This window comes from Narcine bancroftii, chromosome 5 (assembly GCF_036971445.1).
Source record: "Narcine bancroftii isolate sNarBan1 chromosome 5, sNarBan1.hap1, whole genome shotgun sequence".
Taxonomy (NCBI): Eukaryota; Metazoa; Chordata; class Chondrichthyes; order Torpediniformes; family Narcinidae; genus Narcine; species Narcine bancroftii.
The window spans coordinates 211306159-211435197 of NC_091473.1; the positions used below are offsets into that span (position 1 = coordinate 211306159).

Below are 129039 nucleotides of genomic sequence, written 5' to 3' on the forward strand. Positions count from 1 at the left end.
TACACGAGATAATATGTGTGAAAACATTTATTATGATGCAATATAGTGAATGTTTAGCTAATGTTATCTTCCACCTCCAATGGACTGAAAAGAGAGAAATTAAAATGAGAGTTAAAACAGTTAAGGAAGGAAGTCTGCAGATGCTGGGGTCGAGTACAAAATACAAACCTGCTGGAGAAACTCAGCAGGCCATGCTGAAGGGTAACCAGAGTTTCTGGGCCCTTCACCAGGTTTTGTATTTGAGGCTCGTATGAGATCTTCCCATAATCGATAACATTCTGAAAACCAATTGTCCATCAAAATATCGAGAGTCAATGCTCACTCTTGTACATTTCAGCAAATCAAACCAAGCCTATTCAACTTTTCCATTGGTATTCCATACATGTTATCAGGGTCGGCCATGTGGTCTCAATGACATTGAGATTGTGGAGAGAGAACCTGTGCTTTCCAGGGTTGAGGAAAGATAAACAAAATGTTTGCAGTTTCGGCGATTGAAACACAGGCAGATCTTCTCAAGGACATGATGAAATGGCTTAGTCAGAAAACATTTGTTCTCTTTCTCTTATCACAGATGCAGATGGCCCTGCCGAGCATTTTGAGTAGTTTCCTTTTTATATCGCACTGATTGTGTGTTTTTCTGTGAAGATTCAAGACTCATCACCTTGGCGATGGAAGAACATGTCTAGCCAGAAAATAAAAGGTAAATTATTTTCTGTTGCAAACCTACAATACAATAAGCCTCAGGAAAAAAATGGATACTGGATATCTGGAACAGAAATAGAAGCCGCTTTCAGGTGCATCCTCTGCCTTGAGGTCGGCTGCCAGAGCAGATCCCAGCCTGAAGACTTACCTTTCAGGTAGCAGCCCTAAAAGGCTGCTACAGCTCATCTGAAATGGCCTATTGATATCCAGAGGCACCTCGTAGCGCCTCTGCATCTGATGGAGGCTGGGCAACTGGTGCCACAGCACCACCCATCATATATATGCAGCATAGCAATAGCCATCTTCCCTAACCATAATCCCCCATACAGGTGGAGCTGCTCTGTGCTTCCCACACAGTTCCAGCTGCATGAGGGTTTATGGGTAGGGAAGATGGCTATTAATATGCCTAATTTTGAGCAGCAGGGAGCGGCCCTGGTGCAGGAGCGGTCAGCTGCCCTGCCCTAACATCCTCTGCTGGCCGCCCCTGCCCTGACAGCCCCTGCCAGCAGCCCCCGCCCTGCTGCCCGACAGCCCCCTCCCTGCTGCCCGACAGCTGTCCTCTCTGCTGCTCAACAGCCTCTCCCCTCCCCACTGCCCGACAACCCCCCTCCCCACTGCCGGACAGACCCTACCCTACAAGGGCAGCCTGTGGGGGACATCAAGGCAGGGGTGGTCAGCGTTGGGTCATCGGGGCAGGGGCGGCCAGCAGGGGATGTCGGGCAGTGGGGAGGGGGACTGTCAGGTCATATGGTGGGAGCTGTCAGGCAGCAGGGATTTGGGTCACCAGCTGATAGTGTCATCACCCCACCCCCAGGCAGCCGCTTACAGCAGCTACACATTCAGGTGCCTCGGTGGAGCCCGGCACTCCACAGATTATCCCTCCCCAAGGAGTGTTGGTGTTGGTGCCTCGGAAGCATGTTTGGCGCATTAAGGTGGATACCTCATCAGCTGCATAGGGGTAGAACATGTGGCTTTACATTGGGGTATTCTGGCCACCTGAAAGAACCTAATGCTGAAAATAATCTGTACGTCAGGCAGCATCTGTGGAGAAAGAAGGAATTAACATAGCAGGCAAAGGTACTTTCCAAGATCAATAGCGTGAGTTTGCTGGACGACACTAGGGCAATTAGTGACATTAACTGCTAAGAGCCAGTTAGTAAATCAAATTATTTGTAGCGAGTGTAACTGTGATCCTTAAACAGCTACAATAACTAGGAATGCATTTAAATGATGTCTTAATCTTTGAGTGCAACCAAATAATAATATGATCCAAATAGTCATAGTGTTTATCCATGTAACAAAAAAATGGAGAAGGAACAGGTGGTGCCATATGACCAATTTCCTGTCTGCAGTCTGAGATCATTCATAAGAACGCAGTTTGATACTAGATTCGTGCACTTCTCAAAACCTTAGTGAATTACTGTGTGGATATGAAATATACTGTAGTCATTTAATTTGACATTTTATCGATGTACAACATAAAAGTGAAGGACTGAACTCCATGGAAAATAAACTCTCATGCCTCAAAACATGTGCACGGTCACTCTACCCTTTCCAGCTTTATTACAGCACGACACCCAAACATAAACAAACTATTGCAACAAAATACATTCATTGTCGAACTAGAGAACATGAGAGATGCAAACACATCACAAATCAACTTTAAGAGAAAAAGAAATATTTATGGGATATTCACCAATTAACATCTTTCACTGTTGTTCTGTCCATGAGTTTCAATTCATTGTTGAACCCACCATCGTGTTAATAAAGCTACTCACCTGTCTTATTAAGAGGAGTAATTAGTGGATGATGAAGGACATTTTAGCAGTGAAGCATGGATAGCAAAGGCAAAACCAATAACAGCGGCCCACATTTCCACATGTCCCTCGGTTCTGCAGTGCAGTTGCATGGACAAATGACAATGTAAAGGTGGGGTATTGCAAATCTTCTCACCCTTCAGAATAAGGCCCTTTTATAGTGGGAAAATTGCGATTATAAAGACAGCTATTCTGTCTTTAAATCACTTCATTGTCCATTCATAGATTGGCAAATTTAAGTAATTTGGATGCTCCGGCACTTCCCTGTCTGGTTTCCGAAGGTCAATCTTCGATTTATATCTTGTTCTTTTCTGTAAAGAAACCTTGATTTGAAGAAAGGGTGCAAATTAGAATTTTAGTTTTTTTCTTGATTTTTTAGATTAATTTATATATTCAGGTTTATTATGTTTGTCCTAGATTAATTGGATATATATTATTCTGTGTTGATCAAAGCTTGATACAATGTAAGTTAATGGGTTTCTATCAAGAGTTATTTTTAAGAAACTGTCATATTAACGATTATGGATGTTTTTTTCTTGTGTGAATTATATCCATATTAATTGTGATATACTTTTGATATGATATGCCTTTTTTATTATATTAGTTAACTATGTATGTAGGATTTATATATTAAACTCAACAAATATTTTAAAAAGAAAGAAAGAAATTGTTTCCCTTGTCTCCATAAAAGGTCTGAAGGAGGAATGACTAGTCAAATTTGCTCCATGTTGGTGGGGGGGGGGGGGGGGGGGAGACAGATAGAGGTGGAGTGAAGTCGCTCCACTTCCCCTGCATAAAAGCACTGCATGATCTGCATTTTTTGGCCATCAGTATAAAAAATTAATTCCCTTTTTTTTAAACCTGAGCAGGCGATTAGGCGCCTTTTGTGTATAAAAACCCCTTAAGAGGCCTCCCCAATGCAAGGCTTTTTATATGAAAGGCGGTGAGGAAACGCGCTGGATTTGCTGACAGCTGTTGAAAAATACGTGTGAAAACATTAAGGAAAAGAAGTGATACTAGATTCTTAAATTGACACTTAAAAAATGAAATGGCAATTTGTGGGGGAAAGTGAGAAGATACTTGTTTGTCAGATACGGTCACAAGTGGCATCAATGTGGAATTTACCGGAGTGTTTTGGCAGTTACATGAAGTCAAAGGGTGAGATTTCCAAGAATAAAGAACATAACAGGTAACATATTTTAGTTGTTGTATTGTGATGTTTTCCTCGGTGTAATTGCCTGTGAATGGAAAGTTTAGAGGGGCTAAATGCACTTTTAAGCCAACAAGAACAATCACCTCTGGTTCCAGCACTGAAATCCTCCGAATTTCAAGATGAAGCACTTTCCTCACTAGGAAGATGAGGCTGTCATTTCATCAGCCAAGTTAAACTCATCTATAACACTGGACAACTAAGATCTTGCTTTCTGAACACTTTTGGGTGTATTTTATGGATAGTGGGCTGTTGATTACCAAGATCTCCTTGTAGCAGCACTATAGTGGCACTACCACTCCCAGGAGGCATTGAATTGGCCAGGTGACATCAGTGCGTGATGATGTCAGCGCACGTTGAGTCCATGATTCTGGCTTTTAATCAGTTTGATTCACTCTAGAAGTACCTTGTGTGGTTATTTCGTTGTATCCACTGTGATTCCAATAATCACAATTGGTGACCCTGACAAGTCCAAAAATGTTGCTGTGAACCTACCACCTTTCTGTACATCTGAGCCTGAATGGTGGTTCCAACAGATTAAAGCAAAGTCGAATTGGACACCACTCATTATTACCATCTTGTCAGTGCCCTGGACTAGGCTGTCACTAAGATGGTCAGTGACTTCCTACGAGATCCACCACATACCAGCAAGTATGATGCTTTAAAAACACCTATTAGATGTATATGGTATATCCCATAGGGAAAGGTCAGTCAAACTACCACATTTCAATGGGTTGGAAGTCCGTGCCCCTTCAGAACTAATGGATGAAATGCTGTTCCTGCAGCTGGCAAAAGGCCCAATATGTTATTCAAGCAGCTCTTTAGAGTGAATGCCAGATGATATTAGGCTCTTGTTCTCCAAGTGTTCATTTGAAAACCTAAGGGCTGTAGTGGTGGACATTCTATGGCTGGCTAAAAAGCACAGCAAGGATAGACAAGTTTGCACAACCAACCCCTCCAATATTGAACATGTGTCACACTCTAGTACTCTTAGCACATCACTCCCTACAAGCAGACAACACTCCAAGACAAGCAAGCAGCCTGTTATTACCACAGGCATTGGGGAGTAAATGCCCACAAGTGGCATCCATCCTGCCCATTTGTGAGAAACACCAAGGCAAACCAACAGTAAGGACTGCAGCAGTTGGCAAGAAACCTGCAAGCCTTCTTACTGTATGAATGGGAATGGTTGTCCCAGTGAAAATATTTGGTGGACACGAGTTCAGAAGTTGGTGTATTTCCACCCACCAAATCTGACACACACCATCCTACCCTAGATCTGCAATTATGAGCAGTTAACAGTTCCATCATTCCAAACTTTGGTATCAGGAAGATGAATGTCATGTTTGAAAATCATTTCTAAATTTGGCCATTTATTATAGCAGCAGTATCCCAACATTTGTTTGTGTAAATTTTCTTTGGGCTCATTCATTCTTGGTCAACTTAAAAGGGCTTTGGCTAATAGATGGAACTACTTTTCAGACTAGTCCTGTGGCAGGCACCTATACCCCTGCTCTGTGCTTCAAACATTAAGTAAACCACTAGGTGAATTCTCCAAGCTGTTGGAAGATTTCCCTGAGATTACTACTCTACAACTTTTTTCCTCCACAGCAAAGCATGGTGTTACTCATCGCATTTGTACTAAGGGCCCTCCTATCCATGCTAAAGCGCATCAGTTGCCTCCAGAGAATCTGCACTTAGCTAAGGAAGAGTTTGCCAAGATGGAGGAACTAGGCATAATTTGTAGGTCTGACAGTCCCTGGGCATCTCCATTACATATGGTCCCAAAACACAAAGGAGGTTGGCAACCTTGTGGAGATTATAGGCAACTTAACAATGCCACCATCCTGCATCATTATCTGATACTTCATATTCAAGATTTCTCAGCTAATTTGCATGGAGCAAAGATCTTTTCCAAAATAGATGGTGCATGGCTATCACCAAGTACCAGTAGAGCCAGAAGACATTTCAAAAACAGCAATAATTACCCCATTTGGGATGTTTGAATTTTTATGAATGCCAATCAGGTTGAAGAATGTCGCTTAATCATTTCAACAGGTGATAGATGCTTTGGCATGTGGTATGACCAATGTCTTAATTTACATCGATGGCATTTTAGTGGCCAGTTGGAGTAAGGAAGAACATTTGGAACATCTTGGTACACTTTTCATCCATCTTCAAAAGTTTGGACTGACCATCAATCCAGATAAATGAAATTTTGGACAAGAAAATGATTGATTTCTTGGGGCATAGGAGTATTCAGGAAGGCCTGACTCCACTGCCATCCAGAGTTGAGGCCATTACCAAGTACTCAAGACCTGCTATGGTTAAAAGCCTGCAGGAATCCTTGAGAATGATTTCTTCCAGGAGCAGCTCATATCATGAAGTCTCTTTTTCAATTTTCTGTCCAGAAATGCCAGAACCTTCCATTGGACTGAAGAGAGAAACAATCCCTTCTTGAAGACTAAAGATTTACTGACCCATGCCACTGTGCTCAGCTACCCAGTTTTAAATGCAGCCACCTCCCTTTCTACAGACACTTCCTGTATGGCCAATTTGCCAAAACCTTATGTTGTGCAAAGTTGTACATTAATAATGCTACTTTGAAGATTATTGTTCACATGAGAGATTTTATTTTTCACCAGAAGTATTGGCATTAACCAGGTTAATCTCGTGCCACAGAAACTATAAGCACAATTACCAAAAAATATTAAAGTTACTCCTTTGACAAGGCAATTACCTACAGTGACGAAATGGATAACAATCTTTTACCATGGCTGAGCTTCATGTGCCTAAGATTTTGGTCACATCAATCCGTGGAATTTTCTACTTTTCTACAAGAGTTGATTAAACCAGTCACAAGTAAGCGTGGGTTGTTGGAAATTTGTGAGCAACACTTCGCTTCCTCGTGTAGAAAATGGGATATCCAGTAATTTACCAGACAGAGAGCATTTACTACCCTGTAATTGCCGCAGTTGGAATCCCTTGTAAGATATTGCAGCTGACTATTACTTCCCGGAGCTACTCCACTGTAGAATAGTTGCGTTGATGCCCAGCACAGATGCAACCTCACTGGCCGAGTGGTTCTGCAACGTTCAGGTTTCACGCATCTGATTTTTAAAATCTATTTCCATAACCATAACCATATAACCATTTACGGAGCGGAAACAGGCCATGTTGGCCTTTCGAGTCCGCACCGGTTCACTGATTTTGTGCGCCCTCTTCAGGTATTGGTCCCGGTAGATCTTCATTCAATAACGATGGGGGAAATCAATGCAGGTGGAATCAGATAATTTTCGATGTCTGATTTCTGTCAATTTTAACAATTATGTTCTGGCTAAATATTTTAAAGTGTTAAGATTGTTCATTTTCACCAAAGTAGCTGGTTCTGCGAGAAGGGGTTCAGGCGAACATGAGATGGACTCATTCACGTTTATTCCTTCTTCCGACCGTGAGCCAAGCAGCTCCTCATACCGCACTGTGATGGATCTATCAAGTGCGCCATCCATGGTGAATCTACAACAGTTATTCTGGGATACGGTGCCAAACTTCTACAGTCTTTTATGAAGAAAGTAGATATTTGTATTTCTATTGATGTTGCTCTTGCATTTAACAAGCTGCAGCTTCCCTGGCGTTACTGGTAAACCACATTGTAGGTCTGAGTTTACATCGATGAAGAAAGTTGAAAGGTAAAGCAACAATCTGATCATCGTAACACGACATTCAATGCGCTTTTCAGTTTACCTCCGACACGCAGGTCATTTCAACTCAAAACAACATACTATCTGTCTGAATGCATCCTTATTTTCAACAACCATATAACCATATAACCGTTTACAGCACAGAAACAGGCCATGTCAGCCCTTCAAGTCCATACTGGTTCACTTGAACAACTCCACTAGCTCCTCCACAAACTCCTGAGGAAGTCGAGGCTTTCTTCACGATGCCATTGGTGTGTTGGTTCCACGAAAGATCTTCCGAGATAGTGACTCCCAAGAACCTACATTTGCTCATCCTCTATTGATGACAATAAAACAATCAAGTCATTAAGGAAAAGTTCAAGGAAGCCAATTTGAAATCATAATCTGATCTGGTCTTTATGTGATCCACAGCCCTGTTGTTGATGGTTTAACAGAAAATGAAATGGCTTGGCAAATCATTCAAATCTGCAGCATATTCTGAAAATTTTCTATACTCTAGTATGATTCAAACTGACTTTGTTCTTGGAGTCTCAAATCTGTTCCTAATTTATTTTTTAAATACGATTTTAATTGATAATTTGCAAAAATTGTAGTTTTGTGTACTATATTTATCTTTTAATTGCTCAGAAGTTAAACAGAAAGATCCCAAAATATGATGTTTTATCTTCTGTATACCTTTACTATACCAATTATCAAATAAAGAATTATTCAAGGTGAAAGGAATAAACTGATTTTGTTTTAACAACATTTTAGGTAATTGATGTTTTTAATCCCTCTCTCCATATAAATCCCATTCCATTTTTTCAATATATATTTTTAAATTGGTACTTCTATTTTTCCTTTAAACAATTCACTATTCCGTTTAAACAAAATTTGTTCTGGGATTATTTCTCCAATTTTATTCATTTCAATCTGAACCCAAGCTGTTTTCTCACCCATTTGATAACAGGAGGACAAAAATCTTAATTTTTAAAATTCAGTAATCTTAGTCCTCGCTGATCAAATTTCCATGTTAATTTTTCAGGTCCAATTATTGACATTTTACCCTTGCAAATAAATTTTGTATAATTTTATTCAGACTCTAAAGGAACATTTCTGGCACATGAATGAGTAATGATTGAAATAAACATTGCATTCTTGGAAAAATATTCACCTTAATACAATTCACCTGACCTATTAACTTTATTGATAAATCTTTCCATCTTCTCGGATCTTCTATCTTTTTTAATAGCAGTGAGTAATTTAACTTAAATAAATTATTTATATTTCTCATTTTGAAAAATTCCCATTGTGTCCTATTCCATATGTTTTACTAATTTTATTGTATATTTATCACTCCACTCGATGAAAACGTTATTGATTAAAAAACCGTCTTTGTGCCTATTGTTCAGTCAATCTCAATGTTCTCGCCAGCATTTGTAACTCCGATCATGGTCCAAGCCTTGATGACTGAGGCGATCAACAGCGAACTGGCGAGAGTATCGTGGACTTCAGAGACCCTCCTCTAAACAGCTGGAAAATGTTATCTGAACTGCCACTCTTATCCGCCCTTCTCCATCTAAACACGCTAACGATCCAATTCAGCCCGCCTCGACATAACAAGAAAACATCGAACCACACAACATGTGATCGTGTGGATTATCCGCTTGGAAACATCACGAGCTGAGGGGCATGTACTTTTTTTTAAAATTAGCCATGCAGCACGGTAACAGACTATTTCGGCCCACGAGACCGAACCGCCTAGTTACACGCAATTAACCTACAATACCCATAACGAAGAAATGGAGAAAACCGGAGCTCACCGAGGAAACCCACGCAAACACGGAGAGAATGTACAAAACCCTGACTGGCAGCTTCGGATTCGAATCAGGCGATGTAAGACGGTAACAACGTTGCTCTCACCGCTACGCTAAGGTGCCGTTCCTTTTATGAAGATGTAATTTAGCCATGATAAATCGCTTGACAGGGCGCCAACCAAACTTATGATCGTGGATATTTCACTTGAGCATCATATTCCGCTCTGGACGAAGTTGCTCTCAACATCTTCAAATCCGATAATACACGAGGTCACACTTACTGAATTGGATTCAATTTGAAGGAGAGCGGCTCGGCTTCCAGCTGATTATGTGTTTCTCTGTCATTAGAAAACTATATTTGTCATCTTCTATTTCGTTAATTTTCGCACATCAGCCAATTTGCTAATGAGAACCCCCCACGGCCTCAAAATGTGTCCCAGCATCCTTCCTTCGCGGGGCATCACGAGGTATAGACTTTCATTCAGAAAATAAAAGCAACGCCTGCCCGTTGCCCGTTCACTGGAGAAAACCTCTTATTTCCGAGAAAATGTTGCATCCAGTTTGCGAATATATAATAAATGTAATTTAACCTTCTGAACCTAAGCGTGGCTCATTCAAACGCCCTGATCAAATTCATGTTCACCACGTCTGGCGGACTGCACTTGGTTATCTTCACAAAGAACCAACTCATTATAGAGCCAGTATTTCCCCTACACAAAACCACATAGACAAACACTCATTGTCGTTTCAAGTGAACATATACGCTTCTCCTTGAAATTTTTTCCAATATTTTAAACTGCAAATTCTAAAGACACCACAGATCATTCTCGGACGGCTAGATCTGTTACTTAATATAGAAAATTAGGATAATCCTAGAGATATTTGTAAAAATACACTTTAGCAAATCACGTGGAATGTTTTAAGGTAGAGTCGGATTCCGAAATGAAAGGCATTGTTAATATATCTACTGGAGCATAATCTATTAGGAATAATGGTAAATGGAGAGCCAAAGGTTGAGTATTCGGACTTTTAATAGAATATTAACAGTTGATGATAAGTCATGCCGACACCGATTCGTAATTGGTTGGCAAATGGGAAAGCGTGTTTCCTTCTGAGTGAGTGGACGCGAAGGAATGCAGCAATCCGTGATTAAGAACCAATTATTTCCCGTATATCAGTTATTTTCTGAATGAATGTCCAAAGCGAGAAACGTGGCAGTGATACTGAATAATACTGAAGCGCTTGGGGTTGTCAGGAGTGATGATGAAGCAAATCAATTCCAAGCTAAGCTGATGTGTGTGCGTGCAGTTCAACGAGGAACATTAGGAATTAGTTTTCATAAAAAATCCACTTTGCGATTTGAGTTACAAAACACTGTAAAAGCAAGCAAGCTTTCACGACTGACGAATAGTCAAGCAAATCTACTGCTTTTCGTTGAACTAGAGTTTCGGTATTGGAAGGATTAGACCAAAATTTACACAAGTATTAGTGAAAGTTCATGCGGTAAATCTGCCTCGTCCGTTTCTCAAAGTCCCTACGTGAGACAGAAAACCTTAAATTATCTTTGTGTTCACTTTGAGGTTATCCATCATAACCCCTAATTTTGTTTCAGGAAGCAAATCTTTTGGAAGAAAAATTGTTATTCAGGTTAATTTGCCAAAACTTCGTGTTGCGCAAAATGTCATCAATTATGTTACTTTAAAGATTATTGTTCACATTATAAATGTTATTTTTCACAAAAAGCGCTCTAATAAACCAGCTTAATTTCGTGTCACAGAAAATGTACGCAGGATTACCAAAAATATTTAAAGTCATTTGTTCATCCACAAAGACAATTAACTGCAGTGATGAGATGAATAACGATCGTTTACCTTGGATGAGCCTGATGTGACTGAGGGGACAATGACATCAAGAATCTCCGTGGAATTTTCTGCCTTTCTCCAAGAGTTGATTAAATCAGTCACAAGTAAGCGTGGGGTGTTTGGAACTTGGTGAACAACACTTCGCTTCCTCGTGTAGCAAATGGGATATCCAGTAATTTACCAGACAAAGAGTATTTACTACTCTGTAATTGCCTCAGTTGGAATCCCTGGAAAGATATTGCAGCTGACTATTACTTGCGGAGCTACTCCACTGTAGAATAGTTGCGTTGATGCCCAGCACAGATGCGACCTCACCTGCCGAGTGGTTCTGCAACGTTCAGGTTTCACGCATCTGATTTTTAAAATGTATTTCGATGTTTTTGATATCTGATTTCTGTCAATTTTAACAATTATGTTCTGGCTAAATATTTTAAAGTGTTAAGATTGTTCATTTTCACCAAAGTAGCTGGTTCTGCGAGAAGGGGTTCAGAAGAGCATGAGATGGGCTCATTCACGTTTGTTCCTTCTTCCGACCGTGAGCCAAGCAGCTCCTCATACCGCACTGTGATGGATCTATCAAGTGCGCCGTCCATGGTGAATCTACAACAGTTATTCTGGGATACGGTGCCAAACTTCTACAGAAAGTAGATATTTGTATTTCTATTGATGTTGCTCTTGCATTTAACAAGCTGCAGCTTCCCTGGCGTTACTGGTAAACCACATTGTAGGTCGGAGTTTACATCGATGAAGTAAGTTGAAATGTACAGCAACAACCTGATCATCGTCACGCGGCATTCAATGCGCTTTTCAGTTTACCTGCGACACGCAGGTCATTTCGACCCAAAACAGCTGTTACGGATTTGTGTTAATCTTTAATTTAATGCTAAGATATATTTCTCATATATAAAAATATCTTAGTAATGGAAATTATAGAATTAACATATTGTATCTGTATTCTTGGTAAGTTAGGTGTGGGCTGGTACAGGGTCACACACAGTTCACAGAACATTTACAGTGAACCATTGTATTCAGAGAAGAGTTCATTTTCGGAGTCAATGTGACTTGGAAAGACAAAACTAATAGAATTTAAGTCAAGAACAATGGAGTGTTTGCTTTATTAAAAACTGAAGTACCTAAGTACTCAATAAGAACTACTGAGAAAGCCACATGTTTTTAAAACAAAACCATTTAAGGCCTCTTCAACAAGAGAAATGAAACTCAGAGCCATGTGAGTGAAACAGAAGTGAGTCACATCGTCTACAAGACAGGAGTATGAAGGTAACATGCTTTACATGAAACTGGGGTTGGAAACTATTTAAAATTCCAATAACTCACAGATTTTGGAGAAATAGATTATAGAATTCAGACATTTTTAGCTGAGTTCAGTTTAGAGAGTACAGAAGTCAAAACCTGTGACGTACAGGGGTTGAAACCTTGCGAAGGACAGGGTGGAGTTATAATAAACAGAATAGGTGCTGTTGTGTGTGTTACTCCTGGAAAAATGGGAAAACAGAATCAGTGGATTTTTAAATAAGGCACAAACTTTGCTGCCTCTTTAGAAACAAATATGGAATTCTACAGTGTCTATATTTGTATGGCCACCATACAACACTTGACTGAGTTTGTGAATTCATCATGGGCGAAAATAGCCACATTGCCTGTCTCTTTAAAAAGAGGGCAGAATTGTGAGTAAAGAGACCTGAAGATATGATGTTTAAAAGTGCTTTGTAATTATTTCTGATCTGAGAATTTAAGACCTTCAAGTAGGACTAAAATTATGCTGAAGTTTAAAAAAAATGACATTCCAGTGTGGGACTTTATTAGACACACATATTTATATGTTTCATTTGCACATAGTGGTGTTAAATTTAGAGTTAACTGTAGCAATAAGTAAGTAATGGTATGTTATTAATTGTTTAATACAAACTATTATTTTAAATTTACATTTGTCTGGTGAATTTTCTATTGCTGTTCCTGTGTTAGTTCTAACAAAGTCCCTTTAGTCACAAAAAATAATTAAGAGGGTGATTAGTTTGTTACACTACATACTAACTGTCTGAAAGTATGCTTATTTTCAACAACACATCAAAAATTAGCTTGTTTCCTGTAATAGAGGATTTAGACTAGCTTATGAAAGAAGGGATGCAGTTGCATCAGAAGATATAATCTCAGTTCCACTATGGGGCCCAGGATGCAGTTGAATAATAGGAATTATTATCTAAATTTACACTATGGGGCCCAGGGATGCATATGAATCAATAGACATTATCCAACTTCCACCATGAGGCCAAGCGATGCAGTTGTCTTTTGTTGGTCGCAGACTGTCAGGAGAGACCTTGAAGATAATTAAATCATTTGTTCAAAGAGATAAGATCTGAAGTAAACAACTTTTGGGAAATATAAGCATGGTCCCACTGCTGAAGTTTGAGACTCTCCAAGAAATTTAGTACAATAGGGGTTTCCAAGATAAAATGACTTAGGCCAAAAAATCTCCAGAATTGAAACCATATATGTAGTATATGTTTAGCCATTGGATTATCAATTAGTTTATATAGTTTAGTAAGAGTAAAAGGGAGAGCAGCTCCCAAAATAGAACTAATTGAGAAATTTTGTACCAGTTTAATTTCTAAATTTACCCAATGGGGATTTGGAGATAATTCTGAATAATTCAACCAATACCTTAAGTAACTAATCTTAATTGCCCAATAATAAATTCTAAAGTTGGGTAATGCCAATCCTCCCTCCAGTTTAGATTTCTGTAAATATTTTTTTCCCAATCTAGGATTCTTGTTTTGCCAGATATATGAAGACAATTTAGAATCGACCTTATCAAAAAAAGATTTAGGAACAAAATTAGGTATAGCTTGGAATATATATAAAAATTTAGGTAAGATCATCATCTTAATAGCATTAATCAGCCTATCATAGATAGGGATAATGGTGACCAATTGGTAAGTAAACTACCGATCAGGTCCAATAGAGGGAAAAAATTAGTCCTAAACAAATCTTTGTTTTTTAGTAATCTTAATCCCTAAATATATAAAATAGTCTCTAGCTATTTTAAAAGGCAAACTATCATAAATAGGAACCCATCCATTAAAAGGGAATAATTCACTTTTATTTAAGTTCAGTTTATATCCTGAAAAATTACTAAATTGGGCTAATAAAGATAAAACTGCAGGAATAGAATTTTCAGGATTGGAAATATATAGCAATAAATCATCTGCATATAGTGATACTTTATGAATATCCCTGCAATGAATAATACCAGTAATATTGGGTGCTTCTCTGATAGCAATTGCCAAAGGTTCTAAAGCTAAGTTAAATAATAAAGGGCTAAGGGGGCACCCTTGCCTGGTGCCCCGAAATAATCGAAAATATGGTGATCTTTGGGTATTAGTAAAAACCGAGGCAACTGGGGAATTATAAAGAAGTTTAATCCAAGATATAAATATTGGACTAAAATTAAATTTTTCAAGAATTGTAAATAAATAAGGCCATTCTACTCTATCGAAGGCCTTCTCAGCATCTAATGAAATAACACATTCTGAGGACTTGTGTGAAGGGGTGTAAATAATATTCATCAATCTTCTAATATTAAAGGAGGAATAACGATTTTTAATGAATCCAGTCTGGTCTTCAGAGATAATATTGTATTATCTATTGTACTAAATTTCTTTTTTCATCCCTCTCTAATTGATCAAGCTTATTTACTCTGGAAAGTTAAAGGTATAACATGCTTTTCGGATTTATTCTTGGATAACTCTTTCATGTCATTTGAACAATTATCCATGAAATATGATTTACCTAGATCTCATTTCTTTCAATATTTGCAGATTCGGAGTTTCTTAGTTTCGACTTTACCCTCTTTTCCCAATCGGGAGACTACGACTGTTTTAGAGGATATACTATATTCAAAATTCCCTCCAAAAGGTGTGATATCTAAATTATATAATATAATTACAAAAATAAATTCTGGGACTTTTGGAAAGTTTAAAAATGATTGGGAAAGAGAACTCAACCTTCATATTTCCAATGAAAATTGGAATAAAATTCTGCGACTGGTAAACTCCTCTTCTCTATGTGCAAAACATTCACTGATACAGTTTAAAGTTGTTCATAGAGCTCATATGCCTAAAGATAAACTCCATCGCTTTTATTTTCATATCGATCCTATATGTGATAAATGTCAATTGGAAATAGCTTCCCTTACACATATGTTTTGGTCCTGTCCCTCTTTATAGAATTATTGGAAGGAAATTTTTTCCATTATATCTACCGTTTTGAATATTGATTTACAACCACATCCCATTACTGCAATTTTTGGATTACCTATGATAGATTTGACTTATTTATCTCTTCCTGCGGATCGTATGATTGCTTTTCTTACACTAATGGCTAGAAGGTCTATACTATTGAATTGGAAAGAGGTTAATCCTCCCACTGTTTTCCAATGGTTTATCCAAACTATACTATGTTTAAATTTAGAGAAAATTAGAAACTCTGTCTATGAATCCCCTTCTAAGTTTGAGTTAACCTGGCGACCATTTATTCAATATTTTTATTTGTGGTGAGTTGATCTGGCTCTGTTTTCTTTTTATGATAATGTATGATAATTGGGCTGTTAGATGAGATCGGAGTGATTGGCGTGGTTTAGCTATATAGGTAGGTTTTTTTTAAGTTTTTAATTCAGATTTGTTTTTTCTTCCTTTTTGGGTTTTTTTTCTCTCTTTTTTTATATATTTTTATTAATTATATCTTTTTTTTCGAGATAGTTCATACTCTAAACTGATCTAAAAAAAAATTTTAATGATATATTATTATTGTTTAATATCTCTGTATTAATTCGTTATTTACTATGTATTTTTCATATCTCTTTGAACTGTATGTGTTTATAAATTATGATAATAATAAAAAGATTGGAAAAGAGACTCTCCAAGAGGTGGCAACATTTCTCAGCAAGAAGAACTTCAAGATTTCAAACCGACGTCCCGGTCCAGGGAGGTGGAGAAGCTGCTACTGGCGCCCAGACAACCTACTGCAAGTGTGCAGTCGTCGCCTCGCTTTGGCAGTTGGGACCAGTCCAGGCATTGATAAGTATAATTGGGAAGGGCTTGCATATTGTAGTGTGAATTCAGCTTTAGATTTAGTACTAAGTCCGCGAAGCCAAGCCAAAGAAAGAAAGACTTGTATAAACTGAACTGCTCTCGGTGTGTGTCTATTTTCTTTCGGTAGCTTGAACACTGACCAATCTAAAACGAACAAAGTGAGAGGTACAAGTTCAAAAATTAGCTTGTTTCCACTCTGGCATATTTTGCTAATTTTATTTTATATTTATCACTCCACTCGGTAAATATTTTATTGATTTCACAAACGCTACTTGTGTCTATTGTTCTGTCAATATCAATGTTTTTGTCAGCATTTGCAACTCCAATCATTCTCCAAGCTTTGATGACTTCGGCTATCAACAGCTAACCTCCTAGTGTATCGTCGACTTCAACGACCCTTCTCTAAACTGCTGGAAAATATTATCGCAACTGCCACTGATCAGCAGTTGTCCTGCATCTAGAGACACTAACGATCCAACTCAGCCCACCTCGATATAAAAAGAGAAGAATTCGAACCATACAACATTCGAGAACGGATTTTCCGCTTGGAAACATCGTGGGCCCACGAGTCAGTGCCGCACAATTTACCCGCAATTAGCCTACACCCCGGTACCTTTCAAACTTTTCGGAATAAACCGGAGTTCCCGGGAAAAAAACCACGCAAGCGAGGATTTGTTCTGTTAAATTAAGTAAAGTGGTTCGGGTTTGTAACTGACTCGTTTCTTTTTATGTTTCCAGTTAATTTAATCGCAATTGTGATCCTCTCTCGTGGACATTGTGGCCTCTCCAAGTGCATCACCCGTTACCTGCTGGCAATGGCAGAGACCGATCTAGCGGTGGTTGTCAATAATAATATTTTGAAGGATATTAATTACATGTATGTGTATGCAGGTTTCTTGTTTATAACGCCTGTCTGCGCCCTATCACTTGTACTGAGGGTTGTAACTATAGACAGTTCTGTTTGGTTAACGGTGGGCTTTACTTTCGATCGTTTTATTGCCATTTCTTGTCAAAAGCTGCGTGAACGATACTGCAGAGAGAGAACGGCGACAGTGGTTACAGTCACAGTGGTTACAGTGAGTTGCGCCAGATGTGTCCCGTTTTACTTTATCATGGAACCTGGTGTCATAATTGACAATGTTCCTTGGCGCTGCGTGTTGAAGCCTGAATACTTCACCTCAGCGGCGTGGAAAGGATTCGAATTACTTGACAGTATCTTGACACCGTTGTTACCAATCGCTTTAATTCTGTTGTTCAATGCGCTTACAGTCCGACACATCATAGCGGCAAATAAAGTCCGCCGAGGACTTCGGAACAGTAGCGAGAATCAGAAAGATTCAGAAACGGAGAATCGAAGAAAGTCAATGATTTTACTGTTCGCTCTGACAGCAAATTTTATATCTCTTTGGATGCCCTATGTCATATATTCATTGATCTGGCAGGTGCAAAATTATGGGTACGCAGACAAATACTTGAAAACGCCGACTTATATCCTGCAACAGACTGGATATATGGTGCAGATGCTCAGTTTGTGCACAAACACCTGCATCTATACTCTGACTCAGCGGAAATTCAGGAGTGAGCTTAAGAGTGGAGTGTTGTACGTCTACACATTCAATGGGCGGCTGTGTAGATAAGCAGCAAATCCAATGTCGATGGGGTTTCCAAAATAAATGCTCTAGAACACACATGTCAAACTCTGGGCCGCGGGCCAAATTTGGCCCGCGATATAATTATATTTGGCTCGCAAGATCATATTAAATATATATTAGAGTTGGCCCGCTGGCCGCCGCGCAAGTATAGCACATGCACAGCAGCAAGCACCACCATAGTAGTTTTTAGCACTTCCACAGCAGGCACAGCAGTCACCGATATAGTTAACGGGAAAGTTAGTTAGATATTCACAGCGGCGCCGATACAACGGACCCGCCGCATAGCTCCAACGGACCCGCCGCCTAGCTACAATGTCTCCTTGAGCTTCATCTGTGGGCGGGTGCTGCTGGGCATCGGACTTCCCGCTGGGGTGGAGGTCGCGGACGAGTTCCACCGCTCTCACGGTATTCCCGGTGAGATGGCGAGACCAGCGGGGTCTCCTTGGGTTGTTGGCGGCGGTTGCGGCAGGCGGAGGCGGGGGCGGAGGAGGGAGAGGGGGCGGGGGGGGGGGGGGGATGCCGCTCGGGTTTGCTGGCTGGGCTGTGGAGGGCTCCCTGCAGACCTCCGCTCCCTGGCATGCTTCTCGGCAACGTGCGATCCTTGGCTTAATGGCTAGAGAGAAATATTATTTATTGAATATTTTATTTCTTATTTGTTAATGCTTCTTATGGAAAGAGTTTAACCAAAACTATTATTAAACATTTATTTTAATAAGAAAAAGTTTAACATTACATATGTTGAGAGAAAACATGCAGATGTTGTTGAAAATTTTCAATAAATATTTAGTTCGGCCCTCGACTTAGTCCAAGTTTTTAATTTTGGCCCTGGTGAATTTGAGTTTGACACCCCTGCTCTAGAACATTTGCAAGTGTGGTGAATATAATATTCGTTTGCTGTATGCATTCTAAGGGTTGCATCACAGAAACAAGTTTTACATCAACATGATCATTCTGACTCTGATGCCTATCCATGCCTGCAAAGATGATGGAGACATGTACATTAAGATCTTTTAAGGGACTATCTTCGCTAGGATTCTCCTAAATAGAATAATACCTAGTGTCGTTGAGAATGTTCTCCCAGAATCACAGTGCGGCTTTCGCGCAAACAGAGGAACTACTGACATGGTCTTTGCCCTCAGACAGCTCCAAGAAAAGTGCAGAGAACAAAACAAAGGACTCTACATCACCTTTGTTGACCTCACCAAAGCCTTCGACACCATGAGCAGGAAAGGGCTTTGGCAAATACTAGAGCGCATCGGATGCCCCCCAAAGTTCCTCAACATGATTATCCAATTGCACGAAAACCAACAAGATCGGGTCAGATACAGCAATGAGTTCTCTGAACCCTTCTCCATTAACAATGGCATGAAGCAAGGCTGTGTTCTCGCACCAACCCTCTTTTCAATCTTCTTCAGCATAATGCTGAAACAAGCCATGAAAGACCTCAACAATGAAGACGCTGTTTACATCCAGTACCGCACGGATGGCAGTCTCTTCAATCTGAGGCCCCTGCAAGCTCACACCAAGACACAAGAGAAACTTGTCCGTGAACTACTCTTTGCAGACGATGCCGCTTTAGTTGCCCATTCAGAGCCAGCTCTTCAGCGCTTGACGTCCTGTTTTGCGGAAACTGCCAAAATGTTTGGCCTGGAAGTCAGCCTGAAGAAAACTGAGGTCCTCCATCAGCCAGCTCCCCACCATGACTACCAGCTCCCTCACATCTCCATCGGGCACACAAAACTCAAAACGGTCAACCAGTTTACCTATCTCGGCTGCACCATTTCATCAGATGCAAGGATCGACAATGAGATAGACAACAGACTTGCCAAGGCAAATAGCGCCTTTGGAAGACTACACAAAAGAGTCTGGAAAAACAACCAACTGAAAAACCTCACAAAGATAAGCATATACAGAGCCGTTGTCATACCCACACTCCTGTTCGACTCCGAATCATGGGTCCTCTACCAGCATCACCTACGGCTCCTAGAACGCTTCCACCAGCGTTGTCTCCGCTACATCCTCAACATTCATTGGAGCGCTTTCATCCCTAACGTCAAAGTACTCAAGATGGCAGAGGTCGACAGCATCGAGTCCATGCTGCTGAAGATCCAGCTGCGCTGGGTGGGTCACGTCTCCAGAATGGAGGACCATCGCCTTCCCAAGATCGTGTTATATGGTGAGCTCTCCACTGGCCACCGTGACAGAGGTGCACCAAAGAAGAGGTACAAGGACTGCCTAAAGAAATCTCTTGGTGCTTGCCACATTGACCACCGCCAGTGGGCTGATATCGCCTCAAACCGTGCATCTTGGCGCCTCACAGTTTGGCGGGCAGCAACCTCCTTTGAAGAAGACCGCAGAGCCCACCTCACTGACAAAAGGCAAAGGAGGAAAAACCCAACACCCAACCCCAACCAACCAATTTTCCCCTGCAACCGCTGCAACGGTGTCTGCCTGTCCCGCATCGGACTTGTCAGCCACAAACGAGCCTGCAGCTGACGTGGACATTTACCCCCTCCATAAATCTTCGTCCGCGAAGCCAAGCCAAAGAAAAAAAGATATGTAAATGTGGCGCAGAAAAATGGAGGGAACTGGAGTGGGGAAATTCTAGACAGTTGTTGGAGTATATGATTAGGTCGGCACAGCATTGTACATTTCTAATTTCTGTGTTCCGTGTTCTATCTATTTTCAGGTGCACGTGCCTTCTAAACTTTGTATTTGAGGCCGATACTATCGCTTCCTCTGGTAGCTACGTCTATGATGAATACACACCTCTAGGCCTCTTGAAACATTTCCACATTCACCTTCAATCAATGCCTTCTAGTTTTGGATGATCCTGCTATCTGTGCCACTCATAACTGTACAGGCGGCTTTAAGGTCACTTCTCGGTAATCTTTGCTCCATAAATCCAGCCATGACTTATCAAATACTCAAACTCTCCATTCCTGGGGAAATTGCTGTAAGTACTCTTTGCACCATCTTTAGCATACTACATCCTCTTTCCAGTTATAGCCGATTGCATCCACGTGTTTTATTTTGGAAATGTGAGTTTCTATGACTAAAATGGTCCCTCGAGGTATCGTCCTTCATGTTATGTATCGTTTCTGCATGGTTAATATTTTAATTTTATATATATATTTAAAAAAAAACACAGAAACGCACCACTGAACTTAGTCATCACGTTGCCCGGGGCGCGAGCTGTGTCCTAAACCACTAGGCAATGAGAAAGCTCTGACTACGCCAACTTCTGCAGCTGCCCCGCCAGCGCGGCGATACGAGTGGGGCGGGTTCGCTCGCAAAGATGTGCGCAGCCACATGTATTTAAATTTAGATCTACAGCATGGGAACTGGCCCTTCTTGCGCACTGGCGGTGCCGCCTAGTTACAGCGTTTTGAAGGGTGGGAGGAACCCGGAGCACATGGAGTTCACCCACGCAGATATGGAGAGAAAGCCCAAATACCTATCCATCGGATTCGAACCGCTACGCTAAGGTGCCGTTCCTTTTATGAAGATGTAATTTGTAATTTAGCCATGATAAATCGCTTGACAGGGCGCCAACCAAACTTATGATCGTGGATATTTCACTTGAACATCATATTCCGCTCTGGACGAAGTTGCTCTCAACATCTTCAAATCCGATAATACACGAGGTCACACTTACTGAATTGGATTCAATTTGAAGGAGAGCGGCTCGGCTTCCAGCTGATTATGTGTTTCTCTGTCATTTCTCTGTCATTTGTCATCTTCTCTTTCGTTAATTTTTGCGCATCAGCCAATTTGCTAATGAGAACCCCCATGGCCTCAAAATGTGTCCCAGCATCCTTCCTTCGCGGCGCATCACGAGGTATAGACTTTCATTCAGAAAAGAAAAGCAACGCCTGCCCGTTGCCCGTTCACTGGAGAAAACCTCTTATTTCGAGAAAATGTTGCATCCAGTTTGCGAATATATAATAAATGTAATTTAACCTTCTGAACCTGTTTCCTAAGCGTGGCTCATTCAAAAGCCCTGGTCAAATTCACGTTTACCACGTTTGGCGGACTGCACTTGGTTAACTTCACAAAGAACCAACTCATTATAGAGCCAGCATTTCCCCTGCACAAAACCACATAGACAAACACTCATTGTCGTTTCAAGTGAACATATACGCTTGTGAGAGATGGGAAAATTGACCTAAAATTATGAACATGGAAGAAACTAAAGTTCATCAGTAAAATGGCTGAAACCAGTTCAAACAGGATAAGTTTGGGGCTTAGGATGCAGGAAAGCAGAGTCAGCACGATTAACATAAGAATCTTCTATCCTTTGTGACAAGACCATAGGACTAAGATAAGGAATGGTAAGGTACAATAGAATGTAGGAAGTGAGGTAGTCTGGATCAGATAAGGGTCTCCTAGCCCTGGACAGAAGTACCAAGTCATACATTTCTAATTAGCTAACCATACACAGATTTATACATATGAAATTAGCCAACCCTAGATAGAATGAGTCAACTCTGCATATCAAGAGACTGTAGCCCCGAGAATCAGGAAGGTGTGAATAAGGACAATGACATGAAGGGACACCGACAGGATAACCCCCCCTGGTTCTCCAAGTATACTGAAATTGCACGTAGGCAGGAAGGATTACCTATGCCAAACCCATCCAGGGGGGCAGAAGAATGTAAGGGGGAGGGCATTCTGATACTGAAATTGACTGTATAAAAGTTGGGTGAGCCCCAGTATGTGTGTGTATTCCCAGGGTAAGGGGAAGCACCCAACTTTGCATTGTTGTAGTAATAAATGTTCTTTGTTCTCAATTTTTGTCTCGAGCAATTTCTTTAAAGGTACTTTAATTCCTAACAAATGGGGGCTCGTCCGGGATCACACTCCCTCCACTGACAGAGTACCCCGACGACGAGAGTAGGTGCACCCCGGCTGATTCAGCTGGACTCACGGGCGACGGGTGGCTGGTCAGTGGAAGAAGCGAGTGATATCCGAGAAGAGGCATTGAGAACAAACGGCGGAAGGACGCGCGCTAGAGCAGTACTGCCAGAACTCGGTAAGAGTATTTTACTTGTTCCTAAGTATGGGAATAGCGGGCAGTAGAGATGAGAGTCCTGACACAGGACGTGACCACCAGATAGCTACGTACAGCCCGCTTGGGATGATGTTATCTGAGTGGGGCACAGGAAAGACCCGCGGTAAAGACAAACTGACGACGGTCAGGTATTGTTGTAATGAATGGGTGGGATACCCGGTTAAAGGGAGCTCCGTGTACTGGCCAAAATTCGGATCCGAGGATGAATGGATGTGTGAAGCTTTGAACTTATGGCTCTATCAAAACCAGCCAGACAATGTTGAGAGCAGGGAATATGCAGCCTGCTGGCTCAAGGGATCCATTGAACAGCTGGTTTTGAATGAGAAAGAATTCAGGAATAAGAGAGAGGAGGAACCTCTTGTCCCTGAACCACAGGGTTGGGATGTGTTACATTCCCTCCCTCCACCCTATGTTCCTCCTATGCCAGCTCCTATCTTTCCTTCCCCTCCTATGACCTACCCTTCTGCACCTTCCCCACCTCCCCCACCACTAGAGAAGAGAGAAGAGAGCAGGAGTGGTATGATAACTTGCTCACAAAGCACTCGATTACCACCTCTGTTGGCAGGAGAGAGAGGTAACTTTAATTCAGAACAGCGTGAGACTCTTCAGGAAGAAAGGGCAGAACCCTTTGATTCATTTCCCAGGGAGCAGGAACCCAGACCTAATAAGCCAGAAACCAATTGGATGAGACCACTGCGGGAAGTTCCCATGGGAGAGGGTCTCGGTTTCGTAAATGTGCCCCTGACCAGTACTGAAGTGCGTAACTTTAAGAAAGAACTGACCTCCCTGATAGAAGATCCCCAGGGATGTGCCGAACAGTTAGACCAATTTTTGGGACCAAATATATATACAATATGGGGGTCTCGACATAGAATCCCCAGCAGGGGAACAATTGGTACTAACAGGTTTTGTTACCAACTCAGCCCCAGACATTAAGAGAAAATTACAAAAGACAGAAAATTGGCATGAGCAGGGAATAACCCAGCTTCTACAGATCACACAAAAAGCATTTGTCCAGACATCTGAGGATAAGCAGAAAGCAAAGGCTAACATTTTGATGCAAGCAGTTAAAGTAATAGTAGATGAGTAACATGGAAAAGGCAGGGACTGTGTGCCAGCTCCTGAATGTTGGGAGAAGTGCAGGGAGTGGGAGAGTAGAGACCAGAGATAATTTCATAAATCACGACTTCCCACTTCAGTCACTGACCAATATTGATTAAAATTCATGCTAAAATTTAAATGTCATAAAGGATCATTTTTCAATACTGAAGAATTAGCGAATTTAACTACCAGTTAATTCCAATTTATGAAATAAATTGTATTCAAATGTGATTTTGCACAGGGACTACCTGAGAATAGTATTCTTTGGCTTGGCTTCGCGGACGAAGATTTATGGAGGGGGTAAAAAGTCCACGTCAGCTGCAGGCTCGTTTGTGGCTGACCAGTCCGATGCGGGACAGGCAGACACGATTGCAGCGGTTGCAAGGGAAAATTGGTTGGTTGGGGTTGGGTGTTGGGTTTTTCCTCCTTTGCCTTTTGTCAGTGAGGTGGGCTCTGCGGTCTTCTTCAAAGGAGGCTGCTGCCCGCCAAACTGTGAGGCGCCAAGATGCACGGTTTGAGGCGTTATCAGCCCACTGGCGGTGGTCAATGTGGCAGGCACCAAGAGATTTCTTTAGGCAGTCCTTGTACCTTTTCTTTGGTGCACCTCTGTCACGGACATTTGCAGGGAGAAATGTTTGCGCAAATAGGGTGAGTTCTATACATCTTAACTTTAAGTGTATGTGAGATAAAGAAAGGATCTGATGTGTAAAGTGGCTGGATCAGCCAGTTGAAGGGGGAGTGTGCATGTCCCTTTAAGTGCACTGTGGCACTTGAAATTGAGGCTTCAGGCTCTTGTCTTGCAGTTAGAGGTATGGAGCCCTATCAACACATTTAATACATTTCTTCTACACATTCAGCAGTCAAGGTCCGTGAGTTTAAAGATCACCCACCTCTGGAGAATAAAGATACCTCTGGGGATTCCTATGGGGATTCCTATAAGTTTAATCATTCATTTCTCTGGTGCATTTTCCTCCGGAGTGAAATTAATGCCTCAGCACAATTTCTCTGTATTGCCGCTGTTATTTAATTCATGATAACTTTCCCCCATTCATCAGGTTTATATTTAAATCCGGTAGTGCGGAAGTTACATTGTAAATAATCACGGAGGTAAATCCTGCGCAACTGGATTCAGCTTAATGGAGAAATAAACCTGCGAACTGGTCTATGGTGGTGTGTGAGTACTGCAATAGGTGGAATATGATTTAAATTGGTGGCATAGTTCAGAACAATTGGGTGCATAAGAATAATAATATCATTAAGAACTCACAGATCTTGTACCAGATGCTATTCAGTACATCTTGACTTAAGGACTGGAGAAATTGGCATGTTAGAATGAGATTGGCATGGTACCAATATTTCTTGATTCAATAATGACTCCACAAGCTCCAGGATTCATGCAGCAGAACTTTTAAGTGGAATATAATAGAAACTAGCCTGTACTTAAATTATTGTGTGTGCAATCTTCATAAGAACATCTTTTAACTTTTTTTTGGTGCCTGTTTTACAGACTGTTTTAAATAAGGCCAGCTCCTGTGAGCTGTGGCACAAGGCATTTTACTTAAGGCAGAACTAAAGGTTGAATATGTTTCAAGTTCTCTTGCAGGGGCTCTTGTGCTGCAATGTCTGTTATGTACTCACTCTAACAAATTGGAGGGTTGTGCCCCATACAGACAAGCAGCTCCAACTGCATTTTAATAAGGTCTAACATATTCAAAACCCATGCAAATATGGTTTGTGTTTCATTTTACAATTTTTACACTAACACAAAGGAAAGTCAGATTGTTATTCATTTTATTAAAATCTAGTGATTGGTTATATGTAAAAGCATGGCAAGAGGATCAACTAAAACCTGCCTGGGATGGTCCCTTCTGTGTACTTTTTATTACAGACACCGCAGTAAGAACAAGAGAGAAAGGCTGGACCCACATTCAAAGAATTAATGACAAAGTGCCATAATGTTACAATTTTATTCGTTTTTTTTAATGGTTTATTCAGTTTTGTGTATTTTATTGCTGTTTTCAATGAGCTTTACATTTATCGTGGTTTATTCAGTTTTTGTGTATTTTATTGCTGTTTTCAATGAGCTTTACATTTATTGTTGTTTATTCAGTTATTGTTATATTTTATTGCTGCTTTCAATGGGTTTTACTTTCATTGTTGTTTTACTCATTTTTTGGAATATTGTTCGTTAATGTTTTAAGTCCCCCTGGAATAGGGGCAGCAGAGGTTACAATTGTGCTCCTTTAGAATGTAGACAGGGCATAGATTTAATGTATAGTCATAGTGGGATATGGGTTAACAAGGGATCCCAATACGGACCAGGGGAATTAAACAGCTTTAGTGGAGTACATCTAATTTGTATCATAGCCTACACAGGTATTAAAGACAGGAGTTTTGAAGCGATAGCACAAAGGACATGGTGGGACAAAGACAGAAAGAATGGTAGTCAGCATTGTACATGTAACAGAGAGAGAGAGAGAGTTAATACATATGCTAATGTACACAGACAGGCTGCAACTCACAAGTTCAATGATATATATGCTAATGTTAGCAGACAAGCTGCAACACACAGTTAAATCACAAGAAACAATCCCCCCCCTGCTTGGTCACTTTTCATCACCCCATGAAAGGGAGCACCAGTTTCCAACAACGTGAGCTGCTTGACACTTTAATATCAGGCTCCAAACAGCCTTCGGAGATCGGTGGCCCTAGGGTTCGGGGCTGAAGAGGACATCAGATACGAGCCACAATCAAACGGAACCGCCTGACTACTGCTACTCGTTCGCTGCTGAAGGCAGCGCTTCTCATAGACTGCGACTCGCTCGCTGCTGAAGGCAGCGCTTCTCATAGACTGCTACTCGTTCGCTGCTGAAGGCAGCGCCTCTCACAGACTTCGTCGGGACAACACTTACAAAGGTCGTGTGCTTCAAAGACACTGCTTCAATATTTCAACGTATGGGATGGACTAGACTCTTTACTGAGAACTGGAGCCTGATACTCCAAACCCTAATAAGCAGCTGGACTCACTCCCCTGACCTTCATGGTGCTCCCCTACCTAAAGACTTTACACAGACATTACAATTCGGTTATTGACCAGCTGGGTAAAACTACACCTTACACTTGAAAGATCAGTGTTACTGATCTCAAAGAAAAGTGAGGAGAGGGGTGGGGGGGGATCAGTCACACTGACACTAGTAACCAAAGATCAGTAACACTGATCATGGTGAAAGATCAGTATTACTGATCTAAAAGAAAAGTGAGGATTGTGAGAGATGGGAAAATTGACCTAAAATTATGAACATGGAAGAAACTAAAGTTCATCAGTAAAATGGCTGAAACCAGTTCAAACAGGATAAGTTTGGGGCTTAGGATGCAGGAAAGCAGAGTCAGCACGATTAACATAAGAATCTTCTATCCTTTGTGACAAGACCATAGGACTAAGATAAGGAATGGTAAGGTACAATAGAATGTAGGAAGTGAGGTAGTCTGGATCAGATAAGGGTCTCCTAGCCCTGGACAGAAGTACCAAGTCATACATTTCTAATTAGCTAACCATACACAGATTTATACATATGAAATTAGCCAACCCTAGATAGAATGAGTCAACTCTGCATATCAAGAGACTGTAGCCCCGAGAATCAGGAAGGTGTGAATAAGGACAATGACATGAAGGGACACCGACAGGATAACCCCCCCTGGTTCTCCAAGTATACTGAAATTGCACGTAGGCAGGAAGGATTACCTATGCCAAACCCATCCAGGGGGGCAGAAGAATGTAAGGGGGAGGGCATTCTGATACTGAAATTGACTGTATAAAAGTTGGGTGAGCCCCAGTATGTGTGTGTATTCCCAGGGTAAGGGGAAGCACCCAACTTTGCATTGTTGTAGTAATAAATGTTCTTTGTTCTCAATTTTTGTCTCGAGCAATTTCTTTAAAGGTACTTTAATTCCTAACACGCTTCTCCTTGGAATTTTCCCAATATTTTAACCTGCAAATTTTTGGACGGCTAGATCATCTCATGGTCTTTCCCTGACAATTTTGTTACAATTCTGTTATTTCAAATACTCAACTCGTGCCTGAATGTTGTGTCCATGTTGAGGCAGGCAGATATCAGCTGTTTTGTTCTCTGAGAGATTGGGAAAGGGAATGGAAGTCATGAAATCATTAGTGATCACTTCAGATTTCATGACGGAAGGAAGGTCGGTCGTTGATAAACTGCGGTACTCCACACAGACCGACCGCCACGAAGAATTCCTGTGGTGAAATTCTGACGCTGATACTCTCATCATTGACAAACACGCAGTTGTTTTGTGACTGGTCTGACTCCAACTATTGGTGAATTTCCCTTTGTTTCCGTTAAATTTGGCTTCATTTACAACTGTTGACGTCACAATCCATCGAACATGGTATTAATGTCAAGTTCGGTCATTATCCAATGTTGACTGAGGGAAGAGACGCTGGAAGTAGAGTTTGCTTGATTCTCCATCTTTCAAGAATCCGAGACTGAAACAAATAATATATATTAAATGTGGCAATTATGTTTATAAAATATGAAGAGAACAGGCAGTGGATTTCAGATCAGTTACTTAATATAGAAAATTAGAATAATTCTTGAAATATTTGTAAAGAAAAAACACTTTAGTAAATCAAGTGGAATCTTTCAAGGTAATGTTACATAGGAACATAGGAAGTCGGAACAGGAGTAGGCCAAAAATGGCCCATCAAGCCTGCTCCACCATTCAATACGATCATGGCTGATCTAATTTATGACCTAACTCCACCTGCCTGCCTTCTCCCCATATCCCCGAATTCCTCTATCATGTAAAAATTTATCTAACCGAATTTTAAATATGTCTAATGAAGCAGCCTCAACCACTTCCCTGGATAGAGAATTCCAAACATTCACTACTCTCTGGGAAAAACTATTTTTTCTCATCTCTGTCCTAAATCTACTCCCCCGAATCTTGAGACGGTGTCCTCTCATTTTAGTTTCCCCAGCCAGCTCAAAACACCTTCCTACTTCTATCCTATCCATACCCTTCATAATCCTATATGTTTCTATAAGATCTCCTCTCATTCTTCTGAACTTGAGCGAATACAATCCAAGATGATTTAATCTTTCATCTAAGTCAATCCCTTCATCCCAGGGATCAACCTAGTAAACCTCCTCTGGACCGTCTCCAAAGCCAGTATATCCTTCCTCAAATATGGAGACCAGAACTGGACACAGTACTCCAGATGCAGTCTCACCAGTACCTTATACAGTTGCAATATTTCCTCCCTACTCCTGAATTCAATTCCTCTAGTGATGAAGGCCAACATTCCATTTGCCTTCTTAATAACCTGCTGCACCTGCAACCTAACTTTTTGTGATTCATGCACAAGCACTCCCAAGTCCCTCTGAACAACAGCATGCTGTAGTTTTTCACCCTTTAAATAATATTTAGCTCTTTTATTTTTCTTGCCAAAGTGGATAACCTCACACTTACTGACATTGTACTCCATCTGCCAGACCTTTGCCCACTCATCCAGCTTAACTATATCCCTCTGCAGACTCTCCACATCCTCATTTCAATTTGCTCTTCCACTCAATTTGGTGTCATCCGCAAACTTAGCTACACTACATTTTGTCCCCTCCTCCAAGTCATCAATGTAAATGATGAGCAGTTGTAGGCCTAACACTGACCCCTGCAGCACCCCACTTACCACTCTCTGCCAACCTGAAAAACTCCCACTTATCCCGACTCTCTGCCTCCTGTCAGACAACCAAATTTTGATCCATGCCAATATACTTCCCTGGACTGCACGTTCCTGTAACTTACTGTTAACATGTTAGAATTGGATTCCAAAATGAAAAGCATAGTTAATATATCTACTGGAGCACAATCCATTATTGAGGAATAATTATAAATTGAGAGCCAAAGGATGAGTATTCGGACTTTTAATAGACTGCTTACAGTTGGTGATAAGCCATGTCGATGTTGATTTGTAATTGGTCGGCAAATGGAAAAGCGTGTTTCCTTCTGAGTGGATGGTCTCAAAGGAATGCAGGAATCTGTGATTGAGAACCAACTATTTTCCATATATCAATTATTTTCTGAATGAATGTCCAAACTGAGAAACGTGGCAGCAACACTGAATGGTTTTGATGGAAGCCCTTGGGTTTGTCAGGTGTGACGATGAAGCAAATCAATTCCAAGCTAAGCTGAAATCATGGGGAAATGCATGGTTCGTGCAGTTTAACGAGGAAAATTAGGAATTTGTTTTCATAAAAATCCACATTGCGATTTGAATTACAAAACACCGTAAAATGTGAAATATGTTTGAAGATTATTAAGCTTGCACCATTGTGTGAAAAGGGATGGAATGCAAAGAATGTAGGTGAGAGCTTGAAAACAGACAAAACGAGCTAGTGGGCCTCTTCTTATCAGGAGCCCCAAGGATGCAAGGATCTGGTTCAGGCTGGTAGAGTGACCTAAGGTAGTCTATAGCTAGTACTCAGCTTGCTTAATAGAGACATGAATATTAACTTAGATGCCCCTGAGGAGGGAATGAACTAATTAACATAACATGCGATATATGAAAGGGAGGAATTGAGTGATAATTTATTGATGGAAGGGAAAAGGTCAATGTTGTAATGTATTGGGATTCTGATTGGAAGAAGGCAAATGAATGTGGGGTGAGGTTGAGCGCAGGACTGTACAAAAGAGTGATGATTCTGAACCTCCAGTGTGTCTCCAACCAGGGACACCCGACTCTGCAGACTCGAAATAAAACTCAACCTGTTCTCCAAGACTTTGTCTCCAGAGTAGCCATTGTGAATACTTTATATTTCACAAACTTGGGGGATCATCCAGGATCCTCAACTCCCACTGCTTGGCGACTGGCTATCAAAGAACAAGAAGGTGCCCTCCCCCCCCCCCCCCCACTGATTTCAGTGGTCTCCGATTTCCTTGCTTGCCGTCAGCGGTTTGAGCGAATTTGGACGGGACACCCCGGAGAACAGGAGCTAGGGAAGCTACAGTCGAGGGAGTGGAACAGAAGAAGGGAGTGGTTTGGTTGGGGAAACTCTCGTGCACGAGACCCGGGTAAGAAAAATTGACTATTATGGACTACTCGGGTGACCGGGATTCTGTCAGGAGTGAGTGATCTGACAGAGATATGGGTAATAAGAGTACCCGAGAGAAGAAGGGACTCCAGAGTGGGGGTCCTGGGATTGACATTCCGCCCGATAGTCCATCCATTGGGGCGGATGTTAGGAAACTGGGGTCGGGGAAGAACTAAGACTAAGGAAACTATGATAAAGTTTTGTTATTACAAATGACCTCGGACTCCAATTCTGGGGTCCGGTTTGGTGGCCCCGACTGGGGTCAGATGAAGATTGAATATGTCAGAAATTAAATTTATTCGTAAATGAAAGAAGTCCTCCAGACCCGGAGGAGTCAGATTATGCAACGTTGGATCCGAGTGACCGAATAGTTTAAGGTTGCTGTGAAAAAAGAGGAAGAAGATGTACCTCCCTGGGATCATTTGAAGCACCTGCCCCTGTCGTATGACAGTCAGAGGGGAGGGGAGAATCACCAGGATGCTGGTGATATCCCTCCTGAGGAACACCAATGGTGAGAGAGTCCGATGGAGGAGAAGAGGCCTGTGCCCCGGAGCTGGAGGAGGCAGGATAGAAGAGCTCAGACAGGCAGGAAAAACATGGGAAAAAGAGAAGGGGTGGATGTTAAGAAACAGACCTGTAAAAGGGTCGGGTTGAAGACCAAGGAATATCTCCGGGGAGATTTCAGGGAACTCGGCAGTCCAGGACCATGGTTGAATAAGAGCTCAGGGAGCTCAGTTAAGAGTTCAGGGAACTAGTCCGGTCAGGGACTGTTAGTGTGTTTGTGTCTATGTGTGTGCTCAGGGAGCTCAGGTTTTGGGAACCTGAGGTACAATGGGGAATTGTGTAGATACAACTATCTGGAGGTTGAAAATATAATTCAAAAAGGTTCTGAGACATTAAATAAAAGACTAGGGAGAGAAGGCTGGCCATTGGGGGGTACTTGGGATGATGGATTCATTAAAGAGCTCATTGGAAAGTGGTGCCTGTTAGCACAAGAAAGAAAAGAGAAAGGTTTGCAGGTTGCCAAACTAACACTGTAAAACTGGCAGAAGGGGGGACAGTAAACCTATGGATGTTCTCCAGAAAGAATGTGCACATAGAAAGGAGCAGGACAGGAAAAATCAGGAAAGGAAAAAAAGCAAATGGTAGGCAGGAGAAACCTCTTGCACAGGAGGATAAACAAAGACTATGTAGTCAAATGGAAGTCCTAAGGCTGATGGAGGAGGGAGAGACGATTGACCCTGAGTACTCCTCGGGGACTCCCTAAGGACCACCACTAGTATATCATCTGCCTGTATCTAGACCCCCAGCCAGCAATATCCAAAGTATTTTCGGATACTGTTAGTGCTCGAACCCAGAGCCATGATAAGTCATCCAGCCACTGAATTATCTTTGTGTTTACCTTGAGGTTATCTATCATAACCCCTAATTTTGTTTCAGGAAACAAATCTTTTGGAATAAAAATTGGTGTCCAGTGTAATTTGCCAAAAATCTTGTGTTGCACAAAATGTCATCAATGATATTACTTTGAAGATTATTGTTCTCATTATAAATTTTATTTTTTACAAGAAGCGTACTAATTAATTGTTAATTTCGTGTCTCAGAAAGTGTACGCACAGTTACCAAAACTATTAAAGTGATTTGTTCGTCAACTTCCTTGACAAGGGACAATTAATTCAGTGACGAAATGAAAAACAAAGGTTTACCTGTTGTGTCGGGGGGGGGGGGGGTGGTGGTGGTGGGGGGCGTGGTTGTTCACATCAATATTCTCCGTGGAATTTTTTGCTCTTCTATAAGAGTTTATTAAACCAGTCACCAGTAAGCATGGGTTGTTGGGATAATCTGAACCACAGTTTGCTTCCTCGTGTAGAAAATGGGATATCCAGTAATTTACCAGACAGAGAGCATTTACTACCCTATAATTGCTGCAGTTGGAATCTCTGGTAAGATATTGCAGCTGACTATTACTTGCGGAGCTACTCCACTGTAGAATAGTTGCGTTGATGCCCAGCACAGATGCTACCTCACCTGCCGAGTGGTTCGGGAACATTCAGGTTTCATGCATCTGATTTTTAAAATATATTTCGATGTTTTTCATGTCTTATTTTTGTCAACTTTTTTTCAAATGAAGTTCTGTTTAATATTTTAAAGTGTTAAGATTGTTTAAGTTCACAAAAATAGCTGGTTCAGCGAGAAGAATTTTAGGCGAACATGAGATGGATTAATTCACGTTTGTTCGCTCTTCTGATCGTGAGCCAAGCAACTCCTCATACCGCACTGTGATTGATCTATCAAGTGCGCCGTCCATGGTGAATCTACAACAGTTATTCTGGGAAACGGAGCCAAACTTCTACAGTCTTTTATGAAGAAAGTAGATATTTGTATTTCTATTAATGTTGCTCTTGCATTTAACAAGCTGCAGCTTCCCTGGCGTTACTGGTAAACTACATTGTAGGTCGGAGTTTACATCAATGAAGAATGTTGAAATGTACAGCAACAAGTGCTGTTTAATTATTCAAGAACAATGCTTTATTAAAAACTGAAGTACTCAATAACAACTACTGAGGAAGCCATCTGATATATAACCATATAACCATTTACAGAGTGGAAACAGGCCATGTTGGCCTTTCGAGTCCGCACCGGTTCACTGATTTTGTGCGCCCTCTTCAGGCAATGGTCCCGATGGGTTTGGCCCTCGAATTCCAACTTCAGTGGCTGAATTCTTCCGTTGTTCCACCTTGGCAAACTCCAAGAGTCTCGTTTGCAAAACCTACAAATTGGGAAGATAAAGAGGTCCACGAGCTCCTTACCCTCCAAGCTCCATCAAACTTCTCCTGATGCACTGAGGAAAGTACACTTTTAAAACAAAACCATTTAAGGCCTCTTCACCAAGACAAATGAAACTCAGGGCCATGTGAGTGATATACTTAAGCCTTTGAAACAAAAGTGAGGTAATCTTTCGGAGTCACATCATCTACAAGTCAAAAGTATGAAGGTAACATGGTTTAAAATTTAAAATTCCAATAACTGTCACATGATTTATATTATAGAATTCAGATATTTTTAGCTAAGTTCACTTTGGAGAGTACAGAAGTCTGTGACATACAGGGGTTGAAACCTTGTTAAAGACAGGGTTGAGTTATTGTAATGAGAATAGGTGCTGTTGTGTGTGTTACTCCTGGAAAAAGAACACAGAATTATAGGCTTTTGAAATAAGAAAGACCACTTTACTCTCTCTTTTGAACCAAAGGCAGAATTCTACAGTGTCTATATTTGTATCGCCACTTTGTACAACCCTTCATTATGTTTGTGAATTCATCATGGAAGAAAATAGCAATATTCTCTGTCTCTTTGGAAAGATGGCTGAATTGTGAGTAAAGAGCTCTGAAGATACGATGTTTAAAAGTGCTTTGTAATTATTTCTGTTGTCTTTAGCACCTTTGGAAGACTACACAAAAGAGTCTGGAAAAACAACCAACTGAAAAACCTCACAAAGATTAGCGTATACAGAGCCGTTGTCATACCCACACTCCTGTTCGGCTCCGAATCATGGGTCCTCTACCAGCATCACCTACGGCTCCTAGAACGCTTCCACTAGTGTGGTCTCTGCTCCATCCTCAACATTCATTGGAGCGACTTCATCCCTAACATCAAAGTACTCGAGATGGCAGAGGCCGACAGCATCGAATCCACGCTGCTGAAGATCCAACTGCGCTGGGTAGGTCACGTCTCCAGAATGGAGGACCATCGCCTTCCCAAGATCGTGTTATATGGTGAGCTCTCCACTGGCCACCATGACATAGGTGCACCAAAGAAGAGGTACAAGGACTGCCTAAAGAAATCTCTTGGTGCCTGCCACATTGACCACTGCCAGTGGGCTGATATCACCTCAAACCGTGCATCTTGGCACCTCACAGTTTGGCGGGCAGCAACCTCCTTTGAAGAAGACCGCAGAGCCCACCTCACTGACAAAGGACAAAGGAGGACAAACCCAACACCCAACCCCAACCAACCAATTTTCCCCTGCAACCGCTGCAACCGTGCCTGTCCCGCATCGGACTTGTCAGCCACAAACGAGCCTGCAGCTGACGTGGAGATTACCCCTCCATAAATCTTCATCCGCAAAGCCAAGCCAAAGAAGAAAAGAAGAAGTAATTATTTCAGATCTGAGAATTTAAGACTTTCAAGCAGGACTAAAATGATGCTGAAGTTTCAAAAATGGACTTTTCAGGGTGGGACTTTATGAGACACATACATTTACATGTTACCTTTGCACATGGTGGGATTAAATTTAGAGTTAATGTGAGAGATAAGTAACTAATGTTAGGTTATCAATAGCTTAATACAAATTATTATTTTGAATTTACCATTATCTGGTGAATTTTCCATTGCTGTTCCTGTGTTAGTTCTAACAATGTCCCTTTAGTCCCAAAAATAATTAAGAGGGCTTTAAGTTCGTAACACAACATACTAATTGTCTGAATGTATGCTTATTTTCAACAATAAATCAACAATTAGCTTATTTCCTCTCCGGTGTATATTGCTAATTTTATTTTAGATTTATCACGCCACTCAGTAAATATTTTATTGATTTCACAAGCGCGACTTGTGTATTATTGTTCTGTCAATATCAATGTTTCTGTCAGCATTTGCAACTCCAATCATGCTCCAAACCTTGGTGACGATCAACAGCTAACCGGCTAGTGTCGTCGACTCAGAGACCCTTCTCTAAACTGCTGGAAAATATTATTGGAACTGCCACTTATCCGCAGTTGTCCTGCATCTAGACACACTAACGATCCAACTCAGCCCACCTCAATATAAAAAGAGAAGAATTTGAACCTAAAAACACGCGAGAGCGGTCTTTCCGCTTGGAAACATCGCGGGCCGTAGGGCGTGTGCCTTTATTTTTATTTAGACATACAGCATGGTAACAGACCATTTCGGCCCACAAGTCAGTGCCGCACAATTTACCTTCACCCCTGTACCTTTCGAACGGTCGGGTCGAAACTGGAGTCCTCGGGGAAACCCAACGCAGATACCGACCGGATTGTTCTATGTGGCATGAAATTAAATAAAATGAGTCGGGTTTGTAACTAACACGTTTCTTTTTATGTTTCCAGTTAATTTAACCGCAATTGTGATCCTCTCTCGTGGACAATGTGGCCTCTCCAAGTGCATCACCCGTTACCTGGTGGCAGTGGCATGAAATTAACTAAAATGAGTCGGGTTTGTAACTAACACGTTTCTTTTTATGTTTGCAGTTAATTTAATCGCAATTGTGATCCTCTCTCGTGGACAATGTGGCCTCTCCAAGTGCATCACCCGATACCTGGTGGCAATGGCAGCGGCCGATCTGGCTGTGGTTGTCGTTAATAATATTTTGCAGGATATTAATTACATGTATGTGTATGCAGGTTTCTTGTTTATAACGCCCGTCTGCGCTCTATCACTTGTACTGAGGGTTGTAACTATAGACAGTTCTGTTTGGTTAACGGTGGGCTTTACTTTCGATCGTTTTATTGCCATTTCTTGTCAAAATCTGCGTGAACGATACTGCAGAGAGAGAACGGCGACAGTGGTTACAGTCACAGTGGTTACAGTGAGTTGCGCCAGATGTGTCCCGTTTTACTTTATCATGGAACCTGGTGTCATAATTGACAATGTTCCTTGGCGCTGCGTGTTGAAGCCTGAATACTTCACCTCAGCGGCGTGGAAAGGATTCGAATTACTTGACAGTATCTTGACACCGTTGTTACCAATCGCTTTAATCCTGTTGTTCAACGCGCTTACAGTCCGACACATCATATCAGCAAATAAAGTCCGCCGAGGACTTCGGAACAGTAGCGAGAATCAGAAAGATTCAGAAACGGAGAATCGAAGAAAGTCAATGATTTTACTGTTCGCTCTGACAGCAAATTTTATATCTCTTTGGATGCCCTATGTCATATATTCATTGATCTGGCAGGCGCAAAATTATGGGTACGCAGACAAATACTTGAAAACGCCGACTTATATCCTGCAACAGACTGGATATATGGTGCAGATGCTCAGTTTGTGCACAAACACCTGCATCTATACTCTGACTCAGCGGAAATTCAGGAGTGAGCTTAAGAGTGGAGTGTTGTACGTCTACACATTCAATGGGCGGCTGTGTAGATAAGCAGTAAATCCAATGTCGATGGGGTTTCCAAAATAAATGCTCTGGACATTTGCCGGTGTAGTAAATATAACATTCGTTTGCTGTATGAGTTCCTAGGGTTGAACAACAGAAATAAAGCTCTTTAACCCATATGTTCATAATAATTTTGATGCCTATCCATGGGAATTGCCCTTTGCTGCGATTAGTCTATATGTTGAAACCTATTCAGGCATATGGTTTCTTGGCCTTCATTGTCCATGCATTCATGTAAGATATTTGTTAGACCCACTTGTGTTTATTTCTGTCTCACTTCATCACAGGAAAGATGTGGATGCTATAGAGACAGAGGGCAGAGTAGATTGGAAAGATGCTGCCTGCATTGGAGTGCCCGCATGTGAAGATAGGTTGAGTGAATTTGGTATGTTGTCCTTGGAGGGACAGTGGATAAGGGATGTTGCGACAGACGTGCACATGCTGGTGAGATGCATTGATTGTGTTTATGCCCAGTTGCTTTTTCTCAGGGCTGAAAAGACTAACATAATGGGGTAAGCTGTTAAGGTGCTTGAGGGTAGTAAATGGGGGATATAATAGATAGACTGTACATGGAATGGCCGTCTGCAATGATGGTGGAGACAGGTACTATAGGATCTTTTAAGAGGCTATCAGATACCGACATGGAGCTCAGAAAAATGGAGAGAACAGCAGTGTGGAAATTCCAGGCAGTATTTTATTAGGTCGGCACAACACTTTAGGACGAAGGGCCCATACTGTGCTGTACATTTCTAATTTCTGTGTTCCATGTTCTATCTATTTACATGTTCATGTGCCTTCTAAACTTTATAAATGAAGATTATACTATCGCTTCCTCTGGTAGCTACTTCCTTAAGTTCAGGAATATAAGGAAATCCCCACCCAATCGGACACCAGTTTTGCATACAAGATGGTTGTGTGCATTAACCAGTGGTGTACTTCCAGGAACATAAATAATGATTATGATAGTTGTAGGGAATTAAATGAAAGAAATTAAGAGATGTGTTCCTGATGACATCAAAACCCATTTGAAGGAGAAAGAGACAACAACTTGGCAGGAAGCTGCTAAGAGAGCAGATGAGTAAGGCTTAACCTATACGTTTAGGTGGATGTCAAGTAAAACTTTCCACGAAGGTCAGAGGGATAGTCTGAGTAAGGTGGCAAGTAAAATTGAGACTAGTAATAGACCCAAATACTGAGGGAAGGTGATAAGAGAAAAGCCTTTGGGTTCTCTTTGAACTGCAAAAAGACTGATCATGTGATCGCGTGTTGCCCTGTGTGGAAGAAAAAGTAAGAAAGGGAGATAGCCCTAAATGCATGCATTCAGAGTGAAAGGTGATCTAACAACAGGGAAGGATCTAAACTTATTGATGGGATTACAGAATAAGTTCATAAAATTATATCTTATTGTGAGATGAGGTCACAATTTTCAAACAAACATCTCATTGGTCTTGCAAGAGCTTTACAAGGGTAGACTTTGTGTCTGCAGTTGGTTTTGCAGAGACAATAAGGAATGCTTGTGAGAGTTTCACAAGTAGGTGTTAATGGACCAGCATATTTGAACAGTATCTAGGCTCAAGAACTGAGAAATCTTTTGCTTTAGACTGGGGACAGAATTTCAAATTTCTAGTTGAAGTTTGTTGTTCTAAGAGGGGGCACGTGGTTTTTCATGGAGAGAGCATGACTGAGAGCATTATGCATCAGTTTGTGGTTAAGGCTGCAAGTTGACAGACCTGCCACCTGGCCCCATTTCAAGATGGGTTTTGAATTGTGAGTTCATCCTATTCTAAATCTCTGCAGTTAATTGCAGAGTTTATTCCTGGTTATTGTGTTTCACCCAAAATAGGGGAACAAGAAGAACTCTTTGTGGTAACCTGGAAGAAGAGGTTATCTTTTGGAAAAACCTAAGAGGGCAAGTTTCTTCGTTAAGACAATTCAGTAGCTGATTGAAAGAAATCAGTATGTGTGTCCAACAAACAACAAATATCTCTCTGAAACCAACAAAGAATTTCCTGAGCAGTAACAACTTAAGTTAAAGCATGATGAATATATCTGTTCAATTCTGTGCACAGTATGGAAGATTTCCTGATACCATTGAACTTGGGGGAGTGAAAATGAATGAATGGACATGAAAAATAACTTTCCTGAATACAAAAACATTACATACACGTGTGCTTAGAACAAGAATGGGGTTAAGTTGTTAATAGCAATAAGTTAAGCATTGATCTTATTACTGTGTATTAAGAAAGTAAAACAAGGATCCAGAACTCACAGAGGTAAGGGATAAGGCACACTGTATGAAAGAAATAAAGAAGGTGTCCGTAGCCTAGTAAGTTAGGGATGGAGTGCTAATGAGAAAATGGAGATCTCCTGATATTCCTGCCAGTTAAGATTGGGCAGAGGGTTGTAGGTTGTGGTATCTAGAGCCTACAGAAATAAAATTAACACTTTGGCTCATAGCACTCCTTTTGGAGGTCAGCTTGGAGTGAATAAAACTGTAAATAAGATCACCATTGACTGACTGTAAAGAAGAATGTTGCACATATTTGTAGGGTCTGTCACATCTTTCAGATATCCAAGGCAATTGTAAACTGTGTTAGCCCATGGCCAAGAACAAAGGGTGGAAATCAGAATTTACTGACAATTATGTGTGCTGCTACAAGGTTTCCAGAGGCCATTCCTCTGAAGAATATTAAAGACATGATAATAGTGAAGGCATTGTTAAGCTTTGTCACCTTACTTGGCCTACCCAGGGAAGTACAATCAGATCGGGGAGCAATTTCATGTCAGGCAAATTCCAACAAGTGATTTATGAGTTGAGGATTAAACAGGTCATCTATTCTGTTTACCACACAGAGAGTCGGGTAGCATTGGAAGGTTTCATTCAACCCTCAAAAATATAATGAGAACTTATTGTTCTGAACACAATAAAGATTGGGATGAAGGAGTTCACTTACTTTTATTTGCCATAAGAGAATCAGAAAAAGAATCATTTAGATTTAGTCTATTTGAGCTACTTTTCAGATATGAGGTGAGAGGCGCTCTAATGTTACTGAAGGAACAATGGCTGAATCAGCATATACATTTGAACTTATTGGATTATGTTTCTAAATTTAAGGAACAATTACAGAAAGCCTGTGAAATGACAAAGGAAAATCTAAAAGCCACTCAGTAGAGAATGAAAGTCTGGTATGATCAATGCAAACGTGAGGAGTTTCAGACCTGGTGACAGGGTGTAAGTACTGTTTCCAACACAATTGAATCCCCTTATGGTTAGGTTTTCAGGATCAAATAAGATTCCATCTAAAATGAGTGAGGTCGCCAAAGTAATTAAAATCGCTGACTGCAGACAGGAAAGTCAAGTCTGCCATGATAATATGAAACCTTTGCCAGAGTTGATGGTGTTTAACCAGGAAGGAACAGAGAGACCTAATTTCAAAGAATGTCACGGTACACATAAAATGATTAATCTGAAATTGGAGAATTCTATAGTTGTATGGGTCCTGGAAAAAAAAATTGGCTCATATCAAAGCTTTAGAATGGGCAGAAATGAAACAATTACTTCTAAAATTCAAGAACTTATTTCTGGATGTACCCCAATGAAGTTCCATAGTGTGACTTGATGTGGAAATATGTGATGCTAAGCATATAAAGCAGAATCCTTACCGGATGAACCTGGAAAAGAGTAGGTTAATGAATCACGAAATTGATTGTATGTTAAAGAATGGAATCATCTAAAAGTCAACTTCAGACTGCGTGTGTGGTACCTAAGGGAGATGGCACCAGTTAGATTTTCTACAGACTATAGATAGTTTAAGACTGTGACAAAAACAGATGCCTATCTGATTCCTAGAATAGATGACTGTATTAACAAAGTGAGAGGAGCTAAATTCATTACTAAGATAGATTTATTAAAGGGGCATTGGTGTTTTCCGTTAGAAGAAAGAGTGAAGAGTGCATTCATAACCCCATTGGGGCTGGACAAGCATAATGCTCAAGGGACCTTCCAGAGAATGATGAATTTGGTGATTCGGGGATTGTAATTCATGAGTGCTTTCTTGGATGATTTGGTTGTAGGAACACACACCTGGGAAGAGCATATCACAGAATTGAAAGAATTATTTACTCATCTGTCAGAAGCAAATCTTACTGTTAACTTGAGCAAAAGCTAGTTTTTATGTACCTAGGTTATACCATTGGTGCCGGTGGAGGTAAAAGTTGCAACTATTTCTAAGTTCCTTGCTCCAACTAACAGGAAGAGCCTACAAAGATTTTTTAGGAATGGTTGGCCCATTACTGAAAATTTTGTAAACATTTTGCAGATATTGCACTCCCTCTCACGAAATTACTTAGGAAAGATGAGAAATGTATTTGGATGGAGGATTGCCAAGAAGCATTCGTAAAATTGAAAGCCATTTTATGCCACCAACCCATGCTTAAGTCCCCGGACATAGGGAAACCGTCTTCTCTAGCTCAGGATGCCTGCAACGAAGCCCTGGGAGCCAGCCATGCTGCTGTAGAAGAAGGAAGATGATGTGGTTCACCATCCTGTGGCATACTTATCAAGAAGTTCAATGAACACCAGAAGAACTATTTTGCAGTTGAGAAAGAACTGTTGGCTCTTGTGTTGGCTTTCCAACATTTCGATGTCTATATTTGTGCACCACAACCCCCAATTATTGTATTTTTGGTTCACAATCCATTAGTTATTCTTCGTAAAATGAAGAATAAAAATAGAATAGTGGTTCTTGACCTTTTTCTTTCCACTCACATACCATTTTAAGTATTCCCTATGCCATATGTGCTCTGTAATTAGTAAGCGATTGCTTGAGGTGGTATGTGGGTTGAAATAAATAGTTTGAACACCACTGTTTTAATCATACCTAATTAACTCATTATGTGCATGGTTGCATAACTCCTAAGAAATGGGCAATTTTATTTTAGGACCAGGTACAGGACTGAACCTCCAGGGAAACGAGAAGATCGTGCGCTGCTGTGAAATGCTGAAGTGGCGCTGGGAAAATCTGACAGCTGCGTGGGAAGTGCTGAAAAAGCCCTGTCAAAACAGTTTAACAGCTGTCAAAAGCGTGAGAGCCTGGTGATGGGAGCTGATGACCTCGCGGAGAAAGCGCCCACTGCCGTCAACCTCTCTGCATTAATAGGGGAGCTGAAGGCAGTGCTGGGGCAGCTGAAAAGTCTAATGAGCTGAGTTTTGAACGGTTGTCAATTAGTCAGTTGGTTGGAGGGCAGACAGATTTTCCGTGTGATCACCTCGTAGTTTCAGTGGGAGAAAGGGGTCTGAGCTACTTTGTCTCCAGGTGCCAGCACTGTAGCCCTGACAGCAGTGCACCACTCTGATACCCAGAGTCTCTGTGTGTGTGTGTGTGTGTGTGTGTGTGTGTGTGTGTGTGTGTGTGTGTGTGTGTGTGTGTGTGTGTGTGTGTGTTTGCGCGTGTGTGTGTGTGTGTGTGACCTGGGCTTCCCCAGTCCACTTCTAAGAGGAGAATTTCGTGTGAAAGGAGTCACCTGACAACCCAAGACAGTGTTTAGAGGGTGACTTCTGTGACCGAAGGTCCCTCGTTAACCCTAAAGTGGACTTTGGAGACGTGAACCCTATGTAGTGACTAGAAGGTCACTGGATGAAAATTCCTGTGTGAAGAAATGGTATCGTAAGTATACAGTGATTGTAAGTCTACAGTGATCACAGCTATCTATCTCCACATCCAACTATAAGGGCAGCGTGCAAACTATGAATCCCAAGCCTGGAGACCAGACTCTGCGAGTTGTACCCTTTTGCCTAACGGACATGACGTGACTGAGTTGAGGTTTTGATTTGGAAGTTTTCTTTTGGGGCATTTTGAACTTGGACTGTACAACTTCTATCTGTTGTAAATGTAGAGTTGCCCAAAGGCTCATGTTCAGGTGTTAGTGTATTGAGATAATTCTATTATTGATAATTTGTTAATAAACTTTGTGTTAAATTTAACCCATCTGTATAAGTGTCTCGCCATTGCTGCTGCTGAAGTGTAACAATATCAACCCCAATGGCTATCCAGGGAATGCCGCTTGCCTGCGTATGGTACATATGTGGCAACCCGTTGAGGCATATGGTGATTTGGCCTTCATTAACCATGGGATTGAGGTGAAGAGCCAGAGAAATAATCTTCCATTCATGTACGAACCTTTGTTAGGGCCACTTGGAATGTTGTGTACACTTCTCATCACTTCATTACAGGAAAGATGTGGATGCTATAGAGACTGACTGCATAGTAGATTAAGAAGGATGAATCAGTATCAGGATTTATTGTCATGAACAAGTCATGAAATTCGGTGTTTTGCAGAAGCATTCATAGTGGAAATATACATATTATAACCATCTTACACACATTACTATAAAAATAAAATAATAATTAAATAATAATGCACAAAAAGTAAGGCAGTGACTTTGGTTCATTGATTATTCAGGAAGTAATCTGATGACAGCAGGGAAGAAGCTGTCCTTGTGCCACTGAGTGCTTGTTGTTAGGGTCCTGAACGTTTTTCCCCAATGGTGACAGAGTGAAGAGGGCATTTGAGGATAGATGCTGCTTTTTTAAGACACCGCCTCATATACATGTCCTCAATAGAGTGAGTCTGGTTCCTGTGATGTAGCAGGCTGAGTTAACAACCCTCGGGAGTTTATTTTTGTCCTGAGAGTTGGTGCCTCCAAACCCAACTCTGCAACTTGATCCTTTGACTTTCTCATTGAAAGACCACAGACACAACAAATTGAAAAAAACATATCCTCCTCACTTGTCATCAACACAGGTGCACCCCAAGGATGTGTGCTTAGCCCACTGCTCTACTCATTATACACCCATGACTGTGTGGCCAGGCACAATTCCAATGCAATCTGCAAGTCTGCCAATGGCACCACAGTTGTGGCAGGATCATAAACGACAATGAAGAATCACAGAATCACAAATGGCGATCCAGGCCTGGATTGGAGTGCCTGCATGTGAGGATAGGTTGAGTGAATTGCTATGTTGTCCTGGAGGGCAGTGAATAAGGGATGACGTGACAGACATGCAATGCACAGGATGGTAAGAGGCATTGATCAAGTAGATGACCAGATGCTTTTTCTCAGGGCTGAAAGGGTAACACGATGGGGTATACTGATAAGCTGCTTGAGAGTAACTAATGGGGGGGGGGGGGGGGGAATATAAGATGTAGGTTGTTCACACAGAAGCAATGGTGGGTGCATGGAATGCCCTGCCTGCAATGATGGTGGAGACAGGTATTATAGTGTGGCAGCTCACCACTAGGCAGGAGAACCGGACCCGCTTGTAAGCCATGCAGCAGGGTAGCCAGCCAAAATGGTGCCATCAGGGGTGTTCCCTTCCTCCCAGCACAGGGCTCAGAAGCCCACACTGGGGGACTACGGGATCCCCGGGTGACATCAGTGCCCTCCAGCGCAGTTCTCAGCCAGGTCCGGGCTGGGAGTATAAATACTGCCCAGCACCTGCAATAAACTAATCTGCTCACTGAGCTCAACCCATCTGGTTGTGTGTTATTGCAGGAGCAGTGTAGCTGCCGCTACAATTGGTGACCCCGACTGGTTCAAACATCTTTGAACCCATCATGAGCGAGCCTAGGATCAGCGCTATAGCCGTGAAACTGCCTGAATTCTGGGTTCAGGAGCCGAAGACCTGGTTCGGCAAAGCAGAGGCTCAGTTTCATCTCCACCAGATTTCGTAGAACATGACCAAATTCTACCATGTGGTTGCTGCCCTGGCCCAGGCCACTGCCAGATGCATGCTGCACCTCATTCAGCACCCACCCAGAGAAGACAAATACAAGACCATCAAGCGAGTGCTTACTGGATCCCTCAGACTATCCAGGCACCAGTGTGCTGCTCGGATGCTGTACCTTGACACTTGGGGGACCCGTCCCCGATGGAGCTGATGGATGAGATGCTCATGCTCATGGGTGAGCACACCAACTGCCCACCCTTCAAGTGCATTTTTCTCGACCATATGCCCGGGGACATCTGGCCACTGCTGGTCCAGGAGAGTTTCACCAACCCTAGGAAGGTCACTCAGAAGACCCAAGAGCTATGGCTTGCACAATTTCTGGAGGGCTCAGTGGTCCAGCAGGTCATGAAGCATGGGCACGACCACGCCAAGCCCGCCCCTAGTGCTGTGGTAGACCATCCAGCCCCTGCTGGGGCCATCAAGAGCATAATCAAGGCCACAGCATCCTGTCCAGGCTTCTGCTTCTACCACCAGCGCTGGGGTGCCAAAGCTCAGAAGTGTCGTCAGCCCTGCTCATTCCAAGGAAATGACCAGGCTGCCTGCTGTTAATGGCTGCGACGGCTGGCCAAGGACACAGCTTTCTCTACCTGCAGGACTCAGTCAGCGTCTGGCAGTTCCTCGTTGACACTGGAGCCCAGATCAGTATCATCCTGGGCATGGCCATTGAGTCCAGGAACCAACCTTGTGGACCTACCCTCCATGGAGCCAACGCAACAGAAATGTGGACATGTGGAAACAAGACAGTCCACTTCCAGATTGGCCAACAAAATTTCACGTGGAGGTTCACCATCTCGTCCCTCATCCTGGGTGCAGACATTCAAGGTAGGTGCCTAGTGGATGCCTGTACCTTCCAGGCCATTTGCCTTGACGCCTCCCACTCAGAGCAACCACAGATGGCCATGATCAGCAAATCCAGAGACAAGTTCCAGTGAATCCTGGATGAGTTCCCGACACTCCTCAAGCCCCAGTTCTCCGCTGCCTCACCGCACCATGGGGTGTTCCACCACATCCCCACCCAGGACCCACCGGTTCATGCCAAGGCATGCCGGCTCCCGCCTGACAAGCTCCAGGTGGTGAAGGAGGAGTTTTCGCATCTGCTGGAGCTGGGGATCATTCAGTGGTCTGACAACCTGTGGGCCTTGCCACTCCACTTGGTCCCGAAAGCCTCCGGTGGCTGGAGTCCCTGCAAAGACTATCAACAGCTCATCAAGGCAACAGTTCCTGACCATTACCCCATCCCTCAGATCCAAGATTTTATGGCCAACCTGCATGGTGTGAGGGTTTACTCCAAGGTTGACCTGGTGCACGGATATCACCAGATCCCAGTGCACCCTGAAGACAGCCATCATCTCTCCCTTTGGCTTGTTCGAATTCCTGCACATGCCATTTTGGCTAAAGAATGCCGCTCAGACCTTCCAGCACCTCATCGACTCTGTGGACAGGGACTTGAATTTTGTCTTTATTTATTTGGACGACATCCTCATCACCAGCAAGGACCAGGTGCAACACAAGGCCCACCTATACGCCCTTTTCTCCCAGCTGGCCGATTTCGGCCTTACCATCAATGCAGCCAAGTGCCAGTTCGGGAAAGAGTCCATGCAGTTCCTGGGACATACCATTATGGCCGAAGAAGCCATGCCCACCAATGCGAAGGTCACCGCTATCAGGGAGTTCCCACACCTAGAAAGCCTCAAGGGGCTGCAGGAGTTCATGGGTATGGTTAATGTTTACAACCACTTCATCCTGGGAGCTGCGTGCATCATGCAGCCACTATTGAACCTCATTGCAGCCAAGCACAAAACACTCACTTGGAACGCAGAAGTCTGCACCACATTCGAGGCCACCAAGGATGCCCTCGCAAAGGCCACCATGCTCGCCCACCCACACACCGACCTGCATATGGCACTTTCTGTCAATGCCTCTGCCACAGCAGTCGGTGCCATCCTGGATGAGCAGGTGAATGGACATTGGAAGCCGCTGGCATTCTTCAGCCGCCTGCTCCACCTGCCACCACGAGTTACTGGGCATGTACCTGGTGATGCGGCATTTCCACTATTATTTGGAGGGGAGGACTTTTACCATCTACACTGACCACAAACCCCTCACCCAGGCACTCAAGATGGCATAGGATCCATGGTCGGCCCACCAGCAGCGTCACCTCTTCTTCGTGTCGGAGTTTACCAATGACATTCAGCACGTGGGGAAGGACAATGTCGACCAGCTCGCCAGGGACCAGAAGTCAGATGAGGAGACGAGGGCCTTCAAGACCACCAACATGGACCTGCAGTTCCAAGACCTCCCAACTCCGAGCAGCGAAGGGCCATCGTATGTGATATCTCCATGGGCACCCCACGACCAGTGGTTTCCCAGCAGTGGTGGAGGCAGGTCTTCTGTCACATCCACGATTTTCACATCCGTCCATCAGGTCCATGGTCTGGATGGTGGCATAATGTGGTTCATATGGCATAGGCTGCGGAAGCAGATCACAGGCTGGGCCAGAACATGCACCCATTGCCAGACATTCAAGGTGCACAGGCACACCAGGGTGCCTGTACAGGATTTCGAGCACATCCGGGAATGGTTCAGCCACATTCACGTGGACATCGTCAGCCCTTACCCATTTCCCAGGGCAACCGTTACCTGTTTATGATGGTGGACCAGATGCCTCCACCAACTCCTGCTCCCTAGCACTGTTGCATGGTTGGGTTGCCCGGTTTGGCGTCCCGGGTCACCTCAGCAGTGATCGGGGCACCCAGTTCACATATGCACTCTGGGCACAGCTCACCAACAAGTTGGGGATCCAGCTACACTGTATCACGGCCTACCACCCGCAGGCAAATGGTCTGATTGATCATCTGCACTGCCACCTCACTGGTCCTGACTGGGTGGACAAACTGCCTTGGATGCTCCTGGGCATCCGCTCCACTCCCAAGGAAGATTTGCAGGCATCATCTACCACTGGCACTACCTGGTGAGTTCATCAACACACCTCACAATCCCCAATGGTTGCCACATGAACTACTTCCTCACCTAAGGGCACTCTTGGACTCGTTCAAACCCCCTCCACTGCCCAGGCATCGCACCCACCAGTCTCACATTCCCAGTGAACTGCTTTTCACGGAGTACATTTTTGTTTGGTGGGGCCTGAATGCAGCACCTCTGCAGCGACCATACGAGGGGCCGTACATGGTTGTTCAGCGTTCCAGCTCCATGTTCACTCTGGACATTGCTGGCAGGCAGGAGCTGTTTACCATAGACAGGCTGAAGCCAGCGCACCTCAATCACACTGAGCCTGTGGTCATGACCAAGCCCAAGAAGCGAGACTGCCTGGTGAAAAAGGACATTGGCATCAGTTCGGGGGGGGGTGCTGTGTGGCGGCTCACCAATAGGCAGGCAAACCGGCCCTGCTTGTAAGCCATGCGGTGGGGCAACCTGCCAAAATGGCGCCATCGGGGGTGTTCCCTTCCCAGCACAGGACTCAGAAGCCCGTACTGGGGACCACGTGATGCCCGGGTGACATCAGCAACCTCCAGCACGGTTCTCAGCCAGGTCGGGGCTGGGAGTATAAGTAGAGCCCAGCAGCAGCCTGCAATAAACTAGTCTGCTTACGGAGTTCAACCCGTCTGGTTGTGTGTGTTCTTTCAGGGGCAGTGTAGCTGCCGCTACAATAGGATCTTTTAGGGGAGTATCAGACATTTACATGATGCTCAGAAAAATAGAGAGAAATGCAGTGGGGAAATTCTAGGTTTTGTTAAGAGTATTTTATTAGATCAGCACAGCACTGTGGGATGAAGGGTCTGTACTGTGCTGTACATTTCTAATTTCTGTGTTCCGTGTTCTATCTATTTACATAGCCTTCTAAACTTAGTAAGGGAAAGACCATGAGATGATCTAGCCGTCCAAAAATTTGCAGATTAAAATATTGGGAATTAATATAGCACATTGCCTTCTAAACTTAGTAATTGAAACCGATACTATCACTTCCTCTGGTAGCTATGTCTATGATGAATACACACCTCTAGGCCTCTTGAAACATTTCCACATTCACCTTCAATCAATGCCTTCTAGTTTTGGATGATCCTGCTATCTGTGCCACTCATAACTGTACAAGTGGCTTTAAGGTCACTTTTCGGCGACCGTCGCTGCATAAATTCAGCCATGACTTATCGAATCCCTCCTTGTACTCAAGCTCTCCAGTCCTGGTGAAATTGCTGTGAATATTCTTTGCACCATCCTTATCTTATCATCTTTTCTTTCCAGTTATAGCCAATTGCATCCACATGTTTTATTTGGAATGTGAGTTTCTATGAGCAAAACAATCCCTCGAGGTATCATCCTTTATGTTATGCATCATTTATGCATGGTTAATAAATATAATTTTATATATAAATTTAGACGAACAGCACGGGAACTGACCCTTCTTGCCCACGAGCTTGTGCTGCCTAATTATACCCAATTAACATACAATTCCCGTCCGTTTTGAAGGGTGAGATGACACCAGAGCTCACGGAGGAAATGTACTTTCTCACGGAGAGAATGTACAGACCACTGACCGACAGCATTGTATTCGAACCCGGATTACTGCAAGGGTGTTGCGCTCATTGCTACGCTAACATGCCACTCCTTTTATGAAGATGTGATTTGTAATTTAGTGTCAGCCATGAGAAATCACTTGACAGGACGCCAGCCAAACTTATGATCGTGGATATTTCATTTTAGCATCATCTGGATGAAGTTGCTTTCAAAATCTTCAAATCCGAAAACACACAAGGTCACACTTTACTGGATTGGATTCAATTTGAAGTAGTGTGGCTCGGCTTCCAGCTGATTATGTGTTTCTCTGTCATTAGAAAACTTCATTTGTCATCTTCTATTTTGTTAATTTTCGCACATAAGCCACTTTACTAATGAGAACCCACATGGTCTCAAAAGGTGTCCCAGCATCCTTCCTTCGCGGTGCATGACGAGGTACAGGCTTTCATTCAGAAAAGAAAAGCGACACCTCCCTGCCACCCATTCACTGCAGACAATCCCTTATTTCCGAGAAAATGTTGCATCTGTTACAACAGAGGACTCCAAAACCCAGCAGCAATAGAAATTCACCAAGACAATGGTTACTTAAAGAAAAGTTGGTTTTAATTTTCTTTTAATGTTAAAAACAGGATCGAACTTTAACTTATTACTATTAACTTAACCTAATTCTAAGCGCACGTGAATGTAATGTGCATATGTTCAGGAAAGTTCTTTGTTTCACAATCCAACCATTCACTGCTCACTTATCCAAGTTCACCGGCATCAGGCATAGTATAACTATGCACAGTATTCAACATGCTCTGATGCTTAAAGTTAAATGGTTACTTGTTGGTTTCAGAGAGATATTTATTGCTCTTGGACACACACAAACTGATTTCCTCCAATCAGTCACTTCAGTGTCTTGCCAAAGAAACTTTTCCCCTCATGGGTTTTCCAAATGATCAGCTCTTCTTCCAGATCACCACAGGATTCCTCTTTTTTCCCCTTATTTTAGGAGAAACACTCTAGCCAGCCATTTCCTCTTGTAAAGACTACAAGGGTTTTGAACAGGCTGAACTCAGAACTCACACCCTGTCTTCAAAATGGGATTTTCAACAAGCCTAACTGCTTGCCATTTTGCAGCCTCAACTGCTACTGCAGGACAAACTCTCTATCTCTCTCTCTCTGAGAAGAATCTTCTTTCCTCTCTCTGCTTGCAAAAAGCCAAACATCCCCAAGGCTCCAAACCCAATCTTTGAAAGATCTTTTCGGGATCTGAGCGAGGACTTTTCCCATTTCCACTTACTTTTGAAGCTCTTTCCAAAAACAGCTCCATTGTATTTTGCAAAGCCAACCTGGGCCTGTGTGTCTAGCTTGAGCAACGCTCTAACATTTTAAATGAGATATCCTTTGTGAAGAGTCACTCTGTTTGTGAAGTGGCCTACAGTAAACGCTCGCCACACACTATCTCTTTAGGACATATTTATCCATAACCATAATAACATAACCCGTAACACATCCAGTTTGCAAATATATAATTATTGCAATTTAACCTTCTGAACCTGTTTCCTAAGCGTGGCTCATTCAAAAGCCCTGGTCAAATTCACGTTTACCACGTTTGGCGGACTGCACTTGGTTAACTTCACAAAGAACCAACTCATTATAGAGCCAGCATTTCCCCTGCACAAAACCACATAGACAAACACTCATTGTCGTTTCAAGTGAACATATACGCTTCTCCTTGGAATTTTCCCAATATTTTAACCTGCAAATTTTTGGACGGCTAGATCATCTCATGGTCTTTCCCTGACAATTTTGTTACAATTCTGTTATTTCAAATACTCAACTCGTGCCTGAATGTTGTGTCCATGTTGAGGCAGGCAGATATCAGCTATTTTGTTCTCTGAGAGATTGGGAAAGGGAATGGAAGTCATGAAATCATTAGTGATCACTTCAGATTTCATGACGGAAGGAAGGTCGGTCGTTGATAAACTGCGGTACTCCACACAGACCGACCGCCACGAAGAATTCCTGTGGTGAAATTCTGACGCTGATACTCTCATCATTGACAAACACGCAGTTGTTTTGTGACTGGTCTGACTCCAACTATTGGTGAATTTCCCTTTGTTTCCGTTAAATTTGGCTTCATTTACAACTGTTGACGTCACAATCCATCGAACATGGTATTAATGTCAAGTTCGGTCATTATCCAATGTTGACTGAGGGAAGAAACGCTGGAAGTAGAGTTTGCTTGATTCTCCATCTTTCAAGAATCCGAGACTGAAACAAATAATATATATTAAATGTGGCAATTATGTTTATAAAATATGAAGAGAACAGGCAGTGGATTTCAGATCAGTTACTTAATATAGAAAATTAGAATAATTCTTGAAATATTTGTTAAAAAAAACACTTTAGCAAATAACGTGGAATGTTTTAAAGTAATGTTAACATGTTAGAATCGGATTCCGAAATGAAAGGCATAATTAATATAGCTACTGAAGCACAATCTATTATTGAGGAATACTGGTCAATGGAGAGCCAAAGGATGAGTATTTGGACTTTTAATAGACTGCTCACAGTTGATGATAAGCCATGTCGACGCCGATTCGTAATTGGTCGGCAAATGGAAAAGCGTATTTCCTTCTGAGTGGGTGGTCTCAAAGGAATGCCGGAATCCGTGATTAAGAACCAACTATTTTCCATATATCAGTTATTTTATGAAAGAATGTCCAAACCGAGAAACGTGACAGCGATACTAAATGATTTTGATGGATCGCTTGGGATTGTCAGGTGTGACGATGAAGCAAATAAATTCCAAGCTAAGCTGATGCGTGGGCAAATGTATGGTACGTGCCGTTTAACGAGGAAAATGAGAAATTTGTTTACATAAAAACCCACATTGCGATTTGAATTACAAAACACCGTAAAACGTCAAAGTACATCTGAACGTGGATGTCCAGATAAACCAATTTCCTCAAGCAAGCTTTCACGATTTACTAATAGTAATGGGATTATACTGCCCTTCGTTGCACGAGACTTTCGGTATAAGAAGGATTTGTCCTAAATTTGTACATGTCCTTGGGTGAATATTCACGCAGTAATTCTGCCTCGCCCTTTTCTCTGAGTCCCTGCGTGAAATCTGGAATTATCTTTGTGTTCACCTTGAAGTTATCTATCATAACCCCTAATTTTGTTTCTTTTGGAACAAAAATTGTTAGCCAGTGTAATTTGCCAAAACCTTGTGTTGCGCAAAATGTCATCAATGATAGTACTTTGAAGATTATTGGTCTCATTACAATGTTATTTTTCATAAAAAGTGTTCTAATTTATCAGGTTAATATACTTTCACAAAAACTGTACGCACAGTTAACAAAAATATTAAAATGAATTAATTGTTCGTTAACTTCCTTTGACAAGGGAATTACCAACAATGACAACATGTATAACAAACGTTTATCATGGATGAGCCTGATGTGTCTGGGGGGTTGTTCATATTAATGATCTCCGTGGAATTTTCTGCTTTTCTACAAGAGTTGATTAAACCAGTCACCAGTAAGCGTGGGGTGTTGGAACTTTGTGAACAACATTTCGCTTCCTCGTGTGGAAAATGGGATATCCAGTAATTTACCAGACAGAGAGCATTTACTACCCTATAATTGCCGCAGTTGGAATCCCTGGTAAGATAATGTAGCGGACAATTACTTGCCGGAGTTACTCCACTGTAGAATAGTTGCGTTGATGCCCAGCACAGATGGTACCTCACCTGCCGAGTGGTTCTGCAACGTTCAGGAATCATACATCTAATTTATAAAATGTATTTCGATATTTTAGATATCTGATATTTGTCCATTTTATCAATTATGTTCTGGCTAAATATTTTAAAGTGTTAAGATTGTTCATTTTCACCAAAGTAGCTGGTTCAGTGAGAAGGGGTTCAGAAGAACATGAGATGGACTCATTCACGTTTGTTCCTTCTTCCGACCGTGAGCCAAGCAGCTCCTCATATCGCACTGTGATGGATCTATCAAGTGCGCCGTCCATGGTGCATCTACAACAGTTATTCTGGGAAACGGAGCCAAACTTCTACAGTCTTTTATGAAGAAAGTAGATATTTGTATTTCTATTGATGTTGCTCTTGCATTTAACAAGCTGCAGCTTCCCTGGCGTTACTGGTAAACTACATTGTAGGTCGGAGTTTACATCGATGAAGTAAGTTGAAAGATACAGCAAGAACCTGATAATCGTCGCGCGACATTCAATGCGCTTTTCAGTTTACCTCCGACACGCAGGTCATTTCAACGCAAAGCAACATAATATCTGTCTGAATGCATCCTTATTTTCAACAACACTTTGAAAAATTCCCTTGATTCCTGTTCCCTATGTTTTCTTCATTTTATTCTATATTTATCACTCCACTCGGTAAATTTGTTATTGATTTAAGAAACCGCTCTTAGTGTCTATTGTTCAGTCAATCTCAATGTTCTCGTCAGCATTTGTAACTCCAGTCATGGTCCAAGGCTTGATGACTGAGGCGATCCACAGCGAACTGGCGAGAGTATCGTGGACTTCAGAGACCCTCCTCAAAACAGCTGGAAAATGTTATCGGAACTGCCGCTCTTATCCGCCCTTCTCCTCCATCTGAACACGCTAACGATCCAACTCAGCCCGCCTCGACATAAAAATAAATCATCGAACCATACAACCTGTGATCGTGTGGATTATCCGCTTGGAAACATCGCGGGCCGAAAAGCGTGTACTTTTAGTTTTATTTAGACATACAGCATGGTAACAGACCATTTCGTCCAATTTACCCGCAATTTATCTGCACACTGGCACCTTGAAAACGTCGGACGAAACCAGATCCCCCGGGGAAAACCCACGCAGACACCGATTTGTTCTGTTCCAAGAAAATGAGTCGGGTTTGTAACTGACTCGTTTCTTTTTATGTTTGCAGTTAATTTAATCGCAATTGTGATCCTCTCTCGTGGACAATGTGGCCTCTCCAAGTGCATCACCCGATACCTGGTGGCAATGGCAGCGGCCGATCTGGCTGTGGTTGTCGTTAATAATATTTTGCAGGATATTAATTACATGTATGTGTATGCAGGTTTCTTGTTTATAACGCCCGTCTGCGCTCTATCACTTGTACTGAGGGTTGTAATTATGGACAGTTCTGTTTGGTTAACGGTGGGCTTTACTTTCGATCGTTTTATTGCCATTTCTTGTCAAAAGCTGCGTGAACGATACTGCAGAGAGAGAACGGCGACAGTGGTTACAGTCACAGTGGTTACAGTGAGTTGCGCCAGATGTGTCCCGTTTTACTTTATCATGGAACCTGGTGTCATAATTGACAATGTTCCTTGGCGCTGCGTGTTGAAGCCTGAATACTTCACCTCAGCGGCGTGGAAAGGATTCGAATTACTTGACAGTATCTTGACACCGTTGTTACCAATCGCTTTAATCCTGTTGTTCAATGCGCTTACAGTCCGACACATCATATCGGCAAATAAAGTCCGCCGAGGACTTCGGAACAGTAGCGAGAATCAGAAAGATTCAGAAACGGAGAATCGAAGAAAGTCAATGATTTTACTGTTCGCACTGACAGCAAATTTTATATCTCTTTGGATGCCCTATGTCATATATTCATTGATCTGGCAGGTGCAAAATTATGGGTACGCAGACAAATACTTGAAAACGCCGACTTATATCCTGCAACAGACTGGATATATGGTGCAGATGCTCAGTTTGTGCACAAACACCTGCATCTATACTCTGACTCAGCGGAAATTCAGGAGTGAGCTTAAGAGTGGAGTGTTGTACGTCTACACATTCAATGGGCGGCTGTGTAGATAAGCAGCAAATCCAATGTCCATGGGGTTTCCAAAATAAATGCTCTGGACATTTCCAGGTGCGGTAAATATGATATTCGACTGCTGTATCCATTCTGAGGGTTGCCCAACGGAAACAGACACTTTGACCCACATGTTCATGCTGTTATTGACCCTGGACAATTTTATTTTAGGACCAGGGACAGGAGTGAACTACAGGGAAATGAAAAGATCGCGCGCTGCTGTGAGGCGCTGACGTGTCGCTGGGCTGGGAAAATCTGACAGCCGCGTGGGAAGCGCTGAAGTGGCGCTGGGAAAGCTGGCAGCTGTCAAAAGCGCGGGAGCTTTGCGTTGGAAGCTTGCGGGTGCTGTCAACCTCTCCACCAATAGGGGGAGGGGAAGGCACGCGCTGGGGCAGCTGAAGAGCCCATCGAGCTGAGTTTTGAACGGTTGTCAGTTGATCGGTTGGTTGGAGGGCAGACAGACTGACCGTGTGTTCATCCAGTGGGAGAAAGGGGACTGAGCTACTTTGTCTGCGGTTGCCAGTTCTGTCGTCCTGACAGCAGATCGGGCCACCCTGAATCCCAAAATCTATATTGTGTGTGTGTGTGTGTGTTTTGGTGTGTGTGTTTGTGTGTGATTGTGTGTGTGTGTGGGGGGGGGGGGGGTGGTGTTTTGGTGTGTGTGTTTGTGTGTGTGTGTTTTGGTATGTGTGATTGTGTGTGTGTGGGTGGGGTGTTTGGTGTGTGCGTGTGTGTGTATTTGTATGTGTGTGTGATAGTGTGTGTGTGGGGGTGTTTTGGTGTGTGGGTGTTTGTGTGTTTGTATGTGTGTGTGTTTTGGTGTGTGTGATTTTGTGTGTGTGGGGAGGTGTTTTGGTGTGTGATTGTGCGTGTGTGGGGGTGTTTTGGTGTGTGTGTGTGTTTTGGTGTGTGTGATTGTGTGTGTGTGGGTGGATGGGGTGTTTTGGTGTGTGGGTGTGTGTGTATTTGTATGTGTGTGTTTTGGTGTGTGTGATTGTGTGTGTGTGTGTGGGGGTGTTTTGGTGTGTGGGTGTGTGTTTGTATGTGTGTGTGTTTTGGTGTGTGTGTTTGTTTGTGTGTGTCCCCGACCGAGGCTTCCCCAGTCCCCTTCTAACAGGAGTCACTTGACAACCCAAGACAGGGGAACACTGTGACAGGTCACTTGTTAACCATAAAGTGGGCTTCAGAGGCATGAACCTCATGACTAGGAGGTCACTGGGTGAAGATTCCTGTGTGAAGGTGGTCATTGCCTCATTCAAAACTCAGGAAAATCGTAAGTCTGTAGTGATTGTAAGTTTACAGTGATCACAGCCATCTGTCTCCACTTCCAACTAAAAGACAAGGGTGCACCCAAACCTGGAGACCAGACTCTGCAAGTGTTCCTTTCTGGCTGACGGACTTGACATGACTGACTTGAGGTTTAATTTGGTTATTTTCTTTTGGGGCATTTTGGGCTTGGACTGTAATGGCCTGGGGTTTTTTACTCCTACATTATATAAATATATCTTGTCGAAGCAGAGTTGCCATAAAGGATTATGTTCAAGTGTTAAATTTATTGAGATAATTCTATTACTTTTAATAAATTTGTGAGTTAAACCTAATCCAGCTGTTTATGCATCTCTTAATTTCTGCTGGTGAGGCATAACAAATTGAGGGCTCATTTCTGGGATAATTAACCAATTTTGGGAAGCTTATTTGTGTATGTGCTACAGGAAGAGCACATAATTTAGACTTTAAAAATCAATTAAATTTGATTGATTTGGTTAAATTCCTCTAACAAGCTCATTAAGAGGCATCTATGTGTGTGTGTGTTTAAAATCAATGAAAAAGGTGGAGATTGGGAGAAGGATTACAAAGTAGTACATCCCAGAAGGACAATTTGAAGAAGTTTTTTTTACAACATTTTACCAGAAGTCAAACCTCTGGGCAAATACAATTGGAACTGAAAAGATTGGATATGGAAATTGATCTTAAGAAATTAGAAATAGAAGCAGGAGTAAATGAGAGACAAAAGAGTTTAGAAATGGAAGCAGAGCTGTTTTATAATAATTCTCAAAATGTGGATGTTGTAAACCTCCTAATTCAACCTTCCAAGTTAATTTTTCTAAACAAACTCTAGCCACTTTCCTTTCCATAAAAAGCTCCTAATAATTGAGTTCAAATCTTTTTTAAAAAATTATGAGGAATACAAGAAGGAATGGATTGAAAAAGGTCTGAATCCTTGGAAAAATATTCATTTTAATACAGTTTGCTCTTTATGCTTGAAATTTATAGGTAACTCATTCCATCCTTAATTTTATTAAATAATGGTAAATAATTCAATCTATATAAATTATTCAATTTTCTATCAATTTTAATCCCTAGCTATTTAATTCCATTATCTGACCATCCAAATTGAACAAGTTGTTTGCATTGATTATAATCCCTATCAACCAAAGGCATAATTTCACTTTTATCCCAATTAATTTTATAACCTGATATTTCATCATATTCTCTCAATCTCAAACATAAAAAATGCAAAGAATTCATAGGATCTGTTACATAAATCAAAACATCAGCAGCAAATAAATTAATTTTATATTCCTCACTACTAACTTTAATTCCCTTAAGATTAATACCTTGTCTTATTAATTGTGCTAAAGGTTTAATTGCTCAAACAAATAGAGCTGGATAAAAAAAGACATCCTTGTCTCATTGATCTAATCAAAAAGGGAAAGCTGAAGGAATTTGTCCATTAGTTACAACTTTAGCAGAAGGATTTTTATATGTTGATCCAAATTTTTCTAATACCTGAAATAAATAATTCCATTCTAATCTATCCAAAGCCTTTTCATCATCTAAAGCTAGAACTAATGCTCAATTGAAGTTTATTAATGGAATGTTTGATTTAGAGAAATCTTTAACTTGGGTTAAAATAGAATTAAGGAAAATAGATTAAAAATATATGCAGGAATTTATTTATAAATGGAATTCAAAATTGGTACTAAAGATACACCAATTTTGAAACATTTAATTCAATTATGGAATAAAATATATTATGAGATGGGTGGAAAAGGTTTGATTTCTCATAAAATGCCTTGATATCAAAATAGACTTTTTACTATGAATAATCATTTTTTGAATATGGAATCAAATGGGGATTAAAAATAGAAGATTGTTTTGAAGCTGGTAATTTTATTACTTTTCAACATATGAAACAAAGATTTAATATCCTGGATAATACTTTTTTGTTATTATCAAGTTAAGGCTTTTTTGATTGATAAATTAGATCAAACTTTGAGATAACCTAGACAGAATGAATTAGCATTATTGATGACTAAAGGTGATATGAATAAATTTATTTCAGAAATGTATAAATTACTTCAAACAAAAGCTCCTAAGTTAGGTATTCATAAATCAAGATTAAAATAGGAAATTGATTGAGATAGATAGATGACAATGATTGAATGCAGTTATGAAAGTTATAACTTTGATGAAAATTATTAACGTAAGATATAGATAGGTTGAATATAATTTTTTACATAAATTATATTTGACCCCTCAAAACTTTAAAAGATTTAATTCAAAATTATCAGATTTATGTTTTAGATGTGGTCAAGAAATAGGATTTTTCCCCCCATTCTACATGGCATTGTCCTAAGGTTTAAAAAAATAGACGTGAATATATTCTTGGAAAAAATATTAAAGCTAAAATTCTTGCTTGCTCCGATTTTATTTTTGTTGGGAAATGTTAAAATGATTAGTTTTAAATTAAGATGTATCAAATTGAATTTTTTCAATTAGCTTTAGCTAGTTCCAGAAATGCATAGCCATTACTTGGAAATCAGATGTAAATTTAGGAATGCAGAAATGGCATACTGAATTATGATCTTGTATTCTACTTGAAAAAATAACATAATTTATGCAATGAATATCATTTCTTTTTGAAAATATGGAACCCCCATATTTAGAATATTTTTGCTTTGAAAGTTTGAGAGCTCCCAATAATTCTCAGCTCCACAGATATTGAATTGAGGTTATATTTGTATTTTTGACATATCCCTCATTTTTGTTTTTCTTATTAGGGGTTTAGGGGTGGTTGGGGGATGGGAATGGGGGTAGGGAGGGAGGGAGGGATAAGGGATATATATGTTTATACCACATGTGTATCATTTTTTCAATTTATTTTTAATATTTGTAATTGAGGTTTTAAAACTAAAATAAAATAGTTAAAAAAAGAAATGGAAGCAGAGGAGAAAACTAGGCTATATGAGATAGAAAGGCTTTGAATGGAGAAGAAAAGGAGAGAAGTAACACCACAAGACCCACCTCCAGGACTTGGTGGAAGGTTTATTGCTAGCAGAGAAATTAGGCTAGGTTCACCCTTTGATGAAGCTGGAATAGACAAGTATTTCTAACATTTTGAAAATATAACTGTGAATTTGAACTAGCCAAAAATTCAGTGGTTCCTTATGCTGCAGAGTGTCATTAGGGGAAAAGCTCAACAGGCCTATTCTGCCCTTACAAGCTTCTGTGAGAAACAGAAGTACCTTCACAGATTTCGCTCGAGACAAAAATTGAGAACAAAGAACATTTTTTGTACAACAATGCAAAGTTGGGTGCTTCCCCTTACCCTGGGAATACACACACATACTGGGGCTCACTCAACTTTTACACAGTTCATTACAGTGTAGAGGTACCCTCCCCCCCTTAACATTCTTCTGCCTCCTGGATTGGTTTGGCATTTGGTAATTCTGTCTGCCTATGTGCAGTTTTGTAAACTTGAAAGACCATGGGGTATCCTGTCTGGGTCCTATCATGTCATTGTCCTTATTCATGAATCTGCCTTTGTCCTTATTCACACATCTCAACCCCCAGGACTTACTAATTCTATATGCAGAACTTGCTAATTCTTTCTATCACTATAAGACCCTTCCCTTATTCTATTATACTTGCGTAACCCTTCCTCACACTCTTATCAGAATTCATCCCTACTCAGCACTTACTTAACTTCCTCTAGTCTAGTCTAGTATTCCTTATTTCATTCTAGCTTTACTTCCTATATTTTATTATCCCTCACAATCCACATTTTTTCTTTAGCTATGCTTATTAAATTCTCAACTGGAAGCTTGGTCTTTTTCCCAGTGAGTCAGCAAACGAACTGCAATCTCAGCATCATCAGACGGAGTTCGGGAAACATACATCCTTTGGGTTGTAGTGATCTGACGAAGGGTCCGTTGAATTAAACACTGCACACAAGTCATTAGGCAGGGAAGTATCATGATGGCTAAAATAATGAGTCCAACTGCTATAAGGGCTGTGTGTATCCACCTCCAGTCACCAGTAAAAAGTTCAACCACCTGACCATTGTGACCATTGTCATCAATCGATCTTCCACAAACGCCGCCCTCAGCAGCCAACAAGTAATTGAGAGCCAGGTGATTTTGATAAGCTGTAGCTCTTATCTGTCGTTGTTCTTCAGCCAATACATCCAAGGCCGTCGCTGTCTGTTTGGTGATAATCTCCAAAACTGCCTGGAGTCTGATTAAACAGTTTAAATGCCAAACAGCTGTGGTATTCTGGAGCAGCTTGTTTACAACTGGAATTCCCCCTTATAGTGATGGCCTTTAGCCTTCCGAATGCATTCATGACCCAAAGGATGATTTACAAGATGACCTAACCTGTGAGTAGCAGCTTGTCTGCGAGCATTAGCATATATACCCCCTTTATCCCTACTCCAGGTATAGCCCTGACTAATGTTCTGCCTATCATTTTCCCACCATCTTCTATGTACCATATATTTAGCACTCATCTTTTTAATATCTGTAGAGGCTGGGACGCAAACCCAATCCACTCCCCTAGGGCAGTTCTGTTTCCCTGGTCCATGTTGGGATCCTAAATTAAACCATACTAAATAAGGTACCCCACTATGAATACATTCTATACCTGTACCCTGTCTGCATTCTAAAGGTAAAGTTGTTCATTCCTCAAAGTAATTATCACCTCTGCTGCCCCTATTCCAGGAGGACTTAATACATTGTGTACAATTGGGTGGTTTCCCAAAAATTGGGAACCAGCAGAAAAACAATACAGCAAATAATAAAAATAACATTACAGCACTTTTTCCCAGTGTAGCATAACTTTCAGACCAGAAGGATGCGAGACTGCACACCAGGTGGAGGGTGTATTATCAACGTCTTTAGTTCATGGGTTAACTTGTTTAATGTGTTGTATGTGAGTCCACCCCTTTTCTTTTGTTCGCACTGCAGTGTCTGTAATCAGAAATACACAATAAAGGCTGTCCCATATCGGTTTTAGTTTATGGTCTTGCCATGCTTTTACATATACCCAATCACCAGGTTTAACAGAATGAATAGGATAGTCCAGGGGTGGGGTTTGAGCTAATAAACCCTTCTGTCTTAAGTCACATAGAGAAGTAGAAAGTCCCTGTAAATATTTAGATATGTACTGGTCATTAGCCTCAGGGGTAGGGGTATCAGTGTGGAATCCCATGTAAGGAAGACCAAACATCATTTCATATGGTGAGACAGCAAGGTCCTTACGAGGAGCTGTGTGAGTCCTGATTAAAGCTAAGGGTAAGCACTTAATCCAGGAGAGGCAAGTTTCCTCATGAAGTCGAGTGAGTTGATTCATCCGTTCAACACGGCCTGAACTCTGAGGGTGCCATGGGGTATGTAACTGCCAATCTATTCCCAGGATTTTACACACACCCTGGAGTACCTGAGAGGTAAAATGTGTACCTCGATCTGAGTCAATGGTTTGAATAATGCCATAATGCGGAATAACAGACTCTAGTAACATCTGGATAATGGTGCTAGCACGATCATTAGGGGTCGGGAAAGCCTCATCCCATCGAGTAAAATGATCCACCATCACCAGGAGGTATTTATAAACCCCTATCTTAGGTAATTCCATGAAGTCAATCTGTATTCGTTGAAACGGACGTATGGCTATATCGCGACTGCCAGGCATTACCTGGTGCATGACTTTCTTATTCACTCGCTGACAGATTGGGCACCCCCAAGTACTTTGCTTGGCTATGGTGTATATTCCCGAGCAATTAAAGGACCGTTCAAAAACATCAACAAGTGCCTGTGTTCCCCAATGTGTCTGCTGGTGGAGCTGATCAATAATCTGACGAGCCAAGGCTTTGTTCAGTACTTGGCGTCCCTCTGCCGTCCATCACAACCCATTGGCAGTTTGACACATTCCCTGGTCTTTCATATAAACCTCCTCTTCCCATGAAAAGATGGGAGTTTTTTGAACCTCATGTGGGGTGGGGAATAACAGCTGCATGTCTATTTTTTCTGTGAGTGCAGCCTGTTTGGCAGCTTCATCTGCCCGTCTGTTCCCCTGTGCTTCAGGACTGTCAATAATTTGATGGCCCCATACATGAACTACAGTATCTCCTCAGGTAACATAAGAGCATCTAAGGATTGAACAATTAAGTTTTCATGGATCAACTTTTGTCCTTTCCCAGTTATCATTCCCCGCTCTTTCCAAAGGTGTGCACGACACCAAAAGCATACTTTGAGTCGGTATAGATTGTGCCCACCTTTCCCTCTAAACCCTGGAGAGCTCTACAGAGGGCATATAATTCACAGGATTGTGCCGACCAATGACCGGGAAGACGATCGGCTTCAATCACAACTCTTTCATTCCCATCCACTACACTATACCCGCTATACCGAATGCCGTCAATGCAGCAGGAAGATCCATCAATAAACCATCTTTCACCCTCCCGTAAAGGTTCATCACTTAAATCATCTCTAATTTTTGTCTGTAAATCTATCACTTCTAAACATACATGCTCTAAATCATTGGGGACAGTATCAGAATCTGGAGAAACCAAGAAGGCGGTTGGATTCTGTTCTTTGTTTATAATCAGTGTCAAATCATCCCTATCCATAAGAATCACTTCATACTTTAAAATTCTAGAATCAGTAAGCCACCTTCCGGCATGTTGTAAGAGAATGGTGCGGACTGTGTGAGGGGTGTGAACTATCATCGGGGCACCAAACGTAATCTTTTATCCTTCCTCAATTAAAATAGCAGTGGCTGCAATTGCTTGCACACATTCTAGCCAACCACGACAAACAGGATCTAAAATTTTTGACAGAAAGGCAACTGGTTGTCAAAAGCCTGCCCTCTCTTGCGTTAATACTCCCATGGCCACACCGTCTTTTGCATTGGTATATAGGGAATTTCCTAAGTTCTCGAGCACTCTTTGGAGGCGGGATCTGCAGAATACCACATGTTCTCTCTGGACTTACCTTCCTAATTCTTTGACTAACCAGATGGCCTAAATATTTAACTTCAGATTTAACAAATTGTAACTTTGATTCGCTCACTCTAAGACCCTTATTCCCTAGAAAATTCAAAAATTCAACAATGTATTGTTTAACCACATCATACATTTTTCCCATGATTAATAAATCATCAACATATTGTATTAATTGACAATCCTCTCTCCGAGGGGCCTCATCTAGTACCTGTTCTAAAACTTGGTCAAACAAATTTGGTGATTCTGTAAAACCTTGGGGAAGGACCGTCCACCGGTATTGATTTTTCTGTCCTGTAAAAGGATTCTCCCACTCAAATGCAAACATGTCCCTATTGTCTATTGCCAATGGACAGGTCCAGAAGACATCTTTGAGGTCAATTACACTAAACCACTTACTATGGGGATCAATTTTACCCATTAACGTTTAGGAGTTAGGTACAACCGGATAACGGGTGAGAATAATTTAGTTTAACTTCCTCAAATCCTGCACTAATCGATAGGTACCGTCTGGTTTTTGGACAGGTAAAATTGGGGCATTAAAAGGTGACATACAAGGTTCGAGTATACCATCTTTCACCAATTGGTCAATTACGGGCTGCAGCCCCTTTCGGCCAGCCATAGGAATTGGATACTGTTTTCGTCTAATTATTTGGTCAGGGTCTTTTAAAGTAACTTGCAGGGGAGGAACATCTAACCCTCCTCTATTGCCTCTTTTTGCCCATACTCTAGGATTTATTAGTTCCCGATCCTCCTCTGTTAGTACATAAAATTGAACCCCGATACCTGATCTCTGTGGTCTGGTACCGATAGCCAATTGGTCCTGTAAATCCCGTCCCAACAAACAAACTCCAGCTTGGGGAACTAGTAAAATATCCTCTGTTATTATCTTTTCTCCCATTTGTATCCTTACATTCTTTAGTATAGGGACCGTAAAATCTCTTCCTCCCATTCCCGAAATCATCACTGTCCCTTCTGTTTTAACACCCTCAGGCCATTGTAAAATACTAGACCGGGCTGCCCCAGAATCTACTAGAAAAGTCATCTTGTCACTGTGGGGTCCTATGCTTAAATTTACCAATGGTTCTCCGTGCAGCCCCACGGTGTGTATTGACTGAGAACCGTGACCCCCCTATTCATAATCTGCCTCCATCAATGCATAAGATCGCGTCTCCCTGGCTCACAATGGGCATTCCCTCTTAAACTGTCCCTCCTTTTTACAATAATAGCAAATTAATGATCCTGTTTCACAATTTCTACCAGGGTCTCCACGGGGTCCCGGGAATGGTCGTCATCCCAGAATTCTCCTCTATCCCTGCCTCTGCTCTGGTCTCTACTTCTCCATTCCCGGCGCTCGTCCCAACATCCAGGAGCTGGCACACAGCTCCTAACATTTCCCTGCTGTCCCTCCACAACTTCCTTGACTGCCTGCATCCAAATCTTAGCCTTTCCTTTCTGTTTATCTTCAGACCTCTGGATGTATGCTCTTTGTGCGATCTGTAAAAGCTGTGTTATTCCCTGTTCATGCCAATTCTCTGTATTTTTAAATTTCTTCCTGATATCTGGGGCTGAATTAGTAACAAATCCCGTCAATACTAACTGTTCACCTGCTGGGGATTCTATATACAGCCCCCCATATTGCTGTATGGCCGCACGCAATCTATTCAGAAATGCAGAGGGGGTCTCCTCGGGACCTTGGGGAACCTCAAATGCCTTCTTAAAGTTCTGTCCTTTTGGAACAGACTCCTTCATTCCTTTTATTAGATTAATCCTATACTCCTCCATTCGGGTGCGACCATCATTAGTATTCTTATCCCAATTCGGGTTTACCAGGGGGAATTTAAGTTCCCCAGGTATCGCCTCTGGTCCCCCTTGGTGTTCCCTATCCCAGACTCTAATCCCTGCCTGGCGAATCATTCCACGCTCATCCAAAGTAAACAGAGTCTTAAAGATAGACATTTATTCATCCCAGGTATATATGTTAGGTCCCAAAACTTGATCTAATTGTTCTGCACATCCCTGAGGGTCTTCTATCATGGAGGTCATTTTATTCTTAAAATTGCGCATCTCCGTACTAGTCAGAGGCACATTTTCGAACCCGAGACCCCCCACATTCCCTCCCAAGGGAACCTCTCATAAAGGTCTCATCCAGTTAATTTCTGGCTTATCCCCTCCTCTATGATGTTTAGGTTCCTGCCCTCCGGGAGACAAATCAAAGGGTTCTGCCCTTCCCTCCCGAAAGGTCTCACACTGTTCTGAATGACCCTCATAATTAAAGTCTCCTCCCTCTCATGTCATTTGAGGCGGTAATCTTGTACTCTGTGAGCGGGTCATCATACCACCCCTACTTTCTTCTTTCTCTAACTGTGGAGGAGGAGGGGAAGGTAAAGAAGGGTAAAGTGTAGGTGAGAGGGGGGAGATAGGAGCCGGCTCACGGGGAGCATAAGGTGGAGGAAGGGAATGTAACACATCCCATCCTTGTATGTCAGGGGCAGAAGGTTCCTCATCCTTCATGTTCTTACATTCCTTTTCGCTCAAAATCATTTGATCAAATGATCCACTGAGCCAACAGGCTGCATATTCTCTGCTCTCGGTATTACCTCCTTGATTTTGGTAGAGCCAGATGTTCAATGCCTGACACATCCAGTCCTCGTCGGATCCGAACTTTGGCCAATATACCGAACTCCCTTTTATCGGATTCTTAACCCATTCCTGACAGCAATACCTGACCATGGTCTGTTTATCTTTCCCACGGGTTTTTCCAGCACCCCAATCAGATAACATTAATCCTAACAGACTATGTTTAGGTATCTGATCTTCCCATCCTTCTTTAGGACTGTTTCCCTTGCTACTTACTCCTCCCATACTAGCAGGTAAATAAAATTCCTCTTACCAGTGTGAGAGATGGGAAAACTGATCTAAAATTATGAACATGAAGGAAACTAAAATTCATACATCAGTTAATGGCTGTAACCAGTACAAACAGGATGAACTTGGGGATTAGGATGCAGGAAAGCAGAGTCAGCACGATTAACATAAGAATCTTCTAGTCTTTGTGACAAGACCATAAGACTAAAATAAGGAGTGGTAAGGAACAATAGAATGTAGGAAGTTGAGGTAGTCTGGATCAGATAAGGGTCTCCTAGCCCTGGACAGAAGTACCAAGTCCTACATATCTAATTAGCTAACCTTACACAGATTTATACATATTAAATTAGCCAACCCTAGACAGGATGAGTCAACTCTGCATATCAAGAGACTGTAGCCCCGAGAATCAGGGAGGTGTGAATAAGGACAATAACATGAAGGGACACCGACAGGATACCCCCTGGTCCTCCAAGTATACTGAAATTGCACGTAGGCAGGCAGGATTGCCTAATGCCAAACCTCTCCAGCAGGAGGCAGAAGAATGTAAGGGGGAGGGTATTCCTATACTGAAATCAACTGTATAAAAGTTGGGTGAGCCCCAGTATATGTGTGTATTCCCAGGGTAAGGGGAAGCACCCAACTTTGCATTGTTGTAAAATAAATGTTCTTTGTTCTCAATTTTTGTCTCGAGCAATTTCTTTAAAGGTACTTCTATTTCTAACAAATGGGGGCTCGTCCCGGATCACACTCCCTCCACTGACAGAGTACCCCGACAACGAGAGTAGGTGCACCCCGGCTGATTCAGCTGGACTCACGGACGATGGGTGGCTGGTCAGTGGAAGAAGCGAATGATATCCGAGAAGTGGCATTGAGAACAAACGACGGAAGGAAGCGCGCTAGAGCATTGCTACCCGGTAAGAGGAATTTTACTTGCCTCTCAGTATGGGAAATATGGGTAGCAAGGAAGAGAGTCCTGGTTCAGGATGTGAGGATCAGATAACTACATACAGCCCGCCCGGGTTGATGTTATCTGAGTGGGGCACGGGAAGGACCCGTGGAAAGGACAAACTGACCATGGTCAGGTATTGTTGTAGGGACTGGGTTAAATACCCGATAAAAGGGAGCTCCGTGTACTGGCCAAAACTCGGATCCGAGATGACTGGATGTGTCAAGCATTGAATATCTGGCTCTATCAAAACCAGAGAGATAACCTAGAGAGCAGAGAATATGCAGCCTGCTGGCTTAGGGGATCGTTTGATCAATTGGTTTTGAAAGAAAAAGAGTACAAGGACAAGAGAGAGGAGGAACCTTTTGTCCCTGAACCACAAGGGTGGGATGTGCTACATTCCCTCCCTCCACCTTATGTTCCTCCTATGCCGGCTCCTATCTTTCCTCCCCCTCCTATAACCTACCCTTCTGCACCTTCCCCACCTCCCCCACCACTAGAGAAGAGAGAAGAGAGCAGGAGTGGTATGATGACTCGCTCACAAAGCACTCGATTACCACCCCTGTTGACAGGAGAGAGAGGTAACTTTAATTCAGAACAGCATGAGACTCTTCAGGAAGAAAGGGCAGAACCCTTTGATTCATTTCCCAGGGAGCAGGAACCCAGACCTAATAAGCTAGAAACCAACTGGATGAGACCACTGTGGGAAGTTCCCATGGGAGAGGGTCTCGGTTTCGTAAATGTGCCCCTGACCAGTACTGAAGTGCGTAACTTTAAGAAAGAACTGACCTCCCTGATAGAAGATCCCCAGGGATGTGCCGAACAGTTAGACCAATTTTTGGGACCAAATATATATACAATATGGGGGTCTCGACATAGAATCCCCAGCAGGGGAACAATTGGTACTAACTGGTTTTGTTACCAACTCAGCCCCAGACATTAGAAGAAAATTACAAAAGATAGAAAATTGGCATGAGCAGGGAATAACCCAGCTTCTACAGATAGCACAAAAAAGCATTTGTCCAGACATCTGAGGATAAGCAGAAAGCAAAGGCTAACATTTTGATGCAAGCAGTTAAAGGAATAGTAGATGAGTAACATGAAAAAAGGCAGGGACTGTGTGCCAGCTCCTGAATGTTGGGAGAAGTGCAGGGAGTGGGAGAGTAGAGACCAGAGATAATTTCATAAATCACGACTTCCCACTTCAGTCACTGACCAATATTGATTAAAATTCATGCTAAAATTTAAATGTCATAAAGGATCGTTTACCAATACTGTAGAATGAGCGAATTTAACTACCAGTTAATTCCAATTTATGAAATAAATTGTATTCAAATGTGATTTTGCACAGGGAGTACCTGAGAGTTGAGTGATGTTATAACATTTGCAGAGAGAAATGTTTGCGCAAATAGGGTGAGTTCTATACATCTTAACTTTAAGTGTATGTGAGATAAAGAAAGGATCTGATGTGTAAAGTGGCTGGATCAGCCAGTTGAAGGGGGAGTGTGCATGTCCCTTTAAGTGCACTGTGGCACTTGAAATTGAGGCTTCAGGCTCTTGTCTTGCAGTTAGAGGTATGGAGCCCTATTAATAGATTTAGTACATTTCTTCTACACATTCAGCAGTCAAGGTCCGTGAGTTTAAAGATCACCCACCTCTGGAGAATAAAGATACCTCTGGGGATTCCTATGGGGATTCCTATAAGTTTAATCATTCATTTCTCTGGTGCATTTTCCTCTGGAGTGAAATTAATGCCTCAGCACAATTTCTCTGTATTGCCGCTGTTATTTAATTCATGATAACTTTCCCCCATTCATCAGGTTTATATTTAAATCCGGTAGTGCGGAAGTTACATTGTAAATAATCACGGAGGTAAACCCTGCGCAACTGGATTCAGCTTAATGGAGAAATAAACCTGCGAACTGGTCTATGATGCTGTGTGAGTACTGCAATAGGTGGAATATGATTTAAATTGGTGGCATAGTTCAGAACAATTGGGTGCATAAGAATAATAATATCATTAAGAACTCAGAGATCTTGTACCAGATGCTATTCAGTACATCTTGACTTAAGGACTGGAGAAATTGGCATGTTAGAATGAGATTGGCATGGCACCAATATTTCTTGATTCAATAATGACTCCACAAGCTCCAGGATTCATGCAGCAGAACTTTTAAGTGGAATATAATAGAAACTAGCCTGTACTTAAATGATTGTGTGTGCAATCTTCATAAGAACATCTTTTAACTTTTTTTGGTGCCTGTTTTACAGACTGTTTTAAATAAGGCCAGCTCCTGTGAGCTGTGGCACAAGGCATTTTACTTAAGGCAGAACTAAAGGTTGAATATGTTTCAAGTTCTCTTGCAGGGGCTCTTGTGCTGCAATGTCTGTTATGTACTCACTCTAACAAATTGGAGGGTTGTGCCCCATACAGACAAGCAGCTCCAACTGCATTTTAATAAGTTCTAACATATTCAAAACCCATGGAAATATGGTTTGTGTTTCATTTTACAATTTTTACACTAACACAAAGGAAAGTCAGATTGTTATTCATTTTATTAAAATCTAGTGATTGGTTATATGTAAAAGCATGGCAAGAGGATCAACTAAAACCTGCCTGGGATGGTCCCTACTGTGTACTTTTAATTACAGACACCGCAGTACGAACAAGACAAAAAGGCTGGACCCACATTCAAAGAATCAAACCAGCTTCCGAACCACAACATCATGACACACAGACTCAACCCTCAACCTGGCGTGCAGTCCCTCATCCTTCTGACCTGAAAGTGACACTACACCGTGAAAAAGTGCCGTAATGTTGTTTTTACCATTTATTGTATTGTTTAATTGTTACTTCTCCATTTCTGGGACATCACTTAATTACTCACAATGTATTAAGTCCTCCTGGGATAGGGGCAGCAGAGGTGACAATTATTTTCCTTTAGAATGTAGACAGGGCATAGATTTAATGTATAGTCATAGTGGGATATGGGTTAACAAGGGATTCCAATACGGACTAGGGGAACTGAGCAGCTTTAGTGGAGTACATCTAATTTGTATCTTAGCCTACACAGGTATTAAAGACAGGAGTTTTAAAGCGATAGCACAAAGGACATGGTGGGACAAAGACAGACAGAATGGTAGTCAGGATTGTACATGTCGCAGAGAGAGAGATTAATACATATGCTAATGTACACAGACAGGCTGCAACTCGCAAGTTCAATGATACCCATGCTAATGTTAGCAGACAAGCTGCAACACACAGTTAAATCACAAGAAACAATCCTCCCCAGCTTGGTCTCTTCTCAAACATCCTTTGGGTCTCTCATACATTCAAAATGAAAAAAACCACCCCGTGAAGGGGAGCACCAGTTACAAACGTGAGCTGCTACAGTACTCTAAAGCTGCTTGGCATTTCAATATCAGACTCCAGACAGCCTTCGGAGATCGGTGGCCCTAGGGTTCGGGGCTGAAGAGGAACATCAGATACTAGCCACAATTCAATGGAACCGCCTGACTCTCGACTATTCGTTCGTTGCTGAAGGCAGCATTTCTCAGAGACTTCTACAGGACAATGCTTACAACAGTCGGGTGGTTAAAGACACTGCTTCAGGACTTCGACAAGAATCTGCCCATGCCCATGTTCAGACTTGGCAACCTTGGACTGATGTGGGATGGACTAGACTTTTTACTGAAAACTGGAGCCTGATACTCACAACCTTTATAGCAGCTGGACTCGCTACTCTGACCTTTATGGTGCTCCCCTGCCTAAAGACTTGGCTGCAGTTTTTAATTCATCGAACCCCTCGTCAGAACACTATACCCCAAAGAAAGTATGTTTCCCTAACTCTATCCAACGACACAGAGACTGCAATTCGGTTATTGACCAGCTGGGTAAAACAACACCTTACACTTTACAGCATCAGTAATACTGATCTAAAAGAAAAGTGAGAAAGGGGGAGGGATCAGTCACACTGAGACCAGTAACCAAAGATCAGTAACACTGATCATGGTGAAAGATCAGTATTACTGATCTAAAAGAAAAGTGAGGATTGTGAGAGATGGGAAAACTGATCTAAAATTATGAACATGAAGGAAACTAAAATTCATACATCAGTTAATGGCTGTAACCAGTATAAACAGGATGAACTTGGGGATTAGGATGCAGGAAAGCAGAGTCAGCACGATTAACATAAGAATCTTCTAGTCTTTGTGACAAGACCATAAGACTAAGATAAGGAGTGGTAAGGAACAATAGAATGTAGAAAGTTGAGGTAGTCTGGATCAGATAAGGGTCTCCTAGCCCTGGACAGAAGTACCAAGTCCTACATATCTAATTAGCTAACCTTACACAGATTTATACATATTAAATTAGCCAACCCTAGACAGGATGAGTCAACTCTGCATATCAAGAGACTGTAGCCCTGAGAATCAGGGAGGTGTGAATAAGGACAATAACATGAAGGGACACCGACAGGATACCCCCTGGTCCTCCAAGTATACTGAAATTGCACGTAGGCAGGCAGGATTGCCTAATGCCAAACCTCTCCAGCAGGAGGCAGAAGAATGTAAGGGGGAGGGTATTCCTATACTGAAATCAACTGTATAAAAGTTGGGTGAGCCCCAGTATATGTGTGTATTCCCAGGGTAAGGGGAAGCACCCAACTTTGCATTGTTGTAAAATAAATGTTCTTTGTTCTCAATTTTTGTCTCGAGCAATTTCTTTAAAGGTACTTCTATTTCTAACACCAGGATCAAGTAGCTATTCCTAGCGCGCTTCCTTAATGTTCTCCCGTCATTTGTTCTCAATGCCTCTTCTTGGATATCACTCGCTTCATCCACTGACCAGTCACCCGTCGTTGGGCACTCTGTCAGTGGAGGGAGTGGGATCCCGGACGAAACCCCAATTGTGAGAAACAGAAGTACCTTCACAGATTTCGCTCGAGACAAAAATTGAGAACAAAGAACATTTATTGTACAACAGTGCAAAGTTGGGTGCTTCCCCTTACCCTGGGAATACACACACATACTAGGGGTCACCCAACTTTTATACAGTTCATTTCAGTGTAGAGGTATCCTCCCCCCCCCCCCCCCCTTAACATTCTTCTGCCTCCTGGATTGGTTTGGCATTTGGTAATTCTGTCTGCCTACATGCAGTTTCTGTAAACCTTGAAAGACATTGGGGTATCCTGTCTGGGTCCCATCATGTCATTGTCCTTATTCATGAATCTGCCTTTGTCCTTATTCACACATCTCAACCCCCAGGACTTACTAATTCTATATGCAGAACTTGCTAATTCTGTCTATCACTATAAGACCCTTATTCCATTATACTTGCATAACCCTTCCTCACACTCTTATCGGAATTCATCCCTACTCAGCACTTACTTAACTTCCTCTAGTCTAGTCTAGTATTCCTTATTTCATTCATACTAGCTTTACTTCCTATATTCTATTATCTCTCACACTGTGAATTATGATGTGGTGAAAGACACCATCCTTAAGGCCTATGAACTAGTCCCAGAGGCCTACAAACAGAAGTTCAAGAACTTAAAGAAATCACCAACCCAATTGTACAATAATTTTGCGTACAAGAAGGTTGTGTGCTTTGACTAGTGGTGTACTTCCAGAAAAACATAAATAATGATTATGATAGGTTGATGAAATTAATAATAATGGAAGAAGTTTAGAGATGTGTTCATGATGACATCAAAGTCTATTTAAACGAGAAAGAAACAATAACTTGGCAGGAAACTTTTAAGAGAGCAGATGAGTTTGTCAACCCACACATTTAGGGGATGAAAGTAGAACTTTCCACAAAGGTCAGAGGGATAGTCTGAGTAAGGTAGCAAGTAAAATTGAGACTAGTAATAGACCCAAATATGGAGGGAAGGCGATAAGAGAAAGGCCTTTGGGTCCTCTTTGTTACTATTGCAAAACAAATGGTCATGTGATCACCTGTTGCCCTGTGTTGAAGAAAAAGAAGGAAAGGGAGATAGCCCCAAATGCTTGCATTCAGAGTGAAATGTGATCTAACAACCAGGAAGCATCTAAACTTATTGACGGCTTTACGGAATAAGTTAATAAAATTATGATAAAATATATTTTAAAAGGGTGAGATTGTGAAATTTAGTTATTAGGTCACAATTTACAAACAAACATCTCATTTGCCATGCAAGAGCTATGCAAGGGTAGACTTCGTGTCTACAGTTAGCTTTGCAGAGACAACGGGAAATGCTTGTGAGAGTTTCACAAATAGGTATTAATGGACCAGTGTAGCGACGACGGCTACTCTGCTAACTGAATAACTCCACAACCAAATGGGTTGAGATCAGTGAACAAAACTGATTTATTGAGGTCCACCTGGCTGTTCTTATTCTCCCAGCCCGGACCTGGCTGAGAACTGTGCCGTGGGTCCGGATGTCATCAGGGTGTCATATGGGTCACAGAGCATGGGGTTCTAAGCCTGGTGCTGAAGTCAGGAAGAAACCCCCGACGGCACCATTTTGGCCAGCTGCCTTGCCCATGCGTGACATTCAGGGCCAGTTCACCTGCCTAATGGCATCCCACCACACACCACCCCCCTCCAGAACTGGCGCCAATGTCCTTCTTTGTCAGGCAGCCTTGCTTCTTGGGCTGGGCCACAACCACTGGCTCACTGGGGTCAAGGCATGCTGGCTTTAATCTGTCCATGGTAAACAGTTCCCTCTTACCACCGATATCCAGTGTAAAGGTGGATCCTGAATGCTGGATGATTCTGTTCGGCCCTTTGTATGGACTTTGAAGGGGTGCTGTGGATGGGCCTCGCCTGACAAAGACATATTCTGCAGAATACAGCTTGCTGGGGATGTAGGAGGCCCATGTGCTGTGTCTGGGCAGTGGTGGGGGTGTGAAGGAGTCCAACTGGGCCCGGAGGTGGGGAAGTAAACAGTGCGGTGACTGTTGAGGGCTGTGAGGTGCATTGATAAACTCACTGGGCAGGGCTAGCGGTGCACCATAGACCAGCTCAGCTGATGATGCCTGCAGGTCTTCTTTGGGAGTTGAGTGGATGCCCAGGAGTACCCAAGGCAGCTCATCCACCCAGTCGGGGCCAATGAGGCGAGCCATAAGTGCCGACTTAAGGTGGTGGTGCAATCGCTCGACCAGTCCATTGGCCTGTGGGTGATAGGCCGTTGTATGATGCAGCTCGATTCCTAGTCTGTTGGCAAGCTGTGCCCAGAGTGCGGAGGTAAATTGCATGCCTCAGTCGCTGGTGAGGCTGGTCAGGATGCCAAACTGGGCAACCCAACTGGTCAAAGGGCTCAGGAGCAGGAGTCTGCGGAGGTATCTGGCATTGGAATCACCTCGGGCCAGTGAGTGGTGCAGTCTACCACCGTGTAAAGGTAGCGGTTACCTCGGAAAACAGGTAAGGGGGTGACAATGAACGTGGCTGAACCATTCTCCAACGTGTTTGAAGTCCTGCACGGGCGCTCTGGTGTGCTTGTGTACCTTGGAAAGCTGGCAATAGATGCAGGTCCTGGCCCAGTCTGCAATCTGCTTTCGAAGCCTGTGCCAGACGAAGCGTTCTGCCACCATATGAACTGTGGACCTGATGGAAGAGTGGGAAAGGTCATGGATATGGTAGAAGACTTGCCTGCACCACTGCTGGGGAATCACTGGTTGCAGGGTGCTTATGGAGACATCGCACAGGATGCTATCATCGCTGAGTGGAGTTTGTAAGTCCTGGAACCGCAGGCCTCTGATGGCTGTCCTGAAGGTCTGTGTCTCTTGGTCGGACATCTGGTCCCAGGCAAGCTGGTCGTAGTCTAACCCAGGTATCAGCAAGCAAATGGCTGATCGGGAGAGCACGTCGGTGACCATGTTGTCTTTCCCCGCCTTGTGCCGAATGTCAGTGGTGAACTCCAACACAAAGGACAGGTGACATTGTTGGCAGGCCAACCAAGGATCTCTAGCCATAGCGAGCACCTGAGTGAGGGGTTTGTGGTTAGTAAAAATGGTGAAAGGCCTCCCCTCCAAGAAATAGCAAAAATGACGCACAGCAAGGTACATGCCCAGCAACTCACGGTCGATAGCACTATACTTGCGCTCTGGCGGACGAAGAAGTCAGCTGAAGAATGCCAGTGGTTTCCACTGTCAGTTAACCTGCTGCTCCTGGACAGCACCGATGGCGGTGGTGGAGGCATCGATGGAGAGCACCGTATGAAGGTCGGTGTGCGGGTGGACAAGCAGGGTAGCCTTTGCGAGGGCATCTTTCGTGGCTTCGAATGCCCTGTTGGCTTCTGGAGTCAAGGCAACATCTTGTCCATGGCTACAATGAGGGCGAAGAGCGGCTGCATGATGCATGCAGCACCTGGAATAAATTGGTTGTAGAAGTTGACCATACCCACAAACTCTTGTAGCCCCTTGGGTTGTCCGGGCGCAGGAACTCCCTGATTGTGGCGACCTTCATAGCAGCTGGTGTAGCTCCTTCGGCTGTGATCCTATGGCCCAGGAACTGCATAGACTCTTTCCTGAACCGGCATTTGGCTGGGTTGATTGTTAGACCGAAGTCGGCCAGTCGGGAGAAGAGGGTGCGCAGGTGAGACAGGTGCCCAGTCTCTGCTGGCGACAAGAATATCATCCAGATAAATGAACACAAAGTTCAAATCTCTGCCCACTGTATTCATGAGGCCCTGGAAGGTCTGGGCTGCATTCATGAGCCTGAAAGGCATTCGTAGAAATTCAAACTGGCCGAAGGGGATGATGATGGCCGTTTTGAAGATGTCCTTGGGGTGCACTGGGATTTGATGATATCCGTGCACCAGGTCAACCTTGAAGAACACACTTGTGCCATGCAGGTTGGCCGTAAAGTCCTGAATATGAAAGATCGGGTAATGGTCAGGTACTGTTGCATCGTTAAGCCATCGATAATCTCCTCAGGGGCGACAGTCACCAGAAGCTTTCGGGACCAAGTGGAGTGGCAAGGCCCAAGGACTATCGGAGTGTCGAATGATCCCTAGCTCATGCAGATGCGAGAACTCCTCTTTCGCTATCTGGAGCTTATCCGGCAGGAGCTGATGTGCCTTGGCATGGAATGGTGGGCCTTGGGTGGGGATATGATGGCATGGTGAGGCAGCAGAGAACTGCGGCTTGAGGAGGGATGGGAACTCATCCAGGATGTGCTGGAACTCGTCCTTGGGTGTGCTGACCATGGCCATCTGCGGCTGTTTTGTGTTGGAGGCATTGAGACGAATGGATTGGAAGGTACAGGCATCGACAAGTCGCCTATCTCAGGGGTCGACCAAGAGCCCGTGGGCAAGGAGGAAGTTGACACCCAGGATGGAGGTTTGGAGAGACAAAATGGTGAACCTCCACGAGAAATTCCGCTGGCCAAAGTGGTACCATACATTCGGATCTCCGTCGAGTTGCGCTGCATGGAGTGGAGGCCCTCGAGGCCGGATCCAGGATTCGATGGCTGTGGCCAGGTTGACGCTGATCTGGGCCCCGGTGTCGACGAGGAAGCGTCACCCGCTGATTGCATCTCACAATTAAGAGAAGGCTATGTTCTTGGCCAGCTGCCACAGCCATTAACAGCAGCTGGCCTGGTCGTTTCCCTGGAACAAGCAGGGCTGATGGCACTTTCGAGCCTTTGCTCCCCAGCGCTGGTGGAAGAAGCAGAGACCTGAAGTGAATGGTTTGCTTCTGGCTATGCTCTTTGAGGCCCCTGCAGAGGAAGGCTTGGCGTGGCCATGCCCAGGGTTCGTAACCAGTTGGACAGCTGAGCCCTCTGGGAATCGTTAAAGCCATAGCTCCTGCGCTTTTTGAGCAACCTTCCTGGGATTGTCAAAGCTTTCCTGGGACAGTAACAGCTGGATGTCTTCGGGCATATGGTCGAGGAAGATGGGCTCGAAAGGTGGGCAGGTGGTCTGATCGCCCATGAGTGTGAGCATCTTATCCATCAACATGATTGGAGTTCTGTCTCCCAAGGCATCATGGTGAAGGATCTGAGGGGCACGCTGGCGCCTGGAGAGGCCGAGGGAGCTGGTGAGCACCCACTTGATGGTCCCGTACTTGTCTTCCACAGGACGGTGCTGGATGAGGTGCAGCACTCGTTTGGCAGAGGCCTGGTCCAGGGCGGCGACCACATGATAAAACTTGGTCGTATCTGATGAAATCTGGCGGAGGTGAAACTGAGCCTCTGCATGGCTGAACCAGGTCTCAGGCTCCTGTACCCAGAAGTCAGGAAGCTTGATGGCTATAGTGTTGATCTGGAAGTCATTCATATCGGGTTCAAAGGTGTTTGAACCTTTCGGGGTCACCAATGTAGCGATGGCTACTCTGCTTACTGAATAACTCCACAACCAAACGGGTTGAGTTCAGTGAGCAAAACTGATTTATTGAGGTCTGCTTGGCTGTTCTTATTCTCCCAGCCCGGACCTGGCTGAGAACCGTGCTGTGGGTCCGGACGTCATCAGGGCATCACATGGGCTGCAGAGCATGGGCTTCTAAGCCTGGTGCCAAGGTCGGGAAGAAACCCCCGACGGCGCCATTTTGACCAGCTGCCCCGCCACGTGTGTGACATGTGGGGCCAGGGCACCTGCCTAATTGGTATGCCGCCACACCAGCAGGTTTAAACAATATCCAGGCTCAGGAACTGAGAAATCTTTTGCTTTTAGACTGGTGCCACAGTTTTTAATTTCTGGTTAATATTTGTTGTTCTAAGAGGAGCCACGTGGTTTTGCATAGAGAGAGAAAATATCCATTGTTTTAGAGAGAGTGACTAACACTATTCTGCAGCAGTTTGTGGTGAAGGTTGCAAGTTGACAGACCTACTGCCTGGCCCCATTTCAAGATGAGTTTTGAGTTCTGCAGTCAATTTCAGAGGTTATGGCTGGTTACTGTGTTTCTCCTGAAACAGGGGAACAAGAAGAACTCTTGTGGTAACCAGAAAGAAGATGTTATCTTTCGGAAAAACCTAAGAGGGGCAAGTTTTTTCAGTAAGACACTTCAGTAGTTGATTGAAGGAGATCAGTGTGTGTGCCCAACAAACAACAAATATCACTCTGAAACCAGCAAGAACCTTCCTGAACAGTAACAAATTAAGTTAAAGCACTAGAGCATGGTGAATGTAATATCTGTTCAATTCAGTGCACAATATGGATGATCTGATACCAGTGAACTTGGAGGAGTGAAAAGTGAATGATTGGACGATGAAAAATAAATTTTTTGAACACATATACATTACATACTATGATGGATTATGTCATGCTTTGGAAGGAGATAGATTGTGGGGGCAGTGTAGGTCACAAACACTTCACAAAACAGATCTCATTTAAAATGCAAGAGCTTTGCTCAACCATTCCAGGCCCCCTGCCTTTCTGAAAGACAATAAAAATTGCTTTGCTAAAGATTTTCATAAGGAGGTGCAAATAGAAGAACCCGAACTCAAGAGACTTCACAAGTAGGTGTTAATTGGACATGCTGTGGAGGAATAGATTATTGTTTTGAAAGGAACGGATGAACGGGCTCAAAAGTTTGGGTCCGGTGCTACAATCTGTCCATGGTTTTGCAAGAAGAGTGAGAGAAGAGACCAAACAGGTTATCTCTAAAAGAGAGAGAGAGAGAGAGAGAGAGAGAATTGGTTTCTGCAGTCATGGCAAGCTGGCACTTTGTTGAAAAACCCCATTTTGAAGATGGGTTTGAGTTCTGAGTTCAGCCTGTTGAAAGCCTTTGTGGTTCATACAAGTGGAAATAGCTGGCTAGAGTGTTTCACCTGAAATAAGGGAAACAAGAGGAACTTGGTGGTGACCTGGAAGAAGAGGTGATCACTTGGAAAACCCTGATGGGGCAAGTTTGATTGGCAAAAATCAGTTTGTGTTTGTCCGACAAGAAATCTCTCTGAAACCAACAAGAACCTTCCTGAGTAGTAACAAATTAAGTTAAAGCACTAGAGCCTGGTGAATATAATATCTGTTCAGTTTAGTGCACAATATGGATGATCTGATACCAGTGAACTTGGAGGAGTGAAAAGTGAATGATTGGACAATGAAAAATAACTTTTCTGAACACATAAACATTACATACTATGATGGATTATGTCATATTTTATATTGTTTATAGATATGCTTTGGAAGGAGATAGATTTAAGCACAGGACCTTCATGAAAATTCATAAATGTTAAATTCTGTGCACAGTATAAGAATTGCCTGATACTGGTGAACTTGAAGGAGTGAGAAGTGAGATTAGACTCTGAATCAAAAAACTTTTCTGAACTTATACACATTACATCCACATGCACTTAGAATTAGAAGGGGGTTAAGTTAGCTTAAGTTAAGTTAAAAGTAATAAGTTAAAGTTTTTATGTTTAAAGAAAATTAAAAGTAACTTTTGTTACTTTTGACTTGGTGAATTTCTATTACTCTGGGTTTTGGGATCCTCTGGACCCATTACATTATATGTGCACTTCAAAGGGGGTTAAGTTAATAGTAACAAATATTGATCTTATTATTATGTATTAAAAATATAAAACCAGTTTTGTTAAGTAGCCATTGTCTTGGTGAATTTCTGTTGCTGCTGGGTTTTAAACACTTTGGGCTCGTAACAAAGGGGTTAAGGGGTTATGGTCAGTGTCAGTCAAAGAAGGGTTGAAGCCAGTATCAGTAAAAATCTTAAGGAATATGACGGTGGCTCAGTCACTTGTGCTAGATAGCGACTTAGATTTTGGTGAGGAAACCAACACAGGTGAGAAAAACTTAATTCAAGGTATCAGGAATTATATTGAACTTATTCCTTTACACTGAATAGTGCTCAGATTAGATTTAGTAAATGGACCAGTTATAGGAGTTAGGGCAAACCTGCCAGTGGACAGAGTTTCACTGTTACTGGGTAATGATTTGGCTGAAGGTAAGGTTGTTCCTACAGTACAATTGCTAGCTAAGCCAGTCTGTGAGGTGTCCGAGTAGATATTAACCCCACCTGTGTGATAACCAGGGTGATGTTTAAAAAGATGGTGAGTACATCAGGTGGTGGAAAAGAATGTGGACCGAAACACAATTGGTAGTGGCTTTGAACAGGTTTTGAGTAAAATTGACCTGGTTCAAACTGATAAATTATTGTTAGCCAATCCCAATCCTGATAGTAGATTGAAGGGTCTAGAGCTGTCATTGTCTAGGCAAGATTTGATCATCCAATAAAAGAAGAATCCAGAACTCATGGAGGTAAGGGATAAGGCCATCTCTGAGTAAGAAATAAAGAAGGTGCCGGTAGCATAATATGTTAGGGGTGCAGTGTGAGTGAGAAAATGGAGATCACCTGATATTCTTGCCAGTCAAGATGGGGAAGCGGTGCAGTAGGTTGTGGTACCTAGAGCCTACAGAAATGAAATTAAGATTTTGGCTCATAGCACCCCTTTTGGAGGTCAGCTTCGACTGAATAAAAATGTAAATAAGATCACCAAACAATTTTATTGGTCGACTGTAAGGAGGGATGTTGCACATATTTGTAGGATATTTCAAATCTTTCAGATGGCTGGTAAACCCAACCAGGGTCCCCCAGTGGCACCCTTTCAACTGAACTCTGTTTTTCTTTGGCTTGGCTTCGCGGATGAAGATTTATGGAGGGGTAATGTCCACGTCAGCTGCAGGCTCGTTTGTGGCTGACAAGTCCGATGTGGGACAGGCAGACACGATTGCAGCGGTTGCAAGGGAAAATTGGTTGATTTGGGTTGGGTGTTGGGTTTTTCCTCCTTTGTCTTTTGTCAGTGAAGTGGGCTCTGTGGTTTTCTTCAAAGGAGGTTGCTGCCCGCCGAACTGTGAGGCGCCAAGATGCACGGTTTGAGGCGATATCAGCCCACTGGCGGTGGTCAATGTGGCAGGCACCAAGAGATTTCTTTAGGCAGTCCTTGTACCTCTTCTCTGGTGCACCTCTGTCTCGGTGGCCAGTGGAGAGTTCGCCATATAACATGATCTTGGGAAGGTGATGGTCCTCCATTCTGGAAACGTGACCTACCCAGCGCAGTTGGATCTTCAGCAGCATGGATTCGATGCTGTCGGCCTGTGCCATCTCGAGTACTTCAATGTTGGAGATGAAGTTGCTCCAATGAATGTTGAGGATGGAGCGGAGACAACGCTGGTGGAAGCATTCTAGGAGCCATAGGTGATGCCGGTAGAGGACCCATGATTTGGAGCTGAACAGGAGTGTGGGTATAACAACGGCTCTGTATACATTAATCTTTGTGAGGTTTTTCAGTTGGTTGTTTTTCCAGACTCTTTTGTGTAGTCTTCCAAAGGCGCTATTTGCCTTGGTGAGTCTGTTGTCTATCTCGTTGTCGATCCTTGCATCCGATGAAATGGTGCAGGCGAGCTAGGTAAATTGGTTGACTGTTTTGAGTTTTGTGTGCCTGATGGAGATGTGGGGGTGCTGGTAGTCATGGTGGGGAGCTGGCTGATGGAGGACCTCAGTTTTCTTCAGGCTGACTTCCAGGCCAAACATTTTGGCAGTTTCCGCAAAACAGGATGTCAAGCGCTGAAGAGCTGGCTCTGAATGGGCAACTAAAGCGGCATCGTCTGCAAAGAGTAGTTCACGGACAAGTTGCTCTTTTGTCTTGGTGTGAGCTTGCGGGCATCTCAGATTGAAGAGACTGCCATCCGTGCGGTACCGGATGTAAACAGCGTCTTCATTGTTGAGGTCTTTCATGGCTTGTTTCAGCAACATGCTGAAGAAGATTGAAAAGAGGGTTGGTGCGAGAACGCAGCCTTGCTTCATGCCATTGTTAATGGAGAAGGGTTCAGAGAGCTCATTGCTGTATCTGACCCAACCTTGTTGGTTTTTGTGCAGTTGGATAACCATGTTGAGGAACTTTGGGGGGCATCCGAGGTGCTCTAGTATTTGCCAAAGCCCTTTCCTACTCACGGTGTCGAAGGCTTTGGTGAGGTCAACAAAGGTGATGTAGAGTCCTTTGTTTTGTTCTCTGCACTTTTCTTAGAGCTGTCTGAGGGCAAAGACCATGTCAGTAGTTCCTCTGTTTGCGCGAAAGCCGCACTGTGATTCTGGGAGAACATTTTTGGCGACATTAGGTATTATTCTATTTAGGAGAATCCTAGCGAAGATTTTGCCTGCAATGGAGAGCAGCGTGATTCCCCTGTAGTTTGAGCAGTCTGATTTCTCGCCTTTGTTTTTGTACAGGGTGATGATGATGGCATCACGAAGGTCCTGAGGTAGCTTTCCTTGGAGCCAGAAGAGCTTGAAAAACTCATGCAGTTTGGAATGCAGAGTTTTGCCGCCAGCCTTCCAGACCTCTGAGGAGGACTTTGCCATCTGAGCTGCGCAGCGGGCTTTGGACTTGGGGTGAGGAGCCATACACAGCCTTTAGAGCCTCGTAAAAACCCCTGAAGTTGCCAATGTCCGCGCTGAGCTGGGTTCGTTTGGCGAGGCTAGTCCACCACTCATTTTGGATCTCCCGGAGTTTGCACTGAAGATGGCTGCATGCGCGACAGAAGGCTCGTTTCTTCTCTGGCCAGGACAGCTTTGCAAGGTGAGCCTGGTGGGAAGCTCGCTTCTTTGCCAGCATCTCCTGGATTTCCTGGTTGTTTTCGTCGAACCAGTCCTTGTTTTTCCTGGCGGAGAAACCCAGTACCTCTTCAGTGGATTGCAGTATGGCAGTCTTCAGCTGATCCCAGAGGGTTTCAGGGGACGAGTCCGTGAGGCGGATTGCATCCTCGAGCTTTGCTTTGAGGTTTGCCTGGAAGTTTACTCTCATTTTGTCTGACTGTAAGTTTCCAACATTGAACCTCTTTCTGGGGGCTTAACTGTTCCTGGACTTTGGCTTGAAGTGAAGGTTGAGCTTGCAGTGAACTAGCCGGTGGTCAGTGTGGCATTCTGCGCTGGGCATGACCCTGGTGTGGAGCACATCTCGTTTGTCTCTTTCTCGCACTAGGACGTAGTCCAGGAGGTGCCAATGTTTGGATCGGGGATGCATCCAGGTAGTCTTCAGGCTGTCCCTCTGCTGAAAAAGGGTCTTTCTAATGACAAGCCGCTGTTCTACGCAGAGCTCCAACAGGAGGCGCCTGTTGTCGTTGCACTTGCTGACACCATGCTTGTCCAGGATTCCTGGCCAGGTTTCTGAGTCTTTGCCGACGCGAGTGTTGAAGTCGCCAAGGATGACAACCTTGTTGGCTGTAGGGGTGCATTGAATGAGGTTGCGCAGATCAGTGTAGAACTTATCCTTTTCTGCTAGTTCCACCTGGAGGGTTGGAGCATAGACACTGATGAGGGTGATGCGACGCTTGTTTTGAAGGGGGAGTCGCATGGACATGATCTGGTCTGAGTAGCCTGTTGGGAGGTTTTTGAGTTTGGAGGCAATGGAGTTCTTGACCATGAAGCCTACACCAGTTCATCCATAGGCTTGCCAGACCAGTAGAGTGTGTAGCCCGCGCCGCATTCTTGGAGGCTGCCTACATCTGCAAGGTGGACTTCACTGAGAGCGGCTATGTCGATGTCACGTCTGAGGAGTTCATGTGCGATGAGGGCAGAACGACGTTCAGGTGGGTGGCTGTCAGCCTTGTCTAGCTTGGTTCTGATGTTCCAGCATGCTAGCTTGAGTTTGTCAGCATCTTTTGAGGGGGAGGACGTGGAGGGGGAGGACGTGGAGGGGGAGGACGTGGAGGGGGAGGACGTGGACATGTCCTCGGGCCTGCACAAAGGAGCTTTTAGGTGGAGTGCAGTGTGCGCAGTACTGGCCCCACCCTTTACACCCATGGTTCGTGTGTCGTGGCCAAGCAAGCTGGGACGTGGCAGCGAGGTCTTTGGGTTGTAGGCTTTATATCGGAGTGGCCTTCTCCTATGCAGGTTTCTTACCTGGGCTGGAGGGGCCTGCCTCCCCTCCTAGGTCGGACTATACCTGGTCACAAATCACCTGTGGACATGGCCTAGGTAAGTTTAATTGGGTTCTCTAACTACCTCTGAGGTAGGTCAGGGACCCGGTTGGATTCTGACGGGGTTGACTGAGTCACACCCTTTCTTACTACTGTGTAACTGGGGTGTAACTGGAAGGCAGCGGCGGCCCCGGCCCCGGTCTGGGCAGAGGGTAGGCGGCGGTGGCCCCGATCTGGGCAAAAGCGAGGGGGAAGCGGCGGCCTTGGCCTCGGTAGAGCGAAGCAGGTGGAGGCCCCGGTCCAGGCAGAAAGAAGGAGACGGCGGCCCTGGTCCGGGCAGAAGCGAGGGGGAGGCGGTGGCCCCGGCCTCGGCAGAGTGAAGCAGGCGGAGGCCCCGGTCCGGGCAGAAAGAAGGAGGCGGCAGCCCCGGTCCAGGCACATGGAAGGCAGCAGCGGCCCCGGCCCCGGTCCGGGCAGAGAGTAGGTGCTTCACTCACTCCACCATTAAATCACAAGAGCACCAGTTTGTACTGTCTACAGCAGCCATTCTCAACCTTTGCCTGGGGTTCTTGTCCCCTTATCACTCTGCCCTTCCCTGTGAAGCAGTCAAGTTGTGGTTTCTTCCATACTTCTCTCATTTCCATACTTCTCTGCTTTTAGTGAACAATATTCCAAGGTAATTGTGGATTGTGTTGGCCCATTGCCTGGAACAAAGGATGGAAATCAGAATTTACTGACAATTTTATGTGCCACTCCTCTGAGGAATATTAAAGCCAAGATAATAGTGAAGGCTTTGTTGAGGTCTTTCACCTTAGTTGGCCTTTCCAGGGAAATACAATCAGATCAGGGGAGCAATTTCATGTCAGGGCAATTCCAGCAAGTGATTTATGAGTTGAGAATTAAACATGTGTCTTCTGCCTACCACTCAGAGAGTAAGGGAGCATTGGAAAGGTTTCATTCAACCCTGAAAAATATGATGAGGATTTATTTTTCCGAACACAATAAAGATTGGGATGAAGGAGTTCACTTACTTTTGTTTGCTGTAAGAGAATAAGTTCAAGAATCATTTGGTTTTAGTCCATTTGAACTAATCTTCAGACTTGTGGTGTCCTCTTAATGTTGCTGGATATACATTTTAACTTATTGGATTATGTCTCTAAATTTAAGGAATGATTACAGAGAGCCTGTGTAATGGCAAAGGAAAATTTGAAAGCTGCTCAGAAGAGAATGAAAGAGAATAAGGCAAAAGTGAAGTTTCAAACATGGTGACAGGGTGTTAGTACTGTTTCCAAGCCAATTGAATCCCCTTATGGCTGGGTTTTCCAGACCATATGAGGTTCAGTTTAAAATTAGTGAGGTTACCAATGTAATTAATACACCTAATCACAGTGGGGAGAGTAAAGTCTGACATGTGGATATGATCAAGCCATATTTCAATGAGATAAAACCCTCACTAGGTGTGAAGGTAATTAACCAGGAAGGAACAGAGAGACCTAGTTTCAAAGAGTGTCATGGCACACAGAAAATTATTCGTCTGAGATTGGAGAATTCTATAGTTTTACGGGACCTGGAAACAAAATTTGCTCATTTTGAAATTTTAGAAAGGGAAGAAATGAAACAATTATTTCTAAAATTCAAGAACTTGTTTCCAGATGTACTCCAATGAACTTCCATAATGTTCCATGATATGGAAATGTGATGCTAGGTCTATAAAGCAACATCCTTATTGGATGAACCTGGAAAAGAGTAGGTTAATGAATTAGGAACTTGATTATATGTTAAAGAATGGAATCATCCAAAAGTCAACTTCAGATTGGAATTCACTGCATGTCTTAGCACCTAAGGCATGTGGCATGGTTAGATTTTCTACAGACTATAGAAAGGTCAACACTGTGATGAAAACAGATGCCTATCCAATTCCTAGAATAGATGACTATCAACCCCTTGTCAGGGATTCTCAGACTGTATCTCTCTGCATTCACCTCCATGTTTCATCCCCCATGTGTCCGCCTGCTCCACCAGCCCCTCTGGCTGGTCTACACCTGGGCTGGACTGGAAACCATGTCCCAGGGGCATCATTTACCAGTGTTGTTGGGGAGGGTTAGACTATTATGGCAGGGGAATGGCATTACCTGCAGGGTAACATAAGGAATTAAAATAGAAACAGAAGCAAAAGGTAGTAAAAAGGAAAGACAAAGTGGGCAATAGACAAAAAAGGCCACATCGCAATGTGAGTGCACTTTATCTAAATGCCCAGAGTATTGGAAACCAGGTCAATAAACTGCTGGTGTAGCAGCTCATCTGCACGACAAGTGAACTGGAAGCAGCAGCCATTGGTTATTCCGCAGCCAGTGGCATCCATGGAGATGCTCAGCATGGGGCAAAGCCATGGCCCAGAACTGGTCTTCTGCCCCACTGGGACATTAAGGACTCTGGGACTGGGCGGGCCTGTGTAAGCATGCAATTTCAAATCAGTAAAGCAGTTACTCCAGAGCTCTACAAGACTCAATGTGTTCCTTTTGGTTTAGTGGCTTACAAATCACATTGGTGACCCCGATGGTCCAATGACATTTGGACCAATGCAAACAGCTCCAACAGCATGGACAACGTGAATGACTCAACTTTTCAAATCACAATTTCACTGAAACTGCCAACTTTTTGAACTGCTCAGCCCCTTGTCTGTTCCAGCAGGCAGAAGACCAGTTCTAGGTCAGGAACATTGTCTCAGGTGAGATCCGATATTACTACATGGTGGTTGCATTCGACCAGGAAACAGCAGGCTGTGTAATGGACTTTTTACAGCAGCCTCTGAAGGCTGGCAGGTTTGAGGCACTCAAGGCCCTGTTAGTCAGCACAGTTGGCCTCTCACACCACAAATGAGCTGCATGGTTGCTACGGATGAATGGCCAAAGAGACCGGGCACCGTCAAACCTAATGAGTGACATGTTGGCACTAGCAGATGGCCGTAAGGCATGTCTACTCTTCGAGCAGCACTTTTTAGAGAACATGCACCTCCTATTAGCAAGTGAGGATTTCTCTGACCCACAAAAAGTGACTGCTCACATGGACGTTTTGTAGCATGACAAATGAGACAGTGGAGCCAGCATCAGAATAATTGTTGCGACACGGCCAAAGACCCTACCACACCGCAACCTATCATCTAAATCTGCAACAACCGCACCGAGCAATGACACCGGGTCCAAATCTTGATGCTTATACCATCAAAGATGGAGATCTGGGGCCTGCCATTGCCGACCACCATGCTCGCTTCAGGGAAACAAAAAGGCCAGCCATTGCTAATGGCTACAGTGGCTGGCCATCGCGATAGCCTCCTGTATGTCTGGGACAGACACTCCAGGCACAGATTCCTAGTGGACACAGGATCCAAAATCAGTGTCCTATCCCCCCCCCCCCCACCAGCTTGAGCCATGATACCAGAACTAGAGGGTCCAGGCCGGAGCTCATAGTGGCTAATGGCAGCACCATCTGCACTTACGGCACATTGTCTCCCCCCTTGCAATTTGGTTCCAGTCGATTCACCTGGACATTCACACTGGCCACACTGTCACAGCTATTGCTGGGTGCAGACTTCTTCCATGCACACAATTTGCTGGTGGACCTGAAGGGAAAGAGGCTGGCCAACACCAAAACTTTCCAAACCTTTCCCCTAGGGAGGCCAAATTGCCAGCTCCGCACCTTGATTCTGTCATGTGCTCAGACAATAAGTTCACCAGGGTGTTATTAGAGTTCCTGTCCATCATCACGCTACAGTTTTCCATGGCAGCCCCCAAACACAGCATGACACACCACATTCCCTGTATGCCTGAGCCCTCAGGCTACCACCAGACAAGCTCTGGCTCACAAAAGAGGAGTTTAACAAAATGGAGGAGATGGGGATCGTGTGGTGCTCAGACAGCCCATGGGCCTCCCCACACCACAAGGTGCCAAAGCCCATGGAGGATGGAGGCTATATGGTGATGACAGGAGGCTAAATGATGCAACCATCTCCAATAGATACCCCCAGTCCCATACATCCAGGACTTCACAGCCAACCTGCACAGGGCACGCATATTTTCCGAGATAGACCTAGTGTGTGGGTTTCACCAGGTCCCAGTCCATCCCGAGGATATTCCGAAGACAGCCATCATAACCCTGTTTGAATTCCTCAGGATGCCGATTGGCCTTAGAAACACAGTGCAAACACAGTTCCAGCACCTCATGGACATGGTGGAGTGCAACTTGGACTTTCTGTTCATCTACCTGGATGATATCCTGGTTGCCAACCACTCCTGCCAAGAGCATCTGACCCATCTGCGCCTCCTCTGCCACCACCTCAGCAACTATGGACTAGAGGTCAACCTCACCAAGTGCCAATTTAGCCTGTCCATTATCTTATCAACTTCTTGGGTCACTGGATTGACCATCCAGGACAACTGGGGAAAAATGGCAGGTATTTTTGGACATTTTTCACAGGATTCAGGACAAATTTATTCCAAAGTGGAGGAAAGGCTCTAGGAGATGCAAATGGCAACCGTGGCTAACTAATGAAATCAAGTGCAATATCAAATCCAAAGGGAGTAAATATAAGATAGCGAAGCGGAGTGGGAAGTTAGAGGATTGGGAAACCTTCAGAGAGCATCAGAGGGTAACTAAGAAAGTCATAAATGAAGTACGAGAGGAAATTAGCAAATAATATAATGGAGGATAGCAAAAGCTTTTTTAAATATGTGAAGAGGAAGAAATTGGTTCGGTCCAAAATTGGTCCATTAAGAATGGAAAAGGGTGGAATTATTACCGGAAACAAGGAGATGGCTGAGGAATTTAACAAATACTTTGCAACTGTCTTCACCAAGGAGGATATAGGTTATGGTCAGTTAGGGGATAGTGGTCATGCGGTATCAAGAGACTTGGGGAACTTTCCTGGGGAAGTAGTGGATCTAATGGATATCCGGATCCAGAAGCAGGAGGTTGTGAGTAAATTGTTGGGACTGAGGGCTGATAAATCCCAGGGTGCTTAAAGAAGTTGCTATGGAAATTGTGGAGGCACTGGTCGACATTTTCCAAAGTTCCATAGATTCGGGGGAGGTCCCTGAGGTTTGGAGAGTGGCTGATGTGGTGCCGGTTTTTAAGAAGGGAGGGAGGGAGAAAACGGGAAATTATAGAGCGGTCAGCCTGACGTCAGTGGTGGGGAAGATATTGGAATCTATCATAAAAGGAGTAATAGCAGAACACTTAGGCAGAAATAATAGTATAAGGGCTAGTCAGCATGGATTCCTTAAGGGTAAGTCATGCTTGACTAACCTTCTGGAATTTTTCGAGGATGTGACAAAGAGGGTGGACTTGGGAGAGCCAGTGGATGTGGTGTATTTGGACTTCCAGAAGGCCTTTGATAAGGTACCGCATGGGAGACTAGTGGGCAAGATCAGGGAGCATGGTATTGGAGGTAAGGTGCTGACATGGATAGGAAATTGGTTAAGAAATAGGAAACAAAGGGTTGGAGTAAGCGTGTCTTTTTCAGGATGGCAGGATGTGACGAGTGGAGTGCCGCAGGGATCGGTATTGGGTCCTCAGTTGTTTGTAATTTATGTAAATGATTTGGATGAGGGGATTATTAATAACATGAGCAAATTTGCAGATGACACGAAACTGGGTGGCGGTGTGGGGTGTGAGGAGGATGTCAGGAAAATGCAGAGGGACTTGGACAGGTTGGGGGAGTGGGCTGCTGAATGGAAGATGACGTTCAATGTGAGCAAATGTGAGGTTATCCATTTTGGGGGCAATAATAGGAAAGCTGAGTATTATTTAAATGGAGACAAGCTAGGGAGTGGGGAGGTTCAAATGGATCTGGGTATACTTGTTCACTGGTCACTAAAGGCTAACATGCAGGTTCAGAAAGCTGTGAAGAAAGCAAATGGCATGTTGGCTTTCGTAAAGAGGGGATTGGAGTATAGGAACAGAGACGCCCTTCTGCAGTTGTACAGGGCCCTGGTGAGACCCCACCTGGAGTATTGCATCCAGTTTTGGTCTCCAATTTTGAGGAAGGACATACTAGATATAGAGGGTGTGCAGCGCAGATTTACAAGGTTAGTTCCAGGGATGGCGGGGTTGACATATGCTGAAAGGCTAGAAAAACTGGACTTGTATCCGATGGAGTTTAGAAGGATGAGGGGGGACATGATTGAGGTATACAAAATTATCAGGGGGATAGACAGGGTGAAGTCAGATTACTTGTTCCCAATGATGGGGGAGATGAGGACTAGAGGGCATAGTTTAAGAATACAGGGTAGGCCCTTTAGGACGGAGATGAGAAAACATTTTTTTACCCAGAGAAGTGTGAATCTGTGGAATGCTCTGCCACAGAGGGTGGTAGAGGCAGATTCGCTGATTATGTTCAAAAGAGAGTTAGATAAGACTCTAGTGGACAAAGGAGTTAAGGGTTATGGGGATAAGGCTGGAAAGGGGTACTGATAGTAGTGATCAGCCATGATCTGTAAAATGGCGGTGCTGGCTCGACGGGCCGAAGGGCTTACTCCAGCTCCTATTGTCTATTGTCTATCATGGAGCTGTTCCCCTGCCAGGAAATGTGGAGGCCATTCACCAATTAACCAGACACAAAAAAGTCAAAGGTCTGCAAGAATTTGTTGGGATGGTTAACTTCTAACACCAGTTCATTCCCCACTTTTTGATTTGATGTCCGTGAAAGCCAAAGAAGTTGCCTCGATAGAAGAGGTGACAGTAGCATTCGACCAGGTCAAGGACGCACAAGTCAACGCCATGTTCCTGGTCCACCTCTGGATAGACGTTCCCATGGCCTTCACTGTGAATGTTTCTGAAATGGCAGTCAGCAGCGTACACGAACAATTAATAGAAGAACAATGAAAGCCACTCGCCTTCTTCAGCCAACACCTATAGTGCATTCGACTAGCCCTGTACCAGGTATTTCCAAGAAGGGAGAGAGTTCACAATCTTCATAGATCACAAGCCCCTCACCTTCGCATTCGCCAAAGTGACCCCGATGGTCCAACTCTTGGTCACCCCGTCAACAGTGCCACCTGTTCTAAGTGTCCGAATTCACCACCATGATCAAACATGTCTTGGAGAAGAATAACATGGTGGTGGATGCGCTGTCAAGAACATCCATCCAGTCAGTGCAAGCCCAGGCCCCAGAAGTGTATTACACAGTGAAAGAGGACAGCAAAATGCATACCGAACTGCGCTCTCCAGCCTCTTCCTTGAAAACATACCCATCGGGCCAGAAGTAACAAACAGTTCTGCAACATCTCCACAGGACAATCATTGTCCATCGTATCATTCAGCAGGAGGTGCCGAGTGTTTGATGTCTTACATAGGTTGTCCCACCCTTACATCCAGGCAATTAAAGAATGGTTCATGTGGCATGGCCTAGCAAACAAGTCAGACACTGGACCAGGACATGCACACACTGCCAAGCCTCCAAGTTCCAGAGACACATGAAGGTACTGCTGCAACCCTTCCAGCCAATGCACAGGAGGTTTGAGCATGTGCACATGGAGATTGTTGACCCACTACCTGTTTCAAGGGGGGGGTGAGGTACCTATTTAAAATGGTGGACAGATTCATGAGGTGGCTGAATGCTGTTCCAATCAGTGACAGCAGAACAGAGACATGTGCCATGACCCTGATCACAACCTGGGTAGCAAGGTTTGGCTTCCCTGCCCACATCCCTTCAGGCAGAGATGTGTAGTTCACTTCAATCCTGTGGTCTGTGATGGCACAGTTCCTGGGATCCCAACTACACTGAACAACTGTGTACCATCCCCAATCGAACAGCCTGGTGGAGCGTTTCCACAGGCACCTAAAATTGGACCTGATGGTATGACTACGAGGACCTGGAAGGGTAGACCAGCTCCCCTTGCTGCTGCTTGGCATCTGCTTAACACCCAAAGAAGACCTAGCAGTGTCATCGGCCAAGTTGATGTACAGTTCATTACTTACACTGCCTGATGAGTTCAAGCCTGCACCCCAGGGCCAAGGAGACACATCGACAGAGTTTCTGACCAAGCTCCAGGAGGGACTATGGACACTGGCTCAAGTTCCACTGCCCCACCATGGAACAGCACCCTCCTTTGTACCTAAAGACCTGTGGCGGAGTAAGTATGTGTTCATCCGCAGAGAAGCACATAGACTACCCCTACATTGGCCATACAAAGGATCCTTCAGGGTAGTTTGACACAATGGGACAACCTGTGTTTTGGACATGGAGGCTAGGAGGAGACATTTACCATTGCTCATCTCAAAATGGCACATCTAGATATTGAACAACCAGTCATTACACCACCTGCTAGATGAGGCCAACCACGCAAACAGACAATATAAAGTTCCCATGCCTCTCATTACCAGTTCTGATGGGGGGGGGGACGGTCATGTAGCGGCTCACCTGCATGACAAGTAAACCGGTGCCAGCAGCATCCATGGAGATGCTCAGTGTGGGGCAAACCACTGGGGCACTCAGGACTATAGTACTAGGTGGGATTCTTTACGTATATGATTTCAAACCAATAAAACAGTTACTCCAGAACTACAAGACTCAGCGTGTTCTTTTTGGTTTAATGGTTTGCCAGCCACATTGGCACAAATCAGTCCAAAGGGGTGTGATTTATTGGCTGTTACACAAACGTGGTTGCAGGTTGGAGATGATTAGGAATTAAATACCTAGGGGTTTCAGCTAATTTGGAAGGATAAGCAGCATTGGGAACTGGTTGCTACTGGTGCAGACCCACGGAGAGCAGGGAGTAGAGCACAGCACTCCAGCAGGGGTCCAACAACCTAGTTTGACTGCTGTCAGCTCCATACAGACTTTGAACAGCCCTTTAAAGGAGTTGACGGTTGTTTTATTTAAAATCCCATGACTGCAGGATCTGGACCCAAGATGGCGGTGCTTATGATCAGCAGCAGCCACGAGAGATTGCAGACTCCAGAGAAGGGGAGGACTAGTGCAGGCAGCAGAAAACAGAGAGATCACTCCCCCACCCCATCTGAGAAAGAGAAGCAGAGGAGGTGACCCACGGGACAGTGACCATGATGGCGGACCAGCAAGGGTTTTCATGGCTGAAGGACCCACACAGGTGGTGGGCTGCTGGAGACTCGAGGTGAGGAACCCACAGAGACTGCAGGCTGCTGGAGACTGTAGTGAAGGGACTCACACCAGGCTGCAGATTGCATGAGGCTGGCTTGAAACTGGCTGACTGGGTATCAGGTATCAGAACCGGATGCGAGAGGGTACCGAGGGTGCTGAAGAGATGCTAATCGTATCGAAGGTTCGGATCTGGACCTTGGGTTGCCAGTGGTTTGGACTGGAGTCTGCTGGCTGCGGAGGCTGCTGGAGCACTATTGGCGAATCTACAGACTCTGTGTGACTCCGGAGAGAACTCACTTTTGCTTCTTTGTCTCTGACTGTAAGAAGCACTTCAGGCAATTTATGCCAATGGCGAATCTGTTACATTACAGCAAACGAAAGCAATTTTGTGTAATACGACACTGTTTTTATTACATTGTGGCAATCCGCACCACTCCATTATCAAACTAGCGTCCATAGTTGTGGGCCCCTGCTGGATCAGGAGTTCCCGGTGGCTGGGGGCACAAAGAACTCTGGAAGGTGCATGACTTCAGAGGTCAGGTGATTGTGATAGTGCACCAACAGTAATTATTTAAAGTCCTGTGAAGATTCCATTAAATCAGTGATTCTCAACGTTTTTTGCCCGAGGCCCCACTTCAATTTTTTTTAAAAATGTACGCCCCACCATTAGCGGAAAAAAAGTTATATATTCAAAAGAAATTTTAATTAAATCATTTACTGCAAGTGTATTTCAATGCAATTAAGGTTGGGAATACACTGGAACACATATTTCATGTTCAACTGCTACTTCAATATGTCAATCATCTCAAACACATATTCAACAATTGTCGTCACTTCAATGGGAACCTTGTCCCTGATGCTGGCTGCAGATTTTTTTGATTCGAGGGACTAATTTTGTTAGTTTCAACCTTAAATCTCCACATTTTGTCATTTCCAGTCGGCTTCCCTTAGCTTGTAGCAAATCACTAACAGCACTGACTAAGATGATGGAAAATATATCAATAGTTTCCTTGCTAAAGTAGTCGAGTTTGGGAGTTTCTTTTCAATCTCGTTAAACAGCCTCATCATGGTTTCTTTCACTTTGAGCAGAATTTTCACAGGTTCATCATGTTGCAACTCAGATAACTCCTATTGATATTGCACTAGAACTACGGATAAGTCCACCAGAAATGGCTGAGTTAACCAAGAGGGAAAATCCATTGCCATTAAATCACAAAGTCTATCATTGAAGTCAGTAAACCAACATTTTCAAATGGTCAACAATGACGTTTATAGCAGCATTAATTACCTCACACTTATTCAACCAATAGAATTGTCTGAAATTTCTTGTAGAACTTTGGCATACTTCTGGAAGTGTCATGAATCCAAATATCTTTGTTTTTGCATCATCAAACATCATATTTGCTTCTTGGAGTTGCTTGTTCAATGTACAGTACTTAGTTTCTCAAAAATATCCATCAACTAACTCACATAAGCTTTGCCATCTTTTGTTAGCAAGAGCTTCATTTTAGGTTTGTTCTTTAAAAAAAACTTGCTGAGGGGATCAAACAGTTCTATAAACCTTTTGAGGCAGTTTCCCCTTGACAACCAATAATCTCACGTTCTACATTTTCATTGGAACAGAACTGCAACAGACATTCACATTTGGCATTAGCTTTGATGGCATTGATACACTTGATCACAAAATGCAGTATCTCGTATAGAACGGGAAACTTTCTTGGCAACAAAGTTTTTTCAGTGAATAACACAATGCACAATCAACATGTTTGGATTTTCATCCTTCATTAATTTTAAACATTTTTTTTACCCATCATAGCAGGTGCATCATCTACAGCACAAGATACAATATTTCATTTATGTATTTCATTTTCATCCAAATAATTTTTGAGTTTGCTGTAGATATCAACTGCATTAATGTTTCTTTATAATGATTCACAAAACATCTCTTCTTGAAACTCAACCTGATCAATATATCTCACGTATGCCAATAACAGAGCCTTACTGTCCTGTATGGTAGATTCATCCAGTTGTATTGAGAACTTTCATGATTTTAACTTCTCAATAAGCTTTTTTTCAACATTTTAACCCTTGTCATCTATTCTGTTGCAGACATTGGTTGGACATCTTTGTCATTCTTTTGCTGAACTGTTTTGAGAAACAATGATATTGCAAGTTCAATCAATTCCTCCCCATTTGTCTGATTCCTCCCATGTTTTGCTATCAGCAGAGAAATTTCTAGCTAACTTGAAGGGTACAATTCAGGGCTGTAGTTTGCACAGCGAATAATAAAGTGATTTTTTAAATCTATTTTCAAACTTCTCTTTCAGTAATTTAAAATATGGCAATTTCGAATTGACATGATTAGGATGTTTTACCTTCAAATGAGCTTCAAGATGGCCTGGTTTCATTGATTCATTTGTCAAAGTCTGTTGGTGTAATAGGCAAAAAGGTGCACATTCATCATGTACTGCAGGTATAAACCTAAACTTCAAGAACTCCATTCAATATTGACGAACCTTTTGTTTGCAGTTTGCAGAGTATATAGAGGTGTTTGGGGGATAAATTGGGAAAGATTTGTTAGAGCAGGTCACAAACAAACACTTTAAAACACAGAATTTTTGCAGGAGCTTTTGCAAGAGTGCTCAGACTCATGATGGACTGTCTGAAAAGGCAACCATGTAGCAACATACAGCAGCAGCTTTGTTTGAAAAACAGTTTCCTGTCTGGAAGAGCATGTAATCTTTGCAGGCAGAAGGAGAACAGCTTTGCTCTCAGAGTAGGAGGGAGTGAGATAGAGATTTCGATTCCAGAGGGACAAGCTGGCAAGCTTTGGAAGACTGCCTAGTCAAAGGAGAGGACTGGCTGTCTGGTGTTTCTGAAATAGGAGAAACAGAAAGGAACTCTGTGGTGACCTGAAAGAAAGAGATTATCATCTGGAGAATCCTGAAAAGGGGAAAGTTTCATCAGCAAGGCACTGGAGTGGCTGTCCTGGAACGAGAAAACTCTCTCTCTGAAATTCAACAAGAACACTCCTGAGTGGTAACCATTTATCTGTTAAACCCCAAAGCCTGGTGAACTTTATTAATGCTAATTTCTGTGCACTGTACAAGAATTGGCTGCAACCAGTGAGATTGGACTGTGAACCAAAGAACTTTTCTAAACTTATATACACATTACACACACGTGCACTTAGAATTAGAGGGGGGGTTAAGTAGGTTAAGTAAGTCAATAGAGATAAGTTAAAGTTTGATTCTGTTTTCATGTTCAAAGATAATTAAAAGCAACTTTAGTTTAAGTAACCCTTTGTATTGGGGCATATCTATTGCTGCTGGGTTTTGGGGTCCTCTGGACTCGTAACAGCTGGGCCTGCTTAATTTGAATATCAAACAGCATAAGCTCCCTGAAACAGATTAATACAACAGTGCGAGCTCACTGAAACAGATTCATCAATATTTTATTATGTCTTAGAATTGAAAAATGTAATAAAAGTAATGATCGAATCGAAGGAAGACTACTGACCCGAAAAAAAAATGAAAAAAACACATGGTTTCTGACATTTTTTTCTCGCAGAGAGGGCATCAAAACTGTGCTAGCCTCGTGCTTTACTTTCTGGGGACCCTATTTTATTTATGTTTTTGGTGTCCCCCTCAGGCTGGCGCCTGGAGCGGAACCTAACCCCTACTCCCCCCCCCCCCATCAATATGCTAGTGCATAAAGATACATTCAGATACAGGTCTTACTCACTACTGAACTGAAAAAGTAAAGGGGTATGGATGGAGACATGATTGTTGAGAAAATTTGGAATCCTTGCCACCAATGAGATAATTTGGAATGGATGATAATAAGACCAGTCTGAAAAAATATAATTATAATGTTAACCAAGAATAACAACAGTTAAAATAAAAGAAACAACAGAGAAACATCAGAAGAGCAAAAACACATTATGAAAATAAAAAGAACAAAGTTATTTTACTTGGAAGTTAACACAATTGTGTTGTACTTGCAATGTTGCCAAGTCATATCTTTCACACCAACATAATGAGTTTAATTTTTCAAACCAACTTTTTAATTATATCCCAAAATATTCCTATGTCCTACTAAAATATTCTTAAGCCCCATGCCCCACCAAAATATTCCCACAACCCACTTTGAGAATCTATGCCTTAAACAGTTTTGTTGGTTCAGCTCACAGACAACTTCTGTTGTGCTTTATTCATTGCACCATTCGCTACATTGGTGACCCCAATGGTCCAAATGACATTTTGGACCTCACTATGGATGTGCCATTACACTCAAACTTCCAGTAATTTGGACCTTGCAGCCACAGGTCTGGTTCATGCAGGCCGAGGCCCAGTTCCATTTATGCCAGATTACTGCTGACACAATGAAGTACTACTATGTCATTGCATCACTGGACCAAGACACTGTGGGCCATATTGTTGATTTCTTACACCAGCCTTTCGCCAAAGACAGTTATAAAGCCATCAAAGTCCTGTTCATATGTATTTTTGGCCTTTCCTGATGCAACAGGGCAGCATGACTTCTCCATATGAATGGACTGGGTGTCCATCCTCCTTCTGAACGAATGAATGAGATGCCAGCAATCATGGATGGACATAAGCCCTGTCGGATTTTCGAGCAACTTTTTCTCGAGCAAATACCAGAAAACATCCGTTTTCTACTTGCAAACAAAGACTTTAATGACCCCTATCGCTTAGCAGTGCCAATGAGTTGTGGCATGCTAAGCAGAATGGTAGACTTTCAGTTTGGTGCATAGCGGTGCCTCGGCAAAGCCTACTTTGGATAGTGGTGCGGCGTCAGTCTCAACCAGACACATTACAGACAGAGCAGAAATGGGGAGCTGCAGCCCACTGCTACCATCCCCCCTGTATGCTTCCAGAAAACACCAAGGCCATGATGGCCAGCCACAAGCAACATTTTCCTCTGGGATTGACACTCATGGCATCGATTCTTGGTTTACACTGGAGCGGAGGTTAGCATGTTTTCTTTCTCTGGCCCAAACACGTTCAGGAAAGAAGTGTAGCAACACATCAACCAAGTAGAGTGTGAGATTGAAGTAGAACTTTAATCAACCAAGAAACCTAACACAACCTTGCTTCTAGCCGGAAAGGTAAGTATTCAATAGGCGATTGGCTCACCTTGAGATAGTGAGTCACCTGTGGCCAAGTGATGAAATGGCAGGTATCCATATCATAACAAGAAGGGCCTTTTTTACAGCCACCAACAACAGCAGCATCTGGATATATGGGTCACGGACAATTACTTTCAATTTTGTCTCATTGTGGTTCAGCTGCTCCTTCACATTGCTGATATATCACAGCCACTCCTGGGAGCTGATTTTTTGCTACCATACTCCCTTCTAATAGATCTCAAAGGTCACTGCCTAGTTAATTTGAAGGCTCTTGAGTCCCTCGCCTCACACCCCACGGTGTTGCCTGCACTTCGCCTTGACTCAGTGATGCTCTCGGGCAATGGATATGCAAGAATCCCCAGCCTTATTACTCCACAGTTCTCGACGGCCCAACCAAAACATGGAGTACAGCACCACATTCCAACTCATAGACATCCCTGCATGCTCGAGCATGCAGGCTACATCTGGATAAATTGCGATTGACTAAAGATGAATTCCGACACATGGAGGAAATGGGGACTGTTCACTGCTCCGACAGCCCTTGGGCATCACCGCTGCATATGGTACCTAAGGCATCTGGAGAGTGGAGACCTGTGGGAACTATTGCTACCCAGTTCCCCATGTACAGGATTTCTCTGCAATATTTCATGATGCTAAGGTTTTCTCCAAAATCAACCTGGTGCACAGGTACCATCAAATCCCAATTCACCCAGACAACATTCCTAAGACTGCCTTGATTACCCCAGTTGGGTTATTTGAATTCCTCTGTGTACTGACAATAACCACAACAGCAGTGCGAGTACAAGACAGCTTTAATAAACTAATACCTACACTAACAAGTCTTTTCTCTCTGAAGACAAACCTGGAAGGCTAGACTGCAGCTCTGGACTGCTTTATATACAAGGTCACCGGGATGACCCCTGGTGACCTAGTGGTGTAATTACATATCACCACATTCAACCCCACTTATAAAATTGTTATTTCCCCCCCCCCACCCCCCCCCCGTCCTCCTTGTAAGTTTGTAAGTTCATAAGTCTAAAGTTTTTCGTGGCTTCCATTGCCTTCTGGACCTCCTCAGTAGTGGTATAGGGGTGGGGAGTGCGGTCTGCCTTTCGGCCTTTCTTGGTGGAGGTGTGGGAGTGGGAAGTACTGGTTGGTCATGTGGCCGTGTGGGCTGGGGATCCTCTTGTATGGGATTAGGTCCTGCTATCAAATCTAGGGTGGTGATATTTTGTGGGGTGGGCGTACCCAGGGTCCTGATTTCCGTGGTGGGTGGTATAGTCCTCTAGGGTGACTCGATGGACGACTGTTCTAGTGACTGCTCCTGCGCTCCTTGTTGATCCGTAGACATCTGTGTTTCCTCCACGTTGTTCACACATCCGGCCGGCGTGGATCCCTGGTGGCCACCGAGTCTTCTCTTCCATCTGGGAATGTGACGAAGCCATACTGAGGGTTCATGTGCCTCAACTCCACTTGATCCACCAGCGGGTCCGTTTTATGGGGTCTGCAGTGCTTCCGGAGGAGAACAGGTCCCGGTGTCATCATCCATTTAGGAAGCACTGTGCCCATCGTGGCTTTTCTTGTGAAAGAAAAGATACGATCATGTGGGGTCATGTTAGTGGCAGTACACAACAAAGAACGTATAGAGTGTAGGGCTTCTGGCAACACTACTTGCCACCTAGTAAAAGGCAGGTCTTTTGCTTTTAAAGTCAAGAGGACCGTTTTCCAGATAGTGGCATTTTCCCTTTCGACTTGTCCATTCCCTCTGGGATTGTAACTTGTAGTGCGGCTGGTAGCATCCCTCTCTCGTGCAGGTACTGCTGTACTTCTGCGCTCATGAATGCAGCACCCCTGTCTGTGTGTATGTAGTTTTGGTACCCAAATATGCTGAAGATGGGTTAGAGGCATTTTATAACAGTGGCTTCTGATACATCAGAATACGGGATTGCGAAGGGGAAACGGGAATATTCAGCTATTACGTTTAGGAAATAGACATTTCTATTATTGGACGGTAGCGGGCCTTTAAAATCGAGGCTGAGGCACTCAAAAGGTTTGGTAGCTTTTATCAGGGTGGCTTTGTCTGGCCGGTAAAATTGCAGTTTGCATTCCACACAGATGGGGCAGCTCTTGTTCACTGACCTCACTTCCTCTACTGAAAATGGGAGGTGTTGGGTTTTAATGAAGTGAAACAGTCTAGCGACCCTCGGATGGCCCAGCTCATTGTGCAAGTTCTGCAACTGGGACGTGGGGTTAAGGATGGTACAAGTGCCTCTGGACAGCATGTCCGGGGGCTTGTTGAGTCTCCCGGGGTGGTATAGAATGTCGTAGTTAAACGTAGACAATTCTATCCACTAGTGTAGGATTTTGTTGTTCTTAATTCTTCCCCCTGTTCTGGTTATCGAACATAAAAGCCACAGACCGTTGGTCCGTGATGAGGGTGAAGTGTTTGCATGCCAGATAATGTCGCCAGTGCCTTATTGCTTCCACAATGGCTAGGGCCTCCTTTTCTACTGCGAGGAAAAAGGCCACTGGTCGTCCATCTTGGTTTAGGGTGGCTGCCAGAGCCACATTGGATGCACCCGTTTCTACTTGAAACGGGATCGACTCATCTATGGACCGCATAGTAGCTTTAGCGATATGGTCCCTAATGTCCCTGAATGCTCTGGTGGCTGCACAGTGGGAAAACTGAGGCTTTTATAAGTGGGCGGGCCCTGTCGGTGTAGCTGGGGACCCATTGGGCGTAGTAAGCTAACAGACCCAAACACCTTTTTAGTGCTTTCAGCGTGTGTGGCACTGGGAGGTCTAGGAGAGGGCGCATACAGGCTGGATCTGGGCTGATTTCCCCATTCTGCACTATGTAGCCAAGGATTGGCAACTTCCTGGCACTAAAGATGCATTTGTTCCTGTTGTACGTTAGGTTCCTTTAATCGGCTGCCTAGAAGAAGGGTTTTAAATTCATGTCATGATACTCCTGAGGGTGGCCACAGATTTTCACGTTGTCTAAGTCGGGGAACACCGCTTTCAGTTGCAACTCATCTACTATTCGGTCCATTTTTCTCTGAAACAGGGACACTCCATTGGTGACACCAAAGGGAAGTCACAGAAATTGATACAGCCTGCTGTCTGCCTCAAATGTTGTGTAAATGCGATCGATGTTTCTAATGGGCAGTTGGTGGTATGTTGCCTTTAGGTCTATGGTGGAGAACACCTTATACTGTATAATGTTGTTGACCATATCTGCTGTGCGTGGCAGGGAATAGGCATCTAATTGTGTAAATTTGTTGATTGTCTGGCTGTAATCCACAACAATGTGCAGTTTTTCTCCTGACTTTACTACAACCACCTGGGCTCTCCAGGAGCTGGTGCTCTGCTCTTTGATGCCCTTCTGTAGTATCCTCCGGACCTCTGTCCCAATGAAGGCTCCATCCCTCAGGCTGTACCTCCTGCTCTTTGTGGCTATTGGTGTGTATTCTGGGGTCAGGTGTGTGAACAGCGGAGGGGGTTCTATGTTCAGGACAGACAGGCTGCAGTGTTGTTTCTTCATAAGGCGTAGTAGGGGGGTGAGGCCCGTTGTGCACTATTGTAATGCTTTCTAACTGGCTCTGAAAATCTAACTCCAATAGTACCGGGGCACAGAGGTGAGGGAGTACTAGTAATTTGAACGATTCGTATTTTTGTGCCCTGGATTTCTAGAGTAACCCTGCAAAACTGTTTTACCTCAGCCCCAAGGCTACTGGCTGCTAAAAGGATCTGGTGCGCACTTGGGCATGTGGGGAGAGCAAGGCGATTCACTAACCCCTGGTCAATAAAACTTTCAGTGCTTCCACTATCTTCTTCTTTTTCTTTTCTTCTTTGGCTTGGCTTCGCGGATGAAGATTTATGGAGGGGAAATGTCCATGTCAGCTGCAGGCTCGTTTGTGGCTGACAAGTCCGATGTGGGACAGGCGGACACAGTTGCAGCGGTTGCAAGGGAAAATTGGTTGGTTGGGGTTGGGTGTTGGGTTTTTTCTCCTTTGTCTTTTGTCAGTGAGGTGGGCTCTATCTATCTAGATCACTATCTATTAAGCAATTTACCCTCACATCATTAATTTTGATGCCCAAAGTGGCATCAGATAAATTGTGTGGACTCACCTGATTCATGTGTAGGGAAGCAAGTCTGGCGTGTCCTTCGTATCCTTCCATCCGATAGTACTCGGCATCATATTAATCTCCTGAAGACTGTGTCCTCTGCTTTGTAGCATTTGTCCAAGATGGCCGGCTGCACATGGCATTCTTCTTCTTCTTCTTCTTCTGTTTGTCTGTGGAGAAAGAAGAACTTTCCCTCCTCTCATTAGCATGAGAATGGGCCTTGGTTGTGGCCTTGGGTGCTTCTGCAGACTTTTGCATAATTGCCACCTTTTCCACAGTTGGAACAGACATTTTCTCTGGCAGAGCAGAGGGCTCTGGGGTGCTTTCTTTGTCCACAGAAAAAGCACTTGGGACCCTCAAGGTGCTGCTTCTGCTGTGAATTCCTGTGAGGCAGCATACTTTTCTTTTCATGGGGCTAGAGAGTCCAGCAGTGTGATGTTTGTCCCAGCCCCAGGGTCCTGTGAGTACTCCTCCAATTCTTTCCTGGTGCTTTCTAAAGCTTCTGCAATGTCTCTGCCTCATCTAGCCCCACCATTCCTTTCTCCAGCAATCGATGTCTCGTCTCAGTGGACCGTATGCCCGCAACAATTCTGTCTTTAATAAGGTCCTCCGCATACTCCTGAGCTGATACTGCTTTAAAGTTGCAGCCTCTCGCCAGGTCTTTCAGAGAGAGTATAAAGTCTCTGGCAGACTCCCCTACTTGTTGTGACCTGGTCATGAGTCTGTACCGGGAGTGGAGTTCACTATGCCCCTTACTGTAATGTCTCTGTAAAATGCTCATTGCCTCTTGGTAGGACCTGGCATCCTGTATAAGGGAGTAAGAGTGGTCTCCTAGCTGGGCTAACAACAGCATTAATAGGTCTTTATCTGATACCTCAGCACCTTCCACGTAATTCAGAAAGCATCTCTGCCAGTGGCCGAAGTGCATGCTGTCTCCGGGATTTCTGGGGTCGAGCTCCAGCCTGTCTGTCGCAGCACATGGCTAAGCCGCAGTCTCTGGTCCCTTAGGTGTAGCAAGGATGAAACCTGGGGTACTGGGAGCTGCTGGTAGAGCCTCTGTGGGGCTTGTGTCTACTGGAGGAGTAACCTGGGTGCTTGGCTGAGTCTCTGGCTTTGGGACATTTGCAGTGGACTTAGGGGGGATCCGAGTGGTAGCGTCAGGTCTCTGTGGTACTGGGGAAACTGCTGCTGGGGAAGTGACGGTACCGGTGTCTGCTTTCCCTGGCTCTGGAGTGGTTGGGAATTCTGCACATATGTGGTGATCGGGAGCACAACTTGTGGAGATCCTTCCACCCGCACTTGTAGTGGCCCCTTTCTGATCGGACTGGGATTTAAGGTCGGCGGTGCCTGTACCGGCGAACCCACGGGCAGGCAGGGCTCTTGGCCATTTTTTACCTGCCCTATCATACTTCTGTGGTCTTCCCTGCATTCCACCACGATTCTAGTACAGTGATTCCTCACTGTCTCTGTCCTCGGAATCACTTGTGTGTTAGTCATCCCCGGATTCCATTCCTCAGGAAGAGTCTCCAGGTAGTTGGGAATGCGCATTGGAGCAGAAGCAGCTTCCATCCCAGTAGCTATCATATTAGTTTATTAAATTGTACTGACAATAACCACAACAGCAGTGCGGGTATAAGACAGCTTTAATAAACTAATATATACACTAAGAGGTCTTGTCTCTCTGCAAGACAAACCTGGAAGGCTAGACTGTAGCTCTGGACTGCTTTATATACAAGGTCACCGGGATGACCCCTGGTGACCTAGTGGTGTAATTACATATCACCACTCTCCGTATGCTTTCGGTTTAAAAAATATGGCTGAGACTTAATGGACACAGTTACCCAGGGCCTGGATTCCGTATTTGTATATTTGGATGACGTCCTTATCACCAGCACTCACAATAGCAGCACTGAGCCCATCTCTGTCAACTATGTCAGCAGATAAATGACCATGGGTTAGGATCAGCCTGGCCAAATGCCAGTTTGGCCTCACAACAATCAATTTCCTTGGCCACCGCATCAATCAGCATGGAGCAGTTCCACTACTTTCCAAGGTTGAGACGATTTGCAAATTTCCATGACCCTCTACCTGCAGGAGTTTGTTGGCATGATTAAGTTTTACCATCGTTTCATGCCAAATGCAGCCAAAGTTATGGAGCCACTTTTCAAACTTTTGTCCAGACATCCCAAGGAACTAAAATGGAATGATGAAGTCATGGTCGTATTCAAGACTGCCAAAGGAATGCTAGTGGGAGCCTTTGCTTGTGCATCTGAGGGTTGATGTGCCAATGTCTCTGACAGTGGATGCATCAGGCACTGCCCTAGGCATAGTCCTGGAGCAGCTCATCAACAGCATCTGGAAGCCCCTAGCTTGAGACCACTAGAGCAAAAGTACAGTGCTTTTGACAGGAAGTTCCTTGCCCTCTACTTGACCATATGGCATTTTCGCTATTTCCTAGAGGGTAGATGATTAATGGTCTACTTGGATCACAAGCAGTTGACTTTCGCCTTCACCAAGAAGTAAAATCCATGGTCAGCTCAACAACACTTACAACTCTCCTACACTTCAGAGTTTACAACTATGATAAAACACATCGCTGGTAAGAACAATCTAGTCACTGACACGTTATCCTGCACCACCATTGCTTCCCTCCATTCACCTGCTCCCGGTATAGTCTACATGGGTTTGACAGCAGCTCAGAAGGAAGATGAAGAGATGGCCACATTTTGGCTGCCATATCGGGACTGAAATTGGAGGACATACATTGGCTGTCCAGCCAATGCCTCCCTATTTTGTGACATGTCCACCAGCCAACTGAGGCCCATTGTATCTGCTGTGTGGCAATGTCGGGGGTGTTTGACGCTGTATACAGTTTGGCTCACCCTTTAATTAGGATAACAACAAGGCTTATGGTGGGCAAATTCATGTGGCATGGCCTGCGCAAGCAAATCAGCGCTTGGGCAAGGACGTACATCCAATGCCTGACATCAAAAAGTTCAGCACCACACCAAAGACCCACTACACATTTTTGCACCTATGTTGCACAGGTTTGATCACATCCACGTGGACGTCGTCGGCCTTTTCCCCCCATCCAATGGCATTACTTATTTCTTCACAATAGAAGACAGGTTCACAAGATGGCCTGAGGTTGTTCCACTCTCCAACACCTCCACTAATTGGATAGCACGTTTTGGACTACCCATGCATATCTGCTCTGATACAAGAGCTCAGTTTATGTCCGGATTATGATCCATAATCTCACAGTTGGTAGCACGCAACTGCATTAGTCGATGGCCTATCATCCCAAGTCCAATGGCTTAGTGAAATGTTTTCACTATCATATGAAAATGGCTCTCATGACACTTCCTAAGGGACTGGATTGGATAAATGAACTGCCTTGGGTACTTTTCAGTATCCATACCACACCAAAGGAAGATCTAGCTGGCTAGGTGGAGTTTGGTCTATTCAGGTCAGTTGATTGACAGCTGGCCAGGTGTGGTCTGTCCTTTGGTGATCTTTCTGCAGGTACAGAGATTGTCCCCTGCAGTATGCTAATGGTGTATCACCACAGCTACATCGTCTGCAGAATTGGTTTATGGAGCCCCCCCCAATAGTCCCTGGAGGTTTCATTTCAGCAGTATGTGGGCAGCAGGAATCTCCCACTTCGGTACTTGCATGCTTAAGGGAGAAGGTGGGTATGTCCCGCCCACCCAGCATGGATCTTCGACTTCATACATTCCGCCTGAACTCAAGGACTGCCTTTATGTCTCTATGCAGGGATGTGCACAGGACACCATTGCAATGGCCATATGAAGGTCCTTTCAAGTTGGTACAGAATGACGGCTCCACATTTGTTATAAACATTGGCAGAAGACAAGAAATGGTTTCACTAGATCAGCTTAAGCCGCCACATGTGGTCCAAGATCAGCTATATACCCTCAGCACAGGGAATGTCCACCAGTCTGTTCTAGCCATATAGGCGTGACTGTGGTGTCACCTCCAAACTTTAATTCTGGAGGTGGGGGAGTCAGCTATGTGGAGAACTACATAATTGTGGGCCCCCGCAGGATCAGGAGTTTCCAGTGGCTGGGGGCACAAAGAACTCTGGGAGGCACGTGACTTCAGAGATAAGATGATTGTGATAGCACGCCAACTGTAATTATTTATAGTCCTGCTAAGATTCCATTAAAAAGTTCTGTTGGTTCAGCTCACAGACAACTTATGTTGTGCTTTATTCACTGCACCACACGCTACAACATGATAATAAATTGAATCTTGATGATGGAGTAGCACTGTTGATTCAGGATGAGATCAGGATGAAAGAGAGATGATCTAGTTTCTGGGGAGTAGAATGTTGAATGATCTGGGGAGAGATCAGGAATGAGGCAACTTCAGTAGACTCGTGGGCTTCTCAGCACCACCCTCTGGCCGCCTGTTGAATGTATAGTTCAGGTTGAGAATTAATCTGATTGGTCAGTCGCGCTCACGTGTTAGGGCAGCCATGTTGTGAACATTTCAGTTTGAAGGAAGTTTTTGCTTGTAAGTTCGTTTATTTTGCTAAGTTCTGTGTATATGTGGGTACATGAATTTACATAACGATGTTAGCATTTTCTGTTCGTTGCAGCTGATCATCTGTGTAATTATGACAGTATTTGTTGTTAATTGTTTTGTTGGAGCCACTTGCTTCAACATTGGAGCAGATTTTCATTTATTCACGTTACAATTTGCAGTTAAAAAGACCGAGACCCGGACAGTTGCTCAGGACAGAGACTTGCAGTAAAAAGAGGCAACTTTACTGTATTTGGTGGGGGGAGGGGGTGGTGTGGGGAATTGGACAGGAAGTCAGGGGAAAGTTTATTTGGCGGTGGGGTGGGGGGTGGATTGAACATTAAGTCAGGGGACTCAGTCTATTGGGGGTGGGGAATTTGAGAATGAGCTGGAACTCAGACTATTTGGGGAATTGGGCTGAGCACTCGGTCTATTCAGAGTGGGGATAACTGTCCACCAAGTTCATAATATTCAGTGCAGTGTAGTTATTAGATTAAAGAGGAGAAGGTACAGATCTGGATCCAGAGAAATTTGGTGAGGCATTCAGGGAAATACAGAAAGAAAATGTGTGACGAGGATATGGAGAAAGCAGAGATAAGTGCAGCACTGACTAACTAGGCTCAGAAGAATGGTCTGTGGGGTGGGGGGAAATAAGTCAAGCGAACTTGTTGACAAAGATTGTGGTTCCAAGTGGGGAAAAAATCTGGAGAGAAAAAACACAAGAAAGAAAGGACCAGTTCATGCTAGTAGGAAAGATTGCCATGGGATCTAAACCCTATGGCTGGCTTACTGACATTGTTTGAAGGAAGCGATTTTGGAAAAGTCTGATAATTGTATTCCCCGATCTCCATGATGTCCTTGTGGTTTCCCTGTTCTATCTCTGCTCCCCCTTCTGCTCCCCCTGCATTGATAGCTTCTATATCTCTTGGTTCCCTTCAGTTTTCCCTATTACCCTGTTACTTGCACAGCTAAGTCTTATCCAGCAGTTAACAATGCTCTCATCTGGCTGGTTTATGATCTCGTCACAAAAGCCCAGCCACACAGACACCAGGTCAGAGGTCACCACAACATCCACCTCAGCAGCGATGCACAAAATGCTCGAGCAAGTCAACAGATCAGGCAGCATCCACGCAAGGCAACAGACAGAAGGAACCCCAGAATAGCAGGGAAAAAGGGCAAAAGGCCAACTAATACTGAGGAGGAGCTCAGGCTACAGGCCTCTGAAATACCAACCCTTTGGCCCATGTGTCTGTACCTGCAGAAAGATCACTGAGTTAAACTAAACACCAAGTTAAACTAAACTGCCGCATGCACATGATGCATCTCCCTCCATATTCATGGGTCTGTCAAGAACCAAATGCACCTGGGAGCCCATTCCAGGTGCTCACTGCTCTCTGGGTAAAATATTTGCCCCAAACATCTCTCTTAACATTCCTCCCTCCCCCTACATCTTAAACACATCCTTTAGCATGTGATGTTCTTACTGGAGTGAAAAGATCTTGACAGTCCATGATGATTGATCTCTTCCTGTGTGAACTTGCTACTGTCCCCATAGACTGGAAGGCTGAGTGAACTCCTTCTCATGTTCAGGTGAACAGTCTCGTAGAAACATAGAAGATAGGAGCAGGAGTAGGTCATTCAGCCCTTCGAGCCTGCTCCACCATTCATTGAGATCATGGCTGATCTTAAAGTTCAGTACCCCATCCCCGCCTTCTCTCTGTAACCCCTAATTCCCTTATACTGAAGAAATATATCTAATTCCCTGTTAAATATATTCAATGAACCTGCCTCTACGGCAATGAATTTCACAGATTCACCACCCTCTGGGTAAAGAAATTCCTCCTCATCTCGGTCCTAAATGGTTTGCCTATTTTCCTCGAAACATGGCCCTGGGTTCTGGACTCCCCCACCATTGGAAACATCCCTTCCGCATCCATTCTGTCCAGTCCTGCCAGAATTTTATATCTCTATGAGATCCCCTCTCAATCTTCTAAACTCCAGCGAGTACAATCCCAATTTGCACAATCTTTCCTCATAAGTCATTCCTGCCATTCCAGGTATCAGCCTGGTGAATCACCTCTGCACTCCCTCCATTGCAAGAACATCCTTCCTCAGATAAGGCGACCAAAACTGCACACAACCAGGTGTGGTCTCACCAAGGCCCTGTACAGCTGCAGTAAGGTATCCTTATTCCTATACTCAAACCCTCTTGATATGAAGGCCAACATACCATTTGCCTTTTTAACTGCCTGCTGTACCTGCATGCTCGCCTTCAGTGACTGGTGCACAAGAACCCCTAGGTCTCTCTGCACTTCCCATCTCCCAATCTATTGCCATTCAAATAGTAATCTGCCCTCCGGTTTGTATTACCAAAGTGGATAACCTCACATTTATCCACATTGTAGTGCATTTGCCATGTATCTGCCCAGTCCCCCAATTTATCCAAATTACACTGGGGCTTCCTGACCCCCTCTTCAGTGCACACAACCCCTCCTATCTCAGTGTCGTCTGCAAATTTGGAGATAATACATCCAATCCCCTCATCTAGATCATTAATGTAAATTGTGAACAGCTGGGGTCCCAGTACAGATCCAGCTGGGGTCTCTCTCTGGTATGAGTTCTGCAGAGAGGAGTATTGGGCAAATCCCATCCCACACTTGCTGCAAGAGAACAGTGCCTCCCCGTGTGAACCCACTGGTAGGCTGGCAGGCCAGAGGGTTGAGATAACTACTTCCTGTACAGGGCGCAGGTGAAAGGTTACTCCCAAGTGTGAACTCTCTGGTGCCTCAACATGGTGAAGAACTGGCTGATTCTGATCCCACATGGGGAACAGGTGAAGGGTCTCTTCCCAGTGTGACTAAAAACACCAAAATGCTGAAGGAACTCAGCTGGTCTATTCAGCATCTTCAGGAGACAAAGATGTAACCTTTCATATATCTTTGTCTCCCTTTGATGCTGAATAGACCAGCTGAGTTCCTCCAGTATTTCGGTATTTTACTACAATCACAGTGCCTGAAGCCTCTCGTGTTTTTCTCTCCCCAGTGTGAACCCGCTGGTATGCCCACAGGTCAGTGAGCTGAGAAAACCCCTTCCTGCAGAGGGAGCGGTGAATGGTTTCTCCCCAGTGCAAATCCGCAGGTGTGGCCAGAGGCCTGAATAATCCCCTTCCCACGCAGGAAACAGGTGAACGATTTCTTCCTGGTGTCACTTAATCCAGTGTTGAAACAGGTGCAAGGATCGAGAGAACCCCCTCTCGCACACACAGTATTTAAAGGCTCTCTCCCCAGAGTGAATGTTCTGGTGCTGAGGACTGGGTGAGCTCCTTCCCCCACACATGGCAGGTGAACGGAGTCTCCCCAGGGGCGACAGCTGCTCCAGGTCCTTGGAGGTTTGAAAGCTCTTCCCACAGTCAGAGCAGAAGAATGGGCTGCCCCTAGTTGGGACACACTGGTGCTGCAGCAGTGCCTCAGAGCTGGTGAATCCCTCCCCACACTTGGAACAGGGGAATGGTCTCTCCCCAGTGTCACTGCACCCATTATAAGGGGTTTGTGTGCGGCCTCACTGGTCAATGGTCGTTTTGGGCCTGAGCCCTTCTTCAAGGTGTGAGTAAAATGCCGGCAGGCACTTGAATTAAAAGGCTGGACAGAAGGAAAGAAAGAGCCTGGGGAGCAGAACAGACCAACAGACAAAAGGTGTTGATTACATATGGATAAGAGGACTGGAAAGAGGAAAGGTAAGAATGTTTCGGGGAAGGCTGGGTTTTGTGAAAGCAGGGATGGGGAGAAAGGAGACAGGGAAAAGGAAAGGTGTTTACTAAAATGTGGTTTGCAAACCTTGAACTCATATAACAGTAAATCCTGGGTTCATCATAAGTTGCTCTCCAGTTTGTGTTACCTCTCCTCCTTTCCATCAAAACGTATCACACCTTGACCATATTGATCTTGCCTACCGAGCAGCTTTCTCAACCCCATAATTAGGGAAAAGGATCATAGAGGATCATTCGGTTTCGGAAATAGCTCGTTTCCTTTTTGTCTGGATTATTGGGTGATCAGCTATTTCCCAAAAGTGATGGATGGCAGGGACCATGTAAGTTAGATAATAGCATCCCTCCCAGTGAGAGGGCAACCAGGGGTATGCCCTAATTCCATCACTGAGGAAGGTCCCATTCAGAGCGCGTAATTGCTGTTGGTATCCAGCATGAGGCCCAGTGCGAGGTGGGGAGGGGGGGTTTATCTCAAACTGAAAAGTGACATTCGTGCAATGATCAATTGCTGTCCAAGTTTTAATCCTCCTGCACATGCACATCCCACCCTTAGTAAACGTTAGTCCTCGGTCCTCAGTAGAGGCCTCATTTCCTTCCCCCAACGCCCACACCTAAGTAAGTTCCACGCATGCCACGATGCCAAACTCTTCTTCCATGGCCTCCAGGCTTCCATGACCTTGACTGTCCACCCCCCACCCAAGACCCTTTCTCCCACTTCAAGCTTTCTTCCTCCTGGCCAGCTGTCTGCTCTGGACATTTTTATTTCTAACTGCTACCAAAACATCAACCGCCTCAACTTTACCAACTTCCCCCCCAACCTGTATTCTAATCTCACCACCTCAAAATGCTCTGTCTCCACTCTCCCCACAATAATCCCAACCTTATCATAAAATGCACAGACAAGGGTGATCTGGCAGACTGACCTCTTCCTTGCCGAGGCCAGTCGACAGCTCTCAAACACCACCTCCTGTTGACCCCTCCCACAGGACCCCACCACTACACATCAAGCCACTGTCTCCAACACCGTCGCCAACCTCATCACCTCTAACCACCTCCACCCCCACCCGCCCCCACCCCATGGCTGCCAACTTCATTGTCTCCCAGTCCTGCACTGCCTATTTCTTTCTTCTATCCAAGGTATGGAAACATCCATACGACAGACCCATTGTTTCTGCTATTCTTGCCCCACTGAACTAGTTTTATCTTATCTTGACTCTATCTTTTCTCCCCTGGACTAATCCTTCCCCATCTATATCCATGACACCTCACATGCCCTCCAATTCTTTAATGACCAGATTCCCAGAACTGGACCACCTATTCTTTATGATGGATGTCTTATCCCTTTATATCTCCATTCCCCACACAGAATGTCCAAAGGCACTTTTTTCTTCCTCAACCAAAGACCCGACCATCATCCTTTACCTCCACCTGGCAGACACTCTAAATAACTTCTCCTTTTACTTTGTTTCACTTCCTCCAAATTAACAAAGTAGTCATGGGTACCTGCATGGATCTCAGCTATGCCTGCCTGTTTGTGGGCTTTGTGGAGCAATCAATGCTTCAAGCTGACACAGGCAAGACCCCTCAACTCTTCCTCTGATATATCGACGACAACATCAGGGCTGCCTCATGCACCCGCAATGAGCTTGTCAATTTCCACCCTGATCTCAAACTCATCTGGTCCATCCCTTCCTGGATCTCTGTCTCCATCTCAGGAAACAAGCTTTCCACTGACATGTATTACAAACCCTCTAATTCCCACAACTACGTTGACTACACTTCCTCACACCCTGTCGCCTGCAAGGATTCCAGCTCCTTTCTCTCCATCTCTGTCACATTTGTACCCAAGATGAGGTCTTCTGGTGCAGATCTTCTGAAATGTCTGAATTCTTCCTTAAGTGTGGCTTCCCCTCCATCACTATCAACTTAGCCCTCATCCGCATCTCCTCCATTTCCCACTCATATGCCCTGGCCCCCTCTGCCCCCAGACAAAAAGTATATAGAATCCCCCTCATCACCACCAACCATCCAACCAGCTTCCACATCCAATACATTATCCGCCAGAATTTTCAGCACTTACTACAGGATCCCACCACCAGATACATTTTTCATTCTCCACTGTTGGCCTTCCATAGGACCGCTCCCTCCATGATTCCCTCGTGTACTCATCCATCCCCACGTCCTTCCCACCACCCCCCCCCCCCCCCCAGTATCTTCTCCTGTGGCTGCAGGAAATGCAACAATTGCACCCTCTCACTTCATTTTTATATCCACAGGACTGATTTACTGCATCTGGTGCTCCCTTTGTGTGGCCTTCTCTACATTGGAGAGACCAGTCACAGAGTGGCAGATCGCTTCGCTGACCACCTCTACTCTGTCCACTATGACAGAGACCTCCCAGTAACCAATCATTTTAATTCTGAGTTGCACTCCCACACTCACATGTCTGTCCATGGCCTTGTGCACAATCCCACCCAGACCACATGCAGATTGGAGGAATAGCATCTTATTTTCCATCGGGGCACTCTCCAGCCAGATGGCATTAATATCACCTTCTCTGCTTTCTGCTAACTTGCTCATCTCTCCCCTCCCCTTTCTAGTTTTTTCAGTTCTCCCCTCCCTTTCCCCTCCACCCACCCACCCATCCCTCCTCCTCTTGATCGCTACTGTCCTCTCCCTCATTTCTCCACCTATTATTTCCTGCCTCTGCTACCCTGCCTTTCTCCCCCTATCTTTTTATTTGGGCACCTGTCGACATTCTCTTGTACCTTGATGAAGGGCTCAAGCCCAAAAGGTCATTATGTATTTGTACCTTTGCTACATAAAGGACACTGTTTGATCAGCTGAGTTTCTGTCATGATTTACTGGTAAACTTGTTCAACCTAATGGTGGGATGATGAACAAGTTATGTTCAAGCCTGCACCAATTATTAAACAAATGGCTTGCGTATCTACATATGGGATGTTTTCCGTCTTTCCTGTCTGATTATTGTGACATCTCCAAGCTTGGTGCTCCATTTGATGAAATGGTACTGCTATCATAGGAACTCCCTGACCACTGTGGAATGTAACTGGATACAAGTCCAATACTGTGACATATGGGTCTTAACATATAGGAGAGACGTACACAAATATGTTTTGTCATGCCGTTCTCACTTGGACATGTGGAAGGACCCGTAATCCCAATGACCTGAAGTATAACAAAAATCCCAGAATATAACCCCACAATTCAACAATATATACAGTGTCCATGGTGTTCTTGTTTATAAGCAACTCAGGTTTCGGTGACATCACGAGTTCTCCCTTCTCTCATGGATAAAATGTATCTGCTGGGATTGCCCTTTGACCTTTACTACCATGGGTGTAGTAAGTAATACCTGGAACAGACCCTTCCACTTAGTTGCTAACTTCTTCTGTTCCCAATTCCTGATCAAAACATATCTTCTGGCTGGATACCAGGTAATGTTGTTTCCAGTTGGACTTCCTCCCTTTGAGCATTCTGAACCTGTAAATGTAAAGTTTCTCCTATATGTTAAGACCACGAGAGTGTCTCAGTGTTGGGTTTGTACCCAGTTACCATTCCACAGTGGTCAGGGAGTTCCTGTGGTAGCAATACTATTTAATCAAACAGAGCACCGAGCTTGGAGGTGTCACAATAATCAGGCAGGAAAGTTAGTAAGCATCCCATATGTAGATATGCAACCCATTTGTTTAATAATTGGTACATGCCTGTGCATAACTTATCCATTACACCCTCCTGCATTAGGTTGAACAAGTTTATCAGTTAGTTGTCGAAAATAGCTAATCATCTTTTCAATCGGCAAGTAAATCCAAACAAGCTTCTATATTCTTAGCAGTTGCCCAAGAGGTACGTACGTAATGGTTTCCCAAATAAAACTTCAGATGGTGTTAATCCTGTAATTCTCATTTCAAAGAGAACCAGGGGAGTACCTTTAGCCCAGTGGTTTTCAAACTGCCCTTCCTAAACTCACATTCTACCTTAAGCAATCCCCATGCCATAGGTGCTTTGTGATTGGTAAGGGATTGCTTAAGGTGATATGTGAATGGGAAGGGAAGGTTGAGAACCACTGTTCTGGACCCAATTATTTACTGAATTATTTTGCTTGAGAAAAATTGTCATTGCCCATTTCCCTTAGAGTTATGAAACCGTGTACATAACTAGTCATATAGATACAATTAAAACAGTGGTATTAAAATTTCATGATCTTGACCGCATTCACCTCTTCTGAGAAAGCAGTGAGAGTCTGGTATGTTGCTAATGTCTTCCACAGTGAAGACATCCAAAATATTCATTCATTCTGCCATCTTGTCTTCCATTACAATTTCTGCAGCATTGTTTTCTATTGCTCCTATGTCTACATTTGTCTCTCTTTTACTCTTCATATATTTAAAAAAGCTTTTCAGATTTATTGCCAGAGTACATACATGGCATCACATACGACCTTGAGATTCCTTTATCCTGCGTGCGTGGCAGAATTTACCACCAATAAAAATAAAAATAAACTGTACACAGCGTAGTGGAACAGAGTAAAGGTGTGAATTGAATATGGATGGAATGATAGGTATGCAAAAGGTGAGAATTGATAGGGGGAGGGGTATTGGCTGTGTGAAGGCAGAGCTGGGGAAAGGAGACAGAGGGAAAAGGGAAGAGAGAGGGAGATTCTGCTGGGGGTGCCAAAATCCAAATCTGTGTACTCTCTCCGAACCTTGCCTATCCCCGCCCCATTGTCTGGCCTCTGACCTTGTTCAGCTCTTCGATGCATCTGAATTCCTGTTGCCACCACCGTCTTTTCAAAGGAACCCCCTTTCCCATCCCACCCCCCCGCCCCCCCACCATTGCTGCTCAGGGAGCCCTGAGAGCGTTTGTGAGTGAACATGACTGACACTAGGATGTCGTCACTAGAGTGATAGCGATTGAGTGACAGGTCTCTAATGCGACTGTTGGTGGGTTGGGTGGGTTCCGATTGGTAGGTTGGGTGGGATCGATTGGTTCGTTGGAAGATGTATATCTTTTTGACATTACATTGGAAAATTGATGGTGGTGGTGGGGGGGGGGGGGGGTGGCATGCAGTTTACATGCATTTTGTTGAGCAGTTTCTGGACCATCAAGGGTTCTGGCTAATATGGTGGTCATCGTCCTCTGAAACAAAAACTACCATGAGCCTTCTGCTTAAAAATCTTAATTCCTGCTATTTCTCATCGTCATGTGTTTAATGTTGTAAATGCTGGGTTTATAATAAGTTCCTTACTCTAATGTTTGTTGCCTCTTCTTTTTCCCATTGAAACATATCACGTTTCTTTGTGCTAAATTTCACTCTACCTGTTGATCCTCCCTCACAGTTCAGGACACTTCCATGATTCGACGTGTTGCTGGTCCTGCCTCCAGGGTGTGTCGTTCTGGAACATTGGCTGCAGAGAATGCCTTGATCTCTCTCACTCCATCATCTTCTCTTTACAGGGTTAAGAAAGTGGTGTGTTTCCAGACAGGAAGCTTCAGAAAATGCCACGTTGAGGTCTGACACTCAGCTTGGATTCCTCAGGGCCATAGTATCAGCCAGCTTTCTCGGTGGATGAGAAGCACAGAAATCACCGCACTGAGAAACTCAACACTGTTGAGTACATGAACTGGATTTCAGCCCATTGGCCGATATGGAGGGTCAGGTGACCTGTGATAGAGCAAATAAAATACTCCAAAGTGAGGCGGTGCTTTCTGTGGATTTGCTGGAAAAGCATCCCTGCTCTCACACTGGGGAGAGACCATTCCCCTGTTCCGAGTGTGGGGAGGGTTTGCCAACTCTGAGGCCCTGCTGCAGCACCAGTGTCCCCACTAGGGGGGGCCCATTCCTCTGCTCTGACTGTGGGAAGAACTTTCAAACCACCAAGGACCTGAAGGAGCACAGGTGTGTTCTCCCTGGGGTGAGTCCATTCACCTGCCGCGTGTGTGGGAAGGGGTTCACCAAGTCATCCAACCTTCTGCAACACCAGAACATTCACTCAGGGGAAAGAGCCTTTAAATGCTGTGCTTGTGAAAAGGAGTTCACTCAATCCTTGCACCTGGTACAACACCAGAGAGATCACACCAGGGAGAAACCATTCACCTGCTCCCTGTGCGAGAAGGGGTTCACTTGAGCATCGCATCTCCTGAGGCACCAGAGAATTCACACTGTGGTGAAACTGTTCACCTGCTCCCTGTGTGGGAAAGGGTTCTCTCAGCCCTCTGGCCTGCAGGAACACCAGTGGCTTCACACTGGAGAGAAACCATTCACCTGCTCCCAGTGTGGGAAGTGCTTTTCTTGGCCTTCCCAGCTGCAGGTACATCAGCGGGTTCACACCAGAGAGAAACCATTCACCTGCTCCCTCTGTGGGAAGGGGTTCTCTCAGTCCTCCACCCTGCTGAGGCACCAGAGAATTCACACTGGGGAGAAACCATTCACCTGCTCCTTGTGCGGGAAGCATTTTTCTCGGCCCTATGGCCTGCAGGTACATCAACGAGTTCACACTGGGGAGAAACCATTCACCTGCTCCCTGTGCAGGAAGTGTTTTTCACAGCCCTCCGGCCTGCGGGTACATCAGCGGGTTCACACTGGGGAGAAACCATTCATATGCTCCCTGTGTGGGATCCGATTCAATGATTCCCCCAACCTGCGGAGGCATCAGAGAGTTCACACTAGGGAGAAACCATTCTCTCCCAGCAAGTGCGGAGAGGGATTCGCTGATTCCTCCTCTCTGCAGGCCCACTGTTGAATTTGCACCAGGGAAAGACCATTCAACTTCTCCCTGTGTGGGGAGGTGTTTATTCTGTCCTACAGTCTGTGGCTGGGATCATAAACCAGACAGTCCACATCAATGTCATTAACTGCTTGACGAGACTTAGCTGTGCAAGTTCCCTTTGGTGCTTTCAGTTGATTAAATTTGAAACTCTGTGATGCAACCTCTGGATTTTCAGATGATGAGGGAAGGTCACACAGCATCCATAGAAAGGAAAAGACAGTTGACATTTTGGGGCTGAGCCCTTCGCCAAGAGTTACAAAAATGAGACAGATATCCGAATAAAAAGGTGAGGGGAGGGGGGTAGCAGACGCTTAAATGTGGACACTGATGGGAGGGTAGAAGCTGAGAAGGACATCTGATGGGAGAAGGAAGTGAAGGGGGTGGGGAGCTGGAGGAGAGGGAACAGGGATAACAGAAAATGGAGGTTGATATTGATGCCACCTGGCTGGAGAGTGTCGGGATGGAATATAAGATGCAATGCACATTAGTGCTGGAGAAACTCAGCAGGACACACAGCATCCACAGGAAGGGAAAGTCAGTTGACGATTTGGATGTGGGACCTTCATCAGGAATGTGGAAAAAGTCGGTTTATTGATAAGGAGAGATGGTCAGGGAAACCAGCATAGGTGAACTGTTAAGAGGCCATACATGGATGCAGGTGGGAGTAAAGAAGAGAAAGAAGTTGAAAGGTACTGGGGGAGAGGGCAGAGAGTCTCTGACAGGAGAAGGCAGGGATGTGGGGTGGGAGCTGCAGAAAAGGAGCCAGGGAGATGCGGGAAAGAGAAACTGAAAAGGGGTTAACAGAAATTGGGTCAATGTTAACACCGTCTGGTTGTTGGCTGTGGAGATGGAATATAAGGTGTCCCTCCAGTTTGCGGGGTGATGTCGACGATTGGGATCCAGATTGTTGTTTCGATGTGGTTTTCCCTTGCAGCTCCAACTCTCCATGTGTTTGTATAATCCACAGTCCCTCTGCTGCCCCTGTTCATCGGATTTTTCATCTAAACTGCATCGGGTCTCCTGGGTCACTTACTATTTGTACTTGCTGGACTGAGCCCCTATCTGACCTGTACCTTGATGGTTATTGAATAAAAATGGCTGTAACTGGAAGATTTTGGCCATGTTCTTGGCTTCTGAAGCACCTTCTGGGCAACATTATCTCGAGACCCAACACCATGAGGCAGCCTGAATGTTCTATAAAACTCCTTAACCAGTGCCTGTGCCACTGTAATGCTATTATTTGGAACCTATGGACTTCTCCCACCAGCAATTTATGCCCACTTATTATTCCTACTCTACCCAGATGGATTCAATATTTCTGCTACTTTGAATTCCCTGATGTCCCTGGGTATTCACCATGTATATTCATATAATCATTGATACCATGTAATAGTTGAAACCCCCCCCCCTCTCTTTTTTTTTGGCCCAAAAATTGGGTGTTTTTATATAACCCATGTAAAAGTCAACTCCCACCCCACCATTTTTGGGACTGACCATCCATTCACCCAAGCTCCCGATTGGGGATCCTTAGCCAGCCACTCATTCAAACGTCTGACGCCCCAGCTGCCTGCCCATCCAAACTCCTGACCGTGGATCCTCTCCCCAGCCATCTGCACATCCAGACTCCCAGTGTCCTGGCCATGTGGACATACGAACTCCCAATGCTCTGGCCACCCACACATCCAAATTCTTGTCAACCCAACTGCCCATCCATTGGAGCTCCCAACTGCAGATCCTCACCCTGGCCATCCAAGGATCTGAATCTCCATCGCTTTAGTTGCCCACATATCGAAACTGATGTCCTGGCTGCCTGCCCATCTGAGCTCCTGGCCACAGATCCTTGCCCCAACCACCCACCCATCCGAGCTCCTGATGCCCTGACTACAGACTTACCAGCAGGTCCCTGCCATCTGAGCTCAGTGCCTGAAAAACATTCTACTTCACAAAGTCAAAAGTTTGACCCATGTAAAAGTCGACCCTCTGCCCCTTTTTAACCCAAAAAAACTGGACGATTTCATGAGTATGTACAGAAATTCCCAATAATCCTAATCCTGAATCCACAGTTTTGTAATACCCATTAAATTTCACCCTTTTTGGCTGATTTGTACCAGCAGTTTAATCACCTTGTTTCTAAAGCTCTGGACATTTTTCAATCAAGTTGCAATGTGGCCTTTTTTGTCCATTGCATTTTTTTTCCTGTCCTTCATTTTGACTTTCCCCATTTCTACCTTTTCATCCTGTTGCCAGTCCCCTGCCATAGTAGTCTTACCTTTTCCAACAGCATTGACAAACAATCCCCCTGGACATTGTTCCCAGTCTAGTCAAGGTGTAAACCATCCAGATGGGCTGGCGGAATGGGAAGACACATGGGGGATGAAACATGGAAGTGAATGCAGAGAGTTACAGCCCTGATGAGGGGTTGATGCTCACTTCCTTGCTCAGCAAGTTACAGAATCCACAAGGGAGCTATTTTGCTGGGAAGGAAGTGGAGAGGCAAATTTCAACTGGAGAGTAGAATTCATAGCAGGGTAAAGAGGAAAAGAGATCTGAGAGGGTTAAAGAAAACAAAGATTGAACTTTATGAAGTGGCACAGATTACAGCAGCAAGTAATGATAAATGTTCAGATGCCTTGGTTTTTCTCTGAGACCCACATTTTCGGGAACATGAAGGTGAATGAAAGTTAATCACAAGGGTGAATGAAAGAATCATTTATCAGAATAATACTACATTTTTTTGTTTTTATGGGGAAAAGTATGTTTTGCCACTTCCAATTAATTTGATGGTGATGTTTTCACCCACAGTGCATCGTGGTCCAGAAAACACTCCATCTGTCTCTGATAGAACTCATTATATGAACTTTTTTTAATGACGACATATTTAACCCCGCTTTCACGCCAATTGCATCCAATCCTGCCTCTATCTTCCTCGATTTCGAAGTCCCTCCCTGGATCCACCTACTCCTTGTCTCTTCTGTGGATTCCCATCGCTTGCATCTGCACTCTGAACTGAAAGTTCAAATTTGTTATCGATGTACATGGCATCACATACAACTCTGAGATTCCTTTTCCTGTGGCAGAATTTCTTCATATTGGTTTTGCAAATAACTTGAGAGATTTAAACAAGTGGTGAGTGGTGTTCTGCAGGGATCCTGTTGGGCCTGCAACTGTTCATAATATACATTAATGATCTGGGAAAGGAGACAGAGTGTGGTGTATCTTAGTTTGCTGATGACACTAAATTGAAAGGTAAAGCAAATTGTGCAGAGGATACAGATTCTGCAGAGATATATCAATAGGTTAAGTGAGTAGGCAAGGGTCTGGCAGATGGAGTAAAACGTTGGTAAATGTGAGGATATCCACTTTGGAAGGAAAAATGGAAGATCAGATTATTATTTAAATGGCAAGCGATTGCAGCACGCTGCTGCGCAGAAGAACCTGGGAGAGTTTGTGCATGAATTGCACAAGGTTGGATGCAGGTTCAGCAGGCTATCAAGAAGGCAAATTGAATGTTGGCCTTCATTGCTTGAGGGATTTAATTTCGGAGCAGGGAGGTTATACTGCAACTATACAAGGTACTGGTGAGGCTGTATCTGGAGCACTGCATGCAGGTCTGGTCTCTGCTCAAGGAAGGCTGTACTAATTTTGGAGGCAGTGCAGAGAAGGTTCACCAGGTTGATTCGGAGATGAAGAGGTTAGCCGATGAGAGATTAAGTCATGTGGGACTGTACTTGCTGGAATTTAGAAGAATGAGAGGAGATCATATAGAAACATTCCAAATTATGAAAGGCATTAATAAGATAGAGGTAGGTAAGTTGTTTCCATTGGTGGGGAAGACCAGAACTAGGGGACATGACCTCAAGATTCAGGGTAATAGATTTTAGATGAAGATGAGGAAAAGCTGCTTTTCCCAGACAGTGGTGAATCTGAGGAATTCATTGCCCATTGTAGCAGTGCAGTTGGCCTCAGTAAATATATTTAAGACAAGGTTGGATAGTTTTTATGCATAGTTGGGAAATGAAGGGTTATGAGGAAAAGGTAGGTAGGTGGAGATGAACCTATCATCAAATCAGCCATGATCTCTGTGAATGGCAGAGCAGGCTGGATGGCCAACTCCTGCTCCTATTTCTTATGTTATTAGAAGGAAGCACAAACAAGCTGACTGTACAATACAGAAAATAAATGTTCAATCACAAATAAAGTGCAAAGTAAGAGTCTTTAAATGACTGTTGTTTAATGCTTCTAAATCTGCTGGCATGAGTCTAATGGCACTGGTATATGACCAATGTGTTGGACCTGTGCCACTGTACTGCCCAGCTAAGGCTGCCCACAGATTGGAAGAACAGAACCTCCTATCCCTCTGGGCACCCTCCAACTCGATGGCATTAACATCAACTTCTCCAGTTTCCATTGGACCCAGTCTCTCTCTTTCTCTTACCCGTCTCTTCCAGTTCTGCATTCACAGAACGAGCCCCCTCCCCAGCCCAATTCTCAGCTTTTCTCCCCTGCCCTGCTCTCCATGTCCATTCTGGCTTCTTGGCTGTTGTCCTTTGCTCCTCCCTCTGCCCCTTCTTCCCTCCTCCCTCCCACCTTTTTATTCAGGGGTCTACCTGTTTTTTACTCATACCATGATGAAGGGCTCAGGTCCCAAACGTTGGTCATGTATCTTTGCCTCCTCCAGTCACTGCGGCACCTGCTGAGTTTTTCCAGACCTTTTGTGTATTTACTACAATCACAACGTCTGCAGATTTTGTTTCACATTTTGATTAACATCTTTGACCATAGTAAGTGAGGAATCGTTGATTGGGTGTCACAGTGAGAGTTTAGGGGTAGGGTGGGTGGGGGGGGGGGGGGGGGTGGGAATGAAACACCCAGCAGTCGGGACTACCAATTGCAGCATTGTTGAAGGAACAGGGTGCACTGCCATTGGTGGGGAGGAGAAGTTCACTGTGACCTCCTAAAGGCAGGACAGCTCCTGAAAGAACACACACAACCAGACGGGTTGAGCTCAGTGAACAGACTAGTTTATTGCAGGCTGCTGGGCTGCACTTATACTCCCAGCCCAGACCTGGCTGAGAACCACGCTGGAGGGCACTGTTGTCACCCGGGTGCCACATAGTGCCCCAGCGCAGGCTTCTGAGCTCCATGCTGGAAGGAAGGGAAAACCCTCGACGGTGCCATTTTGGCTGGCTGCTTCGCCACGTGGCTTACAAGTGGTGAGCCGCCACACAGCCCCCCACCCCCAGAACCTGAACCAATGTCCTTTTTCGCTGGATGGCCTTGCTTCTTGGGCTGGGCTATGACCGCGGGCTCAGTGGGATCGAGGTGTGCTGGCTTCAGCCTGTCCACAGTTAAACAGCTCCCGCCTGCCGCCAACGTCCAGCCGGAACACTGTACAACCCCGTACGGCCCCTTGTACAGTCGCTGCAGCTGCAGAAGTGCCGCGGTTGGGCCCCGTCGAACGAAAATGTACTCCGCAGAAAGCAGTTCGCTGGGAACATGAGATGGGCGGGTGCCTTGCCTGGGTGGCGGTGGGGGTTCGAACGAGTCGAAGCGTCCCCTGAGGTGAGGAAGTAGTTCGTGCAGTGACCGCTAGGGATTGGGAGGTGCGTTGACGAACTCACCAGGTAGTGCCTGCGGTGCACTGTAGACCAACTCAGCAGATGACGCCTGCAGATGTTCCTTGGGAGTGCAGCGGATGCCCAGGAGCACCCAAGGCAGTTTGTTTGCCCAGTCGGGTCCGGTGAGGTGGGCCATGAGAGCTGACTTAAGGTGGTAGTGCAGATGTTCGACCAGTCCATTAGCATGCGGGTGGTAGGCCATGGTGCGGTGTAGCTGGATCACCAACCTGTTGGCGAGCTGTGCCCAGAGCGCAGATGTGAACTGGGTGCCCCGATCGCTTGTGAGGTGACCCGGGACGCCGAACCAGGCGAACCAACCATGCAACAGTACTCAGGAGCAGGAGTCAATGGAGGCGTCTGGCATCGGGATCACCTCAGGCCAGCGAGTGGTGCGGTACACCATCGTAAACAAGTAATGGTTGCCCCAGGAAACGGGTAAGGGCCCAATGATGTCCACGTGAATGTGGCTGAACTGTTCCCAGACATGCTCGAACTCCTGTACGGGTGCCCTGGTGTGTCTGTGCACCTTGAATGTCTGGCAATGTGTGCATGTTCTGGTCCAGCCCGCGATCTGCTTCTGCAGCCTATGCCATACGAACCGTTCTGCCACCATCCGGACCGTGGACCTGATGGATGGATGTGAAAGATCATGGATGTGATGGAAGACCTGCCTGCGCCACTGCTGGGGAACCACTGGTCGTGGGAAGACCATGGAGATATCGCACAGGATAGTGCCTTCACCGCTCGGAGTCGGGAGGTCTCAGAACCGCAGGCTCGTGATGGTGGTCTTGAAAGTCCTCATCTCCTCATCAGACTTCTGGTCCTGAGCGAGCTGGTCGGTCTAGGCCGGGCGTCAGCTTGCAGATGGCCGGTCGGGAGAGTGCATCGGCAACCACATTTTCCTTCCCCACCTTGTGCCGAATGTCAGTGTAAATTCCAACACGAAGGAGAGGTGACGCTGCTGGTGGGCCGACCAGGGATCCTTTGTCATCACGAATGCCTGGGTGAGGGGGTTTGTGATTGGTGAAGATGGTAAAAGTCCTCTCCTCCAAAAAATAGCAGAAATTCTGCACTGCCAGGTACATACCCAGTAACTCGTGGTCGAAGGCACTATACTTGTGTTCCAGCGGGCAAAGCAGGCGGCTGAAGAATACCAGTGGTTTCCAATGTCCATTCACCTGCTGCTCCAGGGCGGCACCGACAGCTGTGGCAGAGGCATCAACAGAGAGTGCCATATGAAGGTCGGTGTGCAGGTGGGCGAGCATGGCAGCCTTCGCGAGGGCGTCCTTGGTGGCCTCGAATGCGGTGCAGGCTTCTGGGTTCCAAGTGAGCGTTTTGTGCTTGACTGCGATGAGGGTGAATAGCGGCTGGATGATGCGCACAGCTCCCAGGATGAAGCGGTTGTAAAAGTTGACCATACCTGTGAACTGCAGCCCCTTGAGGCTGTCCAGGTGTGGGAACTCCCTGATAGTGGCGACCTTCGCGGCAGCAGGCATGGCTCCTTCGGCCGTGATGCTATGGCCCAGGAACTGCATGGACTCTTTCCCGAACTGGTACTTGGCCAGGTTGATGGTAAGGCCGAAATCGGCCAGCCAGGAGAAAAAGGCATGTAGGTGGGCCTTGTGTTCCTCCTGGTCCTTGCTGGCGATGAGGATGTCATTCAAATAAATAAAGATGAAATCCAAGTCCCTGCCCACAGAGTCCATGAGGCGCTGGAAGGTCTGAGCGGCGTTCTTGAGCCCGAACGGCATGCCAAATGGGGTGATGATGGTTGTCTTGGGTATGTCCTCAGGTGCACCGGGATCTGGTGATATCCGCGCACCAGGTCAACCTTAGATAAAACCCTCGCACCATGCAGGTTGGCCATAAAGTCTTGGATGTGAAGGATGGGGTAACGGTCAGGAACTGTTGCCTTGTTGACCCGTCAATTGTCTCAGCAAGGACACCAGCCGCCAGAGGACCAGGTGGAGCAGCGAGGCCCATGGGCTGTCGGACTGCCAAATGATCCCCAGTTCTACTTGGAGCCAGTATGAAAACTCCTCCTTTGCCATTTGAAGCTTGTCAAGTGGGAGCCGGCGTGCCTTGGCGTGAACCAGTGGGCCCTGGGTGGGGATGTGGTGGAACACCCCATGGTGCAGTGAGGCAGCGGAGAACTGTGGCTTGAGGAGTGTCGGGAACTCATCCAGGATTCGCTGGAACTCGTCTCTGGGCGTGCTGATCGTGGCCATCTGCGGTTGCTCCAAGCAGGAGGCGACAAGGTGAATGGCCTGGAAGGTATGGGCATCCACCAGGCACCTACCTCGGATGTCCACCAGAAGCCCGTGTGTGAGGAGGAAGTCTGCACCCAGGATGGCAGTCAGGAGGGACGAGATGGTGTACCTCCACATGAAATTTCATTGGTCGATCTGGAAGTGGACGGTCTTCTCTCCATACGTCCAGATTGCTGTTGCGTTGGCCGCACGGAGGGGAGGTCCACAAGGTTGGTTCCTGGACTCGATGGCTGTGGCCAGGATGACGTTGATCTGGGCTCCAGTGCCAACGAGGAACCGCCGGCTGCTGACTGAGTCCCACAGGTAGAGGAGGCTGTTTCCTTGGCCACTCGCTGCAGCCATTAACAGCGACCAGCCTGGTCATTTCCCTGGATTGAGCAGTGCTAACAACACTTCCGAGCCTTGGCTCCCCAGCGCTGGTGATAGAAGCAGAGGCCTGGAGCGGATGCTGTGGCCTTGGTTATGCCCTTGGGGGCAGGGGCCGGATGCTGTACCACAGCGCTAGGGGTGGGGTTGGCATGGTCATGCCCGTGCCTCGTGACCTGCTGGACCACTGATCCTTCCAGGAATCATGCGAGCCATAGCTCTTGGGCCTTCTGGGCAACCTTCCTCAAGTCGGACCAGCAGCGGCCGGATGTCCCCAGGCTTATGATCGAGGAAAATGTGCTCGAAAAGTGGGCAGTTGGTGTGCTCACCCATGAACGCAAGCACCTCGACCATCAACTTCATCGGGGACCTGTCCCCCAAGGCATCGAGGTGTAGAATCCAAGTGGCATGCTGGTGTCTAGATAGTTCGAGGGATCCGGTAAGCACTTGCTTGATGGTCTTGTATTTGTCTTCAGCGGATGGGTGCTGAATGAAGTGCAGCATGTGTCTGGCGGTGGCCTTATCCAGGGCAGTGACCACATGGTAGAATTTGGTCATGTCGGACGAAATCTGGTGGAGGTGAAACTGAGCCTCCGCATGGCTGAACCAGGTCTCCGGCTCCTGAACCCAGACTCGTTTATTGCAGGCTGCTGGGCTGCACTTATACTCCCAGCCCGGACCTGGTTGAGAACCGCGCTGGAGGGCGATGACGTCACCCGGGCATCACATGGTCCCCTAGCGCAGGCTTCTGAGCCCCAAGCTGGGAGGCAGGTAAAACCCGCGACGGCACCATTTTGGCCAGCTACCCAGCCGTGTAGCTTACAATTGGGGCTGGTTTGCCTGCCTAGTGGTGAGCCGCCACAGGAGCACAGCATGAATTGGAATTTGTTTATTTTAAGCCAGGGCAGAGTGAGGTTTCTGACACAATGCATTGTGGGTAATATCACCACCATTAACATGTGGGACAGCAGAAAACAAGACATTCTGTTGCCCACTTGGACAGACTGTGGTCTATCCATGAGGAAGTGCAGAATCGAGTTAAAGAGAGGGGTGTAGAGTCCTAGCTTCTCCACCAGCCCATTATCTGAATGACTGAGCTGAAGTGGATGAACAGTGTCATTCTCCAGGTGGTTCAGGACAGAGTGGTTGGACAAGGATGGATCATAATCAGAAGAATTCACCATCTGTTGATGAATTGAAATAGGTTAAGTGCCTCTGGGAGGTGTGCTTTGATGCATTTCATCACGTCGCTGGGCAGGTAGTGACTCCGCAACACGCTGACATCACTCCCTTAGACCAGTGCACCCCAGTCAGGAGGTGGGTTGTCCCCTAAAGGCAGCGCAAGAGATTCATATAAGGTCAGTTACTGGTTCACCCTCATGTGGATGTACTTCATTTGAGAAGCGCTGCTCTTAGCAGCCACTACAGTGGTGACCCCAAAGGTTTAAATGTCTTTGGAACCCACTTCGAACATGACAAAATGCAGGATGCTGCTACTGCCTCGGTCACAACAGCTGTGACCAAGGATGTGGGCATGCATTTGTTGCTCTTCTAGGCCAATCAGCTCAGGAACTGGTTACACTGGCCAAGTCACACTTACAGGTCAGAGGCATTGTCTCAACGGACACCAAATTCTGGCATATTGTCAGCGTCTCGGACACCGGTACTGCAGCCAAAGTAAGCTCTTTTGTGGAAAATCCTCCAATGGAGTGTAAGTACAAACAATTCCGATGTTTCCTCCTCGATTTCCTGGAGCTCAACCAGCATGAGCACACCATCCACATCTTGAATATGCAAGGTCTGGGCAAAAAAAACCCCTCTGAGCTCGTGCATGAAATTGTGGCTTTAGTGGATGGGCAAACAAAATGTTTCTTGTTCGAGGCTCTGTTCCTCTCCAAGCTACCGGTGCACGTTTCCTCGGCAATATCAGACATGGACTTTAGAGCCCCACACCTGATAGCCTAGAAAACAGAAAGACTTTTCTGCACCCCGCAACAGAGCTCGATACACATACAACCAATCTACACCATCGGTGCCTCCGGCTCAGGGTTCTCCCCTCTGTGGGTTCCGCCAGCAGTAGCCGCTGCCCAATTGCAATGCAATGAGCGCTCAGACAAATAGAGCGATTACTGTTCCTACCATTGCAGATGGGGCCGCAATGTCTGGCGGTGCATCCCTTTATGCTCATACCCCAATGCTAAGTTGAGTGGACAGGCAGGCCACCAATAGTAGCCTCGGTAGTTGACACACATAAAGGCCTACTCTATCTAAGGGACCAGTGGACAAGCAGGGATTTCCTAGTCAACACAGGTACAGAGATAAGCCTCATCCTGCCGACGTACTTTGGGCTCAAGCACAATTGCAAGGGCCTCCCCTACAGGCAACCAATGGCTCCTCCATTTGAAGCTTTGGTACCCATCTGGTCACAATGCATGCCACAGGAACTGTTTTCCATTGGAAGTGTACGATTGCATCCATTGGACAAGCCCTACTTGGAGCCAATTTCCTCCAGGCCATGGGCTCCTGGTAGACGCTACTAATCATAACCCCTCATGCTATGGCAACGTTCCTTTTTGCTGTTGGGCATCCACACTCTAGACTGCAACAAATATAGCCTTTTACTGACCATGTATCCATCATTGTTGGTGCAAAATTTCCATGACACTAAACCAGCACGTGGCGTGGAGCATCACATTGAAACCACCAGACCACCAGTGTATGCACAAGCACGGCACCTCCCGCAGGACAAACTCCTTAAACCAAAACCAAGTTTGCTGCCATGTAGGATTTAGGTATCGTCTGCTGTTCAAACAGCCCCTGACCATGGTCCAGAAGAACTCTGGTGGTTTGCATCCATGTGGTGACTACAGATGTCACAGT

General features: G+C 44.4%; 2 protein-coding genes and 1 pseudogene across 2 annotated transcripts; all 3 read left to right on the forward strand.

Moving 5' to 3' along the window:
- Positions 1 to 36386: 36386 nt before the first annotated feature.
- LOC138765508 (probable G-protein coupled receptor 139) lies at positions 36387 to 37295 on the forward strand. Its single transcript, XM_069942536.1, has one exon. It carries the CDS (start codon positions 36387 to 36389, stop codon positions 37293 to 37295), a length of 909 nt encoding a protein of 302 aa, XP_069798637.1.
- Positions 37296 to 52277: 14982 nt separating this feature from the next.
- LOC138765509 (probable G-protein coupled receptor 139) lies at positions 52278 to 55465 on the forward strand. Its single transcript, XM_069942537.1, has 2 exons — positions 52278 to 52458; positions 54567 to 55465. Exons 1-2 carry the CDS (start codon positions 52278 to 52280, stop codon positions 55463 to 55465), a joined length of 1080 nt encoding a protein of 359 aa, XP_069798638.1.
- Positions 55466 to 56123: 658 nt separating this feature from the next.
- Positions 56124 to 118289, forward strand: LOC138764691 (zinc finger protein 135-like; annotated as a pseudogene).
- The last annotated feature ends 10750 nt before the right edge of the window (positions 118290 to 129039 follow it).

What these genes read in the sequence shown, in the direction of transcription:
- LOC138765509 (XM_069942537.1), top strand. Translation starts at nt 52,278, where the DNA reads ATGCCGGAATCCGTGATTAAGAACCAACTATTTTCCATATATCAGTTA. An exon ending in GATGCGTGGGCAAATGTATG is followed by an intron (nt 52,459 to 54,566) that starts GTACGTGCCGTT and finishes TTATGTTTGCAG; the next exon opens with TTAATTTAATCGCAATTGTG.
- LOC138765508 (XM_069942536.1), top strand. Translation starts at nt 36,387, where the DNA reads ATGTTTGCAGTTAATTTAATCGCAATTGTGATCCTCTCTCGTGGACAA.